At 40.0% G+C, this 114,072-nt stretch overlaps 5 protein-coding genes across 13 annotated transcripts; 3 read left to right on the top strand and 2 right to left on the bottom strand.

The window, feature by feature from the left end:
* Positions 1-10,965: 10,965 nt before the first annotated feature.
* aldh18a1 (aldehyde dehydrogenase 18 family, member A1) lies at positions 10,966-69,695 on the bottom strand. Of its 6 annotated transcripts, XM_034708483.1 has the most exons (19): positions 69,611-69,695; positions 69,327-69,508; positions 69,032-69,136; positions 67,729-67,880; positions 65,566-65,715; positions 65,140-65,244; positions 64,859-65,017; positions 63,041-63,131; positions 62,541-62,665; positions 61,300-61,444; positions 61,132-61,205; positions 60,834-60,933; positions 60,410-60,630; positions 60,152-60,289; positions 59,793-59,988; positions 58,428-58,549; positions 58,065-58,251; positions 56,147-56,242; positions 54,440-55,994 (listed from the first exon to the last, which is right to left on the bottom strand). In XM_034708483.1, the coding sequence occupies exons 3-19, from the start codon at positions 69,120-69,122 to the stop codon at positions 55,798-55,800; spliced, it is 2,349 nt and encodes a 782-aa protein (XP_034564374.1). In that variant the 5' UTR covers positions 69,123-69,136; positions 69,327-69,508; positions 69,611-69,695; the 3' UTR covers positions 54,440-55,797. The 6 variants fall into 6 exon arrangements, with proteins under 6 accessions (XP_034564376.1, XP_034564379.1, XP_034564378.1 ...); XM_034708482.1 differs by having other exon boundaries at positions 69,327-69,687; XM_034708484.1 differs by having other exon boundaries at positions 64,865-65,017; positions 69,327-69,687.
* On the top strand, positions 36,990-47,883 carry crygmxl2 (crystallin, gamma MX, like 2). 3 transcript variants are annotated; one of them, XM_034708491.1, is made up of 3 exons: positions 36,990-37,101; positions 46,810-47,052; positions 47,530-47,883. In XM_034708491.1, the coding sequence occupies exons 2-3, from the start codon at positions 46,870-46,872 to the stop codon at positions 47,806-47,808; spliced, it is 462 nt and encodes a 153-aa protein (XP_034564382.1). In that variant the 5' UTR covers positions 36,990-37,101; positions 46,810-46,869; the 3' UTR covers positions 47,809-47,883. The 3 variants fall into 3 exon arrangements, with proteins under 3 accessions (XP_034564382.1, XP_034564381.1, XP_034564380.1); XM_034708490.1 differs by lacking the exon at positions 36,990-37,101 and adding an exon at positions 46,028-46,245; XM_034708489.1 differs by lacking the exon at positions 36,990-37,101 and having other exon boundaries at positions 46,504-47,052.
* On the top strand, positions 48,280-50,131 carry crygmx (crystallin, gamma MX). Its single transcript, XM_034708492.1, has 3 exons — positions 48,280-48,387; positions 49,014-49,256; positions 49,518-50,131. Exons 1-3 carry the CDS (start codon positions 48,379-48,381, stop codon positions 49,791-49,793), a joined length of 528 nt encoding a protein of 175 aa, XP_034564383.1. The 5' UTR covers positions 48,280-48,378; the 3' UTR covers positions 49,794-50,131.
* Positions 69,696-80,602: 10,907 nt separating the features above from the next.
* On the top strand, positions 80,603-85,515 carry LOC117830327 (phenylethanolamine N-methyltransferase). Its single transcript, XM_034708391.1, has 3 exons — positions 80,603-81,120; positions 81,416-81,626; positions 84,533-85,515. The coding sequence occupies exons 1-3, from the start codon at positions 80,949-80,951 to the stop codon at positions 84,969-84,971; spliced, it is 822 nt and encodes a 273-aa protein (XP_034564282.1). The 5' UTR covers positions 80,603-80,948; the 3' UTR covers positions 84,972-85,515.
* Positions 85,516-86,800: 1,285 nt separating this feature from the next.
* On the bottom strand, positions 86,801-110,367 carry LOC117829718 (protein phosphatase 1 regulatory subunit 1B-like). 2 transcript variants are annotated; one of them, XM_034707351.1, is made up of 5 exons: positions 109,974-110,367; positions 95,482-95,565; positions 92,384-92,459; positions 88,245-88,373; positions 86,801-88,147 (listed from the first exon to the last, which is right to left on the bottom strand). In XM_034707351.1, exons 1-5 carry the CDS (start codon positions 110,100-110,102, stop codon positions 88,014-88,016), a joined length of 552 nt encoding a protein of 183 aa, XP_034563242.1. In that variant the 5' UTR covers positions 110,103-110,367; the 3' UTR covers positions 86,801-88,013. The 2 variants fall into 2 exon arrangements, with proteins under 2 accessions (XP_034563242.1, XP_034563243.1); XM_034707352.1 differs by lacking the exon at positions 109,974-110,367 and adding an exon at positions 97,543-97,614.
* Between the last annotated feature and the right edge of the window lie 3,705 nt (positions 110,368-114,072).

The raw sequence follows: 114,072 nt of genomic DNA, 5'->3' as shown, positions 1-114,072 counted from the left end.
AGCTATTTTCAGTGCTCAGTGATCAAGCTCAGTGTTTGCAGACACAGGCATGAGGCAACTCTGCAAAGGAAAACATAATAGCTACTACTGTCCAGTGTGTGTTTATTCCTCGGTATAATAGACACTGTGATTCATCCCTGAGGGTCAACCTAGAAAAAAACTCCCTGTCAAGTGACAGACTGAGGCAACATTCAGTAGAATAGCTGAAATTCCCTTGAAGAAATTTGGGACATATATATCACGACATCTTCTTCAACTGGTATCTTTTGTTTCTGGGCTGGAAACTGGTGACAAAACTCCCGACTGCCTTGTTAAATATGAGAGTAAATAAAAAGTAAATTTCTATATATGATGACAAGAATGGCCTATAGCGGTCTAAGTGCACCCCATGAATAGAAGCTATAGTCCTTGTTGGAGTGGTCTCTGGTTTGCTTCTGCCCCCGACTCTTTGCTGCACATCATCCCCCTTTCTGCACCCCTCACATGTCCTCTCTCTTCAGCTGTCCTATCTAACAAAGACAAAATGCTAGATAGAAATATCTTGAAAATAAAAAAGGATGAATCATAATAAAGCTTTTGCAAAATATGAGGCTCAGTAAAAGACTGTTATTGATATTATTGCCATTATTTGTCATACACTCAGAGTTTTGCAATGCTTTCACCATTGTTTAGCTGGTGATATAAGAAATCAGAGGAATGATTGACAGGGCACTTCTACACAATAATCCTTTGTTATATTACCTTGCGGAAACAATTAAACGGAACTGAATCAGACATTGGTAAATATCTTTACAAAGTGTAAGCACTTGTTTTTCACCTGAGCCCTTCGACATTGTGCAAGAAAAATAAAAGCTTTTCTCTGCTCATGACCAATCCGGTGCCCTGGATCTATTGATAACAAAACTGTGCTTCTCCAACTCTCACCTCCTCTGAGAGGAAAACTACAAGCCCCTGAACGTTTGGCGCTGCAGAAATGTGCATAGCAGGAGCACACATGAGCCATTTTGTCAGAGCAAGTGGTGAGGGTTTGGCGGTGAGTTAAGACACTAGAGGAGAAGCGCCGGTATTAAAGTTGAGAAAGAGTGAGCGAGAAAAGAGAGAATGGGGCTCAACCCCCCCACATCAAAGCTTTTCCCTGCAGCGGTGTCTTGTGATATTTATTTATTGAGATGATTTTGCCAGAAACCCAGTGGCCTGGCTGTGCCCCCCTACTCTTTGATATGTTGCTTGGTTCTTAGCTGGCTGTCCTCAGAGAAAGAGGGGTCGTGGGGTCAGCCAAAGAGACCCCCAGAGGAAAAAACATGGCTCACAGAGTACACCTAGAAACACCACACACCATACCGTATACACGTACACACACAAACAGCTCACCAGATGATGCACGGGGGGAAGCAAGGGGGGGATGGTGGTGGGTGGGGGATCGGGCATTGATTATTATTAAAGGGCCAATGATTTGTTTCCTCCAACATTTGGAGGAACACGGCTCACATCTAAATGAATATCAGATTAACACCTTGAAGTCATTACGGCGCACTCTTGATAGTCATATCGACTCCATGCAACACAACAAGCTGCACACAACCAACCAAAAAAAAACCAAGCTGAGGAGCGATGAAGCTGGTGAGGGTGCTTTCATGTGTGTATCTGGAACTGAGAAACAGCCTCAGGGTTCATTTGTCTGCTTAAAAATGTCCAAATACAGAAACAGGTTGACACCTTGTCATGACATATCCTCTCTCACAGGTTCAACAAAGTTATAATAAAAGTTAAAGCTCCTGTGAGGAGTTTTATACTGGTGATCAAACAGACTGAAATTAATAATGATGTCTCTTTATGAACTACAAGAGCAAACAAGACATTCAGCGTCAAGATTGGCATTTTCTGTTCTGTAACTTTGAACGCCTGAAACTGCTGTCATGGGTCAGACGAGACCATTAACAACACGCTGCTTAAACAGACTTTTGTTTTTATAGATTCTGCAGCAAATATTTTCAGTTACTGGTGTATTTGACTGCTAAAAGAAAGACAGAAATTAGAACCTATACATGCACAGGGCAAGATAAGCAAAGAGATGAGCGGTGAAATTAGTCCACAGAGGAGGGACTCAACACAAACCAAAAGTACCTCAAATGAGCTTCTAAGTTCACCTGATCATCAGGGAATGGTAAATAGAGTTGTATGTATAATGCTTTTTGAGTTTTGCTTACCACTCAAAGTGCTATTACACTGCTTTTCATTTACCATATTGCACCATATTCATAGGAAGAAATCAGAGGATGCTTTGGGACCATTAGCATTAACCAAGCGGTAACCTCTGGTCTCAAACTATGAAGCCCATGCGGAAGTGTTATAAACTGCAGTTCATCGAGAATCCGCTTAAGGCTGGCTGCAGAAACACCGGAAACCACATAGACACCAATTCAAAAAAGACGATCTTTGCAGCATTAATAAACATGTTTACAGCCTGGTTCAAAAAATAGCTTGGCTCTACTAAGCTATTTCTCTATCAGCACACACTGTACGGGAATGAATTTTTTTCTAACGTGACAGTTCAGAAGATATTAAGATTACGAGTTTTTTTCCCAAACAAGGACATGACTGACTTGACTCCCGGTCGGGAACACATAGCTGTTGGCGAGGAGACTCAAACTTCGCCCCTTTAGGTCACACTCTGCCTGGTTGAGTTCTGCATTTCCAATATGGCTGCTGCCGTCGATTGGCTTCAAAACAGCGCTCAGGAACAGATGGGTGACATCACGGATACTATGTCCATATTTTATACAGTCTATGGTATTAACTTATCCCATGTGGCTCAAAGTGTAAAATAACATGGGTGCACCCACGCTAGGAAATCTGTACAATGCCCAAGCACGTTTCAACCCAAAAGTCCAATTTGTTTGACGAGAGTGAGTGCTTTGTACTCTGCTGAAGGGTTCACATTGGTGTGATGCAGAGGTCAAGTGTTTTTCTCAAAATTTGGGCAGCCGCAAATAATCTGAGTTGTTATCCGTTGTGATGACTCTGAGACCACGCTACTTGTAAACTAAGGAAGCTATATGATAACGTAAAGCCATGCGTGTGTCGTATTATTTTGTGATGAAGTAACCATGCTCAGGCACACTTGACCTGGAGCATTGTGAGTACAGGCCAGGGGGAGACTGGGAAGGGGTTGTAGTTGTGCTTCACCACGGTACTGGGCAATGAAAGTGAGGTGTGAACTTGCACTACTGAAAGTTCTATCTTTCCTTTTTCTTCTTTGTGAAGTTTTCTATCTGTCATGAGTGCATGGGTGTGTGTTGTTGTTTCTTTGCTTGGCATTGAATGATATGTGTTTTACATGTAGTTATTCAATAAGAAGGCTTTGGTTTGGCATAGTGGTTAAAAATGTGCACCCCATGTATAGAGGCTATAGTCCTGGAAGCAGGTGGTCCGGATTCAATTCAATTCAATTCAATTCAATGTGGCCCTTTGCCCCATGACATTCCTCACTCTCTCTTCACAGTTTACTGCTCTACCCACTGTCCTATCTCTAATGAAAGGCACTAAAGCCCAAAAAATACATTAAAAAAATACACCTATAAGGATAATACTTTAAAAACATAATTATAGAAGTTTTGAATGGAAGAAAAAAAATGCATGCAAAGTTAAGGCCATGGTAGACGACACTGCAAATATGAGAAACAGAATGACATTGGAATCCATGCATACTGATGTTTTTTATCATTCATTTTGGCATCCGCTAACACTGAGTAAGTGAAGAGGGCCCCTGTCAATGGGCCCCGGTGTCAAAGCCGCCCATAGAGAATACAAAAAGTGGGGCGGGGAGCTACTCCTCACCGCACCGCAGGTTGTAATTTCAGCCGCAGGGGAGGGCATGTTCATCTTCTTTGCGTGACAGATCTCCAGCATAATGCATTGTCAAATAATTCTTAATATGGCAAGTGTGACACGATGGCCGCGTTCTCAATATTCAGATTTGCTCTGGCTCATAAACTCAGCCGCCACCGCGTGCCATTGGCCCATCAATCAAGACATCTCCACCGATCAACCCCCCCTCCCCCCCTCCTTTCCCAAACCCCCACACACACCCGTCTGACTCTTCTTCACCTGTCAGCCCATTTGAATATGAGGTGGCGCTTGGATGGCTTCCACAAAATAACCCATTGGGAGAACACAGCCTGGCAAAGCTGTTTACACGTGTAGGAATTTTGATTGAGGAATATGCAGAGCTCTCCTGTGCCAATGGATGTGACAACCCCACTCACCCCAGTCAGAGATATTTTTACAGATTTATTCTCACATCACAGGTTTATCTTATAATCTTGTGGAAAGTCGAGGCTTCAGAAATCAATTAGAAAATTTGCCTCTCATGTTACCATTCATTGTTTGAAAAGGCTTTTCACAAAATTCCTTGGCAAACAAGGCAGTTGGAAATGAAAGGCTTGATAGTGTTTGCTCAAATTTGATGATGGGAACAAATACTGACAGAAAATATCAAGCAGTGACAATCATTGCCCATCTCTCTTAGTCTCCCCTTCAATAAGTCTCCACTTAGAGACCAACCCCCCCGCCCCCCTATAATTGAACTTGTGTAAACAATAATCCATCTGAAAGCAGAAGGGCCATTTAACACAGACTGATTGTCTGCGTATGAGGGTAAACAAACAGAGTGCTACTGGCTCTGTCATGGCTTGGACCCCTCTTGATAAAGATGGATGTGGGCGCAGAGACAAGGGAGGAGGGTCGAGGGACTGGGACAGGCAGTAAAGAGCAGCGTCAACTGCTCCCCCCAGCTCATGCATTAAAATCAAAGAAGACCCGTGTACAAAACTCACACTGATCAATTGTAAGCAAACAGAGGAAGAGGGGAGGGATGGGGGGTTGAGGAAGGATCTGTTTTGGCATACGTGATCAGCACATTGGGCCAAATGATGTCATCCATCAGGATGGACACTGCAATTTGCCATCTATTTCCTCATCAATCAAACTTGAGCGGCTTGCAGGGGGGTGGGAAATGTGGGTGTGTGTGTTGATGTGTGTTTTCAGTGAGGCGCTGGCATTCTCCAGACCTTACCTGAAGGGCATAAAGTGGCATCAACAGAGTGCAGCAATCTGCTCTACTGTTCTTTAATCCAAGATGTACAGTCTGTTCACTTTATATCATTAGTCATGGCTGCAATTCTAAACATTTTTTGCCAAATAAAATGTTCAAAAATACTCACTTTAAAACCTTATTTCCCCCTGCAGTCGTAATACTATATAATTTAAACATTGCTACAGAAGACTTTGGAGTTTTATCTTTTTTTTTTAGAATAGCCTATATGCTGCCTGCTCTCTCTCCCCTGCTGCAGTCCTATCAGTAACTTCAGAGCATTCAGCTGTTGAGCTGTTTTGAACTCAATGCTCCTTTGGCTTTTAAATATACTGTATTTTATATGAAATTCTCTAACTGACTGGTAGATGTTATCCCTGCAAAATTCACCAAAAAAGCTCCTTAATGCAAAAAGTCCAAACTAGTTATCTGTTATCAACAGCTATTTAGCTGCTGGCACATTTCCATAAATGTTTGAACATACAGTATTTTGACTGCTCTGACTTCAGAATCCTGTTAGTCTCAGCAACTTAGGAATTTGTTGGTGGAAAACTTGCAACCTAGGTGGAAGAATTTAGAAATAACCCTCTCCATGTATACGTGTTGGATAATCACAAAGTGAATTAAAAGTTGATGGTTAGCCCCAGGCCTCTCAGATAGAAATGATTAAGAGAATTCTGTCTGACAAATTATCTGTGGGATCCTGATCAGTTTATTCTCAGCACATTTCCTGTTTCATCATTTGAAGCAACTAAGCCAGACCCACATGGCTGCATTAAGATACAGCTGATATTAAGTGTCTGATAATGAAAAGAGCATCAAATATTCAAGTGTTACTCCACATTTGAGGTTTAGAGATAGCTATAGAATAAATATTAGATCAGAGAACAGCAGCAGTGCTTCTCATGTGTAGATAAGACTGGAGATGGAACGCTCTGTTGGTCATTCCAAAGTTTAGACTGAAGGTCAAGTGTGTTGAAAATGTCTTCTGTAACTCTGAAACAATGGCTATGAAAAGTCGCAGGAGCCTGTATTTGTCAACTGAGCTGTCAATCAATCATCTTTCTAAAATCAAATACATTTTCTGGCTTTACAGTCAGTGAACACGTCATCTATTCTACTACACAGTATATGTTGTAAACACGTAAAATGGTATTACTTTGTATTTTGTACTTTGAATATTCACATAAATTTGGTATTTTTGTTCTTTTTGAATGAATGTCTGAAACAAAACTATTCATTCATTCAATGGATGTTGTAATGTCTTCCAGTCAGTGGCGTGTCCAGAGGGGTGGCCAAGGGTGGCACTGGCACCCCTTGAAATCCAACTGGCCACCCTAGGGGCACCCCAACATCCTAAACTATGATTGGTTATTTGCCTTGTCAGAGGTAGGGTTTCTGTTAAAATCTATAATTTGGGATGAGCCAAAAGGCTGACAGTAGATTTCTTTATTAGTGCCCTCAAATGTGACTTTGAAAAACATCTTTTGTAAGTCCTTAAAGAATTAAGCTTAGAAGATTTATGCCACTTTGTCATGTTTTTTTTTTTATGTCAAAAGGATTATAACCACTTTTTAATACTTTAATGAAAGTAGGTTGTGAAGACAGAAAGGGTAAATGTTATTTATTTGTAAATTCACTGGCCACCCCTGCCTATGTGAGAGCCTCAGTTGGGCCACCCCGGTCAAAAAGTTCTGGACATGCCCCTGCTTCCAGTTTACAGAAAATGTTTTACAGACAGTGGAAGTTGGTTTTGAGGGTAGCAGACAGCAGATGAAATTTAATTTTCAGTTTCTTTCTCATTGCTTATCAACTGTCATTATTATACCTATATTTGTCCTTTTTGAATTAAGTGCTAATGAGGGAGGCAAAACATTTATATATCAGACTGTTTAACACTAGCACTACAATGTCCCGTTAATCATCTTTTCTCATCTTTCATTGCACTACATGGGAGTTACTATCTGACTTGGCACATTCACAAATAACTATTGTATCCATCTGAATCGCACTGTTCTTCATACTGTGTATGTTTTTTTAAAATAACCTGGTGCAATTTTATTCGTGCAATAACTTACCTTACTATCTATTTATCAGATATAAGTGTACATAGTGTGTATACATCTGTAATAGTTGCCATAATTTATTCTATTCTATTCTATTTTACCTTTATCATTACTATTATTATTGTTATTACATTTTTAACAATGTTAGTACATGTTGTATTCCCCTGTCCCGTGTTGTAAGCTGTTGTAACAAAAGAATTTCCTCCAATGGGGGACCAATAAAGTATATCTTATCTTATATAGATATATTTATATGATGAGATTTTGTAAGCTGCTTAGTACAACATTTGCTTCTTCTGTTTAATAGGAAAAAAGGGAGATCATTAAAAAGTTTTAAGGCTTCTGTAAAGAAACTTTTTTGTTTTGATGAAGCAAAGTGAACAAAGCAAAACACAATTTGTGTTTGCTGATCCTTTAAATACATGAGTATTACTTTGGAGTCTAATCTAAAACCTGAAATCACTAATGTTTCAATAACTTCTTCTTTTGAATACTGCTGTTACTCATGTTGTCAATACTATCAATAACCCATGTATTCAGAATCTAAAGACCATTATTTGACCCCACGGTTCAGACAAAATACACATCGCCATCCTCTTCTTACATTCAGCTCTGAGATAACCGTCTTCTTTCCGCTTGGGAGAAAAAGTGACCTGTTTTCTCTGGGACTGGAGAAGATCAAGTTCACCTCATTATTAACCTACACACCCCCTCTGACCTCTGCGGCACCCACCCACCAGGCAGCAACATGTGCATCTCATTGTGGAAGAAATCATTGCCCCCCTCTCCCTCCCTCAGTTCCCCATCCCATTTACCCCCAGCCTGCCTCGGCTGGCTCATGTGGAGAGCCAGAGCAGATTTATAGGCCTAACAGATTGGTCCCAAGTGACTCGGATGCTTTGCGAAATGTAATGTATGACTAAGGGGTCAGCACAAGTGCTACTTGCTTTGTTGAGAATTCCGAGCATTAGATGAAGATATTTTATGGGAGACAGAACTGACTACATCACAACAAAACACATACAATCAAAAAAATGGAAACAAAAGCACTCAGACACATGTATTTCATTGATCACAAACCTTATTAGAATAACAGGTAAAGCTTTCAATTATATGTTAAGAAAGGTCATCTCATATGTTTATTAGAATCATTAAACCAACTTGGTTCCAGAAACTACAAATTCCTACAAATTCACTTTTACCACTTCCTCTTAAGGTTTAAGTAAATTCATAGCAATACTTGGATTACAGGACAGGTTCTCGCTCCACTTTCTCTATCAGAGGTGTTTGGGGCCCAGTAGCTCCTCAGCATGCTCTCATATTTTTTACAGGGTTTTGATCAATCAGATTAAAGTATTTTACACAGCCAAGTAGAAGGTATTTATAATGCTGTACTGTTTCAGAGAGTTTTCCATTTAATTTAGTGTATGATAGAGATCAGACAGTAAAGCAGGGAGGTCTTTAGGTAACACGAATAAGACTGTAATCTGTCAAAGGCCTAGGAGCAATAGACCATGGTATACAAGATTGTATCATCAGCATAACACTGGATACTTTGGTTCTCAGTACCAGTGGGCTGAGTGTTGAATTTTCAAGAACTTTCAGGGATTTGAATTTTAACCACCCTTGACAACAGTTTTAACTCTACTAAAAAGACAGTGTTTGAAGCAGTGGTACCAAAAAAGAGAAAAAGAAAGAAAGAAAGAAAGAAAAAAAGAAAGAAAGAAAGAAAGACAGAAAGAAAGAAAGAAAGAAAGAAAGAAAGAAAGAAAACCCTCAGAATGAGAAATCTTTTAAAAATGTCATGACTAACAGCATTGAAAGCTTGGGACAAACCCACATAAGTGCTGCTAACTGCAGCCTCTTTTTATTAAGCAATGTAAAAATGTCCCCAAATGAAGTTACACTTGCTCTAATGAAGGCATTACATAATCCTGAGTATGTGACGGGTACGAGTCAAAATTAAATTAAATAGGGCACAGACTTGGCATAATGTTGTGCGCCCATGTAGCGGGCGGCCCGGGTTCCAATCCAGCCTGTGGCTCCTTTCCCGCATGTCATTCCCCCACTCTTTCCCAGTTTCCTACATTATCCACTGTCCTCTCCCTCTATCAATACAGGTGTAAAAGCCCCAAAAATATAACTTTAAAAATTAAATAAAATAAGATGTAAGAAATAAGCAGAGGTCAGTTTAGTGAAATTGGAATGATGATTTTGGCAGTGAGTATGGCTCGGTCTTCCCACATCACATTATAAAATTATTTGCAAGGGTTAAACCATTGTCTCTTTTTTAATAATTGGCCTCTTTAACCTTTAAATCACTCTTGTTTTTAGGATGTTATCACATTCCAGAAAGCAGTTTTAACACTTCTGTACTAAAGAAGAGATGATTCTACTGTTTCTCTGTGACTGTCTGAAGTCATGCCATGTAGTGTTCATGCCAAAAGCTCTTTTAATGCTTATTTTTATTATGTATGGCAAGTTTTGGAAAAAAAAACAGGTCTTAATTACTTTAGATATAAACAATTTTTAAGTATAAGCTGTTTCACTTTCACCCACCAAATTTGATGATGAGGAGTTAAGTAAATGTACAGTGATCAATAAGTTCATACACATCACATTTATTTTAGGGTATGTGCTTTTTAACTTAAACATTACATTTATTTTCCTTGCTGCATTTTTTATATTTCCCTGACATGTATTTTTCTCCTGAAGTCTGCGTTAAAGGATTTTTGGCATAAAAAATGTAAAAATCAAGTAGGCTGATTGCTACAAGGCCCAAGTGTTTTTTGTGTCAGTATGATGATGTGTTTAAAATAATGTATATTACAAAGCGTTAATTCAGAATTCTGCAGGATTGCAAACAAACTAGACACGACCAGCATCCAAATTTCACTGCCTTTTCTCCCCTCATTTTTTTACAATGCATTTTTTTTTCTCAATCTTAAACGGATGAAAGAAATATAAATATATTGTTTTTGTATGGATTATACGGGTGGGGGGGGGTGGTTCTGGAAACCCAGACATGCTTAGTGTTTGAGCACAACAGATAGGCTACAAAACAGAAGGACAGAGGGCCGACTGTTTCATAAAAGAATAAATATGCAAAAAGAACAAAAAGTTGAGGCTCTGCGCAAAACACACACAGGCAGGCACACACGCGCACACACACACACACACACACACACACAACAGATTTTCTCTTTCTCACTTACTCACTCTTTTTCTCGCTCTCTTTTTTCACTCTCTTTGTCATCCAGTTTCAGTGCTGGCATCCACTAGGGCTGGGAGATGTTCTAAGACCTTTTCTTACTTTGTGCCAGCTCTGCTATACCCTAGTGGGTGTGCGTTTAAGTTTCCCCATCTGCTTCTGTTCACATTATCTAGCTCCAGGGCAGGCACCTTGTCTAAAATACACACATGCACACACATATGCACGCGCACACACACACACACACCTAGAGTTTTATCTTTGTGCTGATGACGCAGTTTTACAGTTGTGTGAAGCCCACACACACAGCATAGCAGGAGTGTTTTTTATCTTTACCTTCCTTTTCTTTCTCGACAGAACAGGCGAAATCAAGAGGAAGTGCTGGCCTCTGGAGAGTGGAGGCCGCTAACTTCCTCTGAGCGTTGTGATCACTAGCTGCTCATCCCTGGAGGTTAAATCGGCGGTGGAGCTCAGAGGACTTAAGGGAGCAAACATCACTAGCGGTGCTGCTGTGAATGATGGGCCAAATTTACATCAGAGTTCTCCTTTTATTTAATGCCTCCCAAATCAAATCATATTCGTCAGCATGGGGTTATGACTTTCCAGGTATGGGCAAACAAAATAAAGCAATAGAAGCTTTAGATTCTTAAAAACACTGATTATGATATGAGAAAATAAAGGAGGTGAGTAATATGTGAGGATGGTGTTAACGCCTACATGTTTTGCCGTGTCAAATTAAAAAAGGAAGCAGATATATGGCGAGGAGGAAGGAGGTTACGATGAGAAAAGAAACTCTTCTCTCCCCCCCTGAGCCGTGTGGTGTGGCTCTGCTCTCTTTCTCCTCTATGACTGCTGCCATAAAAAGCTGATTGAGCTGTCTGCTCAAGGGGTCGGAGGTCAAACTCATCCTGTCAGAAGCAGCCTGGTGGTGAGCCACAGGGAGGGGTTAGGGGGCTGTGACCTGTTGATTGTCCGAGGTATGATGAACCGGGAGGTGGGGTGGGGGGGGAGTGCAGTGTGTGTGTGTGGCTCCCGTGAACTATGAAGGAAATCAGTGGCGACAAGAGGTGGCTGAGGGTGGCTGCGCAATTCTGTCACCACATGACGTGCTTTCTCTAAAACTGGGGAGAAAGGAAAAGAAAAGGTTGAAAGGGAGAAAGAGAGAGTGAAAAATATGTCCAGCAGGGGGCTGTTCTTCAAGAATATTTTAGTTCAAAGCATGTGAAGTCAGACATCATTCGGAGTTATTTGAAAACACATCAGTGGAAGTTAAAAATAAAAGCCCCATGAGGTACCTGGCACAATCACATAGATATTATGTAACTGACAAAAATTCATAAAACGCCTTGGACTATTTCTGAAAGCATCATCTCACAAATTGATGCATTCGAGCTATTTTCACTTCCTCTGCTGACAAAACCTCAAGGGCAGGGTCCAACAAGCCCGTGGGCATGGCCAAGTGTCAGCCATGACTCCTTCTTTAATGTATATCTAAGCCGAAACCAGGAGACCCTGACAGCCACACAGTTACATCAAAGAAACGATTATTTCCCATTTAAAAGGATGTGCCTTCACATGCTTAGTTGTCATGTTTCTTTCAGTTCCTTGGAAAGCCTCTTCTGGGCCCTCGTGTTTCATGGCCAACGAGATGTTGTTGTGTGTACGTACGCTTGTCTGCCTGCCTCCCCTCTCCCTTATTGCTTTATGTTTGCTTATCTGTTTGCCTTTACTTATTCATATCTGCGTTTTAGGCGCTCCTTTCTTGCCTCTTGATATTTGTCAATATGGGCTTGACCTCAGCGGGCCAAGTCTCTCCTCTGAAGTGGGAGCCGGCGATAGCCTTGAAAACAGACCTTTAAATTAAACGAGGGAGAACACAGATTGTTGTATAATTCATCTGGACCCCCTGCTGAGGATCCTCTGTGCAGTCGTGTTACTGTCTAGATTAGAATTTCCTTTTGTTGCCGCCTGTTTGTGTAATACACAATGTGGATCCTGCCAGGGCCCAGTAAATTACCTCTTTAAACATTCATTTGCCTTAACCAAGAGAAAGGGGGAGAGGGAGCTGAGGGGGAGGAAGGAAAAAATCTCTTGATTTCACATACAATGAATAAGTTAATAAAAAGATTTCTTCCCTCTCCTGTGCATGCTTTTTTTTTTTCCTCTCTCCGCACTTGAAATCATCCTTACCAAATCAAAAAGTAAGAGAGAGAGAGGACGGGAGGTAGGAAGAAAGAAAAAGAGAGAACTAGAGTGAGACAGAGAATGTCTGCGTATGCAGAAGTACAACAACAACAAGAAAGAGGAGAGGAGTGAAGCCGATTGGAGAGGAGAGAGGAAGCAAGAGAGAGAGAGAGAGAGAAAGAGAGAGAAAGAGCCACATGAGCTCTTGGAATGATGTGCCTCATAGTCCCCGCTTGCGTATCCCAAAATACCTGGTGCTGGAAATGTGAAAGCCAGGCGCACGACGGACGCCATTCCCCAGAGAGGCTCCGCTGGTATCATTAGCGAGGGAAACGGCGGGCTCAAGTGGCGTACAAACTTCAGCAAAACGTCAAGCGAGGGAAATGTGCACGCATTGCGCCTCTTTTTTCCTCCCCTCTTTCCCCCCTTTTTCTCACTCTCCCTCTCTCCTTTTTTCTTTCTTTGTGTTGTGTTTCAGACACGACACCACTCTTCTACCAAATTAATATTTCTCAAAATAAAAGCCAGGACAACTTTAAACTAGCGAGGGAAGAAAGGGGAGGGAAGAAAAGACGGGGTATAGAGAAAGAGAGAAAGACAGAGAGGGAGAATTTGGCTCAGTTTGCACGCTTCCTGTGAAGTGGAGTCTCTGTCTTCCTGCTCACCTCATTTTGAGGTCTGTGGTTTTGTCGTCTTCGTCTTGGAGTCAGCTCTGTCTAACTGATGAGGTCGTCAGAACTGCTTATGAATGCCAAATGAGGGAACACAGCAAGCATCCGCAGAAGTAGAGGGACATTTACATACAGTTTGTATCACAAGCAGAAAATCCTCTTCAACCTGGACAAAGTAATGTCACATTACAGGCCTCTCCTGCCATTCTGAGGACATGCTCAAGCACAAAAAGCTCTACTTCACGAGTGATTCTTGTTGTATTAACTTTTGTTTCCTTACACTGTGCTCTTTCTTGCAGGCATTTACTTTCTGAGGCACAAACTTAGCAGATTGTCTATTTAATGTCGGAAATAAAAGGCTCCCTCTGTCATGTGAAATACTTACTCATTCCAGCACATTCAGAACAGTTGAGTCACTTACAATTGCTCCTTAAATAAGATCCTGGTGGCTCACGTCTTGCAGAGCCGTTGGGATGGCACGGCTACAGTGCACGACTGTAATCAAGAGGGACAGCGAGCGCCCTTCGACGATTGGCTGGTGAGCGGAGCCAAATATGTCTTTTTTTTTCGACGTGGTGCAGTCTGTCGCAGACGTAATTACAAGTTAGATCTAAATAAACAAACAGCTGCTGCCTGACCGCCCCTTCAGGAGCTGTTTGGTGGCTGCTGCTCGAGATGTCTGCTCGCTTTTTCTGCTGCGGCGTTCAAGCACAATCACAGCAGAGTGCACACAGACATGTTCTATATAGAGTGCACAACAGCAAACCCTGTTATCATGCAAGACCTCACATGCACTGCATACTTCCTAATGATAACTCTAGTAAGAGGATAAACATATATACGGTATACATTCAGGAGCGGGACGTGTAATTTTAGCTGTGACGGCCTATGGATGTGGAAGAGAGGATTTTTCAGTTGGATGAAAAAACAAGAAGGTACAAATACAGAGAAATAGTTGAGCAAACTAACAATTAGCCCTTTATTTTAATTGGATCATTTCAAAGTGAATCACCGGGCCACTGAGGCTAACCAAAAGTACCGAGTGGTGCTAAACTTGGAGTGTGTAGGGCCTTTATTTTCTACTGCTCTTATTTTAGAAAAGAGGGACAGAGAGGGAAATATGAAAGCAAGAAGAGGTGGAGAGAGAAATGCCCTCTATGATACACACAGAAAACTCCTCTGCCACCTCAACAAAACATATCTGTGGTACACCACGACAAAACCAGAGAGGATAAGAAACATCAGCCTCCTACTGAGGAAAATTACAGGTGATAGGCAATTCAATCTGTGTACTGTGTACTTTAAAGCTGTTGTGGCCTACGGATGACATGGAGTTAGATGGTTATTAGCAGCTGTCACTGTTGTAATTGTCCCAATACCTTAAGAGGCTAGAATCTGGGTCAATAAGATAAGCATAAGGCAACATACTGCTGGATAATGTCATTTCCAAACATAATCTGGACTGTGATTTCAGATGAAAAGCAAACATTATAGCAAGCATGATAGTCTGACAGCTCTATAGAAGAGTGTGTCAAAAAGCTAGAATATGCTCTTCCGTGCATCTCTTTATGATGAGGCATGTGCTGGGTGAGCTTAAGTAAGATTATTTAGGTTTTAATATATATTCAGTTTAAAGCTCCTGTGAGGAACCTCTGGTTTGTGTTAATTTTGGCGCCCCCTGTGGACAAACTTACCTCTTATGTCTTAACTGATTTTGTTCTGTACTTATGTAAGTTTTTGGTTTTTTTTATAATAATATTTGTGTCTTTTATCAGCCATTGTGAATGTTGCTGTGGAAATTGCAAAGAAAGATTGATTTGGCAGAGTGTAAATAAACACTTCATCCATAAGTGTCATACCTGTCACTGTCAAATAAACACGGAACAATACTCTCTGTAAATAAACATGTAGATATACAATGTAACAATTCTCCAAGCAGAATTCACATATTTTGATTTATTTATTATGTAACTATCACCTACATATACTTTTTTTTTTTTTTTTAAGTTATATTTTGGGCTTTTTTGCTTTTATTTGATAGGACAGCTGAAGAGAGACAGGAAATGCAGGCAGAGGGTGGGGGAAGACATGTGGGTAATGGTCGCGGCCGGGAATCGAACCGGCGACCCCTGCAACGAGGACTGCAGCCTCCATATGTGGGGCGCTTAGACCGCTAGGCTACCAGCGCCCCATACATATACTTTTTTAATGTAAAACTACCTCACGTTCACGTCAGCATCTTTGCACTACTCACCACTGCACTATTATCTTATATCATTTTTAGCCTGTACATATTAGTCATGCCTATTTGTTATTCTTTTGTGTTTTATAGTTGATGTTATTATTATTATCATTATATTTATATCTTCATTTTTATACCTTATTCTTATGATTTTGTACAAAGAGAGCACAGCTTACCAAAGACAAATTCCTCGTGTGTTCAAGCATACCTGGCCAATAAAGCTGATTCTGATTCATCTGACACCTACCCTGCAGCACAGCAGACATTTTAGGCCCCAAAATAAACAAAATAAATGATGTAACTTGTTTATTACGGTTTCATTAGGTTTTGTAACTCATACAAATGTAACTGTATTTATTTTAGGCGGTTTCAAAACAAGTTAAAACCCCTACAACAGGAGCTTTAAGCTCATTTGTGTTTTCTGATGAGAGAATCTCATCCTGTCATCTTTTTTTCAGTCAAATGCATCACTCTTTGGAAGTTTTGCCGTGTAAAGTGTAAATAAAATCTGTCTTGTCAGCTTGTAGTTGATCACTTCATCTGACACCGACCCCACAGCAGCAGTTTCAGACACTAAAAACAACAAAGTAAAAATAATAAGTCTGTACATCTTGGTCTCATTTACTTTTAAAGCTCACCAAGTGGAGACAGTATTCATTTTAGTCTGTTCAAAACCAGCTAAAAACTACGACTTACAGGTTACACATAGACAAGTAAGTTAAATTAATACAGATACATTCATATAAGAATAGATGGCAGGCATCTAGGAATGAGCTATGGCACGTTGGGATTTTGAGATATAATTATTACTAGAATGTAGCATATATCCTCTTTTTTTATTGCCAATAGTGATCAATCACGTCTCCTTTGTCAAGTGTATTACCTTTATGAAATGAAGATTGTCTGGTTACCTGTCTTGTACCTAAGCTTCCTAATTATCTCATGTTATAGGTCCTAGTTGAGGCATCTGGGGATGGACTATGAAAAGTTGGGGGGGCTTGGGTTTATGGTATAATTGCCAGTAGAAAATCTGAATTTCTGTTTGTATCTTTAAATCTTCTGTCTTGTTTTATTTGTTTGGGTGGTCTGTTTTGTCTTTGCTCTTTTACACGTGGATGACCTTGTGACCTTGTGTCATATGGTTTTCACACATTTGGACAAATAAAGTATTAAAAAACAATTCAACTAAGAATAAAATGAATGATTGAACTTTCAATGTGAACAACCTCTTAACTCGTTCATGTACATTGCTGTTAATGTTTGAGTGACACAATACATAAATTACAACAAAATATCAAAGGGGAATCATGATGTACTTCTGATACATTCAAGTGAGTGGAGTAAAATTAACAGGAAACAGAGAAAAATGTAATGATGTTGTTGTTTGATACCAACCACATCCTGCTGCCTCACAACAATTGGTGAAGTCTCAATAAGTCATACTGGGAATTAATTATTTTAAAGCTTGTAAATCAGAACTACCTTACATTAAAGCTTCATCTTCAATTTTAAATATTTCACTCTTAACCCTCCTTTTATGTTCGTTTCTTAGGGACAGCAATAATGTTCCTGAGTCAACTTGACCCGGGGCATATTTAATGATTCAAAAGTGTCCGAACCCCCAAAAAATCCCAACTAAATTTTTTTAAATCTCAATATTAACTCCAATACTAACCATTTCAATCAATATTTAGTGCTATGGTGTTCTTTAATTCTCAAAGATCATGGTTCAATGAGCATAACTCGCTCATTTTTTTAATGAAAATGTATGTAAAAAATGTTTTAATGTACATTGAAAAGCCCTAAAAGTAAATACAATAGTTGTACATGACATATATTTTTGTTTATTTTATTTTACATTTGGATTTTTTTATTTTTTATGAAGTGATGTTGAAAAAATTAACAGGAGACACCTCTTCTGTCATATAGCCAGATTTTTATGCTGTATTTAGCTGGTTGGGAAGGCTTTTGAAAGGTTCATTTGCAAAAACAGTTATACTCACTTTTAAAAAATGTTAAAAATGTTTCAAAAAAACATAGATTTCTATTCTAACTTTTGGTATTATAAATCAACTGAGGTTGGGTGGCTTTGACAAAGTCAAACTGACTTTACTAATCCCAGGTATCTCAAAAATGTAACTTTAATGTATTACCTAAGATGGAAGGAACCTCTGAATACCACTAACCTTTCATCCACTGTGACATTAGAAATGCAAAATAATACTTTTAACAATTTTGTTTCAGTTTTTTTAACTTTAAAATGGGTCAATTTGACCCACAACATAACAGGAGGGTTTAACTACACAGTTGTTGAAGAAGTGTGCTGCTAGCTTTATAAAGGTGACTCCTGGTTAATGTTAATATTACTGTTATATACTTTAATACACTGAAGATGTGAACTCTTGATGGTCTTGTCATCCAAAATGCACTGCTTATTTTTTTTTTCCTGCAACATGTATCTATGGTTTTGTTTACTGGTTGATATGAAGTGAGTGACACAGTGGGAGTTTGTGTGTGTAGATTCAAAAGGACGACTAATCTTTTCTAACAGACCGACTAAATGTCAGATTCTTGAAGAATCAACCCCAAAACAACATTTTTAATATTCACATGCAACATTTTTTAACAGTCGTTTTGCAGGTTAATTTTCTTGCTGACATTTTGTTTCATCACGTTCATCTGACTGTAGCCGTGTGGTGATACTATCATGAATAACTACAAAAAATTGATTTCAAAGCTGTCCAACAGCAAGACAATCCACAGGGAATCAAATAATGACTTGTTTTAAGAAAGGTGACCAAACACAAACACATGTGACTGGATTCACTCCTCCTAGTCAAACCAGTCACAGAGTAATTGAGGAGTCCTTTTGAGAATCAAACAAGTCACACAGCAAACAGCAAAGTGAACGATGTGAACCCATCGAGTTCAAAGGTCGCTCCCGTGTTTCAAACTGTGTTACAACGTCCCCTGCAGGAAAATTAGCCATTGATGGTGGCTCTAGAGCAGCTAATGTGCTGATAACACATTACATTTGAAGGTTTCAGTGCTTTGAAACACCGGAGGGATGAGGTGTGGGAATCCAATCCATTAGATAAAGCCAGCTGTAATGGGTATCCCATATCAAAGGGATATAGTTTAAACTGCAGGGGCTTTGGATGCGCTCATTTCTATTTATTGTTTTAAGTGGAGCTTTATGCACAGGAGGTGATATCTACAGACTAACAAAAACCTTTCAACACCATTGGGGTTTGCGTGTCATCAAATGTGCCTATTCAGCAACCTCTTGACTGGCCAAGGTGATTCATCTTGACCATGCTTTATGTGTGTGTCCGCTGTGTGTGCGTATGTTTTATTCCAGGTAGTGTTTGAATGAAGCCTAACATTAAAAAACCTGAACATTGACTACTTATAAGAAGTGATTGTCAAAGAGATTTTTTTCTTTGAATGTCTTCTCGAAGCTGCACTTTTCTTCCAGAGTGGTAGAAAATAAAACAATTACAGGAAAAACTTGAAAATAAAAAAATTGCTAGAAGACAAACACCTAATTTCTTCCCTTGCCTGCACTGCAAAGAATGAATGTCTGTGTGTGTTGCTTTCAGTGAGTTTAAAAAAAGTTAACAATCATGCAGCTGACAGCTCACCAGATTCCTGAAGCCTGGCGGCTAAACTCAATGCCATTGTGAAAAACAAGGAGAGGGCCCGAGAATCAAAGTCCCCCTTCAGCTCAATCACTCTGGCTGCCTCTCCCAAACACTAATAATCACTTTCCTCCCTTCCTTTTTTCTCCCTTGTGTGAAACATCACATTGCCTTTGATTGGGCTGTTTAAATTATTAGCACGCCACCTCGGCGGAGACGGCTGGCAGTGGGCGCCGGGGAGAAGGAGAGCGTGAGCCTCCCGCTGAGAGCACCGAGCTGCACAGTGTAGAGATGAGGCTTGGACCCCCCTGTCACATCACAAGAAGATGGCGTCCAATAAACACTGGCGATGGCCACGTCTCCGCCGCACAGTTCGTCTTGCTTACCTACAAGCTTTCACTTAGTATTTGTTCCCTGGAGGGTTGTTTTCATGAAGGGGATGAGGAGGGGGGAGGTTGTTCTGATTTACAAGATGTCACCTTAATGTGCTTTTGTTTTGTTGTGTGGCTAGAGTTGTGATGCAAATACAGGTTCAAGTGTAGTGTTACATTTCCAGACTTAGAATGTTTTAAAATGTTATGTCTGTCCACATCACAGCCAGAAGAAACTAAAAGAGTGAGGACTGACTCTTTTCTCTTTGAGAAGTAAGGCCTCACTACACACCAGAGTTGTTCAAGTGAGATCAATGAGGATCCAAAATCTGCCATATCAAGATCTCAATCTGTCTTTTTTATAATTTAGCCCAAAATAGGGATTTTATTTATGAGCTTAACAGGCTTCTGAATGGAATTAAGGACTGTCAAACTGAATAAAGGTTATCATTATAACATAATCATTTATCATCCTACTTACATTTAGGATTGAAAAAGCTGCATTATTAACCCAGTTAAAGTTCCATCTTTGCAGGTCCCACATAGGAAATGACAATATGTGGCCCTTTGGCACTTGACATTTTTCACATTTCCTAAAAAGTAATTGAGTATATGATCTGACATAAGACCAAAGTTCAAGAGGAGAACATTTATCAAGGAACTTATTCTTCCAAAAATCCTTGACAATACCCTCGTACAAAAAAGCAGCTCAATAGAAAAATGCAGCCTTGATACTTGGATACCTCAGAAAGGATGTCTTAAAGGGATAAACTGTAGTGATGGTTGGTACTCAGTGGCCTGAGCACCTCCGGGCAGACCGGAAAAAATACAAGTGAGAGGACAACAAGCAAAATATGGAGCCAATGCCAGAGCCAGATATTTTTATATCACTTTGAGGACCCAACTTTGGTCTCGATGCCCAGAGTCTGAAATGAAAGGCAAGGATAGAAAGACTTTGATGTGACAATCATTCCCAAGTTAATTTGTCTTCAGTCACAAGTGCTCAGGGCGTCCGGCGTGCAATCAGCAGAAAGACAAAGAAACACTACAGAGGGAAATGTTTCCTGAACAATGTTCCTGCTTTGATACGCCGGTTGATTGGTGCCCACCTAAAGGCTAGACTGTAAGTTAAGATCCATCAAGACAATGCATCAGTCAGTGCGCGTTGTTATGCAATATCTGTACGTTCATCTATCAGTTTCTTTTCGCTGCCCTTACTCCTGGTTACACACGCGTTTCTATGTAGGCAGAGGAAATGTTGCTGAGATAAATTGCTGTTTGTGCACTATCTGAAAGAGAGCAGACTGTTTTTGTCAGAGTGTGGGTTGCTAAAGGGGACTGCTATGGGACACAGACCACCAAATTTTGCTTTTATTTGCTATTTAAAACAACTTGAATTTTTAAAACATTTGCAAGTTTTAAAGTAATGTCATAAACATGAGCTGGTCATGATGCAAGCTACACCTCAGAGAATTATTTTCAACCATGGAGACACAGTATGAAACACAATAATTACACACTGGAATGCGTCATTGTCATCTAATGGTGTTTAACCAAATTAGCAACGAGATATGCACCCTAACAATTAAAGTCAACCAAATCAAAAGTGATGCGACTTTAAAACACGGCTTCACATTACCAGATGGACACATCCTGTTATCAAAAAAGTTGTTTTGTCTCATTGTTTTGAATTATTTTGTTGAATTAAAACATGTAACCACAGCATGCTATAGTGTTTTTAGCAAGCATTTATGCCCTGCGCCTATTTAATACAATAAATACTTAAAGTTCACTATAGTATTTATTCTATATGTGTTTATGAATTAATGTAATTGTGTCTTTTATTTCACTCTGCCTGCACTTTGCTTCATTATTACACACTGTTTTGCGCAGAAGTCATATTTTAAGTTGAATAAAGGGCTCCCACATTTACACACTTGCATGTGTACAACTGTAGCCATGTGATCATGAAGCCTATCTGTGTGCTTGACTCCTAGTTTAAAAATAATTCCCAGGCAATAAGGGTAGTTCTTTTTTAGTAGTTGGTTTGCACACAGGTAAAAAAGCCTCCCCTCGCCGCCTCTGATGCGTGAAGTTGGGCTGTTAAAAGGAGCGGCCTGTTCCTTGTGCTCTTCTGCCACCCGGTGGCCGCTGGGGAGAACAAAAAATAAACTCCAAGGAGTAGTTTTGCCTGGAGAGGTTGATCACTCCTCATTCTGCATCAAAATATCATGATTGCATCTTAGGAGATTCTTTGCCATCAGCCTGGAAGGCAAAAAATAAATCTCTCTCAACTCTCTCTTCTTCATATCCCTCTCTGCCTTCCCTTCTCTTTATATCTTTGTCAGTGGCATGACAGCTGATACCTCTTTAATGACTAAGACAATTAACTTTCTTGTGGGTGCAAAAATAAGAAATAAGGGGGTTGCAGAGGGGTGGGGGTGTGTGAAGGGACTCATAAAGACAGAAAAGGAAGCTATGCCTGTTTACCCACGTCATCATTAAAGTGACGGCCAACGGGCTCATCTGCATAATTGAATAGAGTTAAGAGTTGCACCAAAGCCCGTGGTTTCTGGTTGTGTGTGGACTCTAGAGACTTAGTTTCTTCCTTCTTGGTACAAACGTCATCATTAGACCTCCTTAGCCCGGCACATAACAAAGAGTTAGCTCATTACTGACAAAAATATCTTTGCTAATGTCCCCCTCGCTTTCCCCGATTCTCTTCTAATCTCTTTTGGCACAAATGACTTCAATTTCATGATGATAACATAGAGAGGGGGGAAAGAAAAGGAAGAAGAAACGTGCATGGCGGAACTGGAAGAGAAAAGAAACAGCTTCGGTGACATGGCCACACTATGTACGAGGACAGGCATGCCAAAACTCACTGAGAATAAAAGAAATAAAAGAGCTTTCTTCCTGGCAATACTCCTGCCAACATCTGTCACGGGCAACGCTTGGTGTGTGAAGGTGTGTCTATACAGCATGTGCCATCTCAGTGTATGGCTCTATGTGTACTCCCTTCTGAATGTTAAGGAATACATATTCATGTTGTGTGAGAGTGCGTACATCCGTGTACACATCCAGTGCATGTGTGTGTTTCTGTGATTCCATTTGAATGTCTTCAGGGGTATGCATTCACACACACGTTTTTTTTATATGTACATCCAAAGCCTCCTCTCCTCATTTCCTGCACATTAAGCGAGTGTGCATGAAAGAGTGCGGTTTAATGTGTATGCATACATCCAAAGCTTCCTCATTTACCCCGTATTTATAGGTGTGTAGGGTCTGCGTGTGTTTATGTGCATGCGTATGTGTGTGTGTGTGTGTACTCCAGCACGCCATTAAGCAATGACAGCTGTAGCCTCTTCACCCTGCTGTAGCCCTCCTTTTCTGCCTCTAGAAACGAGCCTCCTGCTTGTTACAGGGAAGCTTATGGCCTCTCACCACTATCATATATCAAGCTGCTGAATAGAGGTGGAAAGAGTGCAGAAATATTTGACTCAAGTACAATTACTGAAACTTCAGTGAGTGCCCCTCTTCTAACGGTGTTCGCAAAGCTGACTTGACTGAGAGCTGAATAAAATGAAAGAAAAGTGCTTTTTAAAATGAATCTCAGGGAGGTAAAGGTCTGCAGAAAAAAGAGGTTGTGTTATTCTCAAAATATCCTCTTAAGCCCAATGACAAGAAATAAAATAACGAGTTAATTTATACCTCTGGTGTTGAGTGTATCTCAAAGATGCTGGATATTATAGGCAGTGAGATATGTTACAATGATGCACCCTCAAGGGTTTGTACCCCAAAGGAAAGCCACAGGATGAGACAGATTGCCTGCCCTTTTCTGCCAAAGCTTCATGAAAATTTTGAGAGCAAGAAAATGACTATAATCTGGAGAAATAATCCAAAAAGACGCATATGATTGAACGACATTAAGTATCTGATAGGCAAGTTAGATTTCATAAAATCAAAGCTTCACTTGCTCCTTTTTTTTTATCAAAAGGAGTCTTAAAAAAGAGAGAAATATCAGGTCAATCAACAGACATCATGGCAGCCGAAAAAGCCATCACTCTGAAATGAAAAACAAAGTCTAAATTCCATCCCAGAGTGCAAAGACGGAAAACGACAATTACAGCAAGGACGACGGAATAACATCGTAAATTTGAAGGTTGTAAATTTGGAGCCTCAAAAGTGTGTTTTCCATATTCTATCAAAAATACAGGTGATACTAGGTCTGCCTTGAAAAGTACTATAACAGGAACACATTACAGGCCCTTGAATGATAAACTGGTGAATCAATGTTATTACCGTCCCTGTCAAATACTGCAAGTCGCATTCGTTTTGGTTGCTGTTCAAGGCCAAGATTTAAAAGGCAAGTCAAGAAAATGTCATCATTGATGAAAATTAACATTGAGCGCAAAATCAATATTCAATATTAAATCTTGCTGACCTGCAGTTATTATTGACCATAAAGTCGATACATTTGGTCAGTTAACACATCAGGTATTTCAGTAAAGACCGGGTCTGTTCTGCTGAGTAGATAGATAGCTGAAGATGTGGCCAGGACCAGGATGAAAACATTCTGATCTCATCTCTTTCAGCCTGTAAAAGAAACCTCCTCCAACCCAGACCTGAGCCACACCAGCATCACCCAACCTTCAGTCTCACAACTCCAACCAAGGCCTTGCTCCTCTCAGCCATTTCTACAAGATGTTTCAGATCCAGATTCTCCTCTAAAAAAAAAAAAAAAAAGAAGAGGAGCAGACCTGGTCTCCTCTCTCTGCACATTTCCCATGTTTGAGAAAAGCCTTGGTGCTTCTGCTGGGCTGATTGGCCAGCTCAGAGCAAGGACCAGATAGGATCTTTCTATTTGCCCAGCGGCGGGGCTGCCTCTCTATCAGCACTACCTCTGGAGGGGGTTTATCTGGCCTGCTGATAACAATGTTTCCCCCCTCCTTGCCTTCCTTGCTCCCCCTTCCCCTCACTGATGGTTTGTTACACCAGTAAATGGGAGTCGAGGCTGCAGTCAGCTGGTCCTGCTACTCCAACTACTCCTTGTAAACAAGATTGGCTCCGTTTGCTTTTATGACTCCTGCATGGTGTGAGAGAGCGAACAAGAGAGTTGGAAAGAAATACAAGAAAGAAAAACGCAGCCCTTTTTATAATCCACTGTTTTTCTATTGCAAAAAAAAAGAAAAAAGAGCCAGGATATGCAAGAATATAAACGCTCTTGTAGAGCATTTAAGATTATGTTTTTATACTCCTGTGCAGTGTAGTCTAAGTCCTTTTTGCTGTCAATACATCTGTCACTGGAGCATTGCCAGCCTGACAAATCTGTGCCGAAACAATATCCACTGGAGTCCATGGAAGCAGCACTAAATAGCGTCTGTGTCAGATGAAACCTTGGCCGGTGCACGAGGTAGTACTTAGCAAAGTGTACCCGAGTATAAGTTGTAGATCACTCCCAAAGCTTGGCTGGGGCAAAACCTTCAACATGCTTTTTCATTCATGCCGTGGAGGGAGAAGTCTTGCGTTCTCTGCATGGCTGAAACATCTGTAAGCTGTTGCAGAGATCGAGCCCAGAGGAAAACATTTACCTAACAGAATACTAATTCTTTCAGGCCCTGGTGTCAGCACTTCGTAAATAAGCTTGCACACATGGTATTGTTTTGTAAAGGTTGGTCTGGGAGAAGCATTCTGGCTGGATTAATCTGACTTATCCACCCGTGATGTTTTGTTGAATGTTACTTTGGTTCTCGCTGTCTTTGCCTGCATCGTTTATCTTTAAACCTTGTCTCTTCTTCAGAGTTCTTTCAATGCCACGACATATGTAGCAATGTCGACCTTTGATTTAAAGCTAGAACAAAATGCTAAGAAACAAACATTTTCAGTATGAATCCATGCAGTACTCCTATCCTGTTACCCCTGATGTGACACTCTGAGTCTGCACATCCAGAATAAAAATGTTTGCCTCTTAAAAAAACAGTGCATCCTTTTCAAATATAAGGGCTGCTGTAGAAGTCTTCACAGGCTATAAGAACACAATCCAACTAATGGCCTATCATCTCCATCCCCCTTGTAGCACAGTTAAAACTCGGCTTTTATGTCCCTGCAATGAGCATGTGCATTCCTCTTTGGGATGACTGTCCCAGATTTAAAGGCTTGTCAGACACCACTAGGCCTTTATTTTTCCATAAACTTGTGTTTCTTTTTTTTTTAATCTTTTGCATTTTTCACTGGGGAATTCCTGCTGCAGCAATGGTGTTGCAATGGATTATACGAAAAAAATGTCCACAAATGGGAGTTCAACTGGTAGACTCCTTCATCTGTGCCTTGCAGCATCTTTGTTGTGATGCCAGTTTGTTGCAACAATAGAGTGCAAAAGTATTAACAATACACAAGAATTAAAGCTTTGCAGGTTTAATTTTTTTGTATTTGAATGTAAGTACCCTTGTTATTAAGAACACATGCATGCAATTAATGGTACTAGCTGTTAACAATCTCTCTGTAAATGTCATCATAATTGGCATTAGCTGAGCATCTGTAGGAATCTGCAGCCAATCAATGCTCCATGGTTGCCATCAAGGTCACAGTTTGTCTGAGAGAAATTGAGATATTCAGCGCTGACAAGTTATTCTGTTGTTGTGTCAGCCACCAAGATACATAATTCAGTGCTTTTAAACTGGACCCGTCTGGTGAAGGAAGTGGTGCCTGTGTTGTTTCTTTAGTACATCTGTCTCCTCGTCACTCCTGGAGGCTGACATCTCTTTTCCAGCGCCGTGGCACCGTGGAGGAAAGAGCACCTCCATGGCGCAGGTAAAACCCGACAAGAGATAGAAGGCCTCCTCATGAATAAATGATTGTGACACGCAGCAATAATTTGCATCCGTGTAAAAGTGACGCATCAGCGCTTTTGTCTGCCGAGAAGTCTAGAGGTGTTTTTTATTTATTTTATTTTATTATTTAATGCAAAATGGCTTTCATTAACAGTGGCAACCCAAAAGGTGTTGACAGCGATGCACCGACTTGTCAAGCCGATCACAGACTGTTTTTCAAGCCGATCACAGCCCCGGCCTTCTTTTCTCTAATTAGGCATATGCTGCAAGCATCATAACAAACGCTGAAACAGGTTTGTCCTTGCCTAATCCGAGGAACTAATTTTTAAGGTTATTATGCAAATCGATACTGTTTACAAACATGAAAGCCAGCGTCCTATTTTTGATCTGCCACATCGGTTTTCGATATCTTAAAGCCCGGCTCGGCAGGTGTCATGTCAATAACAAGCAGCGATCGATCTGTGCCAGTCTAAGGGGGATTGGGACCGTTAGGCCTTGCTGTGTGGAGCATTTTTTTCATCAGCTGAAGACACAGTCACAGCACACTCTTAAATAATTTTGTGCTTGGACACAGCCATAGTTGACACTCAGGCTATTGTCATGCTTTGGCTTTTTCTTACGATATCAGTGTGATGACTGCAATAAAAAGTCAGATACTTTCAAGATATTTTTAAAAGGCCCAGTGTGCAAAAATAAACAGATATAAAAGCAGAAGAAATAAAACAGTCATGCTTGTTTGACCAATACTTTATAATGTGAAATTAATTCTTAAATCTACAACATTGTGGAGGTGGAATTTGAGTTATAAGGGAACTGGGACATTTCTTTAGAGTTGGAAAAGGTCATTTTGATGAGCTTACTGCTGCACACTGGCTCATCTACAATATAATATTTGAGGAAAACACAGTACAAAGCCAGGACCAGGAGTCTCATGACTGCCTCTATTGTGGCATCTACTGGCTCGACAAATATCAATTAAGGTTTGCTTATATTTTCTCTGCAGGGACCTTTTTGTAAAGTCATGCAAGCAAATGTGCTCAAATCATACAAAAAATGTTGAAAAACTGTGAGACTTAATCATATTTTTCAGGCAAAAACTTTGAACTGAAAGGATTCAACAGAGGATACCAAGGTCTATTTATATAAATTTAAAAAATAAATCCTTCAAAAAAGGAATACACTTTCTGTCCATATGGTAATCGTTGGACCAGCATAAGGACCTTGTTGCCTCTGGCAGTCCGCCACTACTGTTTGCTCCTTCCAAAAACATGAGTCTTGGCCTTTTCATGCGTATTATACCAGCTCCATATAAATGTATAATGTAGGTTAGGCCAAAGATAGGACTTGTGTTGGCAGCTTCAACTCATTCTGCCTATCAATTTATGTATAAATTGAGTCCAACTGCGTTAACAAATGAACCTAAATGCAATCCAAGTATGACTTTGACTTGTCGTGTGTGAATTGTGAACAATAGGAATCTTCAATGGCTGCCATGGCAAAGATCTTTTGATTGTTGGATGCATCACATTGTGCACCTGGCAGTCACAGTTGTGGGACAAGAATGAATGAACAACATACATCCAAGATTGACACACAGAGCAAGCTGTGTTGGCCGATCAACTGGATCTGTAACATATGTAGCAGCCTTTGGATTCAGGGACTTCAAAGGCCTGAAAGCTAAGGAAAACAGTGTTGTATACACCGCCTGGCTTCTATATGTATGCAGCCTTTAAGTTGGCCTCAGGCATTGAACGTATCCAGTGGCTACAAAGGAGACAACTGAGAATGTGTAGTTGAACTTGTCATTAACTCTGACATGTTTGTATGTTTGACTTTTCAGTGTCCCATTAATATTTCCTACTTCTTATTTATGATGTTTCCATTCTATTTCAACCTTCCTAATTTTGATACCTAGACCTAAATATTGGTTGATAAAGGGAATGATATCCAAACTTAATTGAGACAAAAATGTAATTAATCTAGGAGGAAAATCAGTGATTGCAGACTTTTTTTTTTTTTAAGTTATATTTTTTGCCTTTATTTTATAGGACAGCTGAAGAGAGACAGGAAATGTGGGGAGTAGAGAGCGGGGGAAGACAAGCAGGAATTGGCCGGGAATCAAACCGGCGACCCCTGCGACGAGGACTGTAGCCTCTGTATGTGGGGCGCTTAGACCGCTAGGCCACCAGCACCCCGGATGCAGACATTTTTGACTAAGCTTGCTCTGATAGCAGACCAATTCACCGAATGGAATACCCTTCACCCAAAAAACAAAATGTGGGCCGTTACGAAAGCTGATGCTGATGCAGATTTCAGTATTAGAGTACATCTTACTTGGGCCAAATTGTAGAAGCAGCACACTGAGCAAGGTGATCTAGATGTCCCTCTCCCCAGCAATGGTTTTAGCTGTTCCTGAGGGATCCTGAGTCACTCCCAAGCCAGATAAGCCTGGCAAAACCTAAAGAAGACGGCAGCATGAACACATCTTGATCACACAAATGAGCCCCCCTCAACTGGCTCCCTACAACACAAAGAAGCAGCAACTCCACTCTAAGCTCCTTCAAATGGCTGAGCTTACAACCCTATCTCTCAAGCTGTTGTAACGCGTTGACGTGACTTTCGAGCTTTAAGTCGTAGGCCTTGCAGTTTTTTGGCTTCTCTACCAATGCAGTGATTTTCTATTCGATCAAACTGAAGCCAGAGACCAATTTAGGGATTTTTTTTGCATTTTCCACACAACTGCAGATTTTGTGTTTCAATCTACTTCTTGTGATTTCAGTAGGTCCTTTTCCTAATCAACCAAAATCTGTGCTTTTCTGCAAAGAAATTTAAATTCTAAGCTTCCAAGCTTAGCAAATAGCAGTTTCTGAGAATTTTCTTCTCCTTTCCCTCTACAACTACTCGATAAAGTTCAAATCTTTGGTGTTCTCAAGTGATTTCAATCCAGCCGTTCATTTATCGAGTAATTTATTCATACATTTATTTGAAGCATCGCTCAATAGCATCTGACCCCAGTGCCCCATCAGCCAACTCTCCCTTTCGAGACAGAGTGAAAGTAGTCCCTCAAGAGTGAGGAAATGCAGGTCAGAGGCAGAGTTTACTTGAGGAGGAGAGGGGAGGGGGGGTGAGATTTTTTTTTTCTTCACAATGCAATACAGTTAAGCGGGTAATCATAATGTGATAGTGCTCTAGCTGACGGGGTCATGTATGCTTATGAATGTTAAGGAGGGCTGTTTTAAAGGCCTTCAGAATTACCCTTGATAAAAAATGCTGACCTTTTGCAGAGACTGCAACATGCTACTATGATTAGAATTACAATATGTGCTTCTTTTGCCAAATTTCATGCTATGAACATGCTAACATACAATCTGTCTTCTGTAGATATTCTCAGAAAAGAGAATGTAGATATCTTCGGTGTAAATGCATATACACTGTGTGTTTCTACACTGTGTTTACATGAGGTGTTGAAACGACTTGAAGTTTGAGATAAAATCTACAACTTTTGGTAATAACTCGATACATGCCCTATAAAAAAAAACTTTAAAACTAGATGTTCACAGTCAACATGGATGTTTACCAGCAGTGTCTAAATCATCCATCACTTGACATCCAGAATCAATACTGTAGTGAGGTTACCAATTAAGCTCCATGTGTCTTTTAAGTCAGCTCCACGGATCAAACTCTTATGTTCCTATGTTGCACTTTAAATTAAAATACAAAAAGGTTTATAGATCTATTTATAATATTCAGCATCAGCTAGTTGTCTTCTTTTCCTTCACAATAACCCAACCCTCAAATGCTATGAAACTGGGGCTTGGAAGTTAGAATACACAGGAGTTTGTCACCAATGAAAACTTTCAGTTAACTCGACGAAGCACACATCCAAGGAGTTCAGCTCTTATCAGAGAGCAAGATAATTGTTGAAACAGGTGTAACTGTCGAAGTGTCAGCGTGCCTCTCTCTGTGTTCTGGTCCCCGAACCAACCTCCGCCTATGACTCCATCTCATAAGTCTTTCAGACAACCTTGGTGTGATTTCTTGACAAAAGCGCACTCGCTCTCAAGGTGCACTCGAGCGCGATATGAAAAGGGACAAAGACAGAGCCTGAGAGAAGATAGGAGAAGAAATGGATTTCTTCTCTAATTATGCAAGGAAAAGAGACTTTGTGAAGATAAAGTTGGGTGACACAAGGGCATATTGAGGGACATGCTCACTTTAGGAAGATTTTTCAAAGTGGGAGGCACAAATGGATGTTTGTGCTATGAGCTATGGCTGCTAATTGGTGCAAACTTAATGAATGCAGGGTGCTGTTCGGAGACAGATGCTTTGTGCAATGTGGCAGATTTCAGTGGCTGCGCGTCTCTCTCCATTGCTGGAACATCAAGAAGAGGAGAACATTTGGCAGGTCACAAAATTATGCGAGGAAAAGGGGAAACCCGAGAAGAAAAAAATGTAAACAGTTGTTTGTTTATTTTCTCGTTAATTTATGGGTGACTGTGTGTATGCGTATGCTTGTGTGTGTGTGTGTGGAGTGTGAGAGTTAGCAGTTCTCAAGCGCTTGTCTGTTTGTTTGAGCCATCGCTTTTGTTTTGGCTTTCTTTCCTCGCCAGCTCTGTGGCTCTCAATTAGCGTGCAAGCCTCAGGGACCTAATTAACCAGTTCAATTAATAAATAATTTTTCTTAAAAATCCCATACAAGCCATTCTGACATTTGTCAGCCACTTAGGAGCTGTGTGTGTGTGCGTGTGCGTGTGCGTGTGTATGTGTGTGTGTGAGAAAAAGAGAGAGAGAAAAAGGGAAAGAATGATAAGCTTGTTTGCAAGTTCTGCTTATCCCCCAGGTGGCTGATGCAGGGGACAGTTGCTGTGTATGTGTGGAGAGAGGCTTACTCATAGCACCGGACCTCACAGCAGAGGAGGGCCCCCATGACCTTTTATCGAGTGTCCAATCAATAATGTGCGAGCGTCCATCTCTTTGAGTTGCAGCCCAAGCCTGGGCTTCTGAAGGCCTGTGGCCAGCAGCAAAGCAGGATGGGAGCAGGCTACACAGTGGGGCAAAAGAGTCCTTGGGGGGCCAGGAGTGGAACAGAACCAACCGCCTCATGTCATTTACTCATAATGATGTCTTCCTTTAGTTGAAAAGGGGGGGTAGGGGTGTGGGGGGACAAGGGATTGGGAAGCCTGGTTGTGTCCCCCTCCTCCACAGGCCACCACAGATCCAGCCTCTCTCTCTCCCTTTGTCTGACGGTAAAAGCATCCTCTTTGGTCTGTCACCAGGCTCTGTGATTAAGGAGTAGAAGCAGACCCTGGCTTTTTTCGCATTAGAATCCTATTTAGTGTTTCTTATCATAGCTATCTATCCGGTCACATGTTGGGATGGAGTTGTATTTCATTGTTTCGTGAACTGTAACGTATATTCCCCTGTGGGCACAATGGGACAGATGTGCTTGTTTAATTTGTAGCGTTATCTCCAAACATCGACATTACAGGATCTGGTTGTCACCGCCAAAGAGCCAGCTCTGATGGATCTGACTGTGTACCAGTGTTCATTAAACACACTCCAAACAGCCTTCAAACCGACTCTATTAGCAGCTGCCTCCAGAACAAGAGGCGGCTGAACGCAATTTTTGACCATGAAATGCTCTTTAAGCAGATGAACGGGACTTGAAAGAGGAACGGGACTTGAAGTTTCCTTCTTTTTTTCTTGAAAATGCCAGTGAGTAGTCAATCACTGGATATCAAAGCAGCATGGACACACAAGAAGAAGAAAAATCCAGTGATAATACATGGGCTGCCCACACACACTGGAGACTGTAAAGATGGCCATCACGCGTATCAGCGCCAACACAAAGAGCAGACACCGGCCTTCCGGCGAGCAGCTAGCTGTCGCTCTGTATTAGCTGCGGGCGCACTACGACACTTTGCATTGAATTGAGATCCTGTTTGCTATGTAGCTTAGCAGAGGAGGTCCGGAGACTAATACGAGACACTTGGCTGACCCATGCTGTCTACAGCCTTCAACATATGGCTCCTTGGTCTGGCTTCATTGTATACGTAAGCTGCAATTTATTTCTACACTGATCTACTGAGAATACCCACTCAAAACAAAGCAGCTTAACAAAAGGAAGGAATATATTCTGGCAGCAGGATAAGAGGAAAAGAGAGTTAAATATACCAGCAGACAAAAAACTATTTAAGTCTGTGTTTTCATATTAAGCATCTTCTGTGGTAGTCGTTCCTCATCACAACTGGGCTGGAGAGATTTCAGCACATCGATCGGCAAAGTAAGTGTGTGAAAGAGAGTATGAGTCAAAAGGGGATCTGAAGGTGGGCTGACAGATGGAAGACACATGCAGGACCTAAAGATGGAGAGATCACTTTTGTTCCCTGTCAGGTTTGACCGAGGCCTTCTCTGCACAGAGGTGACTGTTGCACTCTCTGGCGCCCTCTAACACCCTCCTGAGATCACTCCACTCAACTCCACTGCCTCAGCTTTGATGCGAAAGGGGGGGGTTATTGTGTAAATATTTTGCTTGAGCATTTGAGCATCTTAATCTTCCATAAGGTGATCTTTGGAGTGGAGCGAACACGGGGTGCTGATGTTCAGAGGAGCTCCCAGTTGTAGAAAGAAAGAGGGAGTGAAGAGACAGAGGAGGGAGGGAGAGGAAAAAGAAAGAAGGTCTGTGTACTTGCTAGAGTGCTGGGAGCTAGAGTTCACTACGGGGGCGTAAGTGTGTCAAGAAGAGCGCTTTTCCCCCATCCGCAAGCCCCGGGCCCTCTCCACAACATTAAAAAGCATAAACAGTCAATACTGAATGTAACTCAGAGAAAGAGCAAGAGAGAGAGCGTGGAAAAAAAAAGAAACAAGTGCGAGAACGCAAGGGTTTTTCAAGCGTTACACAACATAGTGAGATCAGAGAAATGGAGGCTGGGCTGTAGTGTATAGTTGCAAAGCTTTCTGATGGAGGAAGGGAGCCTCTCCAAGTGAATCATTCATTGCGGGCGGCAGGGGTGTAAATATGAAGGGGAGGGTTGAAGGAGAGCGGGATCAAGGAAATGCACACCTGGTGCAAGACAGGGGTCAGATTGGCCCTACACAAAAGGAAACGAAAGGGAAAAAGAGAATGAGTTGTTTGGCATACCTCCGTTTAGACAGCAGCAGCAGCAGCAGCAGCAGCAGCAGCGCTTCTATCAGTGCGCTTGTGCAAAAGCAAACAGAGCAGAGTAGGTAGAAGGTGCACATGGTGCTGGGATGTCTGTGCTGATACACATGCCGAAAACACATGCTTTCCATGCCGATGAGAGGGAGGCTCATCTTTTCCTCTAAAGACTTTCAAAGGATCAACATTTTAGGCCTTCAGTTTGAGATGTAAGGGCTTGTTTATCCGTGGCACATTGTTCTCGCTCATAATCGTGCAAAAAGTCTCAATCAGTCATTCCCTCTCTGTCTCTTGCAAGTTTTTTCAAACGATATCTCCAAAAACACTCGACACCTGGCTGACTGACTTCAGAGCTGAAATCAGTGGTGAAGTCTGTGTGTCTTGGAGTCTTTATTTAATCATCCATTCAGGCGCTCCTCACATGTTGAAGCCTATGCATTCGAGGAGATCTTCCTCTATAGACAGATCATAAAGACACAGATTTTTACTACTGAGGAGCAGGTGTGGGCCGGCTGCTGCAGCGTGGTAGTGGTTTTGAGGACGTGTGACTCATTGTTTGAGCGTATCTGATTAAATACATCACAATGTTTTTTTTTTATTTATTGAACCAAACATGTTTACTTTTTTATAAAGTTTAAACAGGAAAGCAGGAACTCAAGGAAAATGTGTGCTGTAAGATTATTTGTTTTAAACGTCGTCAGTAGCCTTGGAATGACAAGAAAGAGAAATCCAAGAAGAAGATAATTTCAAAGAAAAATAAACAAGCATATGGTGCTACCTCTATTTTCAAGATTCTTCAATTTATTCAGAAGTCATAACCAGTGTTTACCTCAATAAACAATTCCCTCTTTTACCAAGGACATTCAGACCACTTTCTGTTTTCCTCCTTGAGAAAATGTTCTCCTGGTTTACGGCCAAACAAAAGTAACTTCAGCGCAAAGTACTCTTTGAGCCACTTCCCTGCCTGAGCAAGACTCCATATTTTAAACATCGGGAGGAGGGAACAATATCTATGAAAAGTGTGAAATTTGATTTCTACCCCACGGAATAGGCCGTTTCCTTCTGTTGTCAAACAGAATGACTAAACATGCTCATTCACATGCTCCCATGGTAGGACGTTATTAATTTATCACTTCAGAGTTATCAGTTCTCCCACACACACATACATACACACCCGCACACACGTTTGCTTCTTGATGATTGACAATGTGATAAATTTTATTTGAATATGGCTGACATGAATTATGTAACCAGAGAGACTGGTGGCTTTGTTGCTTCCCTCCAGCTCTTCGCATTTCCTCCAAGATAACATACAGTTGATAATTTACAGTAGGACATATTCTGAAACTATAAAGAAAAATATAGCGACAATGCCCCAAAGGAAAAAAAAAAAATCATTGAATGCTCCAGTGCAGCCAGCTGTGCTGACTCTCAGAACTGCAGAGAAGTGAAGAGGAGAAGGTTCACATTGTGGCAATGCTGCAGCAAGGGTTAGGTGGTTGACACTTTTGACACTGGAAAGTGATTTTTCTTGAGTTCAGCTCTGATGGTAGCGATGAGGTCTCGGCAGACTGAGTTAGTCCAAAAAAAGGAGAAAATAAACACAAATGAAAGGGAAAAAGAACACAACACTGTTGGTATCTGATGTTGATAGCTGTGGCCAAAGACTGCCTTTGAAAGGCTTGAGGAAAATGACAATACTGTAGGTTTTTTCCTTGTTGCCGCTTCTCCAGACGGCAAACATAAAAAATAAAAAAACTCTGTCTGATTGGTCTGAAAAGACTGTCAAATGTCAAGCAGTTATCAAACAGCAGACATGTTTTCTTTTAAAAGATACCGGCAGAAGGAAAAGCCTAACCTTTCAGCGAGCGAGTGAAAGTCACTCATCCCATCATGTGCGGTACTCCACACTTGCTCTTTATACGGCTTACACTCTCCCCTCTGATTCAAATCTATAGTTGTTGACACAAGTTGTCTACAACTGAAACAGATGGGTCGGTAAAAAAATGATTTGAGGGAATTATTTACTTGGTGGTTGCAACACAGACAAAAGAAGAAACTCTAAAACCCACAAATTACATAAAAAAATAGTTTTTGTGTTTCTGTTGAGGAAAGCGCAGAAACTCAGAATTAAGACGTTTCATTGTAGGAAATCTTTGCTCCAAGGTCTTCCTGTTGTAACACTCATTCTTCTGCATCATGTTTACATCTTGATGTGTCCTGTTCATATTTCATGTAATAATAATTTGCCTGGTCTAACAGGAACAGCTTGCTCAACACTGGGTGTACAGTTGTATTTTGCTGTTCCAGTTCCTGCGGCTGATGTTCAACTCCCTCCACACCGAGCGGTACTTGTACGGAGGGGAGATGGGACGACAATGTCCTTGATTTTCAAAGCAGTGAGACTTGTTAATGCCCTCATTTTCATGTACACCACTGAATCAATCATTACTGCTCTATTGCACTGTTCAAACAAACTTCTGCACAACTTTCACATGAACCTACATTTCTATTCTCATTATTTTTGATTTTATTCTGAAGAATGTCTCTTTGTGCTTTGTGCTAGCTGCGCAGCAAGGTTAAAGATCAGGCTGGAGCTGGCAAGGATTCAGTGTCTTGCTCAAAGACACTTTAGCAGACTGGGTGCGTGATATTGTGGGCCTGGCGCCCAGCTATACTGCCCTGCAACCCCAACTCTGACAGTTGATATGAATCTAAAAGCATCTATGCTACAATGAGTATTTTTATCTTGCACTTTTGTTCTTGGATTGTCTAAAGAGGGAGAGCGCAATCAATGACTTTTATCTCCAAATAGGAAATTACAACATCTCTGGCGAAGCTTAAGGTGACCTGTGACTGCAGAAAAAAATGGCCACATGAAGTATTCACAATAGAGTTAAAAGGCTAATTACTAAAGAGGTCCAATTTAGTGAATCATCGAGGAAACCCTTCATAATAAACAATAATACGGCTCTGTCTCTTGTCATGTGTTTTCTTGGCTTCAGAACAAAATGTATCGTTGGTGATGGGGAGAGAGGACAGAGTTTTCTGTTGTCATCATCCTCCATCTATCAGTGGTAGAATCACACCAGGGGGGCTACAGAGAAAGAGAGAGTTTTGACAGCCAGATATCTCTGAACCTGGCATCGTTGCGTCTTTAGTATCGATCCAAAAAACACAAACAAAAATACATTATATTAATTTTCAGGCTGCAAAGTCCTTAGAAATCCACCTTTAATGATGATAAACTGAGTCATCGTTCTGTGGTAGACGTGTTTTTGTAGTTTGTAGCCAGATTCAAAGTGGTCAGAGTGGTTTATATTTAAAACAGCAGCTGACAAGGCCACAAACATCACATCTCCACTTACAAACAAAGGTGAGGCCAGGACAAAGTCTGTACTTTGGAATTTCTCCGCATTGAAGGGAGGTGATTATGAACATTAATATGTACAGCTGGCTCTTTATACAAGTCTTGCTGTGCTTCCTTTGGTGTCCTGTTGAGAGGGTGTCTAAGCAGTGCACCATCAATAGCGGGGAACAAAGCCAGAGAAAAATATCAAGTCTTTTTCCACAACTGCCTGCGTGCCTCGCTCTGCCTTAAGATTAATCTAATTTGGTCTTTATTGAGAAATGGGTAAGAGCAGTTTTGTTTTATTTATGTGTGTTTTTTCCTCCTCTGCTCCTTTTCCTTTGTTGCTTCTCCTCGGCTGCCTCTGACAAAAGACAGCCAGCCTGCCAAGCCCGGTGTTGCTCTGGGACGGACCTGTCAATCACTCCTGACGGCACCCTGACAACATGTACGTTAAAATTTCAAACGGGACTCAAAGGCGGCGCATGACAGCGGAGCCTTTGAAAGTGGCTGTAGCGCTCGGCGACAGCCAGAGGAGTACGGGTGGAAAACAAACTAGAAAACAACAGTGTGGAGGGAAAAGAGAAAAAGAGAGAGAGAGTTAGAAACAGAGAGGGAAAGGGGAAAAAAAACAAAAGTTAAAAGCAAAACAGTGAAGAATGTGGGTCTTGATGATGGGAATTGGCATTAGATTCCTCCCTTGGTGTATCATTGTTTTTTAATTTGGTTGAAACTCCCTGGAGGGGAGAATTCGGTCTTCCAGGGAGTCTTCTGAGGGCCTGTTCTCGCCGCAGTCCAGGGACAGAAAAGCTCCACTCCTGCTCCTCTGAGGCCTCGCTCGGATCAAGTCGAGCCTCTTATGCAGCTCACTACTCTTCTACTTCGACACTAAACAACAGAGCACGAATCTTAATAACATTCTTGATTCCACCTCGTATACCTTCGCTTTATGGTTGTGCAATTAATTCCCAGTAGGAAAATGGAAACCAGTGCTTGCCACCGAGATAAGATCATGCTGTAGAATTCATAAATCTAAGATCTGTGGCTTCCAACATCGACAAAAGAAATGGACAACTCAATTTGGATTCTTCCTCTGTTGTCCGGAATGCGCCAGGAAGAAATCTTTTTAAAACACTGTGTATCTGTATACCTTCCCACAAGCACACAAAAGCATATGGCGCACAATGTGCAAGCTTGAGGGTGCATTTTCAAATGATCACCCGGCACAGCGTACAGACACAGACCACCACTAGCACCTCTTGAACATGGCTAAATGAACAGTGTAAATGGGGTACAAACAAAAAAGGCCCGGGCTGTGCCAGACCCTATGGGAGGACTGCCATCTCTGCAGTCCTGCAGTTTGTGCACTGATCCTTCAGTCGGCATCCACATCTGTAGTTCAAAACCACACGCTGGCTTGAAACTGCTACAAAGCTAACAGTTCATTGTCTGCGTGAGACTTTGTTTGGCCATGCTGTGTGTGCGTGTGTGTGCGTGTTTGTGTGTGTGTGTGAATGTGTGGGTCGGTTCTAAGTTTGTTTGCAGGCTAAAACCAACTCTAACACTTGTCTAGTGTGTGCAGAAACATGTGCCACCTCTACAAAGAAGTGGACGAGCAGCATATGTGCTGGGACTCAGGTCATGTCAGCCTGTTGGTGATTTTTATTGTGTTCCTTTTTTTTCTACCTCCTCTCCCTGGGTGAAACTATGTCCGAGCGCTGATAGGCTTCAGTACAAACAGAAGCGATGGTTCAGACACACACACAGACACACAGACACACACACACACACACACAGCTCTACCACATGAATCTGTGCCACTGTCTAAGTCATGTCTGTATACATGTGTCCAACAAACTCACAAATGTATTCAAACAAGCGAGCAAACACACATAGAGGCTGCTCAGAGGTATGGCTGTGGTATAAAGTAGTTTAAACGGCCGTCCTGTAGAGAGTCAATGCTTTGGCTTCTAGTGCCCTCTAGTGTTTTCAGCTGCCTGGAAAATTAACTGGGATATGTACTGAAAGTGGTCAACTGAGAAGATAACCTGGAAAAATACAAAAACTACAAAAAAGGAAAAAAGTTATTCTGATTAACTTCTATCAAAGAAGTGAGGGTGATTTTTTTTTTTTTACTGCAAAATAAAAATAAAGTTTCCTTTTAATATCTTTGTTATGACTTGATAATAAAATATAATAAATTAATGCATTAAGATCTGAGAATAATTAACATATATCTTAAAAAATTTAAGGAACTTCTAACAAGTATTCAAATTATATAATAGCTACAACCAACTCTATAATTTCAAATTCTGATACAAATTCTAGTTTTAAAAAATGCTCAAAGTCTTTTTCCACTACCCCTAACTCAAATATAAGACTTTTCTTACTTTTCATGGCTGTATCTATTCTTTAAAACACATATCAAATCTACATATTTTGGATTAGTAAAAGCAAAACATTTGTCAACCTCAAGGATATTGCTAAATACCAAATTAAAAACGAGTGAATTGTATTTTTCAAAAGTTAGTTCTACATAAGACATTCTTTTCTAAAACGCTGGCTGCACAAGGAAAATCACATTTCAAATAATATCTCGAGCCTGTTTTATCTGCTGAGTCCCATCAAATTGCTTTATAATGAGATCAATCAAACTCATTTACATAACTACTTAGCTTTTATTTCATATTCAGCCCCTCAAAAAAGGGCTTCTGTTGGAGGACTAAGTCTGGATTATTGCAACATTTCCTAAATCATGTTTCTTTATTCAAAAGAATAAAACAGCTACACGATTAAGAAATGAAAATATATCTTCACTTTCTCTGTCTGGTTTAGTTATAAGGCTAACAAAACTATCTTATAATCTGAAAAAAAACAGTGTTTATCAAAATCTTAAATGCTTCTGTGAACAAATTCTAAAAAGGTAATACAAATATGGCTTAATGATGAGGAGTATGTTTTATCTTGGTCTTGCAGAAGAGTGATCTAAGACTCATATTATTTTCACTGTGCAACTGAGTGAGTCCAAACATGCATCCCTTTATCATGCTCTCTGTTTTGTATTATTTATGTTGTTCACAAAAAAGTGCCTTTGAAACACTGAGATCCAAGTAACACTATTAAGGTGTCGCACACTACAAACAACACATTTCATATTAAAACTTGACTTGTTCTTTAATGTAGCTGGGTAACATCACTTGTTTTGTCTTCTATGTATTTATCCCCTCAAATGATGAATCGCTTCAATCAGTCACATTTATTGTACATAATTTTTTGCACTGAAAACATTTTCGTATAAAGCCACATCATGGAACGTTTTGTCTAATGACTATACTGACATTTTTAAGATGAATCACTGCCTTATATTGTTAAATGAAAAGCTTAAACTTTTGTTAAATATCTGAGAATATTGTTCCATTTAAGAAATACATTATAAAATTCAGGATGTTTTTTGATACGTAAAGAAAACTCCAAATCCAATACTTCTTGAGATATCAAGTGAAAGCCAGTGTGACCTAATATATTTAGGGCAGAGAGAACACAGCCTTTTAGAACTTGATATTCCATGTGAGGACATTGATATAATCTCACCTACTGCTTAATTTCATATAATAAGGATGGATTTTTGTAAATCATATGCGTGTATTTTTTGTGCTTGTGTGACAGAGCCAACAGAGGTGGGATTTGAAAGGCACCTCAAAGCTCTGATTATCCTGAGTGTCTCTGCCCAATAATGTTACCTGCTGGGACAGCAGCACTGCTCCTCTAAATAAATTGCAAGTGGCCTTGGGCAATAAGAGGAACCCGCCTTTGATCTGCCTGACTGCCAATGAGGAAAATGTGCAGCCAGTCAATCAAGCTCTTAAAGCTTTGCAACAATGGAGCCGACCCCGGTTTATTATTTATTTTTTAAATTGATGTATTTCATTATCACAAGGTGTCTACTTGCTGGGGTAGTGGGGGGAGGGGACGTGTGGGGGGGGGTAACATGATCAATAATTGATATGCGGTGAGAAAAAAAAGCTGATTTGCTGCCTCTCCTCTGGTGCACTTGTCACTAGCTGTTGTCAGAACACATTTGCTTTGATGACAAATTTGAAGAAGTGAACAACAGCATCACATCTGATTACAAATTTAGCGAGTGGTGGAAGGCAAGGGGCCCCTTCTCTCGCCGAGGCTCTGTTTGTTCAGGGCGCTCTGGAGGAATGACTACCAGGCGCTGAGGTGAGGTACAGTGTTGTAAGCAGAGAGATGAGAGGGGGGTTGAACTTTTTTGTCATGTGTCAGTAAACAGCGTGACTTGTTTGAAAGGCACCTGGATTACAGGGTGAAAAGTTGCTCTTTAAACCTTTAAAGCTTTGGGGCATGGGAGACACGCCACGTCAAAACAGAGAGTGGAGATGAGGAGTGAGAGCAACAAAAAGAAGCCATAACTCCCTCAGGTGTGTCTGCGGAGAGACGGAGGAGTTGTCCTGCTTTGCTCTGAGTTTGGGTCATGCTGTATGGTGGAGCATCTCAAATGGATTTAGTCAAATAAAGAGAGATGCTTGAGTGATTTGAGCAGTCCAGGTTTCCTGAAAGACAGCCTGGACTGACGTGAAGAAAATCCATCATGAACTGGAGATTGGTTGTTGAGAATTACTTCTGAGTTCAACTTTTATTTCTGAACACAATAACTAGAGGAAGTGTAGTTAAAAATGTGATATTTTAACGGTTTCATTGATGTGACGGTTGTATGGGGACCATCTTGTTAAGGCTGACTAACAGCACTGTGTACAACCAAATGCTCCAAAGAGTGACTATGAACTACCATCAAAGCTGACATACAGACTTACCAGTCCATTTTACAGTTGAATATGGAGCCTCTGAATAACATGTTATTATCAATACGTTAGGTGTATGAAATGTTGTGTCCAATGTATGTATCTTCGTATTTTGTCTTTCAGATTTTTGTATTGTGACTGGAACTGCTGTGACGCAAGACTAATTCAGACGTTTTCTTACAACAATATTACATCAATCAACCAACCAACCAACCAATCAACCATTCAATCAATCAACCAACCAACCAATCTATCAATCAATAGTTGGAGCTGTCCAGATGCCATTTTTCTCTCTCAGTACCAGTTCATAAACCTAAACATCAATATCTGCCAAACGCTCTACAATAGCAGTGTAAACCAAAACATACAATTAATATTGGCTGAAAAGAGATATACACTAACATGTTGCCATCTCAAGACGGAATATTTATGCCCCTGTTACGCCTTGTCTGCATTGTAAAACGCAAAAAGGCCTATTGGCCGGGCAAAGTGGTTCCACCTCAGATCCTCCATAGAAGGTAGTAACAGAGACAGAATGATGTGAAGAAGGTGGTGATGTGTAGCATCAAAGCCAGCAGGGTCGAAGAGCGCCATTTTAATGTACATGTCTGTATGTGGTGCTCTTATTTTGTGTGTGCAAGCCTTGCCTCTCGTGCTTCCCTAAACCTGCAATGCAATGTGTAATCATACACATCGTTGAAATTTTGCTATCAATGACAATTACTACAATGTGTTTGCTTGTTATTATATAATTTACCTGATTGTTGATTTAGGGAGGGTAATTTGTTTTACGCTGTAAAGAATTGCTGTTCGAACTAAAAATTGTGTCCAGGCTGCCTTTAAATTTCAAGTTAACTGAATTTGAGATGATAGGATGATATGAAGTTGTTTTAATTCAAAACAATAATGGTCAAATTAACTTGTTCTTGTAATCCTTGGGTTGCTAGCTTGTATTTAGAATGTTGTTTCTTCAACATGGTGTTACAGGGATGCTAACAATGATGATTTTAAATATTTTGGCCACCTTAGTATAAGGTATATCCTTTTTACGTATGGTCTTTTTTTCAATTGGTACACTTTTTTTTTTTTTTTAAGTTATATTTTTGGGCATTTTCGCCTTCATGGATAGGACAGACGAAGAGAGACAGGAAATGCCGGGGCAATTGGCCGAGGCCGGAATCAAACCTACTACCTCTGCGACAAGGACTACAGCCTCTGCACGTGGGGCGCCCAGACCGCCAGGCCACCAGCGCCCCAAATTGGTACACTTTTGTAAGTTAGAAAACGTTTCAGTAGTTGAGTTACTATAATAATAATAATACTTAGCTGTTTCAACATTTGAACCAACTTCTAGTTAAACAGAACATTAATTTAAACAACTAACTTTCTTACAGTGTGGTACTGGTTAAGTGCATTGACTGATGTATTCACTTATACCTGATACTGCATACAAGGTCTAAAAGTTTGATACTGTTACTGGTATCTGTATGCTTACTCCCTGTGATTTAGTAGCACTGTTTCTGTTAACACAAATGTAAAAAGAGGTATGGAAAATGAGAATCTTGGATTTACAGTAGTTTTGTGTTTGTTGGCAAAATCTTTTTAAAGAAATATGTTTGCATCAAAGTGACACCTAAATGACCACCTGCAGGTCTACAGATTTGAGATGAGACACAATCTTTAGAGTGATTTCATTTTTTAGAGTACTCCTTAATTAGCCTAAATGTCTTTTTAATTACATATGCAGAGTTGAGATTTTCCACAAACTTTAAAACTGAATCCTGATGGGGAAACAGTTCGACACAAAATCTCAAAGACAACAAAACAAACAACATATCAACAACTCAACATAATTGACAGCTGCATCCATTTGCTCGGTCCAAGCCCCCTCCTCCTGCTTTTCCACTCTGTTCTTCCAACACCATTTCCTCTTTTAATTATCCCCCAGCAAAAAGATGGAGCACATCAGACGCATCGCGGTAAATCCTGGCCCTGGCACGGGCTCATAGTGGCTCCTGCGTCTGGCAATCCCGATAGAGCCTGCGCGCTGGCAGTGACAAGAGAGGAAGGACGCCTGGAGATTTTCCGACAGAAAGAATGGAGAGGATGATCTCTCAGCAAAAGAGAGGTCCTCATTCTACTCCCAGCGTGGGAGGCTTTTTGGCGAGCGCCTTCCGATCATACCACATTTTCAGCACCAGATTAGCCAGTTCTCAGGAGCAAAACTCACATAGACCCCTTGTTTACACCTCGGTACGACAGTGTTTTTGTAATGACTGTTCAGTAAAAGAGCACATTGGAGGCACTGCATACGCGGCTGCTCTCCTATCTCTCCCTACAACATTTTAGGGGTGAGACTTATTGTATGTAGCAGGGTCAGAGAGACCATGGTTTGGATTAGAGAATATGATTTGTTTTGAATTGAAAGAGGTCTCCTCTGACCTGAAATATGTTCAACTGAGCAAATTGCGCATTCACATTCTAATGAGGTATCAGCTCAACGAATGAGTTTCTTTTGGAAGATGAAAAAAGGTTGCAAGTTAACTAGAGCTGGGGTTGCTATCTGTCAAAGTTTCCCCTATCTCTGTGGGGTGCACATCAATCACAGAGGTCCCCAACTGACAGTCATTCTTCGGGCTAATGGTGTCGTCATCTCCCACGCGATTTACACGGATTGCACAATGAGATCCTCGGACACAATGGAGCTGCAAATCGAGCCCCCCACTCTGTTCCCCTTCTCCCTTTCCTTTTCTTCCATCATTCTGAGATGAAGAGTAGAATGCTCCACAGCGGGTAGCTTTCTTCTCCTCCAGGGGGAACTGAGAAAGCAGGCAAGGGCCTCTGTGATGTTAGTTTCCCTTCAGGGTGGGGAGGAGATGTCTTGTAGCACAGCTAAAGATGATCATTTGAGACCCTGTGAACAAGGTTCCCCTCTGGAAGCAACAGAGATATGGAGGGAGCCCAGGTCCCGACTAATGAGTTAGGGTTAGCCGATGTTCTACAGTGACGAAAATAAGAACAATGGCAATAATAGCGATGTTATTTTTTTTCTTGATTAAACATTCTATTGCACCTCAGTTACATGCTTCTGTCAATGCAAAGGTCAGAGGTTCCTAAACAAAGACAACTCAGAGAAGTGAATGCTTGCTCCTTGCTCGAACAAGTGATTTCAAGCCAAAATATGATTTCCCTGTCATTCTTCTGCGCTCTTACATCAAGAGTACAAAGATTCTACATTTGATAGGCAGGATAAAAGAAATCATTAATCGATCAATGAACATACAAGGAAGATATAAACATTTGTTTCTTATACGTTGTGATGAAAACCTTTCCTCCCGGAGTAAACATTTACGAAAAGAAAGAAAGTCACCAAACAAAACAACATCCCATCTGATAATCTGCTACAATTACACTGCACAGTGTGATGAAAGGATATCAATGATCTACTTATGTCATAGAAAAAGAGTGCAGCTTCAAACATGAAAGCTATTGAAGCCTATGAGAGTTTCAAGTCAATGAATGATCAAAGGAGCAAAAGCTTATCAACACTGTTCCTTAACACTGAAAGAGTGTCATATTGCTCTGGGTATACTTCCACAGTTGCAGCGTTTTTGCCCAGAAACATAATGGCTATTGTGCTTTCTGAAAACATTTGGCTTTTTACACAGTTGAAGCTGCAAAAAGCACACAAAGTGGAGAGGGGGAACAAGCCCTTTATCCTGATAAAAGGCTAAAAGATGAGGCTGACCTTTCTGGCATCAGCTAGGCTTTGGGAACATGATATATGGCGGCAACATTTTATAGCCTTTCCCCCCCTTCAGCTCTGAGCTATGCTTACAAGCCAAAGACTCAAGTCCCAACATCTATCGTTTTATACAAAGACTCAAATGTACAGATGCCCGAAAACCCTACTTTTATATCACAACACACACTAAGCAGTTCTGTCTGTTCATCTGCAAACATAGCAGTCCGTCTGGCTTCATAGTACCACTGCAGGCCATGGAAACAGAAAGAAACAACAAATCACTGTAGATTACATCAACACAAAAGCTTGACTCAGTCCACAGTGTCAAAACCACTTTCCTTTAACAGGAACCAAACAGAGCTTACAGTCTGACCTGCACCACTTAAAGAAAGTTCAAGTAGAAACCCACTTAAAATGGGAGTGGAAAGTTACAATTTGTCACTCAAGAAAGCCATGAAATTCTGTCCTTGTTTAAAAAGAGACCCCCAAAAAATGACCTAACTCAGTGTACAATTTAAAGGCTTTGTTGTTAGGGAGGCCCGCATACCTATAGGGCCTTTGTCTGACATTTCAAAAGGCTGCATCACAAGGTCATGGCGGAACAAGGGTCATGCAAACACAGAATAGCACTTGTGTGGTGTTTGTTTGTGGGAGGGGAGGGTGCCAATTCTATAGGTAAACTCTAGCAGACTGGAGATAAGTTCCCCGTAGGCCATCAGACAAAGGGCATCTGAAAAGGTAAAGAGTAGTAGTTCCTGACGTGTCAGAGGCCTCATCATCAATGGGAGAGTATAAAAGGATCTGTAAGTGCGAGTGGGCTACGGTGCGCTAAACATCCACAGCCCTGCGACCATGGGAAAGGTATGAGCTCAAAAGTGCTACAGGTTTGATGATGAGGTGACAAAGGGAAAAGGCGCGATTGGAGATGTGTGGATATTATCACAGGACAAGATGAAACTGAAAGAAGAGAGCTAGTAACGGAACGAATTGAGTCAAAATATTCACTATAGAATCGAGTGTTCACTTGTTATGTTTGGGGGAAAAACATATGGGAAAAGAGAGACACTGCTTACATTGACAGATGTTGTAGCAGAGTTATTGTAGAAACAATTTCTGGCTCCCTAAAGTTGACAGTGCCTTCAGATTGGAAACACTGTTGTTCTTCAAGTAAAGTCGACTGAAACAAATGTTTCAATTGCCTTGATTGATGTAAAGAAGTGGAGTTTCCCTGATTTTCATCTTTCAAGCAATGGAAATTATATACAAGTGTGCAGAAGACTGGAGAACCTTGGATCAATGACAAAGAAATTGAGTTTGTTCAAGGGAGAGCAGTGTCCCCTACAGTCCATTCAAGAGTATTGCAATTCATAAATGTATATACAAGACATTAACCTGAGTAATACATATCTCTCTGTCCCTCTCAAGATTATCTTCTACGAAGGCCGCAACTTCCAGGGCCGCCACTGGGAGTGCAGCAGTGACTGCATGGACACCTTCAGGCACTTTCAGTGCTGCAACTCCATCCGGGTCAGTGGTGGTCACTGGGTGGCCTATGAGAAGCCTCACTACATGGGCTACCAGTACATCCTTGGCCCTGGCGAGTACACCGACTACAACACCTGGATGGGCTTCAACAACTGTGTGCGCTCCTGCCAGATGTTCTCCCCCGTAAGTCAATCAAAAAGACAAAAAGGATTGGTAGTCACCCCCACCCCCACCCCCATCACTCACCTTGTACTTCAAATGCTGCTTTAAAAATGGATGTCAATCATTGGTCTTTTGATGTCATTTACAGATACTCAGGCAGGTCATAGAATGAAAGTCTCTTTTGCTAGGCCCATAAGGAGACCCAGACAGCCTTTGAAAGGGGTTTGATACACTCCCCATAAGACTTGGTGCCTTCATTCTAATTCTGTTAGGTACACTGAGTGATTCTGGCAGTTTAGGGTGAGGGTGGGAAAAAAATCTAAATCTGTCAGGCTCAGAGAGAGTTGTTCCTTTTGCACATCTGTTGTTAGGTACTTAAAAAAACACGTAAAGTTAAAGCTTCAGAAATCAGTATGGGTTAAAAACAAAGCTCTGCCAAAGAGTTCTCAGGAGGTCAGAACAACCAAATAATCATTTCCTGGTTTCTTCTTAATACAGTATAGAGGATCCTACAGGATGAGGATCTACAACAGGCCTGACATGGTGGGAAACACAATGGAGTTCATGGAAGACTGCCCCAATGTGTCTGACCGTTTCGGCTTCCGTGACATTTACTCCTGCAACGTCATGGAGGGTTTCTGGATCTTCTACGAGCACCCTCACTTCAGGGGACGCCAGTACTTCCTGCGCCCTGGAGAGTACAGGGCCTGTGGTGACTGGGGCTGCCACAACCCCATGGTTGGCTCATTCAGGAGGATGAGGACTTTCACTCTGTAAACTCCACTTATGCGCATCTTAAATAAACATTAAATATTTGATTTTCAAATAAAAATGTTTTTCTTGTGTGCTTATTTGAACAAATCCATGAAACATGCAAAAATGAGTCTGAAGAAGTAAAACTTCTTAGCTTAGTGGTACTTTTACTCCCTGTTTTCTTTACTTCCTCAACTAATAAAGGCCTACTTGCTTAATGGTGTCTGCAGTTTTGGTTTAGGTCATTATCAATCACCTATCAAGACAAGCCAAACAATTAGCAGTCCTGCTTACCCTCACAGTCTGCATCTAGGTTTCTGGCATTCATGCCAATAAAGGCAGATGTTGCAACTCTTATTGTAGCCCCTATGAGAAAGTGCAGTTGTACAGTATTTTCCATAGACAGCAAGAGCTTTGACAGAGACAAAGAGGCTGCAGCAGCTTACCAGTACTATAGTGTTCTGCAGTGTATGGCTCACTGTGCTGACACGACAAAGCTTTGTTTCACATTTGCAAAGCCCTGATCCCAGCAGGTCTATAAAGAGGTCTGGTACAGTCCGGTATCTGGTCTGGTCAGAACTTTACACAGTTACAATGGGCAAGGTAAGCATGCAATTTAAAATCTATACAGCAAAAAGCGGCTCAAATTTTAGATGTGCAGTTTATCGATACTTTTCAACTCTTTAGTCGTTCAGTTAAATAAAAAGGGCATGAACTTAGAACTCAGTTTTTACTCAGTAGAGCAGTAGTTCTAGAGCTTTTAACCATATTGTCATAACATGCAGGAGTGTAGGATGATTGAAATTGTAATGATTTGCTTAGAAAATAACTGAAATTAAACACAAAATATAAGCTACAAATTAGGACTAACTTATTACTATTTTTTGTGAAATCATCATTTAATTCTGCTTAAAAACAGTGGGCCATGATTTTTTTTACTATGCCATATTGTTACACACTCAACTTTGTCTCTACATCGTTTTGGATACTTTTTACTTCATTTTTTGGTTATTTATTCCAAAATCCTCCATTCAAAATGATCCACTATGAGACTCGTGTTGGATACAACTCCCTTGCAAACTCTGCTTGTAATTCCAGACTATATGATAATAAGATCTATATGGACAACAGACTGAGAGATAACTTTTAAACTTCATTTATTCATAGAGTATATAAGCTGTGTTTAAGTTTCTTATCTGGCTAATGAGAATGTTGACCATTATGTGCAGATTATCTTCTACGAAGACAAGAATTTCCAAGGCCGTCACTATGAGTGCAGTAGTGACTGTCCTGAGATGCAAAACCACTTCAGTCGCTGTAACTCGATAAGAGTGGAGAGTGGCTGCTTTGTGGCATACGAGAAGCCCAATTATGGTGGCTACCAGTACATGCTGCACAAGGGCGAGTATCCTGACTACCAACGCTGGGCAGGCTTCAATGACTGTATCCGCTCCTGTCGTATGGTGCCTCCTGTAAGTTTTAACTCATGCTTTAACCTGTTTGTAACAATGTCCTCAAAAGCTTTAAGATCAGTTAGCTCACATGCCAAGGCCTTTTGTTTTAACCTCAACCAATCAAACATAACTGTTTGGCTTGAGTTAAAACTGTGGCGAAAAAAGGGTGGAGAGGAAAAGAAAGAGACTGGTTTAGGACAAGTTAGGAGATTTTTCAATCAGTTCATATTACTCATGGACTGCCAATATAATTTTCATCTTTCATAATTTCTCTCATAGTACAATGGGAACTACAGGATGAAGATCTTTGAGCGATCTGACTTTGGTGGCCAGAATCTGGAGCTAATGGAAGACTGCCCAGATCTGAATGAGCGTTTCCACACCCGTGACATCTCCTCTGTCAATGTCATGGAGGGCTACTGGATGCTGCATGAACACCCAAATTACAGGGGACGCCAGTATTTCTTGCGCCCTGGAGAGTACAGGAGGCACAGTGAGTGGGGAAGCAACAATCCCACCATCGGATCTCTGAGACGCGTCACTGAAGTCAACTGATTGTGGCCTTTCTTTTTTTGTTAAACCCTTATTGAGCCCCAATGTTAAGCTTTCCACCCTCCTGCACTGTTCCAGAGTTGTCTCAACAGTGTAATGTCCAAACCTGCTATCGACATTTTAATGATGGGAGTTTTGGTGTGTGTCCTGTTGGGTTCTGGTATTGTTGGGTTGCTTTGCACAGTTGGATAGAGTTCCAACTTTGTGCACAAGCAATGCTCACAGTATATAGTGATGATCATTTTTGCTTTGGTCGTCCCATAGCAAAATGGTTTGCCCTGCCAGTCCCCAAACTCATGTCCTACTGGAATCACAATAAAAGAAAACTTGATGAAAGTCAACTAAAGGGAGCCTTTGTTAATTTTCTATTGACTGCTGCAGCTGTCATGGTGAAGAGATCAGGGGGATATGGCTTTTCATACATTTAAAGAATATTTTTCTCTGTATTATGGTGATTTAACTTTAGTTTCATCCGGCCACAGAGTTAGACGTAGACGTGTAACCCATGAGATCCTGGTAAGACCAAGAGTTTCTACAGTTTGCTGAGATATTGTCATTCCACATACACAAAGAAAAATTATCAAGGAAACAGAAGCTTATTCTTTGAAGTTCGATATTAAAGACCAGCAAAAACAGTATCTGAGGATCGGCATGTAGGAGTCTTTATGAGATCACATGGTTCAGAGTAAGCGCGTTGGGTCCATGAAAGATGCCCATATTAGATCCACATCACAGGGCCAGCACCAACTCAAAGAGTTGGAGTCAAAGTGGCCTGGTATTAGCCCCGAGCATCAAGCTCTCTCAGAACAAAAAACACAACCCAGTCCACATCCCTGCTCATGCATTTTTCATCAGCCCAAGATACTGAACCCTTTCAGAAATAAATATCAATTATTGAAATTGTTAATTAGACACTGCGTAATTGGCGAAGATACACATGAATTAATAACTTTGACCATTAATTATTGATTCGAAAAAATGTGAAGCCCAGCAGGGAGTGCATTTGAGAGTCTCTTAAGATCAAGCACAACAAGAAGTATGAGTTTTGGCCTTGAGTAATGTCCAATTAAAGAACTGTCAGCTTTGCTGTACAAGTCCAGTTATTTGCCCTCATCATTCTTTTTATATCTGTGGACAACAATACCCAGCAGACACCACAACATCAACAGGGTGCAACATGGGATCTGATCAGCTGGGGGTCTCGGGGCAATGTCAGATAAGAGATGAGAGGAGATTTAACAGCTGACAGACCTCAACCACAAGTGGAAGTTAATCTAAGGTCAAAAAGGGGCAGTTGCCCCAAACATCAACCAAGTTTAAGAAGTAAGCACTTTAAAGTTACATAGAACTGAAATGTGTCTAAATGGTTATAATCTTGCAAAGTTTGCTTAGAAAAACATAAAGTAAGATAACCTGAAAACTACAGATAGTCTTCTCAGTTCTATTGCATATAATAATAATCTAATAATAAAGTTCATTTATAGAGCACTTATCAAAACAGACGTTACAAAGTGCTTTACATCATAAAAACCCACAATAAGAGAACAAACATGAATAAAAGTAGATTAAAAAATAAATGTAACATTGTGGATAAAACAATATTACAGGAAGGCCTTTCGATAAAAATATGTTTTCAGCTGTGATTTAAAAGAGGATACTGATGCAGCTTGCCTGAGCTCCTCAGGCAGGTCGTTCCACAGTCATGGAGCCTGCACAGTAAATGCTCGGTCACCCTTAGATTTCAACTTTTTGACAGGAACTTTAAGGAGGTTCCTGCCTGAGGATCTGAGGCTGCGCCCGGGCTGGTAGGGTGACAGCAAATCACAGATACATTCAGGGGCCAGGCCGGGAAGTGCTTTAAAAGTGATAAGTAAAACCTTAAAATCTATTCTGAAAGCAATGGGCAGCCAGTGTTATCTCATTAAAACAGGAGTAATGTGCTCTCTCTTCTTTGTTTTAGTTAAAAGTCTTGCTGCTGAATTTTGTACCAATTGTAATCTATTGATCTATTTTTGAGTTTAACCTGTTAAAAGCTTATTACAATAATCTAGTCTAGATAATACTACACACTGTATCATTAAAATCCACTCTTAGGACAATTTGCTACAAAATTGGCACTGAAAAGTAGTGTATTTGCAGAAGAACTGCCAATGATCAAAAACATGACAATAAATTTCCATTTAGCATGGCAAGGCCTCGTCAATTGGTATCATCAGACTGTTAAATGTTTAGTCACATGAACTTCAGGTGACATACGTTGACTCAGCTAGCCCCCCTTGTTCATGTAAGGGATAATGTATAGTGAGCAGGTTGTTGATTCAAACAAGTTAACACTAAGTATCGATTTAAAGCTGATTTATTGATTACTACCATTATTTGTTTATGCAGCTGGGGAAAAAAAGTCTGTCAGATATGATAGTTGACTACACTCTTTTTATCCCTCTGTCTCACCAATTAGCCCAAAATGTAAGTCAGCTGAGGGCACTCTAGGGTCATCTTTTCTGGCTCTGCCCCAAATTAAATCAGTTCTGGTCTGATATTTTCAAGTGTTTTTCTGACGTGTATAACTGGGACATCTCCCCTGACCCTTGCACATCCATCTTAGGTGTTACTTGACATATTTCCACTCTTACCCACTTACATTGGAGAATAATACAATATGGTATGGTTATGCAAAAAATTGGAAAAATGAGGATGTCCCTTCTTTTAAGACCTGGCTAGCAGAAATTACCAATCTGTTACATAAGGAAACGATCCGACACAATGTTTCTCTCAACTCTGCAGCCTTTGACATGATGTGGCAACCATTTCTGTCCTACCTATCAGGACTGACCTAAGATCGCTGTATTTGTACATGTTAGTTTATGTGATGTATCTAAACTTCATCAGAAATTAATATTGATGTACCTTGTTAGAGCAGGTTTTCCTTTGTCTGTTTTTTTATTTTTTTTATTTATGTAGGTATGTTAGTGTGTATGTGTCATTGTTTCCGTTTGCCCACCTCTGTTATTTTTTTTATATTGTAAATCTATAAATAAAGTATTAAAAAAAAGACATGATAGGCTGATAAGAACAGTTGCTATTGAAGCACCACCAACTATCTGTGCATTGAATTAACATCAAGTCTAACATTAAGTCTTGGCATTAGCCTGCTTTGACGTAATAAATCACTGTTAAGTTTTAACAGTTTTTTATTTGAGTTGGCCTTTTTAACAAATGCAGAAAGTGACAACAGCACTTGTATAGAGTGGAGTAATCTTCCCCTGTAACTTTTATTTGACAATTTTTGTTTCTCTCAACCATTCCTCTCCCACTGCCAAAGTCCATACCGTGTTGCAGTTTGTAGTTGTGTTGTGCTTCTTTCGATTTTGATAGATATCTCTTTCACTCAGCTTCTTGTGCGCTTAAACATCCCTTGCTGTTTTTCATTGGCTCTCTTCTCTTCTTCTGTTGGTGACTGGTTAGCCATTAACAACAGATCTATAGTTTTGTGCTCTCCCAATAACTATAGTAATACAGTATAATATTACAAATATCCTCCACATTATTTGCTGAGGATATCAGAAACTAATATTTTGCCCCAGTGTCAACAGGGAGAGGAGAAGTTATAAATATGCTGGACTCCTTTCTGGGGATTGATTTGATAGGACGTGTATGATCTGGTTGTCCTGGCGTTGCTCTTGCTGTGCAAAATTAAGAACAGTTATCGATAGGTTTTGACCAATCAGAATCAAGTATTGAGCCAGGTGATAAATGGAGAAGTGTTAAGTATAAGACACAGTAGGAATACTTTAGCTGCAGGATTTGAGAATCTGACAAATAGGGTTGCACTTTCTTGCAAAGTTATAATCAATTCAAGAAGAATCAACATCTCAGCTTTGAAATGAGACAACATTTTCAGTCTGTACCAAAGGATTTCACAATATAACACTCCTCAGTGTCCTGTTATTGCTTAAGTAGATAGGTGCTGCTGAAACAGAAACTGGTTTGAATACTTACCTTTAAATAGATGCTCTCAAAGTAGCAAACAACTGTGATGCATATGATAGTGAGAAATACAATGCTATAAAACACAGCATCAAACAGACAATACTCAAAGTCCCTGGACTGTTCCTTCTCTACCTCAAGTCGTTTATATATGTTCAATCGCTTCACACATAAAAAGGACAGAAGAGTGAGATCCGAGTTTTGTCTCCCTCTTCATCTCTGAACCCTTTGGACTTGGTGATGGGAAGCTGATTGAAGGGTAAGTAGTGCGTTTTGGAGAATGAAATCTTTAGATGCAAGAAAAAAAGAGAGAAACGAAAGAAAGAGAAGCTGAGAACACAAGTCTGTGATTCCATTATTAGTCTCAGTTCTCCTTCTCCCTCTTTTCATTTCTGATGGCTGGATAATTAAACCTCTATAGTATTGTCTTCCATCTTCCTTGCCCCACTTCCAGCAATGCGAATTCCCCTATGGGCAACTTTAAAAAGGCCCTTTTTAGACATCTGTTTTTCAGATCAGTACGACTTTTTTCCCATTAATTTGTGCTCTTTGTGGAAGTAGAAACACTAGTGCCAGGACAGAGATGAGTGCATGTGTAAAAAATCCTCAACATTTCAACTGTAAAAATCAAAGAAGGTAGGAAAAATATCTCCCTCAAAAAATCTTTTCAACACATTTTTATTCTACAGTAGTGCTATTAAACAACCCATACCAATCCTTAAGTGTTGCAATGCAAGACATCAGATAAGAGCTCAGAGGCTGGAATGTTACAAAGCTTAATTTGAAAACAGTCGCGCTCTCCCCTCCAGCTCGAAGGAGGCAGCTTGTCAATTACTGTTCCTGCTCTGACAGAGGCTTTGGGCGCCACAAGGAGCAAGCAGGAAAGCAGTAAAGCAATGGAAAAATGAGAACAACATGTAAGAATGATCAAACAAACAGAATATGGTAAATAAAAATGGATGCTCATCAGATGTAGTGAATTTCAACTTATATTGTGATATGATAAATGTGGCATGTTTGTGACACTTTCAAATGAATGTTTGTAATACTGTGAATCTTGCAGGGAATTTGAAACTCTGTGAAAAAACCTGGACTCGTTCAAACAGATTTCTACAATAAAAAGTCAAATTTTGATGATTTGTTTATGTCTGAAATGATCTAAATCAGCACCCCGTCTTTTAAAGTTACTGTACATTCACAAGAATACAGAGAACTGAACCATGTGCATCAGCAAGAGAAAAGATAGATGATATCAAATTAAAAAAAGAGGGCACTTTCAGAGGATAACAGCCATTGTAATCAGCGGAAATGTACTGGGCCTTCAGTATAAAAGCTGGTTTAATGTCTAGATAATATATAATTTTCAGTAAACTAAAGCCTTTAGAGATAAAGACACAAAGTGACCATCACTTCAATACTATGCACTTACCTTCATGTTACATTTCAAAGAGCTTTGTACAACAGACTTTCAAATTAAGAACATTTTAAAAGTGTTGTCTCAGAAGATTCTGACTTTCTTCTTTGTTATTTACATTTATTGATGAAATCCAATAATGTTTTTATGCATTACTGTCCTGAGAATGCGTTTTAAAAATGAAGAACTTCAAGTTGTTTTTTTGCCACATGACATTTGCATTTTTTGTCTTGAAGAAAGAAACAGTGGTTTGGATTAATGCATAATTGTGGAGGTATTTCATGTTGTGATCCTCTTGCAGCAGGCCATGAGGGTGACTTACCTTACTTATATTAAAGCATCATAAGCCGAGGTAGAATTTAAAACATATGTAAACTCTGAATCCATGAATGACATTTTAGTCCGAATCAGGAGAGCTTTCTGGTTGTGCTGATAAATCGGACCATCCATGTGTTGAGTGTCTCTCTCCATGCTTTGTGCTTCACAAGTTTTAAACACTGACATGAGTAACAACCCACAAAGTAGCCCATTTGGGAGCTTGTGGTGGGTAACACAAACCATTTTGACCATCATTAAAACTATTAGAGTCTTGAGTTTTTCTCTGGTCTAGTTGCTGTCCCTCTGCCCAGCAAGAGGCTGCCCAACAGGCAGGCTTTCATGGAGGTACTTCATCGTACCCTGCTCAGAGAAGTCGGCTGCTGTATGCCCATCACCTCTCAGAACCCACTTTGTAGTGAGCAGCCCCTCCAGGCCGACAGGGCCCCGGGCGTGGATACGAGCCGTGCTAATTCCTACTTCTGCTCCTGGAGATAAAGCCAAAGATATGAGCAGAAAGACAGCAAGTGAGAACTATGAACTCCATATCACACATGTTGAGAGAAAGTCAGCAGTCATGAAAATAAAGTAACATAGGTTAAGAATATGAACACTAGTAAAAATAGGGCCCACGGCATACCGAGTCCAAAGCGATAGCCATCAGCGAAACGTGAGCTTGCATTCCAGAAAACGCAGGCACTGTCCAACTGCTGCAGGAACTGCTCTGCTGTGTCCTCTGTAAGAGAAATATGGCTTATGGGTGCTTTAACATGACAGCATTTATTATATATCATAGAAACAGAGCTAAAATAAGGCAATATGCCTTACTTTAGATCAAGGCTCCAAATTCTTCAGTTTGGAGGACTTCATTAGTGCTCATTACTGCTGCTGCTTCTGTGAATACTTGAATATACACCCAACCATATGAGCTCTTTAACCATGTGACCTGTGAACACTGACCCCATAAACATAAGGTACTAAGACAGTTTTTTCCTCATGATGACGTCAGGGATTATTTATATAATTGAATGATCCAACACTCTGGTATGCTCTCGAAATTATCTATCCACTCATATGCATTTCTATCCATCTATAAGATCTATCTATAATATCTATCTGTCTTTCTATCTATCAATGATTTCTATCTTTCTTAATTTCTATCTATCTGTCTATCTATCTATCTATCTATCTATCTATCTATCTATCTATCTATCTATCTATCTATCTATCTATCTATCTATCCATCTATCCATCTATGCATCCATCCATCTTAATATCTATCTATCTATCTATCTATCTATCTATCTATCTATCTATCTATCCATCTATCTATCTATCTATCCATCTATGCATCCATCCATCCATCTTAATATCTATCTATCTATCTATCTATCTATCTATCTATCTATCTATCTATCTATCTATCTATCCATCTATCCATCCATCTATCTTAATATCATCTATCCAGCCATCCACCCATCCATCCATCTTAATATCCATCTATCTATCTATCTATCTATCTATCTATCTATCTATCCATCTTAATATCTAGCTATCCATCTTATCCATCCATCCAGCCATCCATCCATCAATCTCTATTTCGTATCAATCTTTTGTTTACTCTCTGTAATTTGACACTTGCACACAGAAACAAACAGCTACATAGGTTGTAACTTAATGTGGTACCTTCTGTGGTCACATGATGGCAGCAGCACATCCTCCACTGCAGCTGAGAACACTCGTGTAGAAAAGTAAACAGTGTACTTTCTCTAGCAGCTCATTTTGTGATCAAATAACGCCAGACGTACGGGTCATTTTTATTTCACTTTAGGGTTGTTGTTGTTGTTTTTTACAAGCACAGGATTTATTTTTGTTGCCGTCCTTCCATGTTATAATAAACAGCACTTATGTGAGCAAAAAATATATTCTTTGATGTTCATGATACACCTCAAATTAAACTTTGGCTGATGAATGAATGTGTTTTAAAAATGATCATGTGTTCTTTTTCAGCAGCAAGCAAACGACTCTGGAGACTATGTAGAATGGTTTCAAACAACATGAGCTCGTAAACTTTAGTGTGATGGCTCATTTGAAAGACAAACAAAATGTGTTTAAGCATGACCCAAAGTTGTGACGCGAGCAGTCTTTTTAACTGTGCTTTAGCATATGCTCTTCATTTGAAAACGGGCTCTGTCCCCTCCGTTTGAGTCACACAGGGAGGCTGTGCACTCATCCTGACAACAAAGTGTCACTGCTCATTAGTCACCAAGGCAGAAAGTTAGATGGACATGGAAAAGGAATGAAAGGAGCGAGGACCAGAGTGTGATGAGGACCAGACGCACACAAGCAGTAGCATGAAGCAGGACAACATTGAAGGAGTGAGCAGTGCTGTTTAGTTCATGGAGTGGGAAGTTTTCATTTGTGATGTGTTGTAAGATTTTTTTTTAAATGTGATGATGAGATTTTTTTAAGTCATTGTCTTTTTTTTAAAAATGTGAATATGTAGAAGGTAATTTCCCCCCCCCAAAAAAAGCATGTATGTGTGTTTGGCCACCTACCATTTTCTGTGATGATAACGTCTGTGTGGGAGCTGCCATACTTGTGAATATGATCCACAGCCTCCTGCATGCTGTCCACCACCTCCATGCAGCACTCCAGGTCACCATACTCTGTCCGCAGAGACTTTGCCTCAGATGGGCTGAATGTCAAGTAGGAGGCGAAGCGAGGGCCTGCGTGAATCTTCACCTAGTGAGAGGATGCATACAAAAACACATGGATAACAAGTTCCTCTCCTATTGCTTATTTTTTACGTGACTGTAAGATGAATTTAAAATAATAATACCTCTACATCTTTGGAAGTCCACTAGTATCACATTTCTTGATGATTTATATTTTTTATGTGTGTGCATTCTGTGCTTTACCCGCTCAGTGCGCAGCATGTCGATGATTTGGTCAAACAGTGGAGTTCTGAGGGTGTCTCTGTGGATGAGCAGGGTTTCCATGGCATTACATGCTGCTGGGTAGTCACACTTGGAGTCTCTGACTGAAACAGGAAAATATGAGTCAATTAATCACCACAACCATGAGACACTACTTTCTAAAAAATAGGGTAAATGAATGGCCTGTGATCTTTTACTCATACAACATAAGTGTACACCAGAGTTTACGGTAGACTTTTTTTCTGTCGGCCAATTTGGCCGGTGATATTCCAGAATTCCGGCCATATAGAATAACTGTCGGACATCAGCTCTGAAAGCCCGATCTGCTTAATAATTTACATTTACATGTAATACAACACTGAAAACACTAAAATTTGAAATTAATCAATTAATAAATAATATGATCAAGCACCAGGGGACAGCGCGTCGATGCCAACCTGCTGCATTGAGAAAGAGAGACTGTATCACAGCGCAACGGTCCAGCACGCCTGGACTGTTTTACTTAAAGTGCAGTTTGCATAATCCGGTTTACATTCACATGGAAATTATAGAGCGCTTCATGATCTAATAAGCGCCGAAGTTTGAGAGCCCCGCATTTTTACTCTAACCTGAGCCACCTCTGGTCCTGGGCCAACAGGCGTGACCTGCCATGTCTGTCTGGTGTCCTCTGTGCCCCTCTGCACCAAACTTTGCTGTGAATTCCACGTGCAAGTAACGGGGGAATGTTTGGTAAGGTCCTCTGCACACTGCGCTGAAGGGAGTAATCCATGTGCACGCTATCTGTCCCCTTTAAGTGCTATGGAAGGTGGACATCACAGAGTATGTGTTGATATTCATATCTCATCATGCTGGGAGGCTAAACTTGATTAAACTCTTCATGATCATAACCTTCTGTAAACTTGTCAAAGTAAGAGCTGTGGTTACACACATTTTTGTGCATCCGTCATCAATGGAGAAGCGTTCTCCTGATGTTTTTGAGCATTCAGGTCTGACTGTTTTCTCCGTGCCGCTGTCAATCAGTAAACGTAACATGTGGCGTTTGGGTGACCCAAAATATCTGCTGCTTCACGGCACGGTCATGAACGAATGTTGGTAGGCTATGTAAAAGCTTAGACTCCGAATATAAGACTAAACCACTTTTTCACATGTAGTTTAAAGGGAAAACCGCCAGCTTAAATTATGAACAATATGGTTATTTATATTTGGTATTTTTACCGCTGGACATTTTGGCCGATGATGTCTCTATATGCCGGACAACTGCACGTGAAACCGTCTAAAAGCCGGTAAATACCAGCTAACGTAAACCCTGGTGTACACATGAACTTCTATAGAGATTTATATGCTGACCAATTTTTATGACTTTGTCGATGCTGGCCTCCGCATCCACGTAGACGTGGCAGATTCCCTCGCTGTGACCCATCACAGGGATGCCCTTTGCTGCCCGCTGAATGTCCCGCACCAGCTGGGATGAACCTCGAGGGATGATCAAGTCAATCATCTTGTCAAGTCGGCACAGATCCTCCACCTCCTCTCGAGTGCTCACCTTGTTAAAAAAAGACAGGTTTGTCAACCACAGCAGCTTAGAGTACATGCAGATCAAGCATGTTTCATCCAGATTTCTAAACGCCCCTTGTCTATCAAATGAGCTATGTAGAAGGTTTTTGCTGCCTTATTATTAATGTGAAGGATTTATTTAATTTTTTTACCAGCTGCACAGCGTCTGTAACTCCGTGCATGGTGAGGGCCTCCTGGGTGAGCTGGTGGAGGACACGGTTGGTGTTGGCTGCCTCTTTGCCTCCCTTCAGCAAGAGGGCATTGCCACTGGCTATGGCCAACGCTGACACCTGGAGGAAAACACAAAAGTAATGCAACATTACTGCATTTATAAAAACAAATCAAACAATCACATAAATTGAAAAAAAAATGCTGGTTCTTCTTGTGTTCCAGCAGGTCTCCCTGGATACCTGGGGCAGGCAGTCAGGTCGGGCCTCAAAGATGACCAAAAGAACTCCAATGGGCACAGTGATCTGCTCCAGCTCCAGGTTGTGAGCCACCCTGGTCCTGCGGAGAACGCGACCCACGCTGTCCTGAGCAGCCACAGCAATCTGACGCAGACCTATGGCCAAGCTGTTCAGTTTGGATGGTGACAAGCTTAAACGCTTTATCATGGCTTGTGGCATCTGGCCTGTGGAAAGGAGCAAAGGCAAGGTTACGGTTTGTTGTTAAGTGTTACGATAGTGAGCTGAGGGGGGAATAGTGATAGAGATGCCCTCTGGTGGCTAAATACAAAGTGAGAAAAATTTAGATTTTCTTTTATCATATCTATATTGCAATGTTAGGAAATACAGTACATTTGTGTTTAAGAGAAATCTACTGTATCTCTGTTACCTGCATTTACAGCTAGGTCCATGTCCATCTTGTTGGCAGCCAGAATCTCATCCTTCTTTTCAGTCAGCAGCTCTGCTAGATGGCAGATAATCTCACCTCTCTGCAAACACAGACAACAAGCAGGATGAGTACATAGCAGAATGATCCACAGGGGGTCAGTGTTTCTCTGTGTCTAATAAGGCAAGCTTAGAAATGATATTCTAACATCTTTTTAATAACCCATATTCACATATTTCATTTGGTAATCTTATCTGAACAAAATAAGACATTTCTTATCTTATTTTGAATAATGTGTCACCTGCTCTGGGTGCAGAGCTGCCAGGGTTCTTCCAGAGTTTCGTGCCATTTCGGTCTGCTGCTCCACAGTTGGTCCTGGTGAAGGAATTAAGGCATTTAATTTCTGCTATTAAAGATACAAAACAATAGGAGATGAAGCTGAAGTAAACTGCAGCCCATGTGAACTCACCTGCAGGTTTGATCTCAGAGAAGAAAGTTCCAACCTTCTTGCCCTCCACGATGTCAGTGATGACGTGACCTGTCACTTTGGGGTTGGTGCCGTTTGCAATGACCACTGAGGTGCCACCTTGCAGAGCCCAGAGAGCAGCTTTGACCTGCAGAAAAACACACAGAATGCCACTCACAATTTAAAGCAGATTTCTGAAAAGTCTGTGCTTTGTGTCTTTTCTCTGTTAAAAAGGCGACTTAGCCAAGCATGAAGACTTGGCTAAACTTGCAAAAATGTATTAAAACTGGAAGTACTTCTGCAGACATGTCTAATTCAGGGGTGTCAAATATGCGGCCTGCAGGCCATAACCAGCCCGCCAGAGGTTCCAAGCTGGCCCGCGAGATGACTTTGCAAAGTGAACAAATTATAGAGAAGACATTAACTGCAATTTTTCAATAAAAGTAACTACTATTTCAAATTTGTCCTCTGGGGGTTGCATAAAACCATAGTGCTGACAGAGTGCACCTGAACAGCGCTTTTTTTCACAGGACTTTTTTTCTTAAAGTGAGAAAATAGATGACTTGCTGTTTGCTTAATCCGGTTGAGATTCATAAAGACTTTTTAGAGCACTACAAGATGATCGACTAACTACTAACACTAGCTCTACACCCCTGCATACAACACTGTCCAGCAAGCAAACTGTCCATGATGGAGCAGGGGGATCCAAAATAATCAACTTTACCTTGTTTATTATTATAATCTCTGTTCTTTTGAAGTAAACATTACACTCTGTGTCAGGTGAATGGGTAACCTTTGTGTTTGGTGTGTTCGCAGCAGGTTTCAGTGCTTAAAGAGTAAAATATTCTGCCCCACTATGAGACTCATCATGGCAAAAAATACAACAGCTGTTTTTGTAGAAAGATAGTTCAATAAATTTGAACATTTTCAGAATGTACTTGTTGTAGAGTTGTCATTATTTATAGGTTATTATGTTATGATTTTACTGGTCTGGCCCACTTGAGATCAACTTGGGCTGCCTGTGGCCCCTGAACTGAAATGAGTTTGACACCCCTGGTCTAATTTATCCTCATGTGACATTTTGTAAATGTTAATACTGATGCATCAATGTCTGTGTAGCATTTTATGTTTGGTGCCGTTTGATGAGAAGCTACTTCAGACAAGAATCTCTGAACTTTGCACCTGATTTTAGCTAAAATTAATAAAAACAAGTTGAAGAGAGTGACTGAGGAGTCTTTACATACCTTAGCCTCCATACCTCCGATCCCCACCCTAGACTTTGTTCCATAAGTGATTGACTGCTGGTCTCCAGGATAGAAGATGTCAATGAGCTTTGCATCATCTGTTCCAGGGGGGCTGTTGTACAGTCCTGAGAAATGAGAATTCATATAAAATACTTGTGCATAAGGTTTCCTAAATACAATATGTAGCATGACACACACCTTCAAACTTGCCATACAAACAGTGATATGATAGTGACTCTCAGGTTGCCTTCTGAATCTACTTACCGGTAAGTACAATTGACTAATATTGACACACTTTATGCCAATACACACATTGTGCAACCTCATCTTCATCATCATCAATGTCAAACCTGAGGGCGGAAGTTCTGTGTTTATCTCCCTCATGTGACTCTCTACTGACCCTGAGTGGAGTGGTTTTTTTTCCCCCCAGTGAGAAGCGCAGACAGATGGTGTTGTTACCTAACAGCTGACCCAGACTGTTGTTGTGGTAACACACATACCTTCCACGTCAGACAGCGCGATGAGCAGGTCAGCCTTCATCTCTACGGCGAGCCGCGCTGCCAGACTGTCATTGTCCTTAATGCTGATCACCTACAGGAGCAGAAAAAAAATTGTTGATGTAAGCTCCTTGACGCCTCCAAGAAGAGGCAGGATGTCAGTCTCGGCCATTTGAGCCTTTTCTGGAAGACTAGAGGAGAGCTGGTTTACGGCTGGCCTGTTGTGCTATTTTTTCTATCAACAAACAAACAATGATTCTTCAGGACAGTGACAATTACGTTAAAAAAATGAAGTAATTATGATCCAGAGTTCCATCTTTCATGCTAATTCTAATTAATCAGGATGAATATATCACAGATAATATGCAACAGTTTTATATTTGCTAGTTATGTTATTATGAACACAGACATTGATTAGAGCTAAACCATGGTATTAATGGGATTAGAAGAACTAGCTGTACTACCCAGTCCCTCCAGGATTTCGCTGTACTTTTTGTGATTGTTGCAGCCCAAAAATCCTGATTTTGCGACAGCTTTTTAAAAAAATTGCAGTGAAAGTTGAAAATTTCTTTTAAGCTTTTTTCCCTAATAACATCTCAGGGGCAAGTAAATACGCTAAATGAATTGAATGCACCTGCAGTGACAGGTGCACTGGACAGACAGTCAGTTCAGGGCACTCTGAGATGTATCTGCATCTTTGATGACTAGGAGTTGATCAAAACTTACTGAAGGTGTCTGATGTATCACCAAACCGGATTCAATCAAGCTCTAGACGCTGAGCTTTTTATGGTAATAGCGTCAAAAACGTCAAATATTAAACAGACATCCCCCGGTTGTGTCTTTGTCACTAACGCACACTGGGGGGTATAAATCATCAGTGAAGATGAGACAGATGCATGGAGGTGGGAGAGCTGGTCCATAAAGCACACCTGCTGCAGGCAGTGACCGAGCTAACACCGAGCCCCTCAAATAATAACTCAGCCTGTCACAGGAATGCATCACTTTTATATTTAAAGATTAGACACAGTAGGGGAAACATGGATTCTTAATGTACGCCACTACAGTTTCCTTCTCGTCATCGTCTCCTTAACAAAATCAAAACATATGATCTATAGCTTATTGCTACTAAAAGGGTATTTTTGAGTATATAAATAACAACGTTGTCATCGTCACTTGTCCTCCCTGCTGTCCTCGCTTTTCACCTGCTCTCCGTACGTGTTTTGCTGTTGAAAAGTGCCGATCAAGTGAGGACTTATGTTTATGTTCCAAGGAAGTGAAATTGATGACGAAACCGATGACGTACAGGGGCTGAGGTTCAGGTGATTGGTCAAATTTGCGGGAAAGTTGCGGTGATTGTATAAAATTGCAAGGCCGTGCAGAAATCGCGCTGATTGGTTGAATTTGCGTTGATAGTTGCGATCGCGAAATCGCAACTTCCTGGAGGGACTGACTACCAGTATGTTAGTGTGTGATAATAAGTGTGTGAGTGACTCAGATGATCAGAAACAGTTTGTTATTTCTGCAGATGAACAGGTGAAGCAGGCGTCTACATACAGGAGTTAGTCGGACCCAGTTGTTACAGCATCTCCTCTCCAGTGACGCCATGCACATGCCTTTATGGTTAAGGGCAGAGCTGATGAGGTGCGGCAGGGTGGCAGGGGTGTTTCAGAGTGCGTATGTGTGGATGAAATAAAATACTGTAGATACTGAGGAGTCACTGTTTGTAGTATACTAACTCTGTCTCTTCCAGCCCCCTGCTGCCACTGCCACTGCCACCGTCACCCCTCCAAGCCTCGCCCCTCCCTTGCTATCTGTACCCACATTTACCCCCTGAAGGTCGCTGTTGGGCTCCGGCGGGGGCACCACAGCGTCATTGGTGTTGATGATAGGCACGATGTTCATTCGCAGCAGTTCCTGCAGCGTGCTGTTTAGGTTCTGCCTCTTCTCGTCATCATGGAAATCCAGATTTGTCACCAGAACCTGATGAGGCAGGAGGACGGTTGAGGCAGAGAGGGAAAACAGAGGGGATTAAATATATAAAGAGGCATTAATTGCGCTTTTTCTTCAGCTTCTCAAAGTGTCATAATCTACAAAGTGAGTACCTGTGCAGTGCAAGTGCTGTATTGGGTGAACATGGCCTCATACAGAGCCATGAGGCCACTTTGTCCAGCTGCAGCACAGGCCCGGGCCTCCAGCACTGGCAAAGACTGCAACACAGATCAAGTAGACGTTTGGTTATATTGATAAAGCGAGCTGAGCAAGTGCATCAGCCGTCAACATGACAAGACTACAACTCCCATGTTACTTTAATAGGCAATATCTAATGTACTTTGAACTTTGTAGAACACATTGCAGGGAATTAAACAGAATGGTGTGAGCCTTTAGCATAAACATTTAACAGTAAGGTGAGATCATCACAAACTGCCAAATACTCGAGAAAAAAATTATTGGGTGAAGTTGTCTTGTACCTACATGGCATTAATTGTGTCTCAGTGTTGATTTATACTTTACCTCCAACTTTTTCTTACCATGTCTTTCAGCTGGTTGTGTCCTGTGTGCAGCGCCTGTCGGACACTCTGGGACAGCAGGATCTCGTGTCTTAATCTTTGTTTGCCAAAAGCCACAGCTCCGCTGGTGACGATCAACATCTCCCTGCCCTGGTTCTGCAGCATGGCCACCTGAACAACAGTTTACCCCATCAGAAATCACCCACAGCTGGGTTCAAATGTTTGAATTGGATTTTTTGTCTGTTTGTTTGATGGGGCTCCGGGAGGATTCGGCTTTTAAAGATCAGTTCCTCCAACACCCACCCAACAACCCCAAAAAAATATATTCTTGTGTATCCCTATCTTGACATATCTATCCCTGAATTATCTGCCTCTAACATAAAACAGTCAGGTGATCTGGAGTAAACAAGTAAACAGTTAGTATTAACAACACAAATATCATTGAGATAAGATAAGATAAGATACAATACGATACGAGAAAAGAAAACACAACATAATTCAAAATAAGAGACTTTGTTCATTTCCTATAGTGGGGAATTTAGTTTCCCCAGTGGGTAGGCCGCTCTCACCTGCTCCACTTTGAGGCCAGCTTCCCCTACAGGTATCAACTTATGAAAAATACACACATGGTATTAGAAGAGATGCTTTCTACCAAGGAAACATTCAGTAACAAAACTTTTCACGTTTGACAGATAATCCATAACAACAAGGATGCTTTTTCTTGAAGCTGCTGTGGAAAACTGAGTGTTCTAGCTATGTAGCCAAATCCTGAGTACATTCACTAAACTAGCCACAGTTTTCATGAAGAGGTTAATTAGGGAGAACCATCTCCAATTTTCTATTGTATAAAGTCTATTAAAAAATAATTGTCTTGCAAAGTTTGAGGCTCTTTTAAGAGGGTTTTTTTTCTACCTCACCACCCTGCTTCTTGCATTGGCTCAAAGATATGCTGTATGTTTTACAAATGGAAATATTGCGTCTGCATAAACCCAACACACAGAGTAAATTTGAGAGAGTTTGGGGACCTTTTTTGGCACAATGTAACATTAACCAGTCATAGGAGGGATTTGGGAGGAGCCTAAATTAAGAACTCTTTACACAACGTATTCATGTCAACTTACCTCATTCATGAGTTGTTACTTTGGTGATAACAATTTTGAAACACTACTATTTATGTATCTCTGTGAACTGGCAGCAATGTTTTTGTTTATTTGTTTGTTTATGTTTGTTTATCTTTCTCTCTACCAATAAGTATCTGTACCATTTGTTTGTTTAATCAAGTGTGTTTCAATTAGTACTGTATGATGCTCTGTTTTCAACATATTTGACTTTGTAAAATCGAAAAACTATAAATATATATATATTTTTTTAAAGAGGATATTTTTTGCTTTTTAACTATGAATGTAAAAGCAGGCTGAAACATCTCATAAACCAGGGGTTCCCAAAATTCTCAGCCCCAACCCCAAAATAGCAGTGCAGGAGACTGGTGCCCCCCTCGATCCCTTGAGGTGGTTAAATGTCCCTCACTGACGTGGGAATACACCAATAGCAAATCCAAAAACTACGGACAAAGACAACTAAAAAGGTCTAAATGATTGCTTTAGCTGGTCGGTAGAAAATTAGACTTCCTATGTGCACATGTTGCTGTGTTTCCTGTGCTGCTGTAAATGAACCTACTGCCACTGATCACCTCAGGTGTCTTCTAGCAACATATAGCAACAAAGAAAAATGGAAAGGAGGTAAAAAAAAAATTCATCTACATGGTTTTATTTAACATTTAACCACTATCTTTGTTCATATTTTTATAATCATGGATGAAATACTCTATTATTATTTTTTAGTGTTTCCAGACCCCCCATGGGTCTCAACCCTCACTTCGGCAACCACTGTCATAGTCAGGAGAGAAGCAGTAGCTATGCAACACTATTAATATAAGTAAGTAAGGATCAGGTTAAAAAGTGAATTACATAATGAACAAAGATATGAAAGTGTATGATCTGGTCTCCAGCTAAATGTTAACTGCACTTGACCCACTTATAACTTCACATATCACAGAACTTAACGAGACGGCCTCAAGACTTGTATTCTCTGTTGACTTTCCTACCCGTCAGGAACTCTGTAAATACCCCTAGAGTTATTTACACTTCAATAATAAACCGTTTGTGCTTGCACTCGGCCTCTCACCTGCTCCACAATGGAGGCCAGCCTCCCCAGAGCCAGGCCACATTCATCTCCACGGGTGACCACAGCACTGCCGAGCTTCACTACGATCCTTTTGGCCTTGCGCAGTTCACCGCGGTGTGCAAAGGAACTACAATGAGCTCTACCATTGGCAACTGATTAGAGGGAGAGAATAAGGTTTTTAAATTGCTGGAGAAAAGGGAACTGTTGGGAGAGCATATTGAGGAATGCTGTTACTTAAAGCAACAAATAAAAGACAATAAGTTAGTTAGGAGACTCACTTTAAATAAAAATATATAATTATAACAGGAGATAAGCAGTGCTGCGGTGTAGACAGCAGCTACAGTTGTTTTAAAACTGTTCTTCAAAAAATGGGATTTACTGGTCAATGCATTTCCATAGAAAACAACGCAAACATTGCATAACAGTGCAAGCAGGCATGTTTTGCTGTTTTCGGATTCATTGATTACACGACCGACACAAATAGAGTTAAGCCATAATCACAGCCTTCAAACTGCCACATCAGCAGGGCAGGCAGAAAGGCCTGTGCTGACATTACACATCTCTGTGGAGCAATGAGGCGCATGAGAGAGAGAGACAGGCAGGAACAGACACAGAGAGAGAGAGGGAGGACCATGAAATCTGTACATACTAGAGTTGGTCCTGGAAAACTCCTGTGAGCAAAAAGAATCCATGTCCAAGTTGCATAGTATGTTTCCAAATTAGTTTATCAAGTGTTTTTTCTTTGCTATTTTTCAGTTAATGAATAAACATCATAGACTATATAAGATCACATCATGTTCAAAAACTATCCTTTGAAACATTTATTTAAAAAATATATTTTTTTTTTCTGGCCTGCAACTGGCAATCCTTTAATTATTGATACATATGCATACAATTTTATGAAAACAAAAGTCTTACAGTAGTGACATATATCCATCACAGATCAGTTAGTCTAAAAACTTAATTTAATGTTGAATATTTAAAAACAACAACAAAAAAGTACATTTTAATAAACTAAGTTTCCTGTCACAGAACCATTAAATTCTGAAAATCTTAATAAATGGACCAAATATTTTGCATTTATATTTTAAAAATTAAAATCTATAAATGTAGTCATATTAACAAATACAATATTATGTTTATCTCAATTTAATTGGGTCATAAACTTGGTGTTTTACTCTGCTCAACTGTAACTCAAGCTTCTTCATTACTGTGATGGCTTTTTGGAACAAAATGCAAAGTCTCTACAGTGTTTACATGGGACAAATACAGACTCACAAGGAGGCACTGAGCTATTGCTTACCTTGTGTCAGTGGTCTCGTGAGTAACCAGCATACGTGTCTCTGGATATCCTGAGATGTCCTCAAGCAGATCCCAAGCCTTACCAGCAGCATGTTCAGTTTTCTGCCTTTAGTTTCACAAAGAGAGGAAAAACACAATATTATCATCACAGATATAAACTGTGATTTATACAAGAGAACTTAAGGTATAATATTCGAAAAGGAGCAAAACAATGTAAGCATGTATCACAATGTACAGTCACATGTAATTAGTCTACTGTCTCAATATGATAGTAGTAAATGAGAGCTTTTACTTACTTAGCCTCGGAGTCACAGTTTAGCTTGTCCCGTGAATGCACCTGTCTTGTAAAACGCCTTCAATTGACTCTTGTGTATCTTCTTTGACCTGGTTATCTTTCATTTGTCAAACATACTTTTAAACAGAGGTGGGCTCTCCATGTGCACGACTCCTCCCCTCATTGCACGAGCTGCTGATGAAACTGTCAGTGCAGTTTGCAGGAAGCAGGGGAACGATTCAGTTTAACTTTAAAGTCTCTGAAGTTGTGTGGAAATAATATAAACATATTATTTTATACTTATACTTGCGCTGACTGCAAATTTCACGTTGCCTTCAGACGGAGAAAAGCGTGTAAATTGGCGGTGAAGTGGCAGGAAATGACGTCAGTCCGGCCGGCAAAATATACGGAAGTAGAACGGAAATGCCGTCTAAATTGATACTTTTCAAAATAAAAGTCCTCCCTCCTTTTTTTTTTTTTCTTTTTTCTCTTGTCTGCATATATATTTCTGGTTTGTGTCATGTTTGTCACAAACTGTCAAATATTCATGCAATTTATTCTTGCAGCAAAAGAAAAGAAAGAAAACCTTTTTCTTCTGTGCTTGTGACTGTATGCATGCAACCATCACCATCCCTCTTAGAACTCTGGCCTATCTTTTATTGGCAGCTAATATCATGTTCTGTAAAAGAGGGCGTGCACACCTAGGTGGGCCAAAAAAAACCATTTTATTTCTCCTGTGAGAAATGATAAACTAAAGATGAGAGTTAGGTTTTATTTAAAAAACAGTTTTAACCAGAGCCGGCCCTAACCGGCTTGGTGCTCTAGGCAAGATTTTAAGTGGTGCCCCTTGTATTATAACCAACTCCAACAATCACATCACATATACACTGAAAGACAACTGACATACAGCTTTATGCTGTACAGGTTTCCTTTGTTTTAAAATAAAAGTACCTCTAAAAGAACATTAATGGAATGGTAATAACACTGATATTTAGCAGGGAAATAATTATAAATTTCAATGCACAATAATTTTCATCGTGCAGACACTTTAAACAAAGAAAAAGCAATGTATTAAGTGATGACTGAAAATGCTTATCTAAGGCTAGCCTACATTTTCTATCTAATTCTGCTAACAGCTTCCAAAGTGTAAAGAAAACAACAACAAAACAAAAACAGGCAAATCATAAACACTTATAGACATCAAAAACTGATTAGCATACCACTCTTTTTACAACCAAAAGTGAATCACAAGCTTTTAAATGTATACTGGCATCAGTCCTCAATTTAATCCAAAATTAAATTAGATAAAACAATATTCTTTTTCCTATTATCTACAAATTTTCTTCCTCACTCATTTAGCGCTCATTTATTAAACCCCATTAATAATCATAGGGACAACCACCCCTATGATGGGGTTAGTCGTCATGGCTTGTCAGACAGTCTTTGATGCTTAATAAATCCCTGTTGAATTAATTTACAAGAATGAAAGGGATAATCATTTCAACACAAGACCCCAAGCATCCACCTGATCTAGAAATGATTACAGTAAGATGTATTGATCATGAATAATTCACTCGTTTGTAAAAAGTGTGACAACCAAACCTAGTCTCCCTATGACACGAAACTTATGGGAACCCATAAATTAAAAGTATATTCCATAGTACAAGTTGTTTAAAGGAATAACTCCTTAATAAAAAGGTGAACAGCCTTTTGTTAAATTAATGTTTTAGCTTGTCTTTGCTCTTAATAATCACTGATAAATAAAAGCCATTTCCAAAATGCTTAAAGCACAATCAACTACAAAGTGTACTTTTTAATTATCCTCTCTTTATCAATCTAGGAATACAAATGTTTTAAGGATCTATCCGTCCTAACTGTAATCTTTATTTACCTGTGCACTTCTCATTTGGACCATGTGGTGATAAAAAATCCCAGTGCCGCTGTAATGATGAAAGTTGTCTGTACCTGAACTGTCCTGCTGTGACAAAATAAAAAGTAACCCATGGCAGAGTTGACTGACACTGTTGAACCCGCACTGCCCCTAGGACCATAGATAACAAAATTGGTCCTGTAGCTCTGGCTAAATGTGTATTATTCCATTATATGTGTCCTGTTGTTTACTCTGTTTTCCGCTTTTGTCCTTTATCTGTTGTTCTGTGTTCCTCCTCTTCCTCGTTCTTTTATCTGTCCATCTGACTCAGGGGAAGGAACTGACCTTACCCATTCCCTGGCTCAACTAATCCACTAACTATATATATATATTTGTTGGTGTGTGTGTGTGTGTGTGTGTGTGTGTGTGTGTGTGTGTGTGTGTGTGTGTGTGTGTGTGTGTGTGTGTGTGTGTGTGTGTGTGTGTGTGTGTGTGTGTGTCCACAAACACTGTATTGCAGGTCTGATGATTTCAGTCCTTACTTTAAGTAGAGATAATTACAAATAATCCCTTCATAATGTTCTAATAAACAAAGACAGTAAAAAGACGGGGATATTAGATTGACAGGAACTTTTTACAATCACTACTTAACAAACAGTAAAACCTGAGTCTACACCTGGGTTTGCTTCACTTGAACAAGCTGTAAAGAGAACACAATGGCAACCTTGGAAACTGTGAAACAAGTCATTGGTGCTCATGGCTGATTCTGATGTGAAGAACAACAATGTTACTGAAGGCCTGTCTAAGATACTTGTTTTTCAGAGCTGTGCTGAATTTGTAATGCTGAGATGACACCTAGCAGATCCATGATGTGATATCAGTAAATGTCCTTGAGGACACTCAGGGATTTTTTTGACAATGATCAGTTTTCCTCTGCGTTGAAACCAAGAGTGTTCATGCAAAACATTGAAAAGAGACAGGTTAACCATGCTTTGGTTGGACAAAAACCTATGTTGTTTAGCTTGGCGGTTCTTTGGAGGACTTAATATTGTGCGTCTTGTCTTGGACATACTCTGTAGTCTATCAGTCAAAAGGTATCAACACCCCTTATACTCTATCCTATTTGTTATTCTTTCTGCTTTTTTTTTTTTGTTTTGGACAGAAATATAATCATAACAGCTGTGACATTTTTACACATTCCAAATACAACTCGAGAAATAAAACCACCTGTACTTTAGAACAGGGGATACCAAACTTTTCAGGCCGCGACCCCCAAAATATAGGTGCCAAAGACTCGCGACCCCCTAGTCCCTCTAAGTGATTTAATGTGGTTTAATTTAGTTGAGGGGTATACTACGAAGTGAGTTCAGCATATCCTAGGTATCTTCTCCTTATCCAGCTTCACTGAACCTGACAAAGGAGATCGCGCTAAACTGTCACACAAAGCTGGTTATCAACATGTTGAGTCAATCCAGAACTACCCTGAGCACGTTCACATGAATAGGGCAGAGAAGGTAACATGTGACCAATCACAGACACGGACAGTCTGCCGTCAGCACATCCACATGAATTTCAAACACTTGACTGATATTAGAGAAATATGAAGAAGATAAACACATCACCCAGATTAACTTCAACACAGCTGAGTTTGAAACATGAAGGAAGAACTGAGGGATAAGACAAAAACTGTTTGAATCTGAAATCACGTTTTATTTCACATCATTAGTGCAGATATATATAATAGGTTAACTCTGTTTATTCCCTGACAGTGATCTCTCTCTCTGATTTAATCTTGTGTCATATGTGTAAGTTGTAGACGTAATATTTCAGCTGCAGCCCTGACGGTATCAAACTGAGCGCTGTGGTTAGAGCAGGGGATCTCAAACTTTTTGGAGCCAGGGACCCCTTACAGGTGAGTAAATTGTCCAAGGACCCCCTCATAATTGTAACACAGATTAAGCACATAAGTGATGTGTCATGATCAAAAGCTGCGGGTCTGAGAGCCCATCCAAGCTGTGGCATCTGATTTTTCTGATTTTTTTTTGGTTCTCATTCTGTTTGCTTGACTTTGGTTCTGGTTCTGTTTGCTTGAATTTGGTTCTGGTTATGTTTGCTTGAGTTGGTTCTGGTTCTGTTTGCTTGAGTTGGTTCTGGTTCTTTTTGCTTGAGTTTGGTTCTGGTTCTGTTAGCTTGAGTTTGGTTCTAGTTCTGGTCGCTTGGGTTCAGTTCTGGCTCGGTTCTGGTTTGGTTCTGGTTTGATTCTGGTTCGGTTTGCTTGAGTTTGGTACTGGTTATGTTTGCTTGAGTTTGGTTCTGATTCTGGTTCTGTTTGCTTGAGTTTGGTTCTGGTTCTGTTTGCTTGAGTTTGGTTCTGGTTCTGTTTGATGGACTTGGTTCTGGTTCTGTTTGCTTGAGTTCGGTTCTGGTTCGGTTCGCTTGAGTTTGGTTCTGGTTCGGTTCTGGTTCGGTTCGGTTTGGTTCTGGTTTGGTTCTGATTCGGTTTGGTTCTGGTTCTGATTCGGTTCTGATTCGGTTTGGTTCTGGTACTGGTTCTGTTTGCTTGGGTTTGGTCCTGGTTCGGTTCTGATTCGGTTCTGATTCGGTTCTGATTCGGTTCTGATTCGGTTTGGTTCTGGTTTGGGTTTGGTTCTGGTTCGGTTCTGATTCGGTTCTGATTCAGTTCTGATTCGGTTCTGATTCGGTTTGGTTCTGGTACTGGTTCTGTTTGCTTGGGTTTGGTCCTGGTTCGGTTTTGGTTTGTTTCTGATTTGGTTCTGGGTTGGTTCTGATTCGGTTCTGATTCGGTTCTGATTCGGTTCTGATTCGGTTCTGATTCGGTTCTGTTCTGGTTCGGTTTGGTTCTGGTTTGGTTCTGGTTCTGGTTCTGTTTACTTGAGTATGGTTCTGGTTCTGTTTGCTTGTGTTTGGTTTTGGTTCTGTTTGCCTAAGTTTAGTTCTGGTTCTAACCCTAACCCTAACCCTAACCCTAATGCTAACCCTAATCCTAACCCTAACCCTAACCCTAATCCTAACCCTAACCCTAACCCTAATCCTTACCCTAATCCTAACCCTAACCCTAACCCTAACCCTAATCCTAACCCTAACCCTAATCCTAACCCTAACCCTAATCACAACCCTAACCCTAACCCTAACCCTAACCCTAACCCTAACCCTAATCACAACCCTAACCCTAACCCTAACCCTAATCACAACCCTAACCCTAGCCCTAACCCTAACCCTAACCCTAATCCTAACCCTAATCCTAACCCTAACCCTAATCATAACCGTAACCCTAACCCTAAACCTTACCCTAACCCTAATCCTAACCCTAATCTTAACCCTAACCCTAATCCTAATCCTAACCCTAATCCTAACCCTAACCCTAATCCTAACCCTAACCCTAACCCTAACCCTAATCCTAACCCTAACCCTAACCCTAACCCTAATCCTAACCCTAACCCTAATCACAACCCTAACCCTAACCCTAACCCTAACCCTAACCCTAATCCTAACCCTAATCCTAACCGTAACCCTAACCCTAACCCTAACCCTAACCCTAATCCTAACCCTAACCCTAATCACAACCCTAACCCTAACCCTAATCCTAACCCTAATCATAACCCTAACCCCAACCCAAATCATAACCCTAACCCTAATCCTAACCCCAGTCCCAACCCTAGTCCTAACCCTAACCCTAATCATAACCCTAATCATAACCCTAACCCCAATCCTAATCCTAAACCTATTCCAAATCCTAACCCTAACACTAATCCTAATACTAACCCTAAACCTAACCCTAACCCTAATCATCACCCTTACCCTAATCACAACCCTAACCCTAACCCTAATCATAACCCTAACCCTAATCCTAATCCTAATCCTAACCCTAACCTTAATCCTAACCCTAACCCTAATCATAACCCTAACCCTAACCCTAACCCTAACCCTAACTGGTTCTGGTTCGGTTTGCTTGAGTTTGGTACTGGTTATGTTTGCTTGAGTTTGGTTCTGGTTCTGGTTTTTGTTTGCTTGAGTTTCGTACTGGTTCTGTTTGCTTGGGTTCGGTTCTGGTTCGGTTCTGGTTCGGTTCTGGTTTGGGTTTGGTTCTGGTTTGGTTCTGATTCGGTTCTGGTTCGGTTTGGTTCTGGTTTGGTTCTGATTCGGTTCTGATTCGGTTTGGTTCTGGTACTGGTTCTGTTTTGCTTGGGTTTGGTTCCCCTGCTTTAGAAGCAATATTGTACCACATTTAACTCTGTGCTATTTGCTCTCTTTTCCCAATAATTTCTCAGGCATTTTTCTGCTGAAAAGTTGCCTGTTTTCATGTCATTAGTTTGAGGACATAAGCAATCCATAAATGCTTTGATACAGAGAATATTTCTCTTTTGTTCATCAAATAAAAAATCTCTAAATAACCACAAAGTTGTGAGTGGTGGTGTGCAGTGGCGTGTGGCCAAGGGTGGCACTGGCACCCCTTGAAATCCAATTGGCCACCCCATGGGCCACCCCAAAATCCTAAACTATGATTGGCTGTTTTCCTTGTCAGAGGTGGGATTTCTGTTAATATCTATAATTTGGGATGAGTTAAAAGGCTGACAGTAGATTTCTTTTGTAGTGCCCTCAAATGTGACTTTGAAAAAACGCATTTCATACACGAGGGCAACTCAATGTGCTTTACATTAAAACATTAAAAGCATTGGAAACATTCAGACAGGCATAAAAAAACACAATAAAAAATAAAATAAAATGACAAATATAATAAAACAGAAAAGAAAAGGAAAATTAGAAATATGTTCAAAATAAAAATAAAATTTGCATTTAAAGCGAGTTAAAATGAGCTAAGATAAGGGTATATAAAGGGTATATAACAACTGTTTAATACTTTTAATGAAAGTAGGTTGTGAAGACAGAAAGGGTAAATGTTATTTATTTGTAAATGCACTGGCCACCCCTGCCTATGTGAGAGCCTCAGTTGGGCCACCCCGGTCAAAAGTTCTGGACACGCCCCTGGTGGTTTAACCTTTGTTTGCTTCATTCATTGTGGCTCAACTCATTATCTCCATTTTAAAAATGGCAGCATGTGGATTGTTTCTAATAACAGCATGTTCCATGGTGCAGAGCTGTCTAAAATAGCTGCAGATACGAAACTATGTGACCCCCCTCTTATACTGGACCAGTGAAGTGTAGCTGACCAGTTATCCAATAAAGAAGAGCAGAGAGGATCCGAAGAGCTGAGCTGTTGTGATTGAGGACTAACATTTATTTCGGTGTAAGTAAGTCTTATGAAGACAAACTTTGAAGGAAAAACTTACCAGAGGTGATTTGGACGATAGAAACATAAAGATCAATTTGAGGAAGGATTTGTGTGAGGAGAGGATCAACGTGAAAAGTAAGTGGCACCAACTTTATACCATCATCAACCTATTATATTTAGGTTTGTTATAATAACAATATGTAAGACAAAATGTGATTTTAGTGGAAAAAGTTCTAAATACAAGATAAGAGGGAACTGTTAAAATTTGGAATATTATAGCTAATCAGTAAATGTAACCATTTTAAACCACAGACTCATACAATTACAAAGTTAGGCTGAATTTATGATGCAAAATTCTGATCAAATGTAGTTAATATGTTGTGTTTATTGTGCAATTTGTGTCAACTTCCAGCTACAGTTTATATTTATTTTGGGGTTTTTTTGTAACTAATTGAATCTGCATCAAATATGTGTATCAAAAAAAGTGTGGCTTTCTTACAGGATTGTGTTTGGTGGGTGGAGGCAGCAGTGATGTGCAGTGTGGGTGGTGCAGGTCGAGCCAAGCTGGACTGCAGCGTCCTGGAGGAGGACTGGCAGAAAGGACAGAGCTACGCGGCTCACTGGCACAGCCTCCCCGGAGTTACACCTCAGCATCACAGGTAAGCGATGATGACATCCTGCACACAGTAACAGGCTCAGATACTGTGACATGTAAGTTTGATTAAGTATCTGCCTGTTTGCTGACCCTCTAACAGGCTGGAAGTAACGGAGGCAGATCACTCAGAGAAACACCAGGAGGCAAGAAAGCTCCTCCAGCGATTCCTCTCTGGAGCCATCAGCAAGAATAACACATGCCCAAAAACTTACCCAACAAAACGATGCAATCAGCACACACCTGACCCCTCTGTTGTGATGGGGTCAAAGGTGCAGGAGGGCCCTGTTGCAGTCCAGAATGAAGTCTGCTGCCTGTCCATGAAGCCAAGGAGCACTGGGATGGAGACAAGTGGGAGGAAGACTGTGGTGAAGATAGCAAAGTTGCAGAGGTTCCTGGGCTGAAACATAAATTTAATATTTGCTTGAGCACCATTCTCTTGTTTATTGTTTGTACCTTCATCATTTTTCATTATGTATGTGTGTGTAATAAAATGTATGTGTTAAAGAGCCATTTGTTTCCAGTGCTAGAAGTATGGCATTAATAATGATGAATTTCTACATGTCAAATATAATATTACTTTCATTATATAACTGGAAATTGATCAAATTTATATTATTTTAACTGTAAAATGTTTTTCTAATGAATGCTCACAAGTTTTTTTGTTGTTGTGTTTTTCAGTTTCGGTCAAGAAAATAGGTTTGAATATAGCAAAAAATACTACCGCTGTTGATATGAAATGTTATATCTTGTAGAGTTAAGAGATATTATGCATGGAAACTTGTGCATATTAATTGTATCAATTATATCTAATCGTGACATTTCAATTTAGTTTTTTTTTTTTTTTTGCAGATATTGGTTTAAAAATAGGAAAAATAAAGGTAGATACAAAGAAAGGCAACTTGCCTTTGTCTCTAATTTGTAAGTTTTATTTCTCAAGTTGTGTGTATAAATTGGAGAAGTTTCACAGCTCTGTCTGTCTAAAAGTAATAAAAAATGAACATTTGCTGACTCAGAAGTAATGCCAAAGAGAATTAAGTATGCTTTGAGCTAACAATCTCTTGGAAAAGAAAAATCTTCCCCTCCCCTTTTTTTTCTCTCAATCTGGCCTTGATTGTAATCTCAAAATATCCTTGTTTTAACCACATCCCCTCTGGCAGAACTCCACTTTCCAAACACCTCAGTTGGACACTGTCATATTGTAGATGTCTAAAGAGGGTCAAAATGTGGTGTGAGTGTGTGTGTACGAGTGTGCTGGGGATTGTGGTTCAGCTGCAAGGGATGAGCGAGGTGTTAAGAGACTCCCAGGGAGGGTGCGTTTGATTACTACATGGCTGTGCTCCACATTGGTTCAGCTGCTGCTTTGTGCAACGCTGGGAATAGACAGAAATTAATTCAATCAGAGGGATGAAGCACTCTGTTTGGTCAGCTGGCCACTGTTGTCATTCGTTTCAAATTTAGCTAGCCACTTCAGCAGAGCAATAAATAAAACTGGTGCCACTCCTTGGCACAGAATGACAATAATACTGCGATGAAGTGATGGGATTAGTTTGTTGATTGAGACATTTTTAGTCTGCCCTGTCTAAAAAAAAGAAAAGAAACGTGAGCGTCATGTAGAAGGATGATATACAAAGATCTGTCAGGATCGTTGTGTATTTCAACGAGAGCCACCAATGTTCAAGTAGCATATTCTATTATTTTGAAATATTATTAATAATAATAATAATAATAATATTATTTTGTTTCTGGGATTCTAGTCAATAATTCACCTTTAAATTTTGAGAAATATTGGTGTTTTAAAGCATAAACTAGCAAACCTGGATGTGAGATCTTCATTTTGTGTAAAAGCAAAGGTTACTATCCATATGTGTTTTTAATCTTCTTTTCAGTTTTGAATGTTTAAAGCCCTCAAGGTTGTGGATAGAAATATTGTGTTGACAGTTACATACTTTTCTATATCCATCATTCTCTTTGTTATATGCTGCTTCATTCATTGAAGCCTGTTGAATCAAAGTTAAATTCAAAGGACAGTGCTGCAATTTGATGAGTGTGTTTTTTTCTATTAAGCCTTTTTTGAGCACTTTGCCAAAATATATCATTCCTCATTCTTCCTCCTGGCACAAGATTGGGTATGCTAAAGAAAGGTCAGAGTGAGATAGTCCAGGAAATGTGGGTAAAAACAATATTGGCCAATATAGCAATCTAATGACATAGGCCATGACATTTTCTTTCATATTATTTTATGTTTGGAGTAAAACATAAATAACACATTTAACAAATTAGCAAAAACAATAATGAAACCCCCCAAATGTATGAGTACCTTTAGTGGGCAATGCCCCACACAATTCCCAATCCTACATGTTAAAGGTGCATATTCCTGGGCGCCAGCTGGCCTAGTGGTTTAAGCGCATACCCCATTTACAGAGGCTATAGTCCTTGTCACAGCAGTGGCTGGTTCAACTCCCAGCCCCCACCATTAACTGCAAATCTTCCCACACTCTCTCCTCCCCACTTGCTCTCTCTCTCTTTAGCTGTCCTATCTAATAGAAGGGGAAAAAGCCCACCCCTCTAAAAAAAAGTGCATATTCCCCATAGAGTGTATAGATAATGGACGTAGTATTTGTGACGTCACCCATTTGTTCCTGAACGCTGTTTTGAAGCCAATCAACGGTGGCAGCCATATTGGAAATGCGTAACTCAACCAGGCATAGTGTGACGTAAAGAGGCCGAGTTTGAGCCTCCTAGCCAACAGCTATGAGTTCCTGACCGGGAGTCAAGTCAGTCATGTCCTTATTCGGACAAAAACTCGTAATCTTAATATCTTCTGAACCGTCGCGTTAGAAAAATAATTTCACCCCCATACAGTGTGTATGATAGAGAAATTAGCTATGTAGAGCCAAGACGTTTTTTGAACCAGCCTGTAAACATGTTTATTAATGCTGCAAAGATCGTCTTTTTTGAATTGCTGTCTATGTGGCTTCCGGTGTTTCTGCAGCCAGCCTCAAGCGGATTCTTGTTGAATTCGAGTTTATAACACTTCTGCATGGGCTTCATAGTCTGTGACCGGAGGTTGCCGCTTGATATTCCCACATTACACAATTTTTGTGGACTTAAAGCTCCTGTGGGTCATTTTTAGTTGGCAATAAGACTGCTTGAGATTAATACTGATGCCTCTTTCTGATCTACTTAATCAAAAAAGACCATGAGATAAAAAAAAATATCTGTTGCCCATCCAACAAACCCCCAATATTTTACTATGTTGGGGGGGGGTTGAGGCTTTAAAGAACAATGTTTTTATAGTGCAGAAAATAATAACAGTTTGTCCTTGCCAATAATTTAATACCACCTCTTAAGGCAGACCTTTCTTATTCCTTGCATGACTCATCTTTTCCATCTCTCTGCCACTTAATACAAACATCACTGAAGTAAAATGTCAAACAGAGACAAAGATAAACCTGTTTGCTTTTTAGTGACAGATCTGTTCCATTTGAACTGGGTTGCCTGGGACAAGCTTGCTCTATTGTTTGCATATAACAGGCCCTGTGGAATGATTGTGGAGATATGGAGGGCCTCTGAGAGGCAGGTGGAAGACCTGAAAGCCCTGCGAGGAGTCCATTAATGGGTCTAGTGTTGGAGAAAGCCCCCAGATCTGATGGTATCAGTGCCTTGGGGAAGGGAACACGGACAGAACAAATGCTATCAGGCAGCAACATGGGCCCAAAAACAGGATGCTATCTCTGTCAGTGTAGCTCAGAGTTGCCCTGAGCACAGACATAATGACACAGATGCACAGGTATATAAGACCATGGATCTAGTAGCATTGCACCTGAAGGCTGAGCTCTAAACAGAGGTTATAGGTAGAGTGCTAAAGATGGAAGACAAAGGGACAGAAACAGGAGTAGCAGCCATGGCAGCTTGCTATCAGAGATTTGATCCTGCAGCGTATTTGCAGTATAACTACACTCCACCACGGGCAGATTTTGAGAGGAAGGACAGCATTGTGCCGTGGAAACTGGCATGTCTGCACAGAGCTTTCACTGAAGGTAAGGAAATGAGGTTATTGATCATTTGAACTTTATTCCAAAGCTTGCTTTTCTTTAATTTAAAGATGAAAATTGAAGAAAAATCGTGTGACATAACCCAAAAGTGCGATGACACAGTCTTCTTGTTGTGGTCTGTTTCTAAATGATGTGGTCTCTCTCTATATGAATATTTCAAATTCAAAGGAAACACATTTGATACTTGAGCTGCATAAAGGTAAAGGCATTCTGAAAAAGAAGTCTCTAAAGCCATCTTGCGTTTGCATTTTCACCTTTTACTGTACCTCTTCTTTTCCAGGCGATGTGAGTGGTGAGCTACTGGTAGACATAGGATCAGGTCCTACTCTCTACCAGGTGCTGAGCGGCTGTGAGGTCTTCAACCAGGTCCTCCTCACAGACTTCCTGGAGGTCAACCGGCAGGAACTGAAGCACTGGCTCCAGGATGAAGGAGGCTGCAGTCTGGACTGGACACCCTATCTGCAGCATGTCTGCAAGCTGGAGGGACGACGGTAAGGAAACATCCCTCCAAAGTCAATCTGAAAACATGCTTGTAATGTCAGAAATTTGTTGTTTAGCATGCAATATGTACATTATGCACTCGGAGGAAACGATTCCTCCTTCTTATGAAAGACCTTGACAGGATTCTTTTTAATGACAATGTTGAGTGTCTTTCTTGTCTGTCACTTTCTTTGTACAGACGCCACTTTCCCCTCATAATTAGTTTCACAATCTCAAAAATGGATCAGTCATTTTTTTAGGGGATCATCAAAACTCATGTTTTATTCTGGCTCTCAATGGGAAATGACTACACTCTGACTAATTCAGTGATTTGGGAAGTCCATTTGATAAGAGGGGACACAAGGACATTTTCTAAGACCAACCTTTATGTAAAGATTGATGTGTAGAACTACAGCAATGCTTGTGGGACTCTGAAGTTTAACTTAAAAGTAAGATCAAATTTTTTGCTAGCAAACTTGTTAGCAGCAAACATGCTGATGTAGGCAAGTAATTAAAACATGTTGACAGTGAGCATATCAACATTATCCACATTAGATATCTTACTTTATCATAGAAGCATTAACTAGTCCAGGGGTCAACAACCTTTGGACCCGGTTTCCACAAAAAAAGAAAACAGGAGCCGCAAATCCTTTTTGACATCTAAAATAAAGATAACAGTGCATATATTGTTTTTCTACCTTTATGCTATGTATAAAAAACTATAGTGTGTTGCTTATGAAATCAATTAAGTGCTACAGAGAAAATTGAATTTTATTTCTATATGCAAAGAAACCATTTTGAACATTTCAAACTCTGGGGGAAAAAACACGCTGGGAAGGTTTATGTCATAAAAAGCTGAACTTAAATTATCCATCTACAAAACAAAAATGCTGTGTGCCATCATCCTTCGTGTATCAGAGCATGAAGTGGAGTGTCAAACAAAATTTAAATATGTATTTTCTTTAAGCGCACTATTTCACTGAACAATATAAAGTACATTTCGAATTTCGAAGATTGTGATGCATATTTTGAGCAGCAAAATTTTTTACAAATTAAGCTGCTTTTTATTTTAATGTTACAAGTTCAAAATAATCTTCAAATTCAGAACTACAATTTAGAAAACACAAAAACAAACAAAAATAAAATACACTTAAATTGATTACTCATCATTTATTTTCCAAAGCCACTGGGAGCCACAGCGTAAGGATGAAGGAGCCGTGGGTTGCTGACCCCTGAGCTAGTCTAACTGTGAAGTGAAACAAAACACAAGTGCAAAGTTTTGCTGGTGAATTTGCTAGTAGCAACAATGCAAGCATGCTGATTTCAGCAAGTAATGCTAACATGATAGTAAGCAAGGTGATATTTACATTTGTATCATCTTACTTAATCATATGAGCATTAGTGTGAGCAACTTTTTTGGTTCAACTTAAAATTAAGAGCTTACCTTTTGCTAGCAAACTTGTCATAATAAAAGCATGCTAGTGTTAGCGAATGATGGAAACATGGTGACAGTACACAAGGTATCAGTGTTATTATACATGTTTGTTATCTTACTTTAGCATATTAGCATTACCTAGAGCAGGGGTTCCCAAAGTGTTGGGATGCTAAACACAAATGGGGGGTTGTGAGTTGTCTTCCAGAAGGAATCTTTTAAAGTTATCTAACAATATTTATTATTATCATAATTCCTTTTTTTGTTATTTACCTTATTATCTTATGTTTATCTTCCTTTTTGTTTGTACAGTTTATTATTATTATTTCTTTATTATTATTATTATTATTATTATTATTATTATTATTATTATTATTATTATTATTATTATTATTATTATTATCATCATTATTATTATCATTATTATTATTATTATTATCATTATTATTATTATTATTTTATTTTTTGTTATTGTATTATTCATTTTTTCTTCTCTTTGTAGGTTTTCTGCTACTTATGTATAATTTGTTAACTTGTGGTGAACAAAGAATTACTGAAAAAAATGCAAAAAAAAAGTTGCATGACAAAAGTTACCTAAAAATAATACATTTGACCCATTATAGTAAAAAAATATCATCAAAAATAGTTGCAAAACTTGAAATAAAACCTTGAAAATAGAAACTGTAATGAGTTTTCTGCCTTTCTTTTTGCCAGATGACTCCTAAGTTTAGAGTTAGTGAACAGTTAATTATCAAAAGCATCAGTAGCAGCAGGTTAATTCATAACAGCACAGGAAACACAGTCACATGTTCATATAGGTAGGTTACATTTCTGCAGACCAGAGAAGCCACATTAAATCACTTTGAGGGACAGTGGGGGTTGCGAGTCTTTGGCACCAATATGTTGGGGGTCGCGGGCTGAAAGCTGCAGTTTTTGTTGGAGTAGTAAGTAATACCAACATTTGATGGTAAGCAAGGTAATATAAGCATTAGCTTATTAACCCAAAGCAGCTGATGCTGATAGGTATGTTAATAGATGAGAACTCTTTTGTTCACCAAAGTAGAAATAGATAAATAAAGATAATACAGTTTTTATTGAGCTGCATGAAAGGTCAGGGGATCATCAAAGTGATGAAACTGTACATCCTCAGGGGAATGTACATGATTGCAGTGTACGAAAATCCGTGGAATTCATATAAAATCGATCCCATGAGATGAGATAAACTTGTAAAAATGTGATGGACTATGATCTTATATTTGATTTTCAATCTGGACCAAAATGCTAAGCAGGCCACCCAACATAGCCTTAGATGCCTTTTCTATAGCTGTGGGCCGAACAAATTGTTCATTCACACCTAAAATATGACCGTCCTGTGTCGGCACATGATAGGATTTGTTTTGGAAAAGCGGTAGGCTAGATTTTGTGCAGGATCATATTGTAATGTGGATGTACAGCATTTACTTTTCTTCAACTTGTCTCTACTAGACCCTCAGCATGGACAGAGAAAGCTGCCAAACTACGTCAGGTCATCACCGACATCCTCCCCATCGACGTGCACCGCCCTCAGCCTCTGGCTAGCGATGCCCTTCCCTCTGAAGGGGCAGACTGTCTTGTGTCCTGCTTCTGCCTGGAGAGCGTCAGCCCTGACCTGCCTGCCTTCAACCGGGCCCTGGGCCACATTGGGAGGCTCCTGCGGCCTGGTGGCCACCTCCTGCTTATTGGGGCCCTCGGAGAGAGTTACTACTTTGGGGGGCCCGGGGTTAAGATCCCAGTTGTCCCACTGAACGAGGCCCAAGTCTGTGCTAGTTTGAATGAAAGTGGTTTCACCCTAATCAGGCTGGAGGTTTATACACTGCCCCAGGACATGAGGGTGGGGGTGGATGATGTCAGCGGGGTGTTTTTTGCAAAGGCAAGGAAGGATTAAAAGGTGAAGTTGTAGAAAGTGGGAGATGATTGATAAAGGGTATTTAAATTATAAGAGACAAGCTTAATCCTCAGATTAAAATGTTAATGATTAAGATTAAGGTGAGGTATGGTTGTGCCCTGGTTGTGCTTCTCTATTACTTTACAAATAATCAAGCAGACTCTTAAAGGAAAAATATATATAGACTCAAACATATAAACTAAATATTTCTATTGAATCCATTTTATTTTTTTGATACAGAATAGAAGGTTCAAAACTGTCCTTTTTGTTGCCTTAAGCCACTCTTAGTATGAGAATTGTAATCAGACATTGCCTCCTGCAGTTCAGACACTGCAACTACAGCGTCAAGAATGTAACACCTATATTTTTGTTTTCAGAATATCATATATGATTGTAACATCTAGCAAATATCATAGCAAATTTAAAACAGTATATTTTGATACAATTCTTGTCAATTAACTGTTATCCATGAGGGGATGATGTTGTACGTGATGTGTTTTGTAATTTGTGATAATGCAAATAAAGATGCAATGCCAAAACCATGCTAAATCTATATTATTGTTGTTTTTAAATCTCAGAATTACACTATATTAACCCTCCTGTTATGTTGCGGGTCAAATTGACCCTATTTAAAGTCTATTTTAGGCAATAAATGCCTTCCATACTAGCTAAATGCAGCATAAAATCTGGGCAGCATGTGACAGAAGAGATGTCGTGTTAATTTATCAACATCACTTCATAAAAATAACAAATTCAAAATTTAAAATAAAATAAACAAAAATCAATGTAATTTAAAACTATTGTATTTACATTTAGGGCTTTCCAATGTACATTAAAAAAGTTTTAACATTAATTTTAATGTAAAACAAGTGAGTTATCCTCATTAAACCATGATCTGTGAGAGTTAAAGAACACCAATGGACTAAATCTTGACTTAAATGGTTAGAAATAGAGTTAAAAATTAGATTTAAAAGTGTGTATTGGAATTTTTTGGGGTTCTGACAGTTTTGGATAATTGAATATGCCCCGGGTCAAATTGACCCAAGAACATTATTGCTGTTCCAGAGAAACGAATATAACAGGAAGGTTAATAAAACACTTATTGAATAGGGTGCAAATAAAAATATGCAAACTTGATTTTCAATTATATGATTGCAAATGCTTCATAGTCAACTGTTAGTACATAATATTGTTCTACATTTATGTTACTGATTGCTAAGGTACCAGTTTTATGTAATTTTAGATCAACGTCTCAGATGCTTATGCAATACTCTGGTTATGTAATTACAAGAACTGAACACTAGGCGTCAGTGTTTCGCGATTTTGACTCACACACCTGAATTATTGCAGTATTGTAACTGAAATGCCAAATAAGGCTATGCCATTCTTGTAAATTAGATATGATTGGAGCATGGTACATTCGTATCGATTAATTCTACCATTGGGGCGGCAGTAGCTCAGTCCATAGGGACTTGACTTGGAAACTGGAGGGTTGCCGGTTCGGGTCCCAGCATGGACAAAGTTTGGCAATTGGACTGGTGGCTGGAGAGGTGCTAGTTCACTTGCCTGGGCACTGCCGAGGTGCCCTTGAGCAAGGCACCAAATCCCAAACTGCTCGGGGTGCGCTGGTTGATGGCAGCATCCTCACTGACATCTCTCCCTAAGTGCATGTCCACTGCATGTTTGTAAAATTGTATGTATATACCAAACTGTTTGTGTAGCATGACCACAAAAATAACACGAGTGGAAAAAATTGAACATCCCCAATGGGGATTAATAAAGTACATTTCCTCTTCTTCTTCTAAAACAGAAACACACCAACACTCCAGTCCAATTATTACAGTTTTATTAGCAACCACCACAAACATCTTTTATATACAAGATCAAGAATGAACATTCACTCTCATCATATATGTATATACTTTATGCACTGTTTTTAAAAAATAGGTCCTCTCTGTCCCCAACCTGAATCAACTGCCATCTCCAACAGGTTATTCTTGCCAGTCACTTTGTGACAAAAGCCTGCTCATAAAAATCAAACCGGGAAAATTGTGCTGTATCATCATGATTAGTTTGATTAGACTGATATGATTTGATCTGGTTTCCTGTTGCTGGGACCGAGCTTCCTTCATCTGTAATCCATTCGCCTTTGATTTCCTTCCCCTTGCACGCAAACACGCACAGTACAAAGTTGGGGAAAGTAAACTTCAAGAGTTTAATCACTCAGTGGAAAAAAAAATACAATATTGCATACTGTATATTTATCATACTGTATTATACCATGTAATCAAGTGTATTATATATATCTGTCATAACGCACAATTTCTGGCCACACTAAATAAGGTATTTCTTGAAATAACCTCATCATGGCCTTCTAATAGCTTTCATTCGGATCATTAAAGTCAATCGGACATGTTTGTAAAACATGCATAAAATGGCATATATGTTACCAGAAATAGTCTATCTGCTATGTTTCTATCAGCTGGAAAACCTTTCCTTCAGTTGTCTGCAGAACCTGTAAAGGTTCTTGAGTGTGTTTCAACACCTGCATCACTACACACCCCACACTCTGTGTGGTGTGAATAAAGGTGACTTAAGGTCTACACACTCATATTAACCAAAAGGAGCAAAATGAAGAACTCTGTTAAAAGTTTTCAGACCCTAAAAACAAAAAGACAGTTCCTTTGCTTGAAAAAATGCCACAGTTCATAGCAGCTGTGTTATTATATGTGCAGTGTCCTTGGCTGATTAGAATTCAGTCGTGTTTCCCTCAGCTCACCGAGACGTGATTTCCTTTCCAAGTCTCAGGATAAACTTTCCTTCGTACTTTCTCATTAAGAATCTGACCTTCCTGAATGCCCGCCTGTTCCTCCCGTCTCTCAAACACACACTGAACTCTTTTGTCACATGCATGCACACACCCACATACCCAAACAACACACATTCATATGTACACCCATGTATGCACACACATGGCCCATACGTGTTATGCAGGGCTGGTCCTCACTAAAGTCCTGTCTCCATGTAAGTCTTCTTCTGTCATCATTCCCCCTTTCCTTCCTCTCTTTCTTTGGCCTCCTCTTCACCTCCACCGTGATGGCTGAAATCAGCACATCCTGTAAAGCTGTCAGGTGGAGAACACTGACCTCTGAGTGGTTTGCTTTCTCCTCTTTGATCTAATGAGAGAGAGAGTTTTTACAGTGTGAGTAATGCCTTTGTGTCGTCCAGACAGTATAGTATTAAAAAATATTTGTATGAACCCACAGGACCCACCTGTGACTGAAGCTGTCTGCTCACTCTCCTTCTCATGTTCCTCCTCTTCCTCCCCAGAAGAGGGTTCATCTTTGTCCACAGACGACATGTCTAAGGAGGACAGGTGAGCCAGGGCCATTCTCTGGACAGCTAAAAAGACATATAGAAAAAAGGATAAAGGAGGAGTTCACTTTTTCTATGAAGAGAAGATGAATTGATGAACGTATGGACAGGTGCATGAAATAAACTGTTTTATTTTTTATACAAACAACACATTAATAGCAACCATAGACTGTGTAAATAAAGGATGTAGTATCCGTGACGTCACCCATCTGTTCCTGAACGCTGTTTTGAAGCCAATTGACGGCGGCAGCCATATTAGAAATGCAGAACTCAACCAGTCAAAGTGACGTAAAGAGGCAGAGTTTGAGCCTCCTAGCCAACAGCTATGTGCTCCCGTCCGGGAGTCAAGTCAGTCATGTCCTTATTTGGGCAAAAACTTGCAATCGTAAAATCTTCTGAACCGTCGTGTTAGAAAAAAATTCACCCCCCGTACGGTGTGTGCCGATAGAGAAATTAGCTATGTAGAGCCAAGCCATTTTTTTTAACCAGGCTGTAAACATGTTTATTAATGCTGCAAAGATCGTCTTTTTTATATTAGTGTGTATGTGGTTTCCGATGTTTCTGCAGCCAGCCTCAAGCAGATTCTCGATGAATTTCAGTTTATAACACTTCCGCATAGGCTTCATAGTTTGAGACCGGAGGTTGCCGCTTGGTAGCAACATTATCATTTTCATTATTCAGACTCCAAATTCTAGCTGTGCTTCCGTTTTGGAAATGTTTGGCTCTTCAGCTGCTAAATGCCTCACTGTGCTCTCTAGCTCTGTAGCTAAAAGCAACAACATGCATGTCGCAACTGCACAGCTAAACAATAAACTCACTTTGTAATGGTTTGAGATGTTTCCTGCAGAAGCAGAACACTGTTTGCATTGGGCATCTAGGCTCCGACCTCATCACTGCTCGCAGATTTATTTCACATACAGAAATATGAGGAGTGATGAGATAATATCTTAAACCCCCTGGCTGGAGCCTGCGGGTAGATGCTAGGGAGGGGGTGGGGCTGAAAGTATGAGCACAGTGCTGGTGCAGGGCAGCAGTAGCAATGGCAGAGCAGAGGGAGTGACCGGAAACCCTGCAGCCTAGATAGGTTGCCAAATTAGGAAGATAGGATTGTCAGGTGATTGGGATATGACGCATGTCATGTGTGTAATCAGTGCAGTAGGAGTTGCCTGGATTAACAGGCTGGCAGGCTTTGCTCCATTGAAGGCAAAAAAGAAGATGTGAAAGGTTCATCACCACAAGGGACATCTTTCTGTTTTTTTTATTTAAAAGTATAGCCTCTTTAAAGAGTAACCGCATTTAGCTTCACTCTTTCAAGCTAAGAAGAATCAATTATTATCATTATTATCGTTATTTATTTTTTAATTAAACCAGGAAATAAAAACTCATTGAGATTAAAAATCTCTTTTTCAAAAGTGTCCTGGCCAAGATAGGCAGCAGCAAAGTTAACATAGTTTCTGACAGAGTAGCCACATATGCAAAAATAATACAAGATATTTTGTGGACATTTAAAGTACATGTTATACCAGAATAAAACAACAAAACGAGTGTCCAAATAAACCAACACCATAAGTTTATCAGGCAGAACACCTGCAGCCCAGTGTGTCTACCTCCAGCTTGTTTAGCATCACCTTAAAATCACACAGTGCGACAGCTTAACTTTCTGTATGCATACAATTATGCATAGTAGGTCAACTAATTTTTGTATGTGTAGAAAAAATAACTAACAATTTATTGTAAAAATACCACAGTATCATCAGTTTATAGATTGACGTTCTATCTACATAACTAAAAAATGTGCTCTCGATAGTGAGATAGGGGTCTTCATTTCATATTCTCATTTTCAGAATTAAGGAAGTCATGCACTGTTTGATGGACAGTATTACAGCCAATTATAGAGGGTATGCAATGACATTAAGGTAAACAGTGTCACTGCAATTGCATCCACGAGTGGCAAAATACATGTAGCAATAAAATTATTGACATCGGTATTATAGCAAAGCAAAGCTAGCCTGGTTGGGACCAGATTATGGCCAGAGTTTCAGATTTAAGTAGGGTGAAATATGTGTCCTTAAAGGGTAACCAAACCCCCGTGTTTCGGCTGAAGAGTATCTACCCATCCATCCATCCATTATCTTGACCGCTTATCCCGTTAGGGGTCATGGAGCCTATCCCAGCTGGCTGCGGGCGGGTATCTACCCAGGAATTTAAAAAAATGCCATTGGAACGTCAATGTATACATTTGGACATGGCTGGAGTTTGTGGAATGTGGTGGGGTAGGTTATAAAGGGTACGATGAAAGATGCAAGTGCCCTATATAACCTACCTCACCACAAGTACCAAACGATGTCCCCGTGAACTCGGCCAGCCATTGGAAAATCTCCATTGCAGTAGTCAGGTTTCAACCTGCAGATGGCACGCTCTTCACACATTTTCAACACAATTTGAGGATTTTTAATACTTTATGCTCAACTGCTGGGATCAAGACCCACATTGATTAACAGCACTACTAAATCCCTATGTAAATATGTTCTTAGCTAAAAAAAAAAGTCGATTAGTTACACTTCAAGTAATTATGACATGAAGATGTTCCCTGTAGGCAGTTTAGATGCTAAATAGTGTGTGTACACAGAAACATTTGAAACCATAATGTTACGGTAATAAATTCATAGAAAGAAGCCATACATTTAGAGAAACACATTCTGTGTGAATCACATCATAGTAAAGTAGGAATCCTTGTTGAGTTCAAGTGCCCTTAACTTAAGCATATATTGATCTGCTTTACTTCCATTGTTGTTGTTTCCCTATCTGTGGGTAGCTATCTTGAAGGAAATTTAGCTTTTTTCAGTCTGACTGAAGGGTCAGAATGTTGGAAAGGGACATCAGGGCATTGTCCTCTATATGCACATGTCAATGAGCAAACATGCACACTTGATTTACCAATAAAGTTTCCCTCTAGAGACAGATTCCTGTTGAGCAGAGCTGAGGCTCCACTGTGTGTTTACTCCCCCATAATCTTTCAGTCTAGTTTTGGGTTTGCATGCCAGATTCACTCTGCAAGCATTTTAGTTATATTGTTACACCTACAAATAACGGATGACCTAAAACGGGTCTAGCTGGTAGGTTGATAGAAGATTATATTTATTTTTAAAGCTCCTGTGAGGAGATTTTAAATGGTTATGAAACACTGAAATTAACACAGAGACCTCTTTCTGAGCCACAAAAGCAGACAGGGCCATCAGCGGCATGACTGACTATTTTTATATATTGTAACCCAGAATGCTCTTAAGCCCTGTCAACAGGTAGGTGTCAGATGAGAAAATGTACTGTCTGATTTGGACAACAGCCTTTGGTTATATTTTCTACAACAAATATTCACTCATTGGAGGTACATATAAAGAAAGATAAATACTACCTTTGGTGTACAGGAAAGAGATAAGATATACAGCGTTAGCCACAGGGGTCCCCAAAATCAACACTAAGTGAAAGTTGCTTACTGGAGCTTAAATGTTAACAACTCTGAATATCTAAAGTTTTACAGAGCTTAGCCACTCTTTTTCTAAACAGTATAATTTCCCTTTTAATAATATTCTATTCCAAACCAAATTTGGATAGACCTTAAAACAGGTCAATCTGTCAAATTAACTATTGATGGAAGCAGTAGGGGGTATGTATGTAGTAAAACCTTATATTAAATAACAATGTATGTTGTTCTATTTCTGCGATTCATTGCATATTTGTGTTTGTGCTGTACGTGTCTCTGTGTGTGAGACCATGTTGCAGCTGTTTGCCTTGCTTATAATCCAGGATGATCCAGAGCAGACTCACAGCTGTCTCTGCTCCTAATCTCACACAGAGCACACATTCACACAGACACACACCTCTGGCTGTGTGTTTTTTTTTTTGATAGTCACATATTCCAAACAGATAGAGACCACATGGCAGTTGCCACAGCAGAATTAGGTCTTGCAAACTGCTTTCATTTTGTTTCATTTGTAGTAAAACATATCGTGAAACACATCTCAAGACAGGGCATTTACCTTTAAGGGAGGGCGGCTGGTAGGTCGACGAGTGAACCAGTTTGGCTTTCAAAGCTCCATTTTCCCCCAAAACCCACTGCAAGAGAAGCAATCAAATAATGGTTTACAGAATCAAGACACTGCATCTGCACAGTATGGTTTGGTGTGGTATCAGAGGAACTTAAGGGCTGCAGCCTCAGTTTCCATAATAACGTAATAAAAAATAAGATAGAGTTTTTTGTAATAATCAATAATATAGTGTTTGGGTTGCAAACTTTTTTTCACCAAAGTCAGTAATTGGGGGCTGACGGAAAAAACATTGCTTATAAATAAATACAGCAATGCACATTTACATTGTCATCTATGGTAACATGTCTGTGAAGGTTCTCAGTCATCCAGTAATCAAAAGCTTGATCCGTAAGGCAATTTTTACCAGTCCAGTTGCCTTACGGATCAAGCTTTGGACATTTATGGTAACGAGACACGGTAACAATGGCTACCTAATTTACCATGATTTAGACTCAATCTACTGTTCAGTTGCTCTTTCTAGAAGGGTTCAGCTACCATCTCACAGACTACTTCTGTCTATACAGGACACATCGACACTTCACAGAGTTTACTTAACACCAAGAAGCTTTGTTCAGTGAAAGTGATTTCTGACCCTACCTGAACTTTGTGCACTGAGAATGCCTCCGGTACTTTTGCACACATGTTTTGGGAATGCCCTCCAGTGGCCAGTTTTTGGGGGATGGCTGCCTCCAATCTATCTAAGATGTTTGAGATCAAGTTACTGCTTTCGCCGGCTACACTTGTTTTAAATGATCTCGCTAATACAGGCTTAACAATTAATTAAAAAAAGGTGATACTAGCTGGTCTCACATCAGCGAAAAAGCTAATTGCAACACGCTGTGCTTTCCTTTCGAGTATGGGTTCTAACATACTTTGATAATGTGTACATTGAACTCTCAACAGCCAGAGTTCATGGGGCGAAAGAGGCAAATATAGAGACTTGGCAAATGATTTCTATAAAACTCAAAACCCTTCTACATTGATTATGTTGATTTATGGTGGCCTGGAATGGGGGTGGGGGGTGGAATGAGGCTTTGGGCTTAATTTTCTTTTTATTGTCATTTATTAATATTGTTTTATTATATGGACTATGGTTTGTTTTTGCTCTTCTCCCCTTATTTGTGTGAGGTTAACTTACTGCACAAGCATGATATTTCAGCTTGCCCTGATCAATATAATGCTTGTATCAACCTGCATACAAATATAAATCAAGTAAAAATTTGGTAACCAAAAAAAAGGACACATCAACTTCCCTGCACTACTACCTCAGTATTTTACTCCAAAACCTCACCAATTAGACACAAGGCTCAATTATGCTCTGATACGCATATGGATACCGACGGAACCCCCTGCCGTACGCATTCATTTTTTCTGTATTTCTGCACGTGTTCTGGAAGCTCATGGATACAGACTGAATGCAGTACCACCAGCAATCGTGGGAGCGTTGTTGAGCAGTGAGGCCAACAATTCAGGTGCGACCATCAAATCACGACACAGAGGAATTTGTTGAAGTATAAGAAGATACAAGAACTGGGAGTGAAACTCGTCTTCAATTTCTCTCATTAGTATTACCAGGTAAAGAATTCCCTGCACACGTGTATTTGCCGTCGCGCTCATTACGCTTCGGTGACGTCATATCTGACCAATCAGTGGCCTGCAGTCCGTCGACATCACCTTTTAGTATCGGCTCAGCTCGCTTGGAACCAGAGCAGGTACGGAAAACTGATATCCTACACGAGGTACCGCGCCCGTGGAAACACAACACAAACCGAGTAGAGTCAGGTCAAGTCGAGTAGAGTAGGGCCATAACATTACTCAGATTAGCAATGTGTTGCAAACTAAATAAACAAGTTATTTTTAACCATACAAACTAGATTGACAATCAACATGGACAACTGAATCGAAGAAAATCTAAGCTAGCACACTGTCAAACGGTCTCTCCAAAATCCACCACACAAGTTAAATGTTTTTTGATCATACTCCATCTTTCTGGACCAAAACATCAAGGAGGAGGGGAGGAGTTTCACAGGCACATCGCACAGAGATTATTATAGGATTTGATGGACAATCGGTTGATTGGTCTCTCTTCACATACAAAAGTAAAAACAAGGCATTTGGGTAGTGATTGTTATATTGTTTAAAATGCATGTATCTACATTCATATGTACAGGAAGAATAAATGAGCCAAAACCTAAGGGGTGTGTCATGTGGTAGCATGTCTTTTAGTGCCGTGCACCCACAGACAGACCCACTTGTCATTCAGTCTTAATACATAAAATACAGAAAGGATTCTGATTCTTACAGCTCTGAAGTAATCTAATCAATTCATCTTCTAGTCTCTTCTTGGCTTTCTGACATTTTCTGTCAAGGATGAGGACAAGTGTTTAGAAAACACAACAGATTTGACTCCCACATCCACCTGCTCACCAGTTTACCTTTCTGCATCATCCCCATTTGCTGACACATTGCCTCTCATTGTCTCAATTGTTGTGTAACAAAATAATACCCGTTCCCTCTCCCGTACCAATCATAACCTCTTGGATTTGTTCGATTGTTGTTCCTTTTTGTTTGACTTGTAAGCCTGTACCATTAACTTACTTTTATTTTCTGTATGTATCCTGCTAGCCTTGTATGTGTGTATGGGTCCCCATTCCTATTGTTTCTTTGGCAGAGAGGACAGATTTTTGTGAGTACACCCACTCTCTCAAATGCCACCTATAGATTCACTCCCAGCACCAATTCCAATTTGCAACATTTCCCAGAGTGTCTTTTGACAGCTTGACAAGAGCTCTGTTTGCCTTGAGTGCATAAAGCTGGAGTAAGAGGGAGGAATGTGAAGGTTTGAACATCAAGAAAGCAAAAAAATCACATCCCCTTCCCAAAGCAAATAAACTTGTTATTGCGATCTGCTTTTGTGTCATTGGTTAATTAACTCTTTATAAGATCTTGAATTTTGAAGCAATATTTGGACTCCAGCCTCTGCTCTATAACCTGTCTGAAGTTGATTTACTGTTTCTTGAATCTGAAAAAGGGAACGCTGGCTGATTTACCTGATGCGGGCCGATGTCCTCCTCTGGTGATGGAGGGTCTGTCAGTCTGAAGAGCGTAGCTGGTGTCGGCCTCCGACGTCGTATCTGATAAGACAGAAAATATCATGTTGAAAAGTCAAGTAATACAAATTGTTAAATTTAAGATATTTGCACATTGTGAGCCCCATCAATCAAATAAGGCATAAGGTTTGAGTAATATCTGACCGATGCCTTTTATTCATTCAGCCGTGTGGCTTCTAACATTGTGTCTGCAGAGGATTTTTGTCTGCGACAATATGCAATGTGAAAATGTACATCATTGCATAACAACATTCAAAAGATTGTGGTCCAGATAATTCCTGAATGAGGATTAAATCTTATCATAGATGGCAGCTGGATTACTTAAAATTGCTTGCTATTTTACTGCATGTTCTCATCACTTGGTGGTTTCATTAAGGCCCCAGAGTGTAATTTCATCATAAGATGCATGCTGACTTCTTCTTAAACCCTTCTGAACAATCTTTCTGTCAAATAATAGCCCTCTTGCCTTTATGGATTAGTGCCTGGTGGTGTTCTGTCTCTTTGGTTCTAAGCCATTCAGCATAGCTTTTTGTCCAGCTTATTTTGCAGTTTTTAGGTTACTTTCAGGGCTGGATGCGGCAGGCTTGAAAGCTGATCCTGAGTTGGATCGGGGCGGGGGGGTTGTTTTCAAGACTAGAGGTGATATCCCTACTATCCTCACCAATCACCAGACATATATTTCCATCCTTTCAGATCTTCCTCAAGAATGTTTAAATCAAATCTTCAATTTTTAAGCAAAGCCAATCCAGCCATTAATTTGAACGATTATATTTTCCTAGCCCGTCATCTTAAAGGGATATTTCAATTTTTTTTGAAGTGGGGTCTATGAGTTACATTACACTAGTGTTCCTGCTAGCCACAATGAGTGCCGGTGAGCTCTTCCCCTTTAATGAGAAAATTCCCAGATGACCTGCAGGCAAGCTAGGCTACAATTCTCTGCGGACGGGGTCGCCTATTTCGTGTAATTTCGCTAAAGTTAAGAAAGTATGCTTCAGGCACTCATCACGGTGCAAATTCATGCACCAGTAGAAAAAATTGGAGCTATTCAGTTTGCCGTCAGAAACCCCCTTTGTTTTGGCATTATTTTCGGACGCACCTCGCAGACCGGTGTTCTTCCGCTGCATGAGCACTGATATGCATAGAAACAATCCATGAAAGGGTTATGTCACCAAAGGACACATGTGATATCAGGAGAATGTTTCAAAAAAGGCCAAGGCTTTCTGTCCCACGACACTGTATAAATTGCCGAATCCTCCAAGAGCCAAACTCTTCCCTCTATCTGCTCTTAAGACTTAGGCTATAGAGAAGTGTATCAGTGACTCTTGGCTGTAGGAATCCTCTATCCATCTACAGCTGGTTCTTCTTCTCTGATGGGAAAAAAAAGCCCTGCTAACTTGCAATGGCCAAATGGATGAGAACGGGGACTCTGTTAAGCTTACATCCACCACTTTTGGACTGCTACAAGAATCTCCCATTTTCTCAACCTCTGCAACAGTTCTCCTTTGGAAAGAATCAGAGCAAGCCAATTAAGGGCTAAGTTTCCAGATGGTAAGTTTATGATGTTCTCGGAGATCTGCCAAACATCTGTATTTTGTGTATTTGATGATATCATCACCTCTTTAACGTCCAAACAGGAGCATTTGTTATGCAAACACAAGTCCTCCAGAGACTCTTAAGACAGGGGAGAAAAGTGTGAGCTCAGAGGCATCTTTCCTTGTGATTTTGAGTCAATGCTGGTATCACAGAGATATATATGTGGCCAAGATCAAGGCAGTCAGTGACAAGCCAACAACGACTTCTCCAAAATGCTCTCTACATTGGCTGGAAGGCATGGAGCAGCGATTGTGGTCTCCACAGAGCACAATACTGGAAATACATCTATTCAGCCATGTGGTTGAACTCTCGTCAAACAAGGTAGTCTCATTTTCCCCAGTTCCAGACAACGGACACTCAATTCGATCCTGAAAAATCCTCTCTCTAATTGAATCAACTTAGACTAACCTGGATAGTGTAACGTAGAAGAACGGCAATCCCATATTTAACATCCATGCTAGCACAGGTGATCGTCCTTGGTGGTCTTCATCCTCAAGTTTTCAAATGGGGGCTCTCTTCCCATCTGGCTTGCCACTCTTAGATTGCCAAAGTAACAAGTCTGGTGGTCTTGAGATTAATCCAAATACCTATGTTCCTCCTCCCTTAAGATCCCCTCCAAGTCCCTCTTCTTCCCTGGCCCCACATCTCTTTCACATCACTAACATTAAGGGTGGAAATTGATAAGATTTTGTCAATGTCAATGCCATTGTCGATTCTGCTTATCAATCCAATTCCTTATCAATTCTCCTAACGATGCCTGAGTATTTTTTAAGGGGAAAAAAGTAGTTCTATATAGTCTTCCGCACCTAAAGGAATCATTTTATTTTTCCAAAAATATGTCTGCACAACACTGAACATGAATGTATTCGACTTGAACATACTGAACAATAGGTTGACCTCATTCTCGGCCTTGGGAGTCCAGACGTGACCCCTCGAGGCTTGATGAAAATACTTTGAATTTGGAGAGGAAAAATGCTTTTCCTCCGGGGGTTATCACGGAGGTATTTTACCCGCTCTCGGTGCCTCATTTTTGGCAGCATGAGACCGGACGTGCGCCCTGGACGTCCTGGAGCCTGGAGGAAAATACTTAGAATTTTTGTGGTCGAAGGAGTTCTGTGTCTTAGAGTGTATGACGTAATGCAACGTACCACAACGTGACATCGTGCTGGGAAACAAATCGTGAAGAAGATCTAACATTTGAGGTGTACAATTGATACAATTGATCAATTGGAACCGGTTCTAAGTCGGATCCGGTTTTCGATTCCCACCCCTAACTATCATCCTCTCACCCTAACATTTTTTCAAGACCGCCAAACTGAGGACTGTCGGTGGTCAGTCTGCCAATCAAAATCCGTTCCTGCCGCCCAATAAACACTTGGGCCTGCCACCAGGTTACCATCTTGAAAGTGTTTATTGGTGCCCAAAGGGTTGCAGTATTCTTGAGTCATCACAAACACTAGTGGGCTTGTTCTAACCAACAGGGTGGAGGTATAAGTGCCTTGGATGCATGGATACATTTTAAGTCTTATGAAACGTAACTGTCTTGTCTCATTTTTGGGCTCCGATCTTCCAGTGCTAGCAAACTTTACAACATCTATTTGTGTTGACTTTTCATCTCAAGGTCTACAGCACAATGAGTCATACAAACACTAACCAAATCAAATGGAATTTGCTGGCATGTAGCCTGAATCTCAAATCATTTTGATGTTGTAACTGGCCATGGTGCTCATTAAAACTCAAGGTACGTTTTTATGTTGAACCATAAAAATTTCAATCAAATATAAAAACTTCAGGGACTTTCCAGCTTTATAAGTAATTAGCTATTTATACCTCAAGTACATTTTTCTGCTAATGCTTTTTTATCAGGAAAATGTTCTTTTCACCTTTGATTCAGTCCAAGAAACACCAACCCTTTGCTTATTCAAAAATAATAAAACACCTTCTCCTGGCTAACAATAACCAAGGGTGTTATGAAATATACAAAAGATTCATCACTCTATTTTGTAACATGTAATGGTAATAAGATTGTTGTGAGATATGAGTGGCTGCCAGCAGTGTAGGCATGAAATATGTGGGCAGCTTTCACTTTGGAGTAACTCTTCCTGCTTCTGCTTTGCTGCTCTGATCTCATACATATTCATCAACCAGACACCAGAATCAAAACATGCCGCCTCTGTGGGGGAACACATTTAAATATGAATTACAAGGCATCCAATTAGGGGTCAAAAAAATGTGTCAACATGAATATGATCTAACAAACAGGAGGGATATCACGCGTTGACTGACACACACACATACGCCTCTCTTAGACAATAGAATGTGCAGTCATAGCAGCAAAGTACAGGCAAAGCACTTTTCAGAGACAGTGACCTTTTATGGGTGCTTTGCTAACACAGTAGCGAGAAGGTCAAGCACCTAGAGGGAACATTTTTCATCCGGTCCTTGTTGTGCATGTCTGAGAGGTCTGTAAATACCTGCGTTAGCTCGGGGAAGCTGCAGACTGATTTGATTTGCAACTGATTTGTGTCACATTTCTCAGGGTGTGCAGACTAAGTAGCTGGGGGAAGATTGATTTTCCATGTTTTGTAAGAAACATTGGGCTACTTGAGGACATCAGATTGTATTAACTTGTGCCTTGAATCTGCAGAGCATTTGTGAGAGGTAGGCAACCTACAGGTATGTGGATGTGAGTTATTAGTGGGGGTTAATCTGATGTATCATTATGAGGTAGTTTAGTTCTCAAACATTTACAGGACCAGTCATCCTGATACACAAATGTTTTTACTACCTCGATAAGGTTTCAACAATTCAGTTTATAAAGGATGAAAGATAAAAGAGGAGGTGCCTTTGAGTCATGTGGAATAATAAGATAGAGTCTGCCTTACCAAAAATAAAATAGTGTCTGCTATTTTTACAAGTTCAAGGACATTTTTAGAGTCTCTCACTGAAGACTGGTCTCGACACAAATGGCTAAATCTGTCTGAAATGGCATATAGAGCATTTCATACACGAGGGCAACTCAATGTGCTTTACATTAAAAGATTAAAAGCATTGGAAACATTCAGGCAGGCATAAAAGAGCACAATTAAAATGACAAATATAATAAAACTGAAATAAAAGGAAAATTAGAAATATATTAAAAGTACATTTAAAATTTGCATTTAAAGCGAGTTAAAATAAGCTAAGATAGGAAGGCAGTGGCAAATAAAAAAGTCTTAATCTTTGATTTAAAAGAGGTGAGAGTTGGAGTGGACCGACAGCTTTCAAGGAGTTTGTTCCAGATATGTGGTGCATAATGATAAAACGCTGCTTCACCATGTTTCATTCTGACTCTAGTATGAACCTGATGACCTCAGAGGTCCAGATGGTTCATACAGTAGCAGCATATCAGCAATGTATTTTGGACCTAAACCATTCAGTGCTTTATAAACCATCAGCAGGATTTTAAAGTCTATTCTCTGACAGACAGGAAGCCAGTGTAGGGATCTAAGAACTGGAGTGATGTGGTCTACTTTTTTGGTCCTTGTTAGGACTCGAGCAGCAGCATTCTGTATGAGCTGCAGTCATCTGATGGACTTTTTAGGGAGTCCTGTAAAGACACCGTTACAGTAGTCTAGTCTGCTAAAGATAAATGCATGGAGGAGTTTTTTCTGCATCCTGCTGAGACATAAGTCCTTTAACCCATGATATATTCTTAAGGTGATAGTAGGCTGACTTTTTTATTGTCTTAATGTGGCTGTTGAAATTAAGGACTGATTCTATGACTACACCAAGGTTTCTGGCTTGGTTTGAACATTTCATTTTTGCAGATTGGAGCTGAGCAGTAACCTTTAACCTTTCTGATCTCTTTCTGAAAACATCAAAGCTCCAATGGCCAGAAAGGTTAAATTATTACTCTTCTGACTGGCAGTGTAATTTCTTAGCATCTATCATAACAAAGTACAGCATGTATTTGCAAGTTGTTTCTCTTCTGATTTTCCTGTTTGGCAAAATTGGAAATGTGGCAAGTGAAACAGCAGGGCCACGGAAAGTGTTACAGAGAGGAATTTAAGCAGCACAGGACCAAAGCATAGTGCTTGTGTAGTAAATCATTAATCCCTTCACCTTATTTTCTGGTAGGCTGGATGACCTTCATGGTTTCCTAACACTCAACTTCATTACATTAATACAGGAGTTTATGATAAAATAACAACATTGCTTGGAAGAAAAACTATCCACTTAAAAATTAATGCAATCAGTAAAAGCATACTGTAAATCCTTAGCTTTGTTCGCACTATGACTTAACTTTACTCCATGAATAATCCCCTGTACAGCCTGAAACTCTTTTTCCATCTGACCTTTTGGTTCACAGTGAACAGTTTCTGAAAATACATGAGAGTTGATTAAAGACCACCACATCTGATAACCCTATCAACCAGGCAACTGAACTGGAAATACAATCTTACTGCAACAACTGCTGCCAAATTCAAAGCAAGCATGTGTGGGAGGGCTGCACACACACACACAAACAAACTGAACATAAATGCACATGAAAAGCCTTTACATTTAATGCCTTGCTGCCTGCAACACCAAGATTGTGTGCTGTAAGTCTTACTTTTTTACTCTTTTTTTAAATTTTTATTTTAAATTGTATTTGTGATTTTCATGACAGACAGATGTGCAGAGGGACAATTAACAACGTTATACACAACACATGACTCGGAACAGCAGAATAACTAATAGAAAGTATACTAGTAGAGAGTTGATGGTATTTCAACAAAGTTCAGACGACTATTGTAAGATAATAATAATAATAATAATAATAATAATAATAATAATAATAATAATAATAATTATTATTATTATTATTATTATTATTATTATTATTATTATATATGGTAGTAGTAATGGATCTTGTAACGATTTAAAAATTGTCAGTTCAAAATTGAGGGAGTAAGAAAAAGGAATAAGCAAAAATAAATAAAAAAAACAAATATATAAATAAAGAAACTGAAGGAGAGAGATATGGGAAAAACAAATAAGTAAATAAAAAAATAAAAAATAAAAGTAAAACAAAACAAAATGTAGGCCTTACTTTCAGGGGATGCAGTTGAATCCCACTCCCCTTCAGTCTTTCACCCTCATTGAATACTTGATTCTGATTGGTCAATATCGCATGGCAACAGTGTTTTTTCTAGACAGCAAGTGTATCCCGGGAATACCTGATCCCACACATCAAATCAAATACATCCAAGGAAAGGATTCAGGCACATTTCACCTCTGCCTGTTGACACTGTGGCAAAAAGGTTAGTTTCTGTTAGCATTCTGGATCAGTAAACAGCATGGATAATTTTTCTAATGTTACATGTAATTCATTAGAGAGCCCACAGTTTCAGATTTATGATTAAAGGCTGCAGTCATCAGTCAAAGAAAAGAAAATGAGAGGAGGGAAATAGCATAGAAACAGCAAATGACATTTTAGAACTGCAAAGTATTTTCAAAGTTACATGTATAAAAGTATGTCAACATTTAATATTGTATAGACATGACACATACACTTTCAAGCTGTCTATGTTGTGTAGGTCTGTTCTTCTCAGGGAATATCTAATGTATGTTTATGATTTTTCAATGTTGTATACTTCTTTTGTGAATACCTAACTAGATGTTGATTGATTTCAGCTGTGTTGAGTCACGTGCAAGTCTGTAGGTATTTAAGATGACAACTTACAAATGTTTTGATAAGTTTTAGGAGGAGCATGTTGGCTCCAAATGTCACTTCGTTTTTAACTTGACCAGAAATGTTCAGTTTAATGTTAATTAGACAAGCAGAGAGGCTGACAAGAATATTGTTGCAATGACAGCACAACCAGGAATTAAACAGAGAGACTTGTGTTCCCTTTAGGAGAACCAGGTGCTGAAGAAAACGAAAAACATTATCGGCCAGCCATTACATGTCCTTCGTACCGAGTTTGTGCTGATGCCTTCAGCTCGCCGTTTTTATGCACCGTGAGGAGAACTAATGGGTATTCAAAATCTTTTATCCCGTCTGCTATCAGACTTTTAAACTCAGACAGCAGTCTTTTTAGTCATTTTAAATATCATTGGTATGACAAGAGATTATATTGTCTTTTAATCGTTGTCGCATCTTATTGTTAATTATTTATTACATTGACTTATTGCTGTCCTCCACAGACCCTCTGGTCCCATGTACAGACCCGGTGCTTGACTTGTGACTTGTAGCGTGTATATATGATGGATGTGTTGTAGATGTTAAATGTTGTATGGTAAGCTATAAATAAATGAATTGCCCTTCTTGGGATCAATAAAGTTGTCTGAATCTGAATCTGAAATCAGAGGAATTCTTTTTATTTATTTAAGTGGTATGAATTAATATTTTTTTAATTAATAAAATGATCTATAAATCAATATTGTGTCAACTTAACCCAGTTCACACAATTAAAGCACTACATACATGAGCATCGATGCGTCAGTGTCGCTCTACAATACTCCACCTTAATGCTAGTAGGTAGTGTGATTTCTATGATAGTCAGATCAACGGTTTCTGTCCCTGTTACATTTTTTGCTCTCTTGTCCACAAGGAACTATGGCAACTTTGAGCATTTAATGTTAAATTGGAGCAGATAAATGTTGCCATTAATCATAAAGCAATTACTTCAAAGAGGAATGAGGAGAGATTGTCGGAAGAAACGGAAAGTACGGCTGATGTTCGGTCAATGCACAGCGATTCTGGAAATGTTTTATATGCACGAAGTACCATGCTGCCCAGCGGACCAATCGCAGGGCTTGTGGTTTGTGTCGTTTCAACATGTAGTTACATTTTGCAGGAGGTGCATGTCAGGCTACGTGCGTAGGCTTCTGCATTGAAACAGGGCTATGGCGTAGGATTACGGTATAGGATTAAGGTGTAGGATTACGACGTAGGCATAGGGTACGTTGCTGATTAGATGCAGAGGTATAAATCAGGCTTTATTTTCTTTGGTTGGAAGCTTCACATCAGAGTCCAACTCAGCTGTAACTGATATTACCACCTGCTCACAATACATTATCCATGTACATTTGTTTATTCAACATCCATATAATGAATGAAATATAATTATAAAACATACAAAATATATACATTAAAAAAAACATGAAAAAGAAGAGGACTTTTGTCAAAATAAAAAGGAGGATGTTGTCTCAGTAGCATTTTTTCCCTTGAAATGTCTTAGAACAAAGATTGCTTTGAGTTGATACATAAGTAATAAGCGACTACGTTTTCAAATAGTTGTAAATAAGATAGAAATTGGTGCTTACAAAGTCATCAAGATTAAGGACATTCACTTTCTTATACTTAAGATATCCTAGGGTTGGAACCCCAGGAAATGTAACCCCTGTAGAGTTTTAATAGTCAGGAGCAGATAGGAGCTGCTGGATTTGAGGACTTTAGAGCTCTTGGCTGTGCTGCAGTGAAAATTTGTTCTTTGCATTAGCTGCCCTTGCCCTTGATTCAGGCCTCAGCCATCCACAGCTAATCTCTTTGGTTTTAATCAGTCCTCTCCTTGGCTGGTGATTTTTTTCTTCATGCCTTCTGTCAGTTACTCGTTTTTCCTGCCTTGTGTCCTTGAAAACTCAACACTTTGTTTTATATGTTTCCTAATTTTCTCTCTTATCTCTTTCTCTACCTGTCTCCTTTTTCCATGCTTGTGTGCTCCATTTCAATGCTAATGTTATGGCGTGTTTATGGAAATGTTTAACACAGGAACTCAGCTGACCCTTATTTAAACTGGTCTACTTGAGACAGAGATTTCAATCATCTTCAGGATCTGCATTTCTTAAGGGCAACAAAAGGACAACATGCCCTCAGCCAAACCTCACAGGACCGGATGAGAAGGTTATTAATGTGATGAAAGCCATAAACAAAAACAGCTTTACAGATTCTTGAGCAGCAGAGCACGAAGACATCATTCATTAACCAAATCCTCAGAATCCATTAAGAGAGCAGCAGATTATAAACAGGTGGCAAATCACACATGCATTTATGAATCTCCAGAGAGAGATAATTGAGAAAAGCTCATAATCAGAATAGAACTGTATCCAAGGAGTAACATGCTCAAATGACAGAGTCAGTAAGCAACAACTTAGAAGCGTTATGGTTTTCCATTTGGGGACTGAGTTGTATCGTGTATTAAACAAACCTTAACTTGTTAGCTATCATCTGAGGACAACCAACTCTTTATTTTATTATTTCATTAATCAGCCAACAATCTGGTCTGGACCATTTCTCTTGACTCCAACTCAGTTCTTGCATTTTAAAGCTCCTGTGAGTAATTTTGGCGTTGTATGAATTTTGGCGCCCCCTGTGGACAAAGCAGGATGATGTATCTCTCTGCTGATCTTGTTCTGGTCGTGTGTTAGTAGTGTTGTCAGAAAAAAAATCTCATCCATTGTCATTTTAATTATCTAAAAAGCCACTGACTTAATTTTCACTGTGCAGTTAGACTACACATTTTTTTTCTCGCTGTAATCCTCTTTATTTAATATTCTTATTATTGCTATTATTATTAGATTTTTGACTTATCTATTTTCAAACTGTGAATTCCAATTCTATTATAATTTATATTACTTTTTGTTTCTTTATTTCCTTTATTTATATAAAATGTAAAAAAAATAAAATAATAACTGAGCACAAATGATTTACTTTGACTGTGAGAAATAAAAAAAGAATCATAAAAAAATAAAAATAAAAATAAAAAGCCACCGACACTGAATCTATGGTGTGGAAAAGTTAAAAGAGGCTTTCACAGCGGCATGCTTTTAATTGCCTTGTCTGACACTCACCTTGTGTCAGGGTTGACAGGGGGGTAAAGTAACTTTAAAGAAATAATCAATCTTTGTAATGGTCTTGTTTGCTATTCTAGTGGCACTAGTATTGATCTCAGTCTGCTATATTTCCAGTTAAAAACTTCTCAGAGAAGCCTTAAGTTGCTTGTCAAACTATAAAAAATGACCTGCAAACTAAGGAGTGTCTTGGCTCAGAGGACCATACTTAACAGGAAGCCCTGAAGATTGGTCGTCGCGTCCAAAGGCTGTATCAGCTTTCAGTGATATCAGATGGTTTCTTAAATTGGTAATCCATCAGGGTTAGGGTTTGCAGCGTTCAGACTAGTCACTTACATTCTGCCACTTCAAAGTGGCATATTTACGCCCCTGTTGTGCCTTGTCTGCAGCATGTAATGCACCAAAACAGAATGGTGGGGTAAAGTTGCTGATCTGACATCTAAAGGTACCAATGCTGTGTGTTTACTATGGGTTCAATGATTATTATCGGGGGCCTATATTCTGCATTTGGCTGATTATTGGTATCAGTGTTATGTTTTACAGATCTCCAAAACATTAGTGAGCCAGTTTTGCTCCACTGCAGGTGTCTTGCCGTCTAGGTCCGTTTTCACTCATCTAATGTCCCACCAACAACTACTGTTATTTTTATTTTTATTGAGAAATATTTTTATTGAGAAATATGGCAAATTTACAATGACAGATCAACACCGGAAGTCAAAAAAGCAAAGACATGTATAGTGAGTGACTATTAGAACGGAATACCGTGCATCCCAAGTATTTAAGTTAAAAAATAATAATACAAGCCATACTTCCCTTTTTAAATTTTCAGTGAGCATAGAGAAAAAACAAAAAACAAAACATGACGTATCTCCCAAACAATATTTATATATTGTAATAATGTTAATAACTACTGTTATCTTAAAAATGTAAAATCTGAGTTCCTGTACTACTTATTGCACACATTAGGTTTAAAAGCTATACCGTTTTGAGAGATGAAAACCCACCTTTATGCTGTTTTATTTATTTATATTAATTGGCAATGAGGTAGTCTTTTTTATTTTTTTAAATAATGGGTCCGTATTTTACATTTTCACAGACAGATTTTCATTTCTAATTTAAATGCATATCGGTCCAAATATCAGTTATCGGACTCATGAACTTTTAATAATCAGTATTGGCCCTGGAGAGTTAATATCAGTCGAAACCTAGTGTTAACACAAATCACACACTTAGACCATAGACTGTATAAACAATGGACGTAGTATCTGTGATGTCACCCATCTGTTCCTGAGCGCTGTTTTGAAGCCAATTGACGGCGGCAGCCATATTGGAAATGCGGAACTCAACCAGGCAGACTGTGACGTAAAGAGGCGGAGTTTGAGCCTCCTAGCCAACAGCTATGTGTTCTCGACCGGGGGTCAAGTCAGTCATGTCCTTATTTGGGCAAAAACTCGTAATCTTAATATCTTCTGAACCGTCGTGTTAGAAAAAAATTCAACCCCGTACAGTGTGTGCCGATAGAGAGATCAGCCACGAAGAGCCAAGCCGTTTTTTGAACCAGGCTGTAAAAATGTTTATTAATGCTGCAAAGATCGTCTTTTTTGAATTGGTGTCTATGTGGTTTCCAGTGTTTCTGCAGCCAGCCTCAAGCAGATTCTCCATGAACTGCAGTTTATGACACTTCCGCATGGGCTTCATAGTTTGAGACCAGAGGTTGCCGCTTGACTTAGACACTACAACTATGCCGTTACAGATGCAATGTATAAGTAGTAATGAGTAAGCAGCTAGTGTTTCTCAGTAAATAACGTGTTAGAGGCAACCTGCTCTGCAATCTTAAGCTAGGAACAAGGAATAGGGGGATTCTCATGCCAGCTGTCTAAGTTACAGAGGGGCACATTCATTTTGCAGCTGCATGAATGTTTATCTCCACAGCTGGATTGCTGGTATGTATGATGAGTATTGAGGAAGCTTTTTATGTTGCCAGCTGATTTTTCTCCACAATGAATGGCAGCAACAGGTGATCTCATGCAAACTATCTCATAGTCATTGCAACACAAGCAGGGTCACTTTCGTGTCTGTAGGAAGATGTATCCTAAGACGTATAATGCAAAAGAACCTAGTAAGCTTTTGCGTGCAGCTGCATTGGATCCATGCTGGAAGATTTGCAGTAATCTTACTTGGTCCTGAATGAAAAAATTGCCAGAGAGTCTTAAAGGGAAGACTGACTCAGCTCACATGATGCTATATATGACTGTTTGCAGTTTAAATTTTAAATGGGGCATGGTCTTAATTAAAGGCTGTAGAGGTAATTAGCAGGAGTTGTAATGTGAGCCTTTGCGGGATAGTTTGTTTCAAACCAGAAACAGAAACAAATAAATGACACAGTTCCAGGGGAGTTGGTTTAACCTAAATAGTGTTTTTGAAGGACTATATAGAGTTGACACATGGGGCTGCTAAGAAAAGCAAATGAAAGGGTAAAAAGGCTTCAGAGACTGCAAGTTGGGCTGTCAACAACAGATGTGTGGGGAATAGTTGACTTTATTAGTTTATTTTTACATTCCACGCTGAAACAAGCTGTCCAAGCAGATGCCCCGTGAAATCTCAAAATCTTCTACACTGGGAGAAAAACAAGGTTTTTGGAAATTGCACCAAGCATCCAATGAGATCTCACTCGAGGGAGTAGCGTGTTTTAATGACACCAGTGTTTGTCTGAAAAGCGGAAGCCCAGAGAGTTATCTGCTTTGGGAATTGTAGCCAAAAGTTATGTCAGTGTTATGACCTTTTGAGCTATTGGTGCCAGACTTAAAGCTGGTCCGCATCCAGGCCAACATTGTTTCTGTTCACACTGCACTATTTCACTACCAGGTCAGCATGTTTCACCTGCTTGTGCTTTGAGTGGTTCAGCAAAAGCTACATGGCTGTAGATCTTTATTTTACATAATGCACCACCTCCTTTTCCTCATATGACTCACGTTATGACCTTCTTTATTTTGTTTCACCAGTGTGTGGAGCGGGGCATTATTACTCAGGCACATAATCTCATATTCAATATTATTTTATCCCTCACTTCCACCTCCTCTTCCTCTTCCTCCTCCTCCTCCTGCACTTCTTTTGAAGGGCAGAGATGCCTCATCAGTTTTTCTTTATTAAAAGGCTCAAAAAAAAGCAAGGCTGCACGGCTCAGCTTAATCCCAGTGCTGCCCACAGAGAAATACCCAACATCAAAATACAGAGTTGTACAAAGTCGTGCTAGACTGCTTATGTAACTGTCTGTCAACCTTGGCGACAAGGCCTGATGCTTCAAAAGACACAGAAAAGGGCAACATGAACTTTGAGTGTACTTGAAAGTAAGGATAAAAGTTTGAAGCAAGCGTTTTTTCCCCCAGATTTCTACCATAACTTTTACAATTTTTCGCAGCTGAGACATGTCATTCACAAGGGTGTCTCTGAGCGGTGGGTGGTGTTATGGCCCAATCAGAGGGGTTTAGATTACCCTTTGGGCAGAGGGATTTGTTGTTTTGATGTCCTATTGTTTGTACTTAAAGAATTCCAATAAAATGTAAGTTTACTTTTGGAGCATGAAAATAATTAAGCAAGAAAGACTTTAAATGGTGGAACCGGTCTTTGTTTGTTTACTTGGAAAACTGGAATACAAAATTGATACAATACATAAATTATAGTGGTTGAGGTTGACATGTGGACAGAGATGGTTTTTTATGCAAGTGCACACGCCTCATGCCCCCCCTATACCTGAGTTGGGACACCCCTGGACAAGTCTGGACAAGCCCCTGGTTAATCCCAATAAATGTCTCTAACATAGTCAACACTTCGCACTTCAACCACAGATTGTTAAAGTAGTTGTTTATGACAAAGGCAGCACAAAAATCCCAGTAAACTGATGAACCTTTAACAGGTTTTGCTACACGACCCTAGTTTGACCTCATTCATCCTAGTAAACACCACCACTTTCATCATCCACTCATAGCCTCCACACACACCGCCCTCTACAAACTGCCTCTCACCATCTCCACCTGTCGTGGGTCCAGCTGGGTGGCCACTGCGGAGGGCACCGAGAATTGGATCTTCCTTCTCGCATCCTTATCCGCCTCTCGGTCCATCAGATCCGTGTCTGCGGGCAGCAGAGGGTCCATGACACCCTGCCTGTCACCTCCGCAGCCAAAGCGCGCAAATGTCCGACGGAATAAAAGTACTGTTCCGGTTAAAGTTGTATGACTCTGCTAAATTTTTTGGATTGATTTAGCTGTTGGTAACTAGAGGCATCCCACTGCTCTCGCTGCACTATTGGGTTACGTTTGCCAGCTTTCGCAGCGTCCTCCTCTCTCGTGCATCTCTCGTCCTCTCGTACAGGCGCGCACTGTGCGTGAAAGAGTCTCTCTCTCTCTCTCTCTCTCTCTCTCTCTCTCTCTCTCTCTCTCTCTCTCTCTCTCTCTCTCTCTCTCCCTCCCTCTCTCTCTCCCTCCCTCTCTCTCTCCCTCCCTCTCTCTCTCCCTCTCTGTTATACGGACCTATGCTGTTTGTGTAGAAGAGTGAAAGTGGGTGAGATCGTGCCAAAGCTTATGATGCTTTCAGTTGCCGTCGGAAATTCGGTGCACCTGCAGTACAAAATGTTGTCAAATATTGTCAACAATAAAATAAGTACACTTTCCGTGAGATGGAACTGGAAATGAGGAAAACACAGAGAAAATGAAATTAAAAAAACACACAAACAGAGGAAGAGAGAGGGAAAGAAGAGTGGTGAGAAAGCAATATAATTAAAAATGAAATTAACAGTAATAATAATAATAATAATAATAATAATAATAATAATACATTTTATTTGGAGGCGCCTTTCAAGTCACCCAAGGTCACCTTACAGGGAATAAAATAAAAAAACATGCATCATTAAAACAAACAGACTAAATAATAATATAAAAGAAAAAAGAAAAGAAAACTAGTAAAGTGCACAGAGTTCAGTTAAAGGGAATATGCTAATTTGAAAAGGTGGGTTTTGAGCTTAGAGTCTGACTGTCTTATGTGTGGGGGAGGGAGTTCCAGAGTCTGGGTGCTGAGCAGCTGAAGGCTCGGGCACCCATGGTACTGAGGCGTGACGTTTGTATGGTTGTTAATAACAACAGTAATGACAAGAAATACAATTAATACAAATACAATTAACAGTGCAGTGAGTATCTGAGCCAGTGTGGTTAGGGGCAGTTAAAAGCTAATGAATAAAAGTGCGTTTTGAGATGACTTTTAAAAGTCTCGACAGGGGGAGAATCGGATGGTGGGGGGAAGAGAATTCCCCAGTTTTAGGGCACAGATGGAGAAGGCCCTGTCCCAATATCTCTTTGTCCTTGATGTTCGGACAGACAGGAAGTTTTGGTGTGATGTTCTGAGTGATCTGACAGAGTGATAAGGAGACAGGAGTTCTGAGATGTAAGTGGGGCCAAACCATGAAGTGCTTTATAAACGAACAGAAGGGTTTTGAAATGAATTCTGTAGCTGACCGGAAGCAAGTGTAGGGAGGCAAGAATTGGTGTTATGTGGTCTCTCTTTTTTGATCTTGTCTATTTGAAGGCTGGATAATGAGGACTGGTTGAGATGCCTTCATTGTCGCACAATCCCAAAAGCTTTTATTTCATACTGATAATTGCACTTTTGTGTATGAAGACTTCATATAATTAAAGCAATGTTCATAAGGCTCTGTCCTTGATATAAAGAGACTGAATGGCTCAGAAGTTAGAATTGTTCTAATGCTGATACCAGTATTGGTATTGGTAATGGAAGTGTATGCCAATAATATCATACAAGGTATCAGTAAGTACAGCTGTCAGCAATTTTGAACCACAAAATTCAGAATTAAGATTTTGGGGTGGCATCTTGGGTGGCCAATAAGCTGACCAAATACCAACAAGAAAAATGTGTGACAAAGAGTAGGTTTGTGGGACGCAATTTGGGACATGTTTTCAGATTTCATATTCAAGAACTTTTTAAAGTAAAGTCCTTGTTCTCATCAGCTCTTAAACTGTCATTCATGCCCAGTCTCATCAATTTGAACCATTAGTCTCTTTAACTCTCTCACACACTAATTTCCACTGAGGCAAGTGCAAGCAACCTAAGGCCACTGCTTTAGTACGCCAAATTGAGATTTATTTAAAGTCTCTGAGAAACAGAGCTAGCATACTTTCACAGTCTGTTGACCAGTATGATTGTGAAAGCTGCACAGTGTTGTAAATGTTTGTTATGTTTCAGCTGCTGTTACCTTATCTGTTTGGCAATCCTCTTTTGGTTTCAAGAGGAATGTATCCAGACAGACATATCTATCAATGAGCCTTGGGTTTCTTGTGAGTCTCGTATGTAGTTTTGCTTCAAGTCATGTTCTCCTACATGTGCGATTGAAAACGAACTCTGGCAAACATTATGGATATCGCCCTATGCCGGCTTCACAGAAGTGTAAATTCTTTTTCAGACTTTGTTGAAGCTGCATCTCCTTTTCTTTGTGATAGCTTCCATAATATTCCACCAAAAAGTCAGTGAAGTGTAACATAACAGATCAGTAAGCCCTTGCCCCCACACATGTGTACTGCTTGACTAACATCTGTCATAGGCAATGCTAACTGTCTTTTCTTACCTCTTAGCATCCATTGGGTAAAGAAAGGCAGCAATACTATGCTTTGGAATACAAGAGCCAATCAAATGCAGGACATCCTTTCAATTTGCAGGACAAGAGACCAAAATGCTGTGCAGTACTGCTCAGTGCTGAACACCTGGTCACCCTAGTGGCAAATCAGATTCCAAGGTGGGCCCATGCCACCCCTTGTCACCTTCTGGGACACACCCCTGGTAAGAACATCAGATAGAAAAGTATTTAGGAATTTGTTTCCTTCTCCAAAGATTCAGTGCAAGTTGGACGTTATTATTCAGAATAGGGCAAGATGAGATTCTGTCAGAAAACACTTAAAGGCACAGTGTGTAGAAATGGGAATACTTAACAATATTGCACACCCCTTCTGTCGCTGAAGCAATGGTGGTTGTTGAGGAATAAAGCCCCTGTAATGCATTATAAGTATGATTCTCCAAATGTCAAGTTTTTACAACAACTGGTCTCTTCTTCTTACTCTCACAACCGGTGCACACAAAAATGTGCAAGGCGTACAGTTTGTCCATTCTATGACACTGTAGAAACATGAAACAATGCATCTTTAAAAGCTACAGTAAGAAACTTCCTGGTTGTGCTGATTTTGGCGCTACCTGTTATCAAAGTTTAACCTCTAACCTCCTCTCTAGTTCCTGTGTAAGTTAAACCCATACGCTTTTGTTGAACAGTCAGATGTACCAGTCATTATGAATATTTACTGTGAAAACTGTAACAAAAAAAGGTGTCTCCTTCATTGTGCTGTAAATTGGCTCACCTGACACATACCCACTCATAGCAGTTGGGCATTAAAAATCACTTCTTTAATTTTGTAGGTCATAAAAGGCCTCATTGTTGTTTTTGTCTGTTTCAGAACCAGTTAAAAGTTCCTCATGGGAGCTTTAAAGCTGCTGTGAGGAACTTTTGATTTATATCAATTTTGGCACCCCCTTGTGGAAAAAGTGATACCTCTCATTTCTTCTTCTGTACATGCAAAAGTAGTGTTTACAACAAAAACCTCACCCTGCTGTTTTTTAGCAGCCAGATTTATCACTCAATGTGGTTATTTGCCATGAAAACAGACAGAAAAATTATGTTTCTGAAGCCAAATGTCAATCATGTGGTCTGACATTTACCCCCTCTGAGTGGTTTAAGGCATTCAAAATGACAACACAGAAGGTATCAGTGTTGTTGTTCATGGTCTTGTTTGCTTTTGAAGGTCATAAAGAGGCATCAGTGTCGGTTTCAGTCTGTTTCTCAGCTGGTTAAAAACTCCCCATGGGAGCTTTAAACATGCTCAGTACAAGATCAGCAAAGAGATACATTGTCCACGATGGGGCGCCAAAATATTCACAGCCCAGAAGTTCCTTGTAGAAGCTTTAAATTAAAGTTTTAAAAATGGAATCAGCAGAAAAAAAACAATATCCAAAAAAGTACTTGTGATTCAGACTTAATCTTTTTTTCTGTTATAAAAGAGAGGAAATATCTAT

Source organism: Notolabrus celidotus, chromosome 18 (assembly GCF_009762535.1).
Source record: "Notolabrus celidotus isolate fNotCel1 chromosome 18, fNotCel1.pri, whole genome shotgun sequence".
Classification (NCBI taxonomy): Eukaryota; Metazoa; Chordata; class Actinopteri; order Labriformes; family Labridae; genus Notolabrus; species Notolabrus celidotus.
This window is presented reverse-complemented; position numbering and strand designations above follow the sequence as displayed.

Bases quoted from the DNA above. Each gene is read 5' to 3' on its own strand.
- crygmxl2 (XM_034708489.1), top strand. From the start codon at position 46,756: ATGTATATACAAGACATTAACCTGAGTAATACATATCTCTCTGTCCCT. The intron at 47,053-47,529 runs GTAAGTCAATCA...TTCTTAATACAG, and splicing joins CCTGCCAGATGTTCTCCCCC to TATAGAGGATCCTACAGGAT.
- crygmx (XM_034708492.1), top strand. The intron at 49,257-49,517 runs GTAAGTTTTAAC...TTTCTCTCATAG, and splicing joins CCTGTCGTATGGTGCCTCCT to TACAATGGGAACTACAGGAT.
- LOC117830327 (XM_034708391.1), top strand. From the start codon at position 80,949: ATGGAAGACAAAGGGACAGAAACAGGAGTAGCAGCCATGGCAGCTTGC. The intron at 81,121-81,415 runs GTAAGGAAATGA...CTTCTTTTCCAG, and splicing joins GCACAGAGCTTTCACTGAAG to GCGATGTGAGTGGTGAGCTA. The intron at 81,627-84,532 runs GTAAGGAAACAT...TGTCTCTACTAG, and splicing joins TGCAAGCTGGAGGGACGACG to ACCCTCAGCATGGACAGAGA.
- LOC117829718 (XM_034707351.1), bottom strand. From the start codon at position 110,102: ATGGACCCTCTGCTGCCCGCAGACACGGATCTGATGGACCGAGAGGCG. The intron at 95,566-109,973 runs GTGAGAGGCAGT...CTGTCTTATCAG, and splicing joins ACCCACGACAGGTGGAGATG to ATACGACGTCGGAGGCCGAC. The intron at 88,374-92,383 runs GTAAATGCCCTG...ATGTCTTTTTAG, and splicing joins CCAGCCGCCCTCCCTTAAAG to CTGTCCAGAGAATGGCCCTG.
- aldh18a1 (XM_034708483.1), bottom strand. From the start codon at position 69,122: ATGCTGCTGGTAAGGCTTGGGATCTGCTTGAGGACATCTCAGGATATC. The intron at 65,018-65,139 runs GTACTCACTTTG...CTGCCTCATCAG, and splicing joins ACAGCACTTGCACTGCACAG to GTTCTGGTGACAAATCTGGA. The intron at 63,132-64,858 runs GTGGGTACAGAT...CTGCTCCTGTAG, and splicing joins GCGACCTTCAGGGGGTAAAT to GTGATCAGCATTAAGGACAA.